Below are 129,529 nucleotides of genomic sequence, written 5' to 3'. Positions count from 1 at the left end.
GTCCAAATGTTTAGAATATAACTTGTTAATATTCATCTTACTGCTCATATTTTGAATAACATAACGTAAAATAATGAACAATATATCATAATATAAATAATAAATGATATAAGTGACATTTTTCAAATATCTAATCTTAGAATTGTTAATTAATGGATCATTTCGTTATTCATTCGATTTTTTGAAATTTGAATTTTAATGTAATTGAATAGTGCTTTTTTTTTGCAGTAAACTTTATTTAGATATTTGAAAGCCAAACAACGGTTTCAACTAATAATAATTAATTAATGTATTATTTACATTATTAATTTAATGTAATTGTTAACAGTGTTCAACCATTTTTTTTTTAAGATTAACAGCTGCAGAAAAATAGTTTCAAAAATGACAACTAAGAGTTATTATTTAATAAATATTAATTATTAATGTGAATTAGTAATGAAATTATTTGTAACTGCAACTCTTTTGTATGATTTTCTAAAAACTCATTATAAGTATTATATTTGTTTATTGATTCTTTCATAATTATTATAATTTATTATATAATATATAATTTAAGCATATTGCTCTGATCGGGTCAAGTTTCGGCAGGGTGCACTGTAGTGTGCCCAAGCGTTTAGTTCACTTTCTTTATCTGTGTAACTACGCTTTGATTGCGCACGTTTTTAACGGGCACTGTAAACACCGTAAAGAGTGTAAAGAACAGGTAGAATAAGAATGCAAGCTAGAAGAATAGAAACAAAAAACAACTTCAATGCTAAATGACGTTAAGTAATGATTGTTTTGATGATTGTCGTTTGCTCTTGGTTAATTATTACAGTGCATTGTTTTATGATTTGCTTTCAGGGTTGTTGTTGCTGTTTTTTTGTTATTTGTTATTTTAGTTTGTTGATCTGCCACGCTTGACTTGAGCTGCTGCAGCTAACTGTTAAGCTGACAGCTGTATTTGGCATTGGATTGCCCCCCAACATCCACCCACACAACTCCCAACTATGCACAGTTTAGCTAGAGACCAGTAAGTGGTGTCTATCCGACTAGAAGACACCCTGAACCCAGGTGCAGGTACAAACGTACACATCAACTTCCACGCACAGCAATTGCTGCGGCTGTACTTCTTCTTCTCTTGGTCTGACACTATATACATATAATTCATTCAAGCCGAAGAAGGTTTTTAAAACATTTTATAACCTTAATTTCTATATGATATACAGTGATCTACATACCAAGTTTGGTAAATCTATATTGTGTATTCTCTAATAATTGATATGAATATGGGAGAAGTTTTAAAAAAAGCTTTGTTCTTGGTATCAGTATATGTTTCCATTTAATATATCTAGTTCTTGTAGTTTTATGTGCATCTTTTTTAGCCACTTTCAGTAAGTTCAGTGTATAAATTCACTCTGGTTCTGGTTCTGCCCCTTTTTCGGGCTGCTTGTCTGCAGTCTGTGTAAATATTTTTTGCGATATTTACTGTCAGGTTTATTATTTATTCATGTCACGTATACATTTTTTGCCATATGCGTTGAGCGTTGGGTAGTTGTTTCTAAAAATATAGAAATTCCATAAAAAATGTTAAGGGTAACAGTTGTGTGTATAAAAATCTCAACAAAACAAAAACAAATTTACAGAAAATATAATTAAGGTAATGGACTAGGAGTACAGAACAAACAAAAATAAAAATCAAATCAATTTAACTAAGCTGTAAACTAACTAAAATCGTTTCAACGACTTAGAAATTCTCAGCAGTTCCGGCTGATTATGAGAATCTCTTCGATGTGTACCCGCTGCGCACGTTGCTGGTGGTTGCCGATCTAACGGTAGTCCGGCTTGTTTTTGTCAGGGTAGCATCACTGCTGCTGCTGCTGCTGTTATTGTTGTCCTTGGTTGTTGTGTTGTTGTTGTTGTTGTTGTTATTGCTGGTGGTGCTGCTGCTCCTGAGACCTGTGATGCTGCTGCTGCTGGCGCTCATCATAAGCGGACGACGCGGCGGCATTCGCTCATTGACTGCATCCAAACCCTTCGCCTCGGCAAAGGAGTGAATGTGTGAGGCTGCGGTCAGCCCTTGTAGAGCTGTTGAAAAGGCGTTTAAAATTGTGACTTACATTTTTTATAGATGTCTACAGTTTGATTGATAAACGAAGGTGTAAATTCTTTCCCTTTAGAACAAGTTTGAACTAGATGTCTGGAATTCCAGGTTTCTTTAAAATTTTGTTCTATGTTCTATGTTCTATGTTCTATGTTCTATGTTCTATGTTCTATGTTCTATGTTCTATGTTCTATGTTCTATGTTCTATGTTCTATGTTCTATGTTCTATGTTCTATGTTCTATGTTCTATGTTCTATGTTCTATGTTCTATGTTCTATGTTCTATGTTCTATGTTCTATGTTCTATGTTCTATGTTCTATGTTCTATGTTCTATGTTCTATGTTCTATGTTCTATGCTATGTTCTATGTTCTATGTTCTATGTTCTATGTTCTATGTTCTATGTTCTATGTTCTATGTTCTATGTTCTATGTTCTATGTTCTATGTTCTATGTTCTATGTTCTATGTTCTATGTTCTTTGTTCTTTGTTCTTTGTTCTTTGTTCTATGTTCTATGTTCTATGTTCTATGTTCTATGTTCTATGTTCTATGTTCTATGTTCTATGTACTATATTCTATATTTTATTTGATGTGTTATATATCTTGTGTTATATTTGTTCAATGACTTTTCTGTGTTCCTTTTTTTCCCTAAAATATTCCATTTTCTGTCTGATACGATACTCTATATTCTGTGCTCTTTAATGTTTTAAAACTGTTTAAGGCTTACCCTCTTTGAGTGAATCACGTCCACCAGAAAGCGCGCCCATTGGTAACGCGCCCGTGGGCGTGAGGCCCTTTAGTTGCAGCACGCTCTCCGACTCTTCCCTGCAAGGTGTACGACAGCTTAAATGCTTAAGAAAAGGCTGTAAATGCCCCTCTTCTCACCTGAGAACGGAAAAGACTCTCGACATTTTGCCAATGGCGCGTATTTTGTTGCGGATTATCTCCTTGCGCAGCGCCGACATGGAAGCTGCGAATTTGTAAAGCTCAATTAGTTGGGAAATTATCACAAGAAATATCATCTTATTATCTATACATATATACATACATATATATATATATGTTTGAACAGCAAAGGCAACTATGGTGCGAATAGTGTTTAGGCAAAGCTTGGCGCCAAAGCTGATCAAAGCTGTGCAAAGCTCTCGTTAAGCTCTCAGTCGCAGCGGCGGGTTCAACACGGAGCTTACCTGGCTTACTGGGCGTATTATTGTTATTGTTATTATTCACGGTCGCCGGCACGAGCACAATTTTCTTGCGCAGCTCTGTATGTATTCCCCACCACGCCACCCGTCACCACCAGATGCCAGTAAGGGGCGTGTTTTGAGTGGGTGATTGGTTGTGTTTTGTTGTATTTGTCGTTGTTGTTGTTGGGTTTGTTATTACATATTTTGTGTGCAGATAAATTTTGAAAATATTTTATATTAATATTAGACTAGTAGTTCTTTTGGTGTTTTCTTATACTCCTGTACATGGGGTTTGTGTACTGCTTGGGAATACGTAACCTTTTAATGGGGAAATCTACAGCTTCTTGGCTTTTCTGTTTTTTTTTGGTGCAGACAATTTATCGTAAAAATTTTATTCCAAGCATAGTATGATAATTCCATGTTGAAACAGTTAGAATTGTTGGTTTAGTTGGAAAAGTTGGTCTAGATGTATTGCAAACTTTTCTTAGCTGGGAATTTTTATAAGGAATTCGATAAAAACAACACTTATTATGGTTTATAAATGTTGTCCAACATGTATTCTAAAACTAGAAACTGAATTTTCCAAGCTTTATAAAAGCGATCATCCTGAAATTAAAACAGTCTTGAATAGCATTTTCTTGGACTGTTTTCGGCCAGGTTTTTTGGCTTTTGTTTTATTTATTTTTTATCTTTATGTTAAGCAAGGGGTAACAGATTTCACAGATGTGTGTTACAGAAAAGGGTCATGCCCAGTGGGAAGTGTCTGAATGCCTCATGCATAATTGCGGTATAAGATTACATTTTTTATTGCTTATCCACGTGAGCTTAAAACTGTATTGTTTCGATTAAAAAGAAAAAAATGTTGTATAAACAATACTTTTGAAAGGGTATTTACACAGCGGCTCGCCGAAAATTGTTTTCTTTTCAACTATTGTTGCGCATACGACATTTATACATATACACTTACGCACATACATATATACACAGAAACACCCAGTTTATACAAGTTGAATTGTTACATTATATATATGTATATATATGCATACCTTCCTCCAGCTCATCATCGGGACCCGCGACGAGCTCGTCATCCGAACAAATGTTGAGCACATTCACCAGCATTTCCGTGACCTATGGAGGTATGCTTAGAATGAAATTAATGTTTCTTGGCTTAGTTTAGGGTGTAGGACCCTGGTCTGGGGCTCACCTTCTCGCCGACAAAGGGCAGGGACCAGGTGAAGACATCCATAAAGTTGGGCAGCCAGTAGGGATGTGGTGAGCAATTGAATTGTCTTATGTTCATCACGTTGTTCTCGTACTTGAGCACAGCTGCCTTTTGTCAAATGTTGACGATGCGTTTTGACAAAAAATTTAGTGAAAATATGAAAACGAAAACAGAAAAAGCCAAACAATATTTACGACGGGCCAGAAGATATACAAATACGATATAACAAGCGCAGCGCTATGCAGCAAAAGATTTTTGTGTAAATTTAAAAATAGCAAAAGGCAAGCGAACAGATTCAATATTCAATATACAAATGCTGCTAAATAAAGTTCATCGTATTGGCCAAGTCATACCTTGTTGTTGTAAACATCCAAATAGTTTGGCGCCGAGAAGATGGTGATCAGCGATGGAAAGCCGGTTACTTGATTCTTGCGATACATGCGATAGCTGCAAGCGAGAGAGTATGTGGGGGAAAAAATTAGACAGGAAGATATCAAGGCTGCAAACCGGCTGTGAATTGAACTTCCACTTTTTATTTACCGTATAAGGACTACAAAAAGGTCGAACCTAAATTTTCAATATTTAATTTAACTCAATCGTAATCAACAGAATCGAAAGTCAAAGCCTGACTGCAAAACGGTTTCGAATTCCAATTTATTTATCATGTAAAAATTGTAGGGCGGAGTAAAGAATAGCTGAACCTTAACATTAGAAAAACCTCATTTTTTCACCTATAATTAAAAATAGGATTGCAACATTAATTCGTTTTTCAGACCTGTGATTTTATAACGATAAAAAATAAGAGAGAATAAAAATAAATAGGCATAACAAGATTAAGAATTAATTTCAATTGATCTGTTGTAAATTGTAAATAATGTGAGCATAAAAGTTGAAAACAAAACCTGCATAATATTGGATACCTAAAAAGATTGAATCTAAGCCCTAACCGAATCAATTGATGTTTAAGATAAGGCACGAACCGATTATTAAGGAGATACATTGTGTCGAACCCAAGCACCGAACTTTTCTCTTGGATTTGGAACCGAATCCTGAATTTAGTGGTCCAAAATAAAGTTAAGCATCAACTAGAACCGAACCAATCGAGGAGTTCAAGGAAGTGAACAGCCAGCTTCATCAACTTGATTTGCAACTATAAGTGAAACTTACCCCGCATCCTGTGCCTCGTGCGCACGCACTATGGATAGAAGATTGTTCTTCTGTAGAAACTCACAGCAGGCCGAGTAGCTGAAGAAATAGGAACAGCCACGCACCGAGTTGTGCGAGAAGAACTCGTTGGTTTTCTCATTCCCAAAATCCTCCAACGGATCGGACCATAGCAGATCACACATGGGCCCATAGGCGGGCGGCTCCCTGAAGCGATTCAGCTGCGGCGCACAACGAGACCAAAACAAAAATTTTGACAGACGATTGTAAACATTTCAGCTGAGACATTCGACTGCCAAATTTATTACCGTTTTGATGTCGTCGAGTGTGAAAATCTCTGGCGATAGTCCGCCGTGTATGCAGAGAAATTGCTGGTTGAGCAGCGCGGCGAGGGGCAGGCAGTCAAACGCTTCCATGCACGCATCGTAAATACTTTCCGAATATTTGATTATGCCTGCAACAGAAGGGAGAAACTGAATAAGGCAACCGCAAAAGGTGGTCAAGATTTATGCATCTGCTGCGGCTTTTATAATGACATTAATAACATGCAATCGCACTGCAAATTTGTGAGTTTTAATAGGATCCCATAAATCTTTAGAATTAAAGGGGTAAATAAAGTTGAATAATTAAATTGCTTTAAAGTTATGCTTATTAGTTTTATTTATTGCTGGGTTGTTGAAGGTTAAGAGGTGAGGAAATAAACACAATACATAATTCAGGAGGTATCCTTTAATCCTTCATGATAAAATGATAGTTCGATAGGTAACATTGTGCTATAGAATTAACTTGATGGACAGATATAAATACGAATGCCAATATTTATTGGATTAAAGCAAAAGGATTATTTGAGCGTAATTACTATCTAAAGTTATCGATATGCTGCTTATTTAATTTATCGAAAGCTGATAATATCGACTGCTTTAAATATATTAATAAAGTACTTAAATCTATGTACATTGCAAACGTTCAATTCAGTTCGATCTTATCGATTAGAACATGCAGAGTCAAGGCTGTCGATGTTTTTCCACTACGGAGATCATTCTTGTTTTATCTCCTCCATATTATTATTCTCTTTTTCTCTTTCCAAATTACTCAAAGCAAATTCCACATATTTCTCAGATTTTCCGATTCTACTTACACTCCTGCTTAAAGGTGAAGTATTCCGTAAGATGCCGGCATTCGTGATTGCCGCGCAGCAGAGTCAGCGTGTCCGGATAGTTGATCTTCAGGGACCATAGATAGAGCACACACTAAATGGTTAGTATAGGAGGGTTTTATAAGTTCTTTAAAACACTTTAAAAGACTTCGAACTCGCTGCAGTTCACTCACGTACCTCTATGCTAAAGTAGCCCCTGTCCACGTAATCACCCAGGAAGAGATAACGTGTGGTCGCCGGCGGTCCGCCCACCTCGAAAAGCTTGACCAGATCGAAGAACTGGCCATGTATGTCGCCACAGACGGTAATTGGTGCCTCAACATCGATCATGTTCTTCTCCTCACGCAACAGGGCGGCGCCCTCGTTGATGATGCGCAGGGCGACGCATTCCTCGACGCGGCCCTCAAGCTGAAAATGCTGACGCAGTGCATCGAAATTCGGTTTGCCCGACTTGGGATCGTCGTATACCTCGGACATGGTCAGTTTGTGTGTGGGCGGCAGGGGCACATCTAAATAGCAGAAGCGATTGAATAAATTAGTTTATATAGACATTGCGTAAACGCAATGTGCAACGTCTGGGCCAAATTGTAGTCAGTCTGCGTGCATGTGTGTGCGTGTTTGCATGTGTGCATGTGTGCATGTGGGTTAACGAGCTGCAGCAACTTATCGCCAATATTTGGCTTGGCTGCGCGGCCAGATTTACGAGGCCCGCACATCTGCCCCCAACTGTGGCATGTGGCCAGGGTAAAATGCACATGCATTTTCTACGCTAATTACGAACATTTTGAATGAGTGAATATAAAAGTCGAAAATTGATTGGCACATACAAAAACAAACATACGCAACACACACACATACATTCTAGGATTGTCATAATCTTTGTCGAAATGCTCAAATTTTCGCGCAATATGCCAATAAAATGGCAATATATCCTATAAAGCAGATGCTCTTCATAATGACTGCATAAATATAATTTAATTTTTATTTATTCATCCATAAAACACGTTTTGATACACAAAGCGAACTTAATGATTGCATAAAAATCATAAACTCAATATAAATGAATACTCTGCTTGAAATTGGGTCAAGGTTACGAGATATTTATATAGAAATCTACTTGATTCTCGTCGAAATAAAAAAATCTAAAGATCGCTCAAGATCTTACAGTTCATTCTTGAAAAAAGCTGATATTTGATATACTTGATAACAGGTTAAATAATTAGCTGGGTAATAGGTTTATCTAAGTAGGAAAATATAGTTGTAGAAAATATATATTTACAGGAATTTTTAATTCGTTCAAGGCATCGTAAGTGACAACAAATATGGGAAGCTACGAGTTTGACAATATTCATAAAAAAACATTAGATTAGCTCAATCTGGAAAAAAAGCTTCTCCACAGTGCTGTAATTGTGCTAAAATTAAGAAGCGAACTTTGTTAAAGTTGCTAAGGACAATTGTTGACGACTTTTTTTTTCAGTTATAGATACATGGCCTCAAGTTCTCATGGGCTATTCAGATACAATATCAATGCCATATCTATATCTAAGAGAATCTACTTTCTATTAAAAGCCAAGCAAGGGACTTAGCTTCGTTTTATTTCAGGTTGTTTTTTTTACCAGTACTGAAGCTTGTTAGACAATGCTTAAATTTAGATCCGTACAACTTGAATCAAGTTAACTTAAGTTTACTTTGAGTTCTTTGCTTAAGATCAGATGAAGTCTTCAAGTTTAAGCATTAGAAAGAAGTTTTCTATCAGGTTTTTATATAATTTTCTATGCTAAAACTTCGATTTGGTGTAACCTAAGAGCTGATAATTCACATATCTTAATAAAAAAAATACATTTTATTTGAAATGCTTGACTGCAAATGAAACACATGACTGTTTTTAATATCAAAATACTATTCAAGATGATCCTTTTACAGATTTTAACTTAACAGTATCATGAAAAGGGTTTAGGGTCATAAAAAAGAATATTTTTTTATATACTTGATAATTGAACTGCAACCAGGTCCTACTCGTGATCTTTAAATCAAATTTCTGTGAGATATTGGTAGCTAGATGTTCTATAAAACCAAACGCAACCATTACAGAATATTTATTAAAATAACATAATTATTGAGCTGCACCATCAGATTGATATAAGATCGGCATAAGAAATAATATAAAAGAGATGAGGCGCGATGATTAAAGTAAGTTTATACGAGACATTAACTGAGTTAATATCAGTGAAGCATGTTTCTTGTAGAGAATACCAAGAAATCGAACGTGCAGACTAATCTAATATGTTTCTTACAGACATAGGTAACAAACTGCATTATCAGGCTGAAGTCTTTAAAAATGTTTCTGTTAGACACTATCATCTTGGACTTAAGATCCCCAAAGTGTATTTCTTCTATTTTTATATATTGTTCATTAAGCATATAAGCTATATTATGCCTAAGGCAAAAATAATATTGAATTTATACTGCCTTAACAAAAGTTGGTGTCGATTACTACATTTATCACCGCTAGCAGATAAAAAAGTGATAGCAGCGTTGCTTTGTTTAAACAATTTAATTGTAGGAATTATTGACTGATCGAGCAGATCTTTACGATACCATTTGCCGTTTTCTGTGGGTACTCATCCTTGTAAATAGATAATTAAAGCTTTATAACAATCTTCTTACTGAAATGCATTTCGATTTTCTTTTGCCAATAGTGCTTTGATCAAACATAAGCCTATAGAATTTTTTTTTTAAACTAATAAATTTTACATCTTCTTTAAGTTTCAGGTTTTCTGTTTAGTTAGTTAGTTATTTAAGATAATATTATTTAATTTAAGATAACCTGGAAGCTACCAGCATTGGTAAATAAATAAATAGTTTGAGCTCGGAAGCATTTGATAGTTTTCTGCGAGGCATTGGCTGACTTAAGATCTTTAAAATATTTTTATATTAATATTGGCAACAAACTCTACCATTAGGCAGATTTAAGATCCGTAAATGATTAAAGTGTGTTTCTGACTGGGAATCGTAATAATTGGTTTCTTTGAAGCATTCGCTGACTTAAGATCTTTAAAATATGTTTGGTATAAACATTACCATCTTCAAATTAAGATCACCAAAGTGTGTTTCCTATAGAAGTGTATGAAATATAATTGAATATGAATCATTATAATAGGTTTCTTCTGGCTTAAGATCTTTAAGATATGTTAATCTTGGTAACGGACTGTACCATCAGGCAGACTTAAGATCTGTTAATCTGTAATATCATAAAAGCGAGTTTCTGATTTCTCGGAATCATTGTAATAAGTTAAGTTCTTAAAAATTTGTTTCTTATAAGCATTAGCAGTGGAACTGTACCATCGACAATGCGCTCCTTGGTCTTTGTATATTGCATTTTCTGTTTGCTACCGCTCCCCGTTGTTGTTTCTGTCGCTGTTGTCGCTGCTGTGTTGGACGACTTTGTTGTTGCTGTTGCTGTTGATTTCGTGGGTGATGATTTCGTTGATGATGATTTGGTTGTTGTTTTGTCCGTGCTACCACTTTTGGCCAGCGAAGATTTCCTCGTCAGCGAACTTCGCGTCGTTGTTGACATTTTGTTGGCCTATTTGGTTATTAGGCTTTTTGTGTTTATTAACTTTTTTAATGTGTGTATTTTGGTTTCCTTTTTTTTTCACACCGAATATTCACAAATTTAATTGATTTTTTTGTTTTCACTTTGTTGAAGCTCAATTTTTTGCTTTTTTGTGTTTTATTATTATTTTTTTTTATGAGACGAAATTTTGTTTGTGTTTTAGTGCTGAAAAAGTTACTGAGCGCTAAAAATTTAAAAATTTATTTGCCTTTGGCTGAGACACAAGCACAACAGACACACACACACTCACAAACACACACACACACACATTTAAATACATACAAATAAACATGTGGGTTAGTATATATATATATACTGGGCAATAAATAAAATTTGTTGTTATTTGGTGTGTATATTTTTTATTTATTTATTTATAGCCAGGCACTAGCTATACTTATACAGATAGCTACTCGACAATGTGTATTAAGATACATTCATAGTAGAATATAAATGGCTGGCAATTAATATATCAATTTTGTGCAATTATTCACAAAATTTATTAACTTTTGCCCAAATACTATTGCACTGAACACTTGGCACAGGGTTACTTAGCAACTGAGCCGTATAAACGCGCGACACTCCGTGCTAAAAAAAACGACGGAAACGCACAGAAATACGTATGAAAACACAATTATCATAAATCTATATATAAATATATAGTATGTATGTATATGTTTTGTGGTTTTGGTCACACTTTTGCTGATAATCCTTGTGGATACTATTTGACGCGTTCGTGTACTGGCATTTCCACCAAGTTGGCGCGTCGTGATTTCGCTCGATACTGAACAAAACGGATTCCGTAGAAAAATTTTCGCGAAAAGCCAGCAGGCAACGAATCGCTATACAACATCAAAGACACATTAAAAACAACGATCAACTCATCGACAAACGGCGAACGACCGCTCGGCTCTGTCTCTGCCTCAGTCGCTGCCGCTGCCCTTGACTGCGTTGCCTCTAAATACAAATATGTTTAGAATTCTCTCAAATCTCTCTTTGGCAGCATTTTCAACTGTCTGTTTATTGGGTTAATGTGACACACAAGAGTGCTGGGCGCTGCGTTTCGAAAAAAATAATATAATTGCTGGCCTCCATAAACAAAAGCACCTCCGATCCTCCAAACAACATCCGCTGCAAACAATCCACACACACTCTCAATGTTTTTCAACTTGACCGTGAGTCGCTGTGAGACGTCGTCGTCCTCTGTCTGTCTGCCCCGTCTAATTGTCCGGCTGTCCGTGATTTTAATATGAGTATGTGTGTGTTTGTGTGCACTCGGGCCAGAAATTGGGCGCCAATAGGTGGGTGTCGCTATAATTATACCATAGTCTTGACTTTGTGCGCGCCTCGTGCAAAAAATATATATATATATATATCCTCAATTCACACACACACATTTTATCTGCTGCTGCTTCTCGTTGATCTTTTGGAATATGCTACTTAATTGCTCTCCGGGTTGAAAGAAAGAAAGACGTGTTGAGATAGTCTAATATCATTATAATACTATTCTCTGGCTGCACTTCTCCTGGGTACCATAAAAGTCAATCCATATGACGAGAAATTTACAGAACGAAAATATATATAAATTTTCTTCTGCCGTTTACATTTTGCCGCATTTAAATATATAACATGAAAAAATTTCAAAAATGTATTAGTATAACAAAATTAAAGAAATTCGGGATATATTTGAGGATTTATCTAATATTATTCTCTGACTGCCTATTGTCGATTCGAGAAATGTTGTTGTTTTTGTTTTCTATCAACAGCTCCAAAGAATAACCAAAAAAAGAAAAGTTTTTCATATTGAAATGAATTTGAATCAGGAAAAATTTTAAGAATTTGGTAATTCTTTATTATTATTATTTATTATGAAAATGAGACATTTTTAAATATATTAATAATATTTAAATTGATGTTATTTTTTTTATTTTAATCAAAAACTGGCTAAATTATGAACAACAATTTTCTTTTAATAATTTAATTTAAAATTTGAAGAATATAAAACTCTCGGTTGTAAGATTGTAAAATCATTAATCATATGATACATGCAAACTTTAAAAAATAATATGTTTTATTATTAATTTGTTGTGTCGTAAATCATTGCATCTATGCAAATATTGAAAAAAGATTTTTTTTTATAATTTTTTGTATTTTGCTGTGATGTTATTAATATCTCATATAAAATATGTATTAATTGGAAATAAGTATTTTATAAATAAAGTTAAAATATTGATTGATAGATATTTAATTTCGCATTCTTCTATTACACTTTAAGCATTGCAAAAAAGTAACAGTAAATCAGATAGAAATAAAGATGTTTAGAAAAAAATATAAACAAGAAAAAAACTTTAAGCCTAGGGTATTCCAACGTCTGCATGCTTTAATGCTTAGTTTTAAGAACAATTTCATGCAACTTTTATAAACAGCGACAACATAAGCTGAGAAAGCGTGGCGATATATGAATAACAATTTTTTGTTGTTGGCGTTGTTGTTGTCGCAGTCAGACAACAACTATTTTTTGTTGGTGTTGACAGTTCTTGATGGTCAATTAATATGTGTTTATCTTAAACGAATTTCTCTCTCGCCAGCTACGAAATGTGCTGACATCGAGAGCAACTGGCACCTGCTAAGGAATCAATGGCAACTAGAGTGTGGTTAGCATCTTTGATAATGGATTTCAAGGGTCTTAGCATCCATAAGAATATAACAGAAACAAAGGCAAGTCACACGACCAACTTGATATATATATACTTATATAGATATTTGTATAGAAACGGAAAAGCTCCAAAGAGTGCAACGATATTTTTAAATAATTTTTATTTTTGTCTATTTTTTTTGTGTATTGCTTTCTGTTTGGCACTGTCTACGGCTTTGTCTACACATCTGCACTTATTATGATTCGTTATATTGTATTGGCAGAGTTGAGGGGTTTTTGTTGGATAGCTTTGGCAAGGCTCACGTTTTATATACTTATTTATAAGTATTTATTTTTATAACCACAAAAACGTTGCCAGCATTTCTTAAACGCAATTAGAAGAAGGGGCACCCAATGTCGTTGTTCTTCTCGTTGTTATTGTTGTTGTTGTTGTTGTTGTTATTGTCGGCTGGGCACTGACCATTCGATTGGTCAACGCGGCGCACTTGAAGATTCATTTTGAAGTCATCTGCATGTGATTAATTTGAACACGCGCTAAATTGATTAGAAAAATGTTTTGTTTGGTCGGCTGCCATTTAGCTGTAGTACTCAACGATCGACCGTTTTGTTTACAGGTATATACATATATGTATACTCTATATGGGTCCTTGAGGCTGCTAATTATACCCTGAAAAGGGCGAAAATGGGTATAATGATTTTGCAAAATTTTTGTTTTTCCGACCCCATATAAAAATGTCTGAGACCTAGAGTCTTAATATTCCGAACAAACGTATTGCTTGTGAAGATGAAGTTTGTTTTAAATCATTGATAACTTTCGGGCCAATGCCTTGTAATCTATAAAAATCGATTCAAAATTCCCTTTATTGAGCTAATGTAGTCTTTTGAAGTATATTTTACTTCTTGAATATCTAACCCATTCTTCACATAAAATTTAAATAACGCATTTATGATGGAATAACATTGCGCTTTGATATTACATAAATTTGGATGCTATATTTATGTCTTGAATATTTCATGAAAATCGAACCATAACACCGAAGCTAATTAGGATCGTATTTCCAGTAATGTGGGACTAAGGTCAAAACCAGCACTGACACATCAAGCGGAATGCATGCGTTTCATCAAAAGAATTTGGCGCTGTGTACAGGGTATCTGCTGGTCGGATACTCCCGATTAGGGCACACTTACTTGTTTCGTTGCCTAATTTTGCGCAAAAATGTTGCGAAAATATTTCGATGTAGCGTTGAGTCAACTCGATCGCATATCAAAGTTGACACTTGTACAATCATTTCAGCACATGTTTTGCATTTCAATTTGAATTTCAATTTGTATATTTGTGTTATTTTTAAACGCGTACAATGTGCAGAGCGTACGCTCGGCCACTAAAATATAGTACTTATTTATAATACAATGTTTTTTACGGTTCGGTTCTGCTTCCTGGCCTATAAACAAAACACAAGCCGCGGCAGCAGCAAGAAAAATAGAAAATAGAACAACATAGTATTGACATGTAGCAAAAACAATTCATTCATTGTTTGAATTTGTTTTTGTGGTTTGTTTTCTTTTTTTTTTCCCCCTAGTTTATTTTGGCATTCGAACTACGTTGAACATTTGTTTAGTTTTATGTTGAATTATGCGCACATTTCAGCTGGCAATTTGCAGGCAATGCTGTTCAATTACAAAGAGCATTTACCTTAAATAACAAAATTTTACATAACGATTGATAGTTTAAAATTAATTAACTGCTAATTACATAAATATATGTGTTTAAATTTAGTCATTTGTGTGTAAATATGTGTAAACTTAGTGAAAGCTTTTAGTTGTGCTTAGCGTGTGCAGCAACCGCTTCGGTAAGCTTTCTGTTAACTTAACAGCAATGCACGACTGCGCTCTGTTAGCTTACTATTGTATCGCAACAGAGCGCGGCTTGCCTTCTTTATTTCTTTTTATACCCTGAACCCATTGAAAATGGGTAAAAAGGGTATAATGAATTTGTGCAAATGTATGTAACAGGCAGAAGGATTCTTCTCCGAACCCATAAAGTATATATATATTCTTGATTAGCATCAACAGCCGCGCCGATCTGGCCATGTCCGTCTGTCTGGCCTTTTGTCCGTCTGTCCGTATGTATGAACGCAACCTACAGAACCTACAGAAGTAGAGACTTGAATTTTTAGATGTAGGTCTTGATAGTGCCTGCTCAAGATCAAGATCAAGTTTATTTCCGAAAATCAATAGTTTACCTCGTTTCCAATCAATCGATATCGAAATCCTGTTTTTTGAGCAAACTGGGTAAATAATATGAGCTAGAGACACCAAACTTGCTATGTTGCTTATAGAATAGTATGTATGTATATATCAAGTATCTTTAATTTTATAGTTACAGACACCTCCCTGCCACCACCAAAAAGCTAGAAATAAAGTTGATAAACCAATTTGTATTGCCCACCAATTTAAGCCACAATTTTAATGCAATTGACCTTTTGAGAATACACAAATATTCTATAGCAACAAAATGTACAGTAGAAAATATTATTAAGATCGGTTAAAAAACACAAAAGTTTTCACATAAAATGTGTTTTTGCTGGCTTCGTGTTTACAGCAGCTAGCGCAAATTAAAAGAACTTCTTTTATACATGTACACACACAAATTCATACGCGTTTTTATGGAATTCTATCAACAGCATTGTAATTGCGATTGTATTGTTTTCTGTGCTGCTATTTTATTCCTTTTTTTTTTTTTAATAAGACTCAATGGTGTGGCTGTTAAGTAGAGGCAGTTGCAACTAGTGCGGTATATTACGAGTTCGCGATCCATCGAGGAGAGACACATTTTTATTTTTTAATTTATTTGTATTCCTGCTGAAGCAAACGAGCTCGTAGCGCGAACTGCATTTGGTATTGGTTCAGGGTATTTCCTAGTCGGGAGCTCCCGACTAGAGCCTCTTACTGTTTTTTTTTTTTTTTATTGCGGGCGCCATTTTGTAAATTGATAAACTGTAGAGTTATCAATGTTTATGTATCTTTGGGCCATGTGTATCGAGCTCTTGACCTGCTATCATTGTTTTCCCTGCCAAACAGTTTTCTTATGCCTTTTGTTTGTTTGGGCACACAAAAACAAAGCGACTAAAAAACTTTAGATACGAAAAAAAGCTACGAAAAATTATGTCGAATTGATTTATTGACTTAGTTATTTAGGCCCCCATAGACAGGGCTCGATGTTGTTGTTTTTGTTCTTACTGACGGACCTAGCATGTGCTGGTGGGCGAAAAACCTTTTTATTTTTCCTCTCGTTTTCCTTTTGTTTCACTCTTGTCATTTGCCAGCTATAACATAGACCCAAAAGCCCAGTGCAAATATTTAGTTTTCATTTATGCGTTTTTCTTTTGAATGTTTTTCCCTTGTTTGGGCCCATTTGAGTTTAACTCGATTTGCACTGCGGGTAAAGAAACATACAAAAAAAATGCTACTAATTGAAAAGTATCCAAGCCCATTATGTTTATTAGCGGCATCTAAAGTGAACTTAAGGATTTGCCGGGTCAGCATTTAGATAGTTATGTTGGCTTTTTTATTAATGTTTGCTTTGGGGCTTAGACAGTATATTTGTGAACTAAGATATAATAATGAACTTTAAAGTGTTTAACAGTTTTCTGTTACAAGTCTTTAGCTGGCAAAAATAAAATACTAGATAGGTTATGTTAGCTTGAGGCGTTTAATCAACACATAGGTCACATTAAGCCATATTTTTCCTGTTCGAATACTAGATTGTCCTCTGATAAATATCATACTATATGATTGTAGCTTGGAATATATATCTTTCTTCTTATTTTGTTATTTGCCATATTTCTTAAGCATATTTATAATGTATTAAGAAAACTCTTCCCCTCTTCCATCGTAATCAGCTATACAACAGTCAAAAGTAAAAATTCCGCCTTAATTGGGCGAGCAATTTTTTATAATATCTTGTCCAAATTCATAAATGCTCCCCGTTAATTTTTGTATATGATTATGTTAGCTATAATCAGGCAATTACTTTATTGATTTGCACATTATGCACAATCATTAACTGACCAATTCAGTAAATGACTGTATGCCGATGGCTCGATTTTCATTTTCCCGATTTTTTTTTTTTTTTTTTGAATTCATTATGCGCTGCACGTTGCCACATTAATTGACTCATCCACGATTCATTGGGCAGCATCCACTGAACCGCTTTCCCCCGCCAGGCGCTGCAATCGTTTTGGATATCTTTCTGCTAGATTTGATTTATATGGGCTGCAAATTGGCGCAGCGCTATCGACGCACGTAAATGATTTTCATTTTCCAATCATAACAACATGCGTGCCTGCACTGCCAATCAACTCACCGCTGGCTGATGATAGGCGCCGCAGCTCGCACCTCATCTCCCGACCAACTAGCTAGCCCATTTATTCACCTGACTTTAACCCATAATAAAATTGCGGCTATCGTACTTTTTTATAGTCCTTTTTATAGAGGGTAGAGGGTACTAGGATTCTGTGACGAAATGTGCAACGACTGCGTCGATATAGCCATGTTCGTCCGTCTCTCAGTTTTAATGATGTCGTCATATACACAAGCGATATATGTCTAGATCAATATAATATAGCATCCATTAGAATAATCAGTCAAAAAGAAAATTCTTCCTCGAATAACTATAAGTAAGTCCTAAGCCATATCTTAACAAGTGTATTCAATTTTCGGCGTGGCAAATATAGTTGTTATTTGTTGTTTTTATTGCAATCAAGAAAATTGAATTAACATATTGGGCACGTGGGCGAAATTATGTGGGCAAAAGTGAGCAGGCAAATAAGCTGACGGGATATGGCAGGATGTTGATTGTTTTCATAGTTGTTGTTGCTGTTGTTGTTGTTGTTCTTTTGTTGTCGCTTAAATTGTGCAGCAGCTGGGCCCATCCCTTTAATTATTTATGGCCGCATGCGCGACTTGTTTGCCTTTGTTAATGACGAGGCGAAAGTAAAAAGCGCAAAGTTCCTACAATTGGCAACTGCAGCACAGAATTGCAACTGCAGCAGCCGCTCGCAAAAAAAACTTAATTAAAAGTGCAATCAAGCAAGGACAAGGACCAGCACCAGGACGTCGACGACGATGACATTTTGCCTGCAACGACAAAAAGGCCATTCGAGGGTGAACTTCAAAAACGGTTGCTAAAGCGTTCCCTGCCCATGCCACGCCCACATGCCATACGTATCAAAAATGGTTTGCTGTACGTTATAAGCCTTAGCGCAAATACAAGCACAGGCGCACACATATACACGCACACACACAAGCCCACATAAATTGCTGCAATTATAGGCGTCATAAATTATCAACGTCGACGGCGATTGGCGCGGCAACTGGAAAAGGGGGTGGTGAAGGGGGCTGGCGGCAGACGCTTGTAAGATGTGCTGGGAAAATGCATTTAATTGATTTCCTTGGCTGCCGCCTTTCGCCATCTATTTTCTGTCTTTTGTTTTGACTTCCACCAGCGATAGGTATTTTTCCTCATTTTCCTTTCGTTTTCCATCATCGTCTTTTTTTTTTGCGTGCAAATCCAACATTGATTACGTATTGTCTTTGAATATTTCAAAATGTTACCCTGCGGAGTCTGAAGGCCATTTTAATTTCCAGCTAAAATAATTTAATTAAAAATTCTCAAACTATATTTTTGAACTTCTTTCTTTTTGTTCCTTTCGCATAGTTGACATTGATTGAGCCTCTTTTCAACAGCGTTAAATACAAGCAGGACTCGCTTTAATGGCTAATGGCTGCAACAGATTTCATTACTTGACAACTTATTAATTAACTCATTAAATGGGCTGTCCTTTGCAGGTTTGTGTTGATATTCGCAAGTAGTTGAAGTTAAATTCGGATCTTCCTAACTTGTAGAAGGTGATACGTTTTATGGTGTTAGGTTCTTATTCTAACTTGTAGAAGATATTATCTTTATTGAAATTATTGTGTGCTGAAAGTTTATAAATTTGTTTAAGTATTTGATTTCATGTATCGTGGTATGTTCAAAATTAAAATATAAATTAATTAATTTTAATTTTTATTTATATTATAAGATAAGTTTTGTTTATATTCATATGAGTCCATATGTCGCTGTATGTTGAAATTTTAATTTTCTGATGTGCTTGTTTTTTTCCATATATGTATATGTCTATATATAAAACTGTTTCTCTTGACTGACTAACTGACTGATTGGTGATCATAGTAAGCAGAGCCCAAACCGTAAGAGCTAGGAGGCTGAAATTTCACTGTTTACTTCGCGCCGAGAGAATGATAAGTTATTGAGCTATTGAGTAGAGGCGGTGGCAAGTAGAACGGTCTGTGGCGAGTTCGAAACCTACGGGGGAACCAATTTTGTTTGTTTTAGGCCGGTGTTGCTGTTGAATAGAGGCGGCATCAAGTACCGCGGGTCAGTTGCGAGTTCGAACCCTGCACTCGAACGAGAGTCCGTAGCACGTGCTTCATTTGGTGTTGGAATAAGAGGGTTCACAGTATCCCTTAGTCGGGATTTCTCCATTAGAAGAATTACTTACTTGTTTATTAATTTAGTTGTCTCATTTGGCAAAATTTAACTAGAGAATTTAATGTTTTTAAGATACTACATGGGAAATAATGAAAAAGGGCTGCATTTAAGTTTGCGATCGCATATTATGAAACTCTTGGTAGCCCTATGGCATACGTATAAATGTTTATTATGGAATAAGCTCATTTTGTTGACAATTCTAATTGTTTATTTATCAAATTTTACTATTCAATTAGCTATCGACAACGTTCAATTCCATATTTTCTGATATCAATGTCATCAGTTTAAGTTTGATTGACAACCCTTTTTGCTGGCCGTGTGATAATATTAATCGTTTGCTGGCTTGTCGTGCAGCTGTCAGCAATCGAATTAATTTCATGTTAAAGTTTTTTGGTGCTTGATTTATTGCATTGCTAATTACCACTGTTCATGTCAGGCTTGATTGGTCCTCAATTATTACTTGTGGTCTTTCATAAATAGGTGCGGAGCCATTTGACACCGAAATGTTCACAGCGACGACAGCTCGAAGTGCCACAAGATGTTCGCATTAGCGAAATTTCTGTTCAAGCGTGCCCACCCACAAGCGGCAATATTGGGTAATTAGAAACTTTCACCTCGGGCCTTTTGACAGTCCCTGCGCAAAGTATACACACAGACAGCCCCTCTTCAGGCTCACATCTGGGAGCATGGCCTTTGACGTGGCCACTCGACAATTTGAGGGCGTGTGCATTGAGCGGTTTTAAAATTTTGATTTAATTTCACCGCCGGCTGGTTCAAGCCGCTTTACTCCCAGCAGCCAATTAAAAACAACTTAACAGCGCGTTATATAAATTTAATTTCATGTTGCTTCGCTCTCGCAAATTTAATCACAACGTTGCCTTTGCCCTGGTACAATCCCCGTACATCCTGCATCCATTTCTATTAGCTGGCAAATCATATTTATTTATTAATTGTAATTACATTGGACATCTGGAATGAAATATCTGGGTGTTGCAGCTTGACAGCGAGCAATATATACTTTTACTTGGTATGTTTCGACAGGGCATCTTCTCTCTTTCTCTTTTTTGTCATCCTCTCCCTTTTTCCTCTTCCAGTAGATTCCCTGGCTACTTGCAATTGTATTATTGTTGTCTTGGTATGAGCAATCGCTTGGGCTAAAATGGCAGTGCAGCTTAAATGGTAGCTACAATTTCTAGCCGAATATACTCTTATTTTTGTTAAAATGTTCTCTTATTTAATCAGAATTGACATTAGTTTGGCTGTTCACGGAATTCGAACCAAAAATAATATATTTCTTGTATAGGGACTAGCCCTAAATTATTTTTAAGCCTTCTACTAATATTGAACTTTATTTTAAATGTTCCAAAAACTTTCTACAAAATATATATTAATTTGTAATAATACAAAAAGTATCTAAATCTATTTATGTATCTTTTAACTCATAGATTCTTACCAGAATTTAGTATACATTTCATTAGCCTCTGATTATTTATCTCGCGTTGATTAACTTTTAATATGAGCATACATTTATAATTTATTATGAGCCTTATCAAAATGTATTTGATTTGTATCTCATAAAAATATAAATATATATATATATATATACTATAAAAATATATTTTCCTCAATTAAATAACATTTGTTAGAGTATCACGACTTCGTTGTAATGCAATTAGAAATTCATTATATTTTTCCAATTTCACTTTGGCATACTTAAGTTTATCTGTGTGAACGAGTTGTGTGCAGCTGTATGTGTGTGGGACTGTGTGTGTTTGTGTGCTGTGCACTCAAGTAACAGCTGCAGATGAAAATTGCAAATGAAACTCAACTTGGCTTTGGCTTGAAGTGTTGGGCAAGCAGTTGGCCAACAGTGTTGCCAACAGTCGCTCCAATAATGTAACTGAATCTGTTAAATGGCTGAATTTAATTGGTGGGGAGCAAGTGGAAAATATGGGAGCACAAAAAGGCAAGGAATATCCTTTTTGACCCAGTTTCATTTTATCTAAAATATACTCTGTTATGTTGTGTTTTCCTGACCTCTCAAGTAAAATGCTTTTCTATGGCCCGTCATACTTTTTCAATCATTAAGGATAGTTTACAAATAGTTAAATAAATCTGTTTGAAAATCCCGTATTGCCACAAAATTCCAACAGTGTCTAGCTAAATAAGTACAATTGGCTAGAAACTAGCTTTATTGCCAACACTGGCAAGTGCTGCTATTCGGTTTTGCTTTGGCCTTTACTTCGGTCAGGTCTGGTCATGAGGTCCTATGGTCGGTGCACAAATCAACATTAAGTGCATGTAACTCATGTAGCTGGGCAGCGACGGGGACGGCGCCTGCCGCCCCCCAAAAGTGTGGCACATGCAAGTGTCAAAGTTGCATGTTATTGCATCAACATTATTTGCTCTATTTCCAACTCCCACTCTAGCTGTAGTGCTATCTCTATCCTTATCCGTTTGGTATATGCTTCAGACCTTATATCTATTTTCAACTCAATCTCTAGTTTTTGTTTGGGTCTGTGGTATAAAAGTGTCAAACTTGAGTTGCGTCAGTGTGTGTGAGTTTATGTGTGTGCTTGCGTATGCTTGCGGTAGATGCGTATTTTGTTATCATGCAAAAACAGTATCCTGCAATTTACACTGATTAATTGCATTTCAAATGCTTTGGCCTTGCATCTGGCAGCTGTTCGGCGAGGGTGGCTGGCGGTGTCAGGCGTCGCCGGGGGAGCGGGTATAACTTTCGGTTTTTGTGGCTGCACCGCAGAGTGCAAACAAGCAAATTCATTAGCAAAAGGCTGAAATACAAAAACGAATTATCGAATGGGTTGCGCACCCACCAAAAAGAGAGTTGCTGAAGTGGAGTCCGTTTCTAGCTGAAATTGTTGGTGAACTTTTTCAATTTCGTATGCGTTTGACCACCTACACTCAATGTGCAAACACATAACCCACATTCCAAGTGGGGCAGCTTGGGCTAGATGGGATTGGGGGCCGTGGGCTCCGATAAAGTGTAACTTTTGCCGCTGCTGAACCAACACATTGAAACAATTTTATGCGCTATGCGTGCCCTGGCTACATGAAAAGCAAATCGAAGATGAAGTAGCTACCCATCCAGCCGGGGGTCTGGCGGTGGCACAAACAGTTCGGGTCACGCCAGAAGTTAAGCACTGGCCACAACGAGCCCCAATAACAGGGGAAAAAAAGTTGAGCGTGAAAAGTTTGGGGCACTCTTCACTCGAGCTTCAACTAACACAAAAGTCAATTGGCGCAATCTCTGGCACCATCTACATTAAAGTAGGAGGGTGCAGAGAACTGGGATGAGCGCAAAGTCATTGGAAGCCTGATTTTTATAGACATTGTAGATCACAACTTTCAAATTAAAACACAAACTTGCCTTGTAAATCAAGCAGTTGATGCTTAAACTACTTGCAAATTATAATAAAAATTTGACTCGACCGATTGAGCATTTGGGAGTGAGGATAATGCAATTGGCGCGCTAAGTTACGACTGTTTTGTGGATAGCCACGTTTAATTTACTTATTCTAGAGTTCCTAAGTTAACTTTTTGTTTGGTTAATTGATTTCTTTAAATAATAATATAATAACAATTAATCGTTTATCTATTTTTGAATAATTGAAAGGTATATGTATTTTATATATTCCTGCAGAGTGTTTATAGTTTTTACTACTTTCAAAGGTATTCTTTTTGTTTTATTATAACATATTATTTATTTATTTAATATTATTTATATAATATTTTACTTTATTTATTCATTAATATACTTAAGCTTTCACAGTAAGCTCCACTAATATGGATATATTTTTTTAAACGCATAAAATTCTAACCAAAATAAAATTTTAATTCTTTATTTTTTAAATGCCTTTGAAAGTACTTACTGGAGGTCGAATTGCATTCGATTTCCTCCTTTCCTGTCCGTTCGCATGAGCTTTTTAAAATATAGATTAATAGATAAGGAGTATTTTATTTACGAACACTGATAATAACAAAAAGGAAAACACATACATATTACTGCACTTTGCTTAAGGTAAAAGCTTAAAAGTAAAGGAAATTGTTAATTTATATAGGCTTTAAAAATATTTATCAGATTTAACTATTTGAGCTTCACTAAGCTCTCATACATAACTCTCTGTTATTTAGTATTTTTTTTCTATGTTGTTTTTCTTAACTTCTTATTGAAACATTTTTCCTGGCTCTTCAGTGCTCGGCATTTCGAATTGCTCTATTTGCTGATCAAGATGATTGCAAAATCATCATTTCGGGTTTTCCCTTGAGCTGAAGCAGCTCGGCTATATGAATATATATAGTCTGATAACCTACTCGCTTGAGTGTCTACAAGTGTGTGTGTGTTGTTGTGTGTGTCTGAGGCAAGTAAACTTAATGCTCTACACCGTTTCCATGTGCCACATCCTGCACTTTTGATGGGAAAAGTTTAATAGCTTTCGACAATAAAACTTCAACTATTATGTAACAAAGCAGCAACATTTGCCCCTCGATCGACTCTCGATGCTCGGCTACGAGAAGGCACCCGGCACGAGTGCCACGAGCGTGCTGGAGTGCAGGCGCAATTGGAGGCAGACCCAGAACCAAACCCAGTCCACCTATGTGGACTTTATTGGCAGTCACAGAGGCTATACAGCTAGTTGGCATTAGACAAGCAGCTGAAGCAGCAGGCAGCAGGAAACATTGAAGGCCACCTGAGGCACAGCGGCCCGTGGCAGTGTCCCTACTGGGGTGGAGACAACTCCTCTTCCGACTCCCCTCCCCTTGAGCCTTGCATGGGCTAAGGTTTTTTTGGGATTTTATTGCGCGCCGGCTCATTGCCTTCCAATATTAAATTTCAGCTTAGCTGCTGCTGGGTTAAGTTCAACGAGCTAGTGTGTGTGTGTGTGTGTGTTCAAGTGTTCGAGTGTGTGTGTGTATTGCTGCCTGTTTATCTGACTTTGCATCTGGTTATGTTTATTTTGCGCCTTTTTCGATGACTCTATTTGCCCATAATACTGAATGCCCTCTTGCATATAATTAAATTTTTGCGCATGTTTATTAAAATTGTTTTGCCAAACTTTTGAGCTTGAAGTGAGAAATATACAAAATACTCGCAGTGCTCCAGGCACACGACTCTTAATGAAAAAATTACTTAAAATTAAAAAAAAAAAAATAAAAAACAAAAAGCAGGGATAGTCAAAAGAAAACTTTCACCCCAGCTTAACTAAAGTTGCCACTTCTTTTTTTTATATATTTTTCGCGCTTTTCTGCGCATTAAAATACTTTTGCATTACTTTTTGCCTTGACGCAAGAATTTACAATGCGAAAGGCAGAAATTTTAAGTTGATTATAATTGTAAATTGTTGAAAAACTGTTATTCCCTAGTGTTTCCTTCATATTCATTCACTTTAATTTCAACAACTTTTGCATTCAGTTATGCGGAATTCATGTAATAATCAAATTTATTGTGTTTTACTTAATAATTTCTTATTATGCATTCGATATCGGAGTTTCAATTAATATTTATGAGCTGCGTTGAATACAATTTAAAAAGACTTTAAATATTGTATTGACTGTAAATATTGGTGTACTTTCTTGGTATAGGCTAGATGTTAAATTCCATATAGAAATTGTGCCCGAAAATAATCAAGAAATAATTGAATAACAAATTTGACATAAGTTTTAGTATATTAACACGAAAGTTTGAAAGTTGAAAATATGTATTTATTGAAGATGAAAAACTGAATAAAAAAGTAAAGCCTACGAGAATGGAAAAAAGTATCCATAACAAATTAAGTAAATGGAAAGAAAAAATATATATAAATATATGGACTACAGTTTGTCACAGAAACAACATTAGATAAGAATAAATTAGGGTTATCAATTAAAGATGTGATTCTATAAATTTCCACATCCTTTAAAGAGTTTCACGAGTCTAAAAAGGATCGGTCTTCAATAAGTCGAGTTAAGGTCATTTTAACTTTCTTAAAAATACTATTATTGGAATGTCTAGAGCTGCCTAGCGCTAGCGGTCTACAAGGCCAATAAACAGGTTCACTTTTTATATATGATCCGCTTTGAAATATTTGATTCCCAAAATGGACGGCAAACAAAGTAAGTTTAAGAAGCTCTGTTTTAAAGGGAGTTGGCGTATATTTAATAAGAGTCGACATGTAAAATCTATAGCTGAAAGGCAGGTGAAAAGGAATGCGGGAACGCACAAGATTAACAATTTTTATGGCCTGCGGCGTGTCATTGTTGCGCCCCTCGCTTTTGTTTGTGCTTTTAAAGGGATTGGGTGGAGTGGTAAAGGGGGTGGGGGTGGGGAAGTTGGAGTCATTTCAATTTTGCTGTCACTTTGAGTTGAGCATTGTTGCTGACATCAAATATGCAGCAAGCGTAGCGCAAACGCTCGGCAAGCAGCCAGAAAAATCACACAAAAGCACTGCAGCAGTAGCAGCAGCTGAAGGAGCAGCGGCAGTAACAGTAAGAACAGTCAGCAGCAGCAGTGGGAGTTATCCGGATATATCCTTTTAACCCGTTTAAGTTATCCATGGCTCGCAGCTGTCACAGTCTAGCAATTTTGTGCCTTTGTCTTTGCCAGCCCGTAGCCCGAGCTCGGCTCAAGCCGAAGGTCATTTGCTGTGGGACGTGCAAACACACACACTTGGGTTAAAGGCCAGACACACATACACTCACACACACCCACACACACATGGCTGTAAAATTTATTGTTTTCCAATATATGCAAAATTTTTGGCTGCTTCTACACTGTGCCCCAATGCAAATGTATTGCGGTTGCCGCAATTGAATATGCCATTGTACGTGTGTGTGTGTGTTTGTGTGTGTTGCTGTTGCTGTTGCTGTTGTATTTGTTGCCGCATTTGTTGCCTGATCGTTTGTCAGTCACTGGGGAAATTTCAGTTGTGTTGTTCGCACAAACAGACAAACAGCCAAACAGTCGAACAGTCGCCCAGCTTCTCTGTGCTCGCGACACGTGTGTTGTGTGTCGAATGCTGATGTCAGTGGATACTGTTTGCCGCAATGCCACTCCTAACAATGACAAGCATATTCAAAACGAACTGCCCCAATATATACATACACATACAACCACACACACAATAATGTGTTGGGGCACAGCATTGCGGACAAGGGTGAGGGTAAACTTTACACATTTGCCGCTTTATTTATAGCTTTTGCATACGAAACTCAGCAAGAGAATGCTCCTTTGATTTCAGTCACGTTTATGCGGACAGAGTATCATGATAAACTTAACATAAATTATACTAACTAACAGCTGTAGCAGTCGAAATATATCGTAGAATAAATATCAAATAAAATTGTTTCAACTTTTTATTTTAATAAAATAAACCTGGACCTGAACCGAGTCATATAATAAAACAGTCAAGTAGGTATTTTCAAGATTTTATTATAATAATATATAAATTACTTTCTGCCGCTAGTTTCTGTTATATGTTATAGTGCTATAATTAGGTATACAAAGATATATGTATTGCCATTCACACAAAGCAAGTTTTTCCTGTTTAAACACAAACAAACAGATGGGTAAGGATTACTTGGTTTGACTGTAGATACAGATCAAGTATATATACTTTTATATATTAAAAGTAACACCTGAACTAATGAGTAGTTAGTTTAGCGCGGGGATAAATAATAGATAAAAGCTTCTGTGAAACAAACGAATGTACTGTGCACATATAATTGCGAATATCCGGCAAAGCCAATCAGCAGTTGACATTTCATCAAATATCTAAAATTTAATTTCAAATGATATTTGCCTTATCATGTTAGATAACATAGTGCACGCCGACAAGCACAAGTGATGAAATACATAAGTATATTCTTAAAATGCATTTATAGTTAAATGCTATGTAGCGAGAATAGTTTTCCATACAAAAACTCAGTTAGTTATGTTTTCTCTAGTTATCACGAAAAGTGTGCACGTGTCAACAAACTTGATTTCAAGAGTATTTGTGCTATCTTTTTTTTTAACACAACGAGTCGAAATTTGTTTTGTGCTATTCTCGTGGCATTGGCAATGGGAATGTGCAATGCAGCAGTTGAGGGTATGATGCTGAATGAGGTTGAATGATGGCGAATGATGGGGAATGACGGGGAATCTGATATGATTAGAGACGAATGAAATTACTTTTGCTTTGTTGTTGACTCTCATTTTAACTGTGCTGTGGTGTGCAGTGTGTGCTATGCTGTTAGTGTTACTTTTATTTTCTTGCTCGTTTTTTTTTTTGGCTCGATAAAGTGGCGAACGTTTTATGTAAATGGCAATGAAATGCCAGCAAATGCTTTAATGGCCATTGACACGGCGCGTGTGTCTCGTATTGGCTTACTAATTGTTGGGCAGAACGACACAAGCTGCCGGTCTGGCGTAGACACAGTCACAGTGCAGATTTGTTAATAAAAAGCAAGAAGAAATGCAAAAAGCGTAGACACACAGAAGATTAAATACTCTTAAATGTGTCGCTTAGAAACCAAAACAAACCTATTTAGCCAAAGCTGTTTCAAGGTGATATTTTTCCTATTAAAGACGACATATAGAAATCCGATTTGATAAGTAATATTTGCTTAAGATACCATGAACTTAATTTTCCCGGCTTCCAGACATTTTATTGCATGCCACTGTTATACGAATCTACGCTAAAGTTATGGACGATGGGCTTAAAACTAAGAAACTAGTTTGCATGGCAACCAAAAGAATTGTATTTGTCGACTCGCCTGTTGCTACAGATTTAGTGTGTTACACAATTCCTAACAAACTGGTAATACCCTCTACAAGGGTCTACGAAAAGAATAGAGCACGGGATACGAGACATGTCCGACAGACAAAAAGTAAGCTTTTGTCTTGAGCAATATTTAAAGCATTTTGCCAGAAAATGTCAAAGCCCCGGCAGGAAAATTGAAATCCAATTTATTTGCCGGGCATTGTAAGCTGGTCAAAGGGCTCAATTTCCATGTGGGTTGTGTGCGTGTGCGTGTGTGATTCAGTGTGTGTGTTACTGCAGCTGTGTCTTGTGCTTTCAATAGCTGGTTCTGTTTATTTTAAATTTGACTGTCCTTTGAGACTGCACTTTATTTTACGCTTTGCCAATTACAATTTGGTTGCCAGCTTTCAATTTGGGCCAATGCCTTTGTCCGTTGTCTGTTGTTCAATTTAAACGCTGCACATTTAAAAGTTAAAATCTTCTAGACATTATCTGACCAATTTTATTATTGTTAGAGCACATTTCACTAAGCGGCTTAAATGAATTTTCCAACACTTTGAGCAAGCCTGCCCGACCTCCCAAAAATGAAAACAAATTTCAAGCTATGTATTTACTTATGGCATCAGAGGCCATTGTTGTTTGTTAGCCCTGCCTCGACAAAGAAATAAGATGACACAAATTTCTGATTGTTTACAAATTTTGGACAGTCATGTAGTCCTCCTGGCTCCTCGCCCCATCTTGGCCCTAACCTGGTCCTTAGTTAGGCCTCAGCTTGACTACAGAAGCGCAAAACTTAATCTAAATTTTGCATAAAAGGCATGCGGCTGGGATTTATATCCCTAGCATGTAGGTTTTTGTCCTATTTGGGTAAACTTTGGCCCGAGCTTAGTTTTTTTTTTTGCTCTCGTTGCTTCCAAACAAAAACACCAACATGAAAGCAAAGATTTAGTGCGTGCCGGCATGAACTTGGCTTGTGCTCAGACAGAATTCTTGCAACTGGCACAGATTTGGGCCATGATATTTTGCCAAAGCCAAACAAAGCATCGCAACTTGGGCTAAAGAGTAAAGCCAGTGCCAAAAGAGTTGGCCCTGAGACTGCAATCAAAAGCTTTATCAAAGTTAAGACTTCTAAAATCATATTAAACTGTACTTGATACATTTAAATTATATAAGTGAAAGGATTTAAACTCAGTTAGGACTAAGTTTTCTAAGGCTAAAAACTAGCTTTACGACATGATTCCCTTAACTCCATTGAAACAGTACTTTTAATTGAATATTGATAGGCTGCAAACTGGGTTTTGCATTCTGACTGAAAATTTTAGTATAATTTGGAAAAGGTTTTTTATGATAAATGCATGTGTTTAAATTCAATTAAATATACTAATTAAAAAAAAAAAACATTTTTTATGAATATTCTTGTAATGTTTATTATAAGAAGGAAATATAGATTTCTTTGCGTCGTACTTCTTTTATGGCCCCAATTGTTGCTTAGGTTTTTGTAAGAGTCTTTGGAGTCCATGCCTTGGGCAGTTTTGGTATTCTTTTCCTAATTTGCTGACAAAAGACATGACACTTCCTCAGTATGCGTAGCAAATCTTTATGTGAAAGATTAACATAGACTGTTAGAAGATTAAATTAACTTATGCTAAGTGTGTCTGGGAGAAGCTCAATCAAATATCAATTTGGATTTAATTGCAAATTGAATGCGGCCCCAAAAAGTAGGCAACACATTTTCCGTTTTTGCCGTTGCTAACACAAACTCATGCGAGAACGCAATCAACGCAGCCATTTTCACACCTACGTTTATGACATTGATTGCCAGCACGCACAAAGAACACATACATACACACATGTAGCACAGTCGTGTGTGTGTGCGTGTGTATGCTTGAAGTGTGTGCGCCCAATAAACCCAAAAAGGGATTAATTAAATAATTTATATGTGCTTTTGTTTAGTCGTAAGTTGATTAAGCAGTGCTACCGAAGACACACACACACACACACACACACACAAACACACATTCTCCACACACATCCATTGAAAAGCGCATTAAACGTGCGTCTGACAGCCTCCACACGCCTACTACCCTTCCGCCGTGTCGCTGAATGCCTTTTATGGCGTCCCTGGCACAAATTGTTTAGCTCTTAATGATAGACAAACGTTGACGCTTCGGCTTTTGACAGCCACAACAAAGCGCGCCACACAGCGGTGTGAGGCAAGGTGCTTAGTGGAAACGCTTGAAAGCCGCTGACAGCTCTTTAGCTGTCTGCTGCTACCTGCCGCCTGCTACCGCATGCTGCCGCCTGTTGCTAGGCAGCAGACCTAACGTTGCACGCTTGATTTGTGGCAATAACACGTGCCAATTAGCTGATCCCAAACACCTGGCCAGTATTTGCACCCAATTCGCGGCCCAATTTTGTATTATTTGCAATTTCTAGTCGACATTTGGCCAAGTGTTAAATTTAAATTAAATGCTTCTAATTAGCAACCATTGAAATTGTATATAAGTCTATGTGCCTGCCACGTTTTCTCTCGCTGCTGCATTCCCAGCCAAACTAATTGCTCTTCAATTCATGCGGTCCTCTAACGCAGTCAACAGTGTCAACTACATCAATTAACAGGTCATTTGCCGCTCTTTGGGTGGCAAATTGATATCGAATTGGCTCTGTGAACTCTTTAAATATGCCAAAAGGTTAAGTGCTTCAAAAAACCTTAAGACTAATTGATATAATTTTGTTTTGCGCTAACCGATTTTCTTTAAAAGCTTAACGTCTTTAAATTTGGAATCTATTACATATTTTTATTTATATTAATATATAATAATATATATTTATAATTTATCTATGTAGCAAGCGCAGGTCAACGTTTGATTCCATTTTTCTGATTCACGCACTTTGTCAAAACTGATTAATATCGAATTCCCTTAAAGGATACTTTGATCGCATCTTGGGGGTCAACAAATTTGGCTATCGGTTCACAAGTGAAGAATATTTTATTTTCCCACACATTTGTATATCATCTTAAAGCCCTGAACTGTCTTTTTCATATTAGCAGAAAATATTGAAGTTATGTTAAATAAAGCACAGGACTTAAGTAGCAGAATACAATATCTGTGGCCTTTTTAAAAGTATGAAGATTGTCACGTTTTCTTCTCATTTATTACACAGTATTTGCTCGTCGATCAGTGTGAGCTGAGCTTGTTGTGCTCCTATTTTCGTTACATTGCTGAAATATGGGGTTAATGAAACTTAAATCAATTAAAATGTCTTAGAAGCACAGCTGTTGCTGCTTTCGAGGCGTTCGACACACTTGAATTACCTAATTGAGAACTGTGCTCAGCTATAATGTTTAATAAAATAAAAATAGTCAGTGAAGTGGATGCGTAACAAGCGCGACAATGTGGCTCGTCGTTGATAAGTGCGACAAGCGGATATCCGGTGGCCGTTCAATGAAACTAGATGACGTAAAAGAAGCAGCAGCAGTTAAACAATAACATTGCAATACAAATACAATATGTGTGTAAATGGAAATGACAAAACACGTTTTGAAATTTGATGCAGCCACCGTGTTTCTTGCTCTCGCGTTTTCCAACCCGCTTCTTTTCTCTTCCGGCAAACAAGAATCCGCCCGATGGCAACATTGTTTTTAATATCCGCTAAAATTGTTGTTTATACAATGTCGCTTCGAATGAGCTGCATAGTTGGCAACAGGCTCCCAACCGCTGCCCTCCTGGTACTGTTTGTTGTTGCCAAGTAGTTGTGGCTTTGGGGCTTGTGGCAACTTTCGCTGCTGCTGTTGCAGCGTTTGCTATTTGGTAGCTGTTTCGTTTGCTTAGTTGCCATAAAGCAAATTGTTGTTTATTACCCGGCTCGAACAGCGGCAGCTGATTGTAACTTAAAACATTGCATTTGTCCTTGTCTGACGATTACAATTTTGCATATGCCATTTACCAGCAGCTGCATTTACTACCTCAGGTACATATTTTTTGTGATCAAATTGTAAGATGAGCCAAAAGCATTTGTTGCCTGGCATCATAAAACATACAATTTATACAAAGTGTATTGTTTTTCTTTTTTATATTTCGTTTATTGACTGTAGGTTTAGGGATTGTTAAAACAATTGAGAAATGCATTTTTTTTGCTTTTTTAAAAGTATTTATTATTTTTCATAACCTGACTAAACTAAAATACATTGGGATAAATAAATAATTTTAATTATTAATGCTGTATTTAAAACAATTTTCTTTTATTCATCTATAACTAGTTGTATTACTAATTTATAACGGATCTGTTATTTAAGAACTTGTCGCAAAGAGAATTTGTTTAATTATAAAGCGAACCAAGAATGGGTTCATCGAGGTACAAGACCAAGATTACGAGCCGTAAACTCAGCCAAAATCATTTTATTGAAATTATTACTTTATATAAGTATGATATATTATGTAAGATATGCTTGAATAAGTTTTAAAACCACATAAAATTCAGCTTATACCGAACGTGCACTTAAGTCAAGTCACATAGCTCAAGCAATTAAGAGATAATTAGCTGAACAAATTTACATAAAAAGAAACAAAATGCAGCGACTGCATAAATCATATCTTTAGAAATGCTGTTTAATGCATTTTTAAGGTCAACCAACCGCATAACTAGCAGTTTGTACAAGTCTGTTCACATTTGTGCCATTTTGAAGTCTGACATCTGGCCAGCTCTGTCTTCACTCGTTTCTTGTTTCATGCCGACCCTGAACAGCTGTTAGTTGTGAAACTTTTGATTTTCGGGCTTAGCTTATACGCATTTCCTATTTCATGCTGTTGAGTGCGGCTGCTGGTTTACTGTTGCAAAAACTCGACAGAGATTTATATGCACGTTGCTCGTTCGGTAATTGAGTATAATGTGGCATTAATTATTTACAGTTGTTTTCAATTCAAAAGCAGCGCCAGCAGCGTGAGTGGCACAACTACTACAAACAAAAGTTATAAATACTTTGAAGATTAATTAGAAAACTGCCGCATTAATCGGGGCGGCCAATTGGAGCTCTCCACCCACAGTAGGATGGGCGAGGGGGTGTTGCGTGAAAGGGTGAGCCGCTTCGACAGATGACTTTCAAGCTTGGAAAAGTTTTGGTGCTAGTGAAGTGATTTTTCACAGCTATCAGAGGTGGTGTTGGGGTTGTCTTACAATTGTTATAATGAAATAATTTTATAAAATTTTCATGGAATTAATGAGTTTCACAGCTGCTTCTTATTAAAAATCAATCGATATTTTATGGAATGTTGCTTAGGCTTAGTAAAATGACCATTGCCAGCTAATACATTTTTTTTTAATCTAGTGTCTCCATTTAAATGTTTCCTTACAGTTGAGATAAATATACACACTGTTGGTTTATCTATATCAACTCATCTTAGCATTTACATTCAGGCTACCATAAAATATTTGCTGTCAAATTTTTTGGCCATACACTCTAGAAAGAGTCCAAAAATAAAAAAAAATTGTGTAAAATTTAAGTATTAAACGGCATTTTCGAGAATATAAAATATTTTCACAAGAATTGTTACATATAAAACAATTGGAATAAATCTGGAAAGCTATGAAATAAAATCTTAAAAATAATTTACTTATTTCTTCGAGACTGAGTACAGAGCATTTGCTGGTTATGCACATGCCGCAGTTTTAACGGAAGGCCTTGTGATGTTTTTTTAATAAAACGAAAAAGGAGAAATTAGAATACTTTGAAATGTAATTTACATATGCTGGCAACTCATTTGAGCCATTTTGTTAACTGGTATTAAGCTGGAAATATTTTACAGCCAACATCTATATTTGCAAAAGCAAAGGCAAAGGTAAATAAAGCAAAGGCTAAGGCAGAGGCAACAGGCCAAAGCTTCTGGCAATTTATGCAAAGTCGGCAAAAACTAAACGAACTGCCCAAACTGTCCGGCACAGAGGCCTCGGTGTGTATACTTAATTAACGAGATGTTTGTACATGTGTACAAAAACCCAAATTGGGGCTCACAGAAAAAAAGATGTTGCAAATATTTAATTAGGTCGAGCTGAGAGCTGGACTTCATATTTCGCCAGTAGCTTTCAAGCGAACTTATTGAATATGCCTTTGTCAAATATTGAAACAGTACATTCAAATGCAATTTGTACATATCTGCTAGCGGTTCGCTTCGTTTGCATTGGCAACATCCTTGCTGAATACAAAAGCGCAATGCATAAACATACACATATATACATACATATACACATATACATGCAGGGGCAACTTGTCTGTAAAAGCAGCATACAATTGATTTCACTTGCGACGCCCCTGGGCAAATACAACTTGTGCCGGCCACAAAGTAATCAAATTTTACAGCCAGCCCAGGCAAACAAAGACTTAAAAGGAGCTTACTTCCTGTCCTGCTTGTCACTTGCCAGCCCTAAAGGGCTTGACTATAAGTATTTCTCTATCTCTCGATATTTGCCTAGGCAACAGTACGTATGGGCAATATTGATTTACAACGTATTTGCATGCAAATATAAACACGGCATTTTAATGCTATTCAACATGCTCCACTTTATTGCTGAACTATACAAAATTTATTCGAATTTCTCTGCCACCTTCGGTTGCAATTTTTAATTACGAACAGCATCCTGTGAGTTACCCTAATTAATATTGATTACGAGCAGCATTTTTACTGCGTCTCTCTGCTTCTCTTCTGCATTTTAATGCACTTTCACATTTTTTGCAGTTCCTCTTTGATCATTCAATATGCATGCTAATGCATTTTATGAAGATTAATTACAGACGACACGTTCCGCCAGATAGGAGAAGCTTCATAGATTTTATAGCCAGCGAGAATGTTTGGCCATATGTGGAACAAATGGATTAATCTATGCTTATTATAAAAAGCCATTTGTTTCCCTTATTAAAATGGCTAATTGCTTATTAAAAGTCCCTTCCCAGGTTGGAAGCACCCACAATTTTGCAATTTATATCTATCCCAGTTTTCAGTGCCAAATTCAGTTAAAATTTCCGACAATTTTTCAATCGTAACATTCCCTGAGCCATATTAAATACATTTCATGTCTTAAAGTTCCATAACACTGGCATAACCAAACCGGTTTTCAAGCTTAATGATATTTCGATTATGGTTTGTTTTTATACCCTTGTACAAAGTATATCATAAAATGTGTTACGCATAGAAGGAGACAACGTCGAGCCCATAAAGTATATATCTCTATATATACAACTGTTTGCTCTGACTGACTGACTGACTGACTTATTGACTGATTGCTGATCAACGCACAGCCCAAACCGTAAGAGCGAGCTCAACTAGTTGTAGTTACCTTATGTGATGAAAGTGCATGCTAAGACGTGGTTTCGGCAAATTCCACCCGAAAGTATGATTAAATCGCCCAAAACGTTTTTATTTAACTATTTTGTTTACCATCCGATCGGCCTTAAACTCAATTTCAAATATCTTTGTTCCATGACGTTTCGGCCCCAAATTCATTTCCAAGGATAAACATGAAAAATCATTTTACAATTGTTTTACATTTTTCGTTAAATCTAAACTCCTTCGGCGGAAAGGGCATTTCAAAGGTTTTTTTTGGTGAATTTGAAGTTTTGCTCGATTTGCAACAAACTTAACGGAACAGGCTGGACCACTATATCATATAACTGCCATAAAAAAGATCCTGCGAAAATGAATTTGTTCCCTGGAAAACTTTTTGTTTTTCAAGATATCTTGTCCAACCTCGGAAATTATAAGGTTTACAAGTTTTACGTTTATGGATATTTTCTTGTTTATCAAGATATCTTTTTAAAAATTGGCATTTATAAGTGTTACATTGCCCCCTAAATGTAAAATGTTCTTATCAATTCAGACTACTTAATAGTATTGTTGCTATCGGTCAAATAGTAGGATCTTATATGGCAAAATAATCTGTTTGCAAAAAATTGACCAAACAGCATTTTCGAGCTGCACTATTCTTACATATCTGCAAAAGTGATATGTTTGTAAGGGTATTAAATATTCGGCGAGCCAAACATATTCTTACTTTCTTGTTTGAATAAAGCTTATATCTAAAATGTTTGAAAAACCGGACAATTTTTGTATGCTTTAAAATATATTTCTTATCTCTTACATTATTAAATCAAAAATAGTTCTTTGTAAGGTCTTTATTAAAATTATTCCATATTCCTCAAATACTTTTTGGATAAATGAACTTGTACTCAAGAAAGCTTTTAACTTAGTTATGTTTGGGCTCATATTTGTCTATGCACTTTGGTAATAAATTTGATTAAAAAATCGTGCCGTTTTCCAATTGCTTGGCATTTATTTTATTTGGATAAAATATTTCTGCTGGCCATCCTTGGAATTGTCTAATAAATTGAATATTGAGCTCAACTATGTAAACTAGACTCACAGCCTGTTAGAATTTCTTGACTTGGACATTTTAATACTTTTCCAAAAATACGGCTGAATTTATATATGTGTCCATGTACGTGTGTGTGTCAGTGTGTGTGTGTATCTGTGCCGTGTTCTGACATCATGTGGCCAACTGGCCAATGACTCATTTTTCATGATTTGCAGCTCCTTTTGAATGGCAGCCCATTTGGCTTACAGGCTTCTTTTTTTGTCCAATGTTCGATATTTGAAAGGAAAATCATGTAGACGCAGCGTGTATTCTTAGCCGGTCATTTGTTCAAATAACGTATATGACATGTAGCTCGTTGGTCAATTCCATAAAATGCCCGACTCTTTGCATAGCCAGTTTTTGGAGCATGCCGCAGCATCATTTAACAGATTGAACACTGCCGACTGCTGTAGTTAAACGAATGGCACGACATTTGCCACAGGAAGCAGGAATATTGGGAAACAATTTGCATTTGTTGCCCTGGCAAGCGTCTGGCTAATTAACCTGCTCATTAAAGCTGTAAATTTGCCAACTCAGCATGACATGATGTGACACAACCGAAATGCTTGTTTGACTTTCCTTTTGTGTGATCGAAAATGACCAAAAAACATATTGCCAAGCTTGGCTACAGGGCCTTTAGGCCATAAATGTAAGCCATGCCAGGTGTGGTTGTGTTATGTGTACGTGTTGTTGGTTTTTATACCCTGTAATTATATGCGATAAGCTATGTGTACCTTAAATTTAAGCTCAAGGTATTATTATGTAGTTTAATTTCTCTACCCTGTAAATAAAAATCTCATATAAGTGTTCCTTAAAATGCTAACGTGACTTAGGAGTGTTTAACAAATCTCTTTAAAACGTAAGAAGCTATTTAGGTAAAAACTATATCTCTTTTAAAAGCAGGGTATCTGCTGACATTTATCTGGTATAATAATTCATCATATCTTTAAGAGCGGCAGTCTATTGAAAATGTGTCTGCTTTTATATGCGAATTTTCTTTGCACATTTTTGAAGCTGAGCAGAAAAAGTTAAAGCATACTTTTTGGCTGCGCTGAAAAAACGTTGCTCTTAAATGGCATCAATTGATGCCATTTCGATTTGCCGGCCGAGTTTTCGATGAGACGCCAGCAAGAAGTAAACCAATTTCATAATATTTGCTGGAATTTGGCCTGCTCGTTTTATGGGCTGTCATTATGGGGTGTTCTTGTTGTGTTTGTAGTCGGTCTAGTTGTTGTTGTTGTTTTTGTTGTTGCTGCTGCTTTTGCTGTGGCTATTGATGCGTGAAAATTCAATCACTATACGGCTGTTGCTGCTGCTGCTGCGGTCGCTGCTTTGAGGGCGGCTGCAATTTGTGTTTTCTTTTGCTGTTTAGTTACAGTTTTTTATAGCTTGAATATGTATTTTGCATACACTATGCCCACAAATCGGTGGATTAGGCTATATTAACTACTTGTCGAAGCTTGCTGCATAGGCTTGTGAAAAGTAGTAAAGGGCAGGGAGAGATAAAGGCTTGGCTGTGTTTTTAATGTAAAAGAAGCGGGAATAGGTATTTTACTACACTATTACTACAATTTGGTGGACTAGGGTGTATGTCATAGTTGCATAGGCTTCAAAAAAGTCGGATAGGGAGATATAAAGGCTAGCCTTGATTATTTTTATGCTGATTTGTAACTCTTTAAAATTCTAAAATTTTTCATAGTTAAAGCAAACTAAAATAAAGCTTGGTATGTATATGAGTATATATAGACATGCATATATTCATATGTATATCTTGTGTCTCTTTAAATCTTTGAATATGTGGTTATCGTTCTTTCCTAAGGTTAGAGCATTTCAAAGTCGTTCATTTGGCCAGCTTCTGAACATCATTTCTATTGGCCCTTCGTTCACTTTGAGAGCGATTTACGTCAGTTCTACTCAGATGGAAAAGTGCGCTACAAAGTAGGGCGTATTAATTATCTTGTCAGGCAGGTCACGCGACAGTTTTGAAAAGTTAAACAAGTTTTCCTTGAAGAGAGCAGAGAGGCTGTATTCGACTAGCCAAGCAATATCTTAGGAATACATATTTTTATGTGCTTGTACACATTTGACAAATGACTTTTGCAGGGCATCTAATAGTTCGGTGTGTCGCGCTCACATTATTTTTTTTCTGCTTCTTATATTTATACTAGTGTCGCAATTTTCTGCGTTTCAGCCAGTGGCCATTGCGGTTATGAATGTTTTTTATTCAATTTGCGCATATTTCTGTTTTCCGTTTTTTTTTAGTATTTATTTTATTTCGCCTTGACGACTGCGTGGGCGGGTACGGTGCACGCCCACAACTGGGTTGGGGTTATTCCATTTTGTGAAATTTAAGACCGTAAATTAACTTATTCAGAATTCAAGCAGCGGCTAACTAGATACGTGGCAACAGCCGTGTGCCACAATCGGTGGCAGCACTCCGTTGCGGCTTCAACTTTAACTCAACTCCAAAGTTTTTTTTTTAATGCCTGCCGTATGAACGAGCTTTGGGCGGGGTGCAAGATGCGTCGTGCGTAAAGCGCGTAAAAGCAGGCATTCAAATTCAAGCCATGCTATCTGCGAGAGCCGCGCACTCTGCACACACTCGAAACTCCTGACAACTAAATGCCTCAGCTCTGGGCTTGTCCCAGCGTTGGGCGCGCAAATGCGCAACGCTTAGCTGGCGGTAGCCTCATCCCACTCTTCCGTAGTCTTTGTGCGGCGCCTGCTTTAATTGTCTTTACTTTGCAGCCGCTGCTCATATGAGAGTGTGAGTGTGTGCGTTAATACGATTTAACATTTGGCACTTTTAACTTATTTTTTATGCGCGCTCTTTATGCAATTTCTACATTTTCATTCATCGCCGACCTTTTTGTATGCTAAATGCGCATTTGGCATTTGCATTTCGCACCTCGTATATTGTATTTCTCGCTGTCTCCTTTTTGATATCATTCTCTGTAACCAAAGTGAGCTAGGGTATATAGGCTTTGCGCAATACCCGTTTGTGTTTAATGGTGCGCTTGTCGTAGCAAGATACTGCAAGCTTCTAATGAATAACTGGGCAAATATCACAGATGTCAACGCTTTCTAAAGTCAAAGCTTAAGGCAACTGCCGCACTTCTACAGTTACGTTGTGATAGTTTGAAAGTCACAGGATTTAGAGCAAGAGTTTGAGATTCACCAAAGTCAGCTGGCTTATTTACAGCTCAATTCCTTTAGTTGATGCGCTTCTTTAACGTCTTAGGTACACGGTTTAAAAGAAACAATAGCGAGAATAAAAGTTTAGGAGTCATCATTATATTCTTTTTTCATTTGCTTAACTATGATTACACCGTAAACAGGGTATTGCCGAGTCGAGTCATTCCAAATGGAAAGTTTTTTCTTTTTTTTTTTTATTGGCAACTGTCACATTTGCTTTGCATACTTTTCAGCATTAACACACGGCGCATGCTTTTGGCATTACGCATACGCTGCGTTGTCGTTACCTTTCCATTTTGGACTCGCGTCGCATTTGTTTAATTGAATTGACGTGAGTTGACACATTTGCCAGCTACTCTTGACTTGAATTGCTTGAATTGAAGGTGCGCGGAAACCAAACCAAACCAAAGTTTGCCTTTGATCTGGCACAGGCAGTGCTGTCAGTCAACTGTCCGTCCGTCCGTTTTGTCCGTTTTGTATTTGCTGCATGTTTTCTTTTCTTATCAATTTGCAACAATCAAAGTCAGCAAAACATTTCAGCATTTATTGTGGGCGGGGGCATTGCGTGAAATTTAATCAAATAAATTAGCTATAAAGTTTTATTTTGACGGTGTCACCCAGCAGTGCGAGGCGTCACACGGCGTTTACGCAATGTGTTTTTATTGCCGCCAGGCTCTGGGCTGGTTTTATAGGAGTTCTTTCTACTTATTTTGATTCGCTGCTACGCATCAATTAACATTGACAGCTTGACTGCAGGAAAGAACCCTAAAAGCGAAAGAGCATGGTCTAAAATAGAAAACTGAATAAAAACAAACCAAAGAATAACAAATCAAAATAAAGGCATGCCACGCTTTAGAGCTTGTTTCAATTCAATTAGGCTCGATTTTCTCGGTCACTCGATGAAGGCTATTTCTATGCGGATTTGCTATTTAATGCATACGTGTGTGCGCTTATCTATGTGGTTGTGTGTGTGTTACACACATTTTTCGGGCGCCCAATTAAACAGTCGCCATTCTCTTAACCAATGGGGATGGCAAAAGTTAATTAAAATTTTGTTTTGCTTTACTTTTTGGCTTAGGCTGGCTGCTGTGCTAGTCAAAAACTTTAGTTTGTTTAGACTAGTATCGTGCTTAATCCTTATTGAGCTTTAAATTATTGCGACTTCTTAATAAAAAGGTTTCTATTTCGTGCTGCTCTATTGACAGTAGCTTATAAGCCACAGCAGCTGTTACAACAAGTTTCAATTGCGGCTTTTCAAATCAATAGACAGGCCACTTGACAGCCAGTTAGCAAAGTCCCTTTGACTGTTGGCAAATGCCATCTAGAGATGGGCGCGTGTCGGGAATGCGTAAAGCACGAATTACAATAAAATTTCGATATATATACTTTAAGCACTCAAACAAATTTCTCTTTGTTGTATGTTTGTAAAATATTAGAGCATACAAAATTAAAACGGTCAACTTCCTGACCTCACCAATAGTTCTTTCTTGCATCGTATCATGTGGGCAAATCGCCAGACGCACCCAACTCTAGCTTCAAGGACATACCAACCTTTACCAAGAAATAATCTGTCTGTCAAATTTTCATCGGTTATTCTAACAATTTGGCAACTTATCAATGCGGAATTTATTTAAACTACCTTAACAAGCAGAATATTTTGTGTATTTTAAGAACAGCGAAAACAACATGTGAAAATATGCAAAAAGGCTTTTCATATTTCTTATATACAAATACAAATGAACAGCAAATAAAAGGAAAACAGCAAGACGAGGCGAAGGAAATCTACAAACGGCAAATGGTGCCCGCAAAAGTAGGCAACGGATTTTTAAACTTCTGACCCAGACAATTTATATGCATGAAAAGGTGTGAGTGAGGGGCCTGTTGGGCATGTATTGTATACACCCCGTTTTTGCCGAACGTATTTTAGTCAAACGAAAAAAAGAAACTACTAAGAGCGTCGGCTGCAAGCGACTGCACAATACTCTGTTCACATAAAAAGAAAGAAATCGCTCGCAAAAGAGTATTCGTATTTGTGGCTCTAAGGCTGCAAAGCAGTGACGTTTCAACTGTAACTTGAGTGATAAATTAAGCATTTCCATAGTTCAATATACTCTTTTTTTCACTTTTTGAACAGAGTATCGAAATTGAATAATACGAGAAGGCGAAATGCGATTTTTACGTTTTTCTTTATATTTCTTTGCGGTTGCCCTTTTGATCGGCTTAGACTCTGGACACCGTGGAAAAATGTGCGCTCAAAGGGCATAAATCATTGTGAATTTATCATAAATCAAATTCAATTTTGTGTATAGCTGCCATTGGCACGCCCACGCCCACGTCAACATTCAGGCTGTTGTCGTTGCTCTGTATATTTGCTTAATACATACATATTTTATTTATTTGTGATTGTTTCCAGTTGACTTGGGCAACAGTTTTGTCTTCGCATCGCGCGCCAATTGACATGCCTCTCGACCATTTTTCTCTGCATTTCTTCTAATTTCCTATGACAAACAACAAATACTTGAATTTCCTGCGGCGCACAGTTTCTAAAGCATCTGCTTAAGAAAATGGACATAAAAGAGTTAAGAAATTGAAAAGTTGTTTGCTGTAAAATATATAATGGGTGTCTATTAGCTGGGCAAGATGTTGAGATTAATACTTGAACGAGCAATTACCTGGGTAGCTAATTTATGTTGGCTCTTAAATGGCTAACGGAAATTCGGCAATATAGTTGAAGTATGCGTACTAGCAGAAATTACCAGAATACGCCCGGGCGGAAAGCAAGCCAACTCCAGACATTAACTGCTCAAAATATGAAACTTTAAACAAAATTTCAGCTCGCTAACTGACTTGGACTGAGCCTTGATCAGCACATGCTATTTTATATAAATAAATATAAATAAAGTTAAGCGCAAATAAACTTAACCAAAATTTATAACATACTTTACAGATTTGTCTTGTTTAACTATTTCTGACATCTCGCAACTCGTAAAATCAAGTACGCATTGCACATTTGCAGTATCTACTGTATGCGTATAATCGCTTATTTTCTCATGCGCTATCACAAGTTACGTGCAAATTGCCCATTGACCATGATATTCGGTGGGCAGCTTGTGGGGCCCTGGGCGGGGCATTGGTGTCACTATTTGATGGCCCTTGGTAAGCACTCACACATATATATATATACACACACACACAGACACAATATGTCATTTTCGCTATTGGCCATTTCCATTTCTATTTCCATTGCCCCCAACCGAACCGACAACCTTCTGACATCATAAAAAAAGTTTTATGCGTCGTGCGTTCGCCTCGCTGTGCATTTCGGTTCGACGTATCTGCTAATTGAATCGCCGCTCCGAGCGACTCGTAAAAACTACAAGTGCTGCAGTATGAATCCTAAACATGTCCACTAGTTTTTGATATATGTAGATATCATTCATTGGCTTCTGCTGCAGCTTTGCACGTATCATGACTGCAAGCATTGAAAAATTATATGAGTGGTGCGGTGCGCAGTTCGAGCTCGGGCCGAGGCCTTCAGGCTTGGTGTGTGGGCAAATGTTTTTTGAAGCATTGATCCCTGTTTTCGGTTTGTAACATATTTTTCGGGTTTTTTTAATTAAAAGTTTATATATTTTGTTTAATTCATTTAATTTTTAATTAATTCTTACACGTTAATATTATATTTTTGAATATGAATTCAGTATTAAATATATTTAAATCACTTTGCAGCTTTGATAAACGTTAACAGAGGGCTTTAGTCGGGAGTGCCTGACTAGGGGATGGCCTGAACCTTCTGCTACACATTCCAAATGCAGCTGATGCTGATCCAACTATTGAATGAAGGAAACTTCTTCTGTATATTATATTTTACTTAAAAACAGAATTTTGATATCGATTTCTATCGATTGCTGGGAAACGGACTAAATTATCTAATATCGGAAACAAACTATGTGGACGCACAATTTCATTGTGTTCATATATACGGGCAAACGGACTTTCGGACGAAAAGGCAGGACAGACGAACATGACTAGATCGACTTGGCTTTTCATACTGATCGAGAATATATATGCTACAGACATTTGTGCAAAAACATTAAAGCATTTTTCCCCATTTTCAATGGGATCAGGGTATAAAAATAAAAAACAACATTTATTTATTTGTAAGCTTTGGCTGTAGCCAACATATAGTTTACCTTAACTTTTTATTGTCCTTCACTATTCACACTTTCGCTGCAATTCTTTCTTTCCTTTTATACGAAAGAAAAAAATAAACTTAAATGAAATTTGTTGTTTATCTTTTAATAGCATTCAAATTGGAATATTAAGCTGAGTATATTTAATTAAACCCTTACACACTGACTGACTGAATAAAAAACACAAGTCAAACTTTTTTTGGCAGGCACTGGCCGACCTAAAGATACGCTTTACTAAGGTTATGTTATATGCATGTTTAACAACTAGCTGAAGAAATAGTGACAAGTAGATATATCCCAGTCTGTTGTTCTTCTAAGATATACAAACATATTTTACAATTCTTTTAAAAAGGCACACCTGTCGGTAGAGTATAGGCGGCTGGCTATATGTTTGGCTGCTCTCTTCGTTTTCTTGTGCATGTTTTTATTTGTGGCACTTTCATTGAACACGAAGCTGCATTAAAAAAACATATTTTATCGCACCAAGTGCTCTTGTTTCCAGTCGCTGTGCCAGTTGTTGTTGTTTTCATCTTATTTTTTTCTGAAAATAAACATTTGTGCTATGTGGACTGCATGTGTCTGGTCATTGTGTCGGTTGTTTTATGAATGTATTTTTGATCTTCTTCTATTGAATGAATTTTTCTTTTTTTTTTTTTAATGAATGAACAACATTTTTCCGTTAGCCTTTTATTATTTTTTACTATTGCAGCTGGACGTAGGTTGTAGGGCTGCGGGGTGTTCGCATATGAGTTTTTATTAGCTGCTGTTTGCCAATTGATTGGAAATATTTCTTTTCATGTTTTTCTTGTCCACCCCTCCATTTGAAAAGCCGCAAATAAAAACAAAGCAAAATGCTTAATAAATACAGCAAAACACCCTACCGTACACCCTACCGTACACATTACCGTACAGCATACCATACTGAAATGCGCTGCCAGTGCTCTTCAAGTGCTCTTCAAGTGCTTTTGAGCGATGGCATATGAATTGCCCCACTGTTTAGATAATAATAATTCCACGCATTTTATTTGAGTATGGAGCGTGTGTTTAGCAAAAAGATTTATGTATGAGCTTTTGCCCTCTGACGGCTGATGTTTAGCTTATAAATCTTTAATTTATTTTGTTTTGATTATCGGTTATTATTATGCTCAAATCCATATGGGATATGAAACAATTTTGAAAGCCAACATATTTTCGCAATTCTTTAATAATTGAATAGCGAAAGTTTTCTTTTTGTTTTCTATCAAAACAATGTTCTCGTGTTACGAATAATTGGAGAGACATTTTTCTGCTTTGTTAAGAGTTATGAAACTAATCCGTATATGTTTACGTGAACAAACTTATGAAAATTTTTGTTAATAAAAAAGAATCTGAAATAACCTATTCATAGAGTCAAAAATGATTATTTACGATTACAATTGACAATTCGACATGTAGATTACAATAAATAAAATCCTATATTCGGCTTAACTGTTGCTCTACGCATTCGCTTAATGAATTTTTAATCTAGTGTTTGATTTAAACTCCTGCGCGATATTAAGTCAAAACAGTACTCTGTTAGCGTACTTTTCTCTCTTAGCCTAGCACTGTTAACTATTTAACTTAACAGAATTGGCTTGCGCTCTCTTCCTGTAACAGCAGTCAGCGCAGCGCTTACATGCTTGCGCGCCATTTTTAATTTGCCTAGACTAGCCTTAAAGTTAAATACAATTATTGAGTTAAATATCATTTTAAAAGTACTAATTTTTTGCTGTTAAATTAAAAATGAATTTAATTTATCAAATTGTAAAGTTTTTACTTTCATTTCAGCTTTGTGTTGGGCTTCTCGCATGCGATAATATGCCAAACTGGCGCTCGGAGCACACAGCTCAGCTGAATAGCAGAACAGAACGAGAGAGTGAAAAAGTACGAAGCTTGCGCTCACACAACTTAACAGTAGTTGTGGGTGCCCGAACGACCCACTGACACACTGATACTGTTACACAGACGGCAATGCTTGTGACTTGGACGGCTGATAACAGCGCGCAATTGTATGAGTGAGAGCGGGAGAGCCACCAGGCGCTGTTAACGCTATGCAGCTATTGCTGGAGCAGCGACGGCCGCTGCTGCTGCTGTTGCTGTTACGCAGACACAGGTACAAAGCGTGCTGGCGCCTCTGCTGTTACCCATCTTTGCTGCTTGGCTGCTGCTCGCTTGCTGTTGGCTGCCGACGCCGCTGTTGCTTGCTATCTGCCGCTGCCGCAGCCGCTGCTCGTTCCGTTGCTCGGCGTTCGCGTATGTTCCGAATTTGCAGTTAAACTTTCAACGTGCGCGCATCAAGGCAGCGACAAGTGCTTAGGCGGACGGGAACAGCGACGCGTCCGCAATTTTCACGCGTTGTGTTTTCAAATATTTTGGGGCTGCGCGTAACGGTCAGCGAAAAAGCGAAACCAAAGAGCAACAAAAAAAAGATAAATAAAAAAATAAATACTAAAAACAACAACAAGAGAATAAGCCGCTGCTTAGTGTGTGGGAATTTTAAATTGTTGCATTAAATAAATAAATGTGAAAATAAAAACAAAACGAGAATTCAAAACGGAAAAAACGGAAATTATTGAAACAAAAACAATTTAGCTGTCTACAAAAATCCAAAAAAAAGATAGTGTGTTCTTAAAAGCAAAGTATAATAGTTGTTGTTGGTGCGCGTATAAATTTCAAAATGTTTGAAAAATATTCGATGAAAAAGTGCTCGACGCAAATTGAACAGCATGAAGATGAAAAAACTGAGCGAAATATTTTGAAAATTATATTCTTGGCAGTGCTCTACATTTCGGTTGAGCTTCATTAATTGAAAACATTAGAAAAGAAACTGAAAATAATATTATATTATGTAAATAACGGATACTGAGTGAGACATATATTAATAAAACTGAAGAGCCGCGCGTGAAAATCAGCTGACTTAAAAGATTACGGTTGGATTTTTGTGTTTTTAGTTTTTCCAGTGTTTTCTTCGGTCTTTATTATTTGTGCGTTAAGCGCAGCGCGACATTTGGCACCTGTTCAGCAAGTTTTTAAAAAGCGTTTAAAAAATCATTTCAAGCTATTTATGCAAACGAGTGAGACCCACATAGAGAGAGAGATAGAGAGGAGGAGAGAGCGAGCGAGAGAGGGGCAGGAGGTGTAACTAAGCAGCCGTTGACCTAATGTAAGTTGTTTTCTGTTGCTTTGTATGCTTGTTATTAGATTAAGATTTGCTTGTTTAGCACTTAAGCGTATATATATATATTTATTTTTCTTTACATCTATTTTTTAAGAACTGACTGCGCTCGTTATCGCTGCTCAAGCGCATAAACAAATTGTTTGACAACTTAAGATCTGAATGTGCTGACACTCGGAAAATGTCAACACCTCTTTTGCTTATCTGGCAGCGAAAGAAACTTTAATTATATATGTGAAAAGCACTTGATATAGTCTGTTCAATAATGACGCAGCTCTTGCAGTTAACCGGTCAACTTTTAAGGCCAAATAGTCTAAATCGGCTGGCAAGTATCTGTGAGATACAATTGTTATTTTGTATGCAGCATCAACAGGTACTTGGAATTGTGCTGCATTTCCAATAAAACAGTTTAGAAAATGAATCAACTGTGCTATGCACAGCATTTTTTTTTTCCGCACTGGCAACGCTTCACTTACCCCAACAAGTGCAGCAACAGCAGCTACTTATGTATCTTTGAAGTTGCAAAAGCATTTAAGCAGGCATGTGGCGGTGTGGGTGTGTGTAAATTTACACTTAACTGCAAAACAACAAACTTAATTGCCCGAAAACCCAAATAAAGCTCAACACGGCGGCAACTGCGGCGCACTCACGCCTGCTTGTCTATCTATCGGACCGACTGTATAACTGAGGCACGAGCAAGTGTTGTCGTTTTGAAATAATGCCAGCAACAACAACAGCTCAGGCCTTGAACATGAAATGTGAAAAGAACGTTGCCAAGAGATGTAGCAACAATTCCTGTGAGCACTTACACTAATTGCAGCTGATGTGAAGATTATTGAAGCCGGGGGCGTCTGTCAGCTGGCTTTCAACCCTTTTTCTTATACCCTATCCAAGAGCTAGTGGCTTGAAATTTGAATGTATATATTTTCCTATGCCATGTATAGGATATGTACGGGAACTCCTTCCAATTTTATAAGCACAATTCAAAGACTCTAAGAGCTAAATACATTAAACTCGGTAGATAGGTTCTTGTATGGTATAAATAGGTTAAGAATACTTTAATTTCGGATGCCTACCACTTAAAGCTAGGACCACGCCCTTTGGGATCTATGCACAATTGCATGTCACATTTATGCATTGAAAATTTCAGAAAAATCGTTCAATAAACACGAAAGCTTTTTAAGATTGGGGGAAGAAGAAGCACATAAGTGTGTTTTTTCTTTATATAAAAGAGGAATATTCAAATGAATGTAACATCAGTGAGACGCAAGGCCTAGGGTATCTTTTAGTCGGACCCCGCCGTCTAGAGCCTTCCAACTTTTTGTTTATGAACGTAAGTGTGTGGTTTCTGTGTGTATGTTGGTTTTATGAGGCACGACATTTGCTGCAGTACTCCTTAAAATGCCACTAAATGGACATTTTTGGTAAGCCATGTCTTCTATATAATGGCTTTGCTTTTTAAAATCCATTTTATCTAAGAAACTGTGATATAGAAATCTCTTGAAGATTTATTTTAGACAACCTTCCGTTGCAATCTGATGTTGGACTTGATTCTGTGTGGAAATATATTTAATATAGAATCGCTTTGATTCAGAGTTATTTGACTTCATTGGCATATACTGACTGATAGATAGGTCTTTATGTCCGTCTGATTGCCCTTTCGAGCTAAAAGCAGTCTTGACAAAGCAAGGCAATAGTAAGGTTAAAGAAGATCCTTTGAATTGTGTCAATTTTTCACAAAGCTAAAACAGTTTTCAAGGAAATTCGTACCAAATATCATATCATATAGCTGCGACACATAGCTCTGCGGTTCAATTAAACTATTAGGAAAAATAAAATAATTTTCGAATATTGGATAACAATTTTTGTCGAATCGTGAATTGTTATACAAATATATTCGAAATCATTTGAATACCTGTTGTAACAATTGTTTTGTCTCTTGTTTTCATGCGTCAAGATCAAAATAATTTAATTCCTGAAAATAGGCTGGAAAATACTCGTAAATTCATTAAAATTAAAAGTCAAATAATGCACGTGGAATGCTTTTAATAAATAACAAGGAATTTGCAAATGAAAATTAAATATATGTTATGAGATTTCAATTTAACTGCGGACATATTTCATTGTTCTAATGGAATTGTGCAGCAGCGCCGTGTGATATCACGTGTCATGGAATCAATTGTTTTCACAAAACCCTTGTGAATGCCGGCTGCTATGGGAACTGGCTGCCCTATGGCAATTGTAAATTGAGCGCAAGCATAAAACACATGACAAAAGGTATGAGGACAGCGGGGCGTACGCGTAATAAAGCTGACAGACAGCACAGACACAGGCACACACGCACACGCACTCACACACACACGCTTTAGTGTCGTATTGTTTTGCTTTGTGCAACGATTTTATGGCCATCTCCTACCCGTGCGGACGACACTTTTTGCCTTGCTTAGAAGGCCTGCTGTTTAAGAAGAATCCGAAAAGAAAGAAAATATGAAACAAACGCATTGCATGAAGTGTGACGGTAAAGGAATTGAAGCGTGGCCCCGTAACATTGTTTGGCCATGTTGGCTGTTGTGTTTGTTTTCGCCAAATATTACTTATACGCCACGGCGGCCGTACGAGCGGGCGACCAGGTGTTCGCCAGCTTAACATTTGCCAAATGAAACGAAGGCAACTAAGCTACTGAAAAGCTCCTAATTAATTAACAATTAATCACAGAAAAGCCGCCACGCAAAAAGATATCGAAATCGCTTGAAATTCTCAACTCCTCAACTGGCAACCGGCCATTTAAAAGGTCACATACCTTTATACATGCTCACTCGGGTCTACTCATATTCATACGCATAGTTCAAGCTTCTGCTCGTGCGCCCACTCATTGCCATTGTCAATGTCCAGACGCTGGCCGCGCCTGCCGGCCAAGGCGCTTATCATAATGACCGAAATGCTCTAATCGTGGGCAATTAACGTGACCAAATTTAATTTCCGTCCAGGTCGCTATCAACGACAGCGACGACGACGTCGACATCGACTGCGCTGCCGGCAGCAAACGTGTCGCTATATTATTTACAAAATATTATTTGCTTGCAACGGCCTCTAATGCCATTGGAAATCCATCATGTAAGCCACTGCTTGGTCTTTTAATACTCTGTGCGATAAAGTGTAAGAGAGTTTATTGGTTTTGTCTAATGTTTGCAGAGATCATTAAGCTGGATATACGTATGTAAGCGAGGTTTTCCGCGTCTGAGAATATTTTATGAGAAAATCTATAGCTTTTCCAGCCCTAAAGCTTCGTTTGTTTATCTCGGGAACTACAAAAGCTGGAGCTATATTAAACAAATTAAAATAGTTATCCTCATATTCCATACGCATAATATAAAAACATAATGTTTTTTCGATATCTGCGCCCTTTTCGTTAGTATCGATATATATATATATATATATATACTATACTATACGATACTAACGAAAAGGGCGCAGATATATATATATATATATATATATATATACTATACTATACGATACTAACGAAAAGGGCGCAGATATCGAAAAAACATTATGTTTTTATATTATGCGTATGGAATATGAGGATAACTATTTTAATTTGTTTAATATAGCTCCAGCTTTTGTAGTTCCCGAGATAAACAAACGAAGCTTTAGGGCTGGAAAAGCTATAGATTTTCTCATAAAATATTCTCAGACGCGGAAAACCTCGCTTACATACGTATATCCAGCTTAATGATCTCTGCAAACATTAGACAAAACCAATAAACTCTCTTACACTTTATCGCACAGAGTATATATATATATATATATATATATTTAGATACGCAGGTATCTACGCCCATTTTTATAAAAATAAAAATAATATATATGCAAACCGAAGTGCCATATAGAAGCTCAGACTATTTAATAAGAATCGGATTAAAAATTTTTTAAAGAATGCATTTGCCCTGTTGGGGGCTTGGATAGGTGAATATTTGGTTACTGCGACGCTCGTTAAAGGGTATCTGCTGGTCGGACACTTCCGGCCAGCAAGTTCTAACTTGTTTTTTTTTCCGTGTGCTTTGTCATTTGCGGCTAGCTTTTTGTGTTTGTTCGCGCGCAAAGGTAAATGAGCGAACCACCCAAACACTCAACCACCAAACCACCCAACCACCCACACGACTGTGATTAGCTGTCTGGCAGGTAACCGCGCTTCAGTTCCTGCCGCTTCATGTTTCAGTTTTTAAACTTGTGGCATCTGTGTGTCCGCTGTCCCGGCCGGTTCGCGCCCCCATTTGAATGGGCGTCTTGGGCGCAATTTAGCTATGCGCAGAAATAACAGTAAATATGTAGCGCAACGGGAGAGCAAATTACTTATGTTAATTAGTTGGCACTGCTAATGAGATATCGCACAGATCCCAAAATGATTGCCTGCAGTCATAACCTTACTTAAAAGTCCAGCCAAGTTTTCGTTTTACATATTTTTTGAGTCCTTGCTGCAGCCTATAACATATTCCTAGCTGTAAGCTGGTTCAAATGCTGAATTTCAATTAATTTTTTACTATGAACCGAACCTTAAATCAAACCAATTGCTCAAAAAATATCCAAACCGAAACATATTGTAAAGGCAAAATTTAGAATTTAGAAAATTTGGAACTTTACAACATGTGGAAAAACAGGCTCTCGAGCCGAACTACAAGGCGGGTTGGCTTGTTTAGGCTTTGCATACCTGCTGTAAGCATAATTCAATGTTGCAATGTCCCTTCTATAAACATACTGCTTACTGGCATCGCAGCCAAAATGTTGTGCTGCTAATGAGCTACATGGCAACGTGTACTTTAATTATCATCAATTAATACGCATAATTCCATGTTTGGATTGCATTGGATGTGCTTTGTAAATTTATATTTAACACGGACTGCATTTCAAGCAACTGTCAGTTGATGCTGAAAACAATTAAGTTAGAATTAATTCAATTAAATGTGCATGTATTCATATTTTCTTTGACAGTGGAAAATAAATTGATTTTTTTACGTATGAAACTTATTATTGTAAAATCATGCATTTAGCTCTGGCACATGTCTAATTCTTGCACTACCTGCGCTTGTCACATTTAAATGTAAGTTAATTAAGAGCTAATTATAATGAGCAGTCCACTGATGTGGAGTAGAGTTCATTCTATTAACGGAAGCTAATGACATGGAAAAGGATAATTGTTTGAGATCAAGGATAATTGTTTGAAATATGCATAAAAACATATTCTAAGCATTTAGATAAAACTTTTGCTATCTGCTTTTTATATGAAGCACTAACTAAAAAGGTTACTAAAGGTAAAAGGGGTATTTCGCAGTTGTGCGAAGATAAGTTACAGTCATTTTACATCATAAAGTATATTGATTCGTGATCAGCTTCAAGAGCAGAGTAGCTATATTCTTCTAGGTCTCAGACTGTCTGTATGAATGGATCGAGCTCAGAGCAATCCGAATATATTAGCTTATGAGTATATTTGGCAGGTAAAATTAAGTTATTCGATAGCTTAACCCTATTAGAAGTCGGTTTCCAGATCGATTGTGTTGTTACAAATTAATCGATGTCTTTGCCTTACAGGAAATCGATTTCCAAATAGGGTTTATATATTAAAGTTAAACGATAATTAAACCTTATCAGAAATCAAATTTGCAGGTATTTTTTTAATTTAAAACTCAACTTTACAGGCCAGACAGGGTTTTCAAGAGCTAAAAGAAGTCAGTTGTCGTACAGCATATGAAAATCTAGAATATTTCACAAATTTAATAATAATAGAAAATTTATTAAGTATTAATATTTATATTAAAAATAAACAAATTGGTTTAAAACTTTTAACAGTTCATTCATTAAATATACATGCATGCATAATAATCGGTTGACATAAGCGATGAGGTGGCTTTAGAAACTGGTTAATCCGACAAATTGATTAATCGTCTGTGAAATTCAACATAATTAAAAATGCATTCAAATAAAACAGATGAATTTTTGCATGGCATTTACCTGCATTTAAATGTATCGTTTGAATTGCGCTGTTTTTAAGACGACAAATAATTAAATTATAATTGGCCTTATTAAGTTTCAATAGTTATTAAAAATGTTATACACGTATTTATTACCAGAAAGTCAGATGAAAACAATCTCATTGGAATAAAATTAACTTGATTGGGTTAAGCCGCAGGGCGTGGCTGATGGCTTAACCGCTGCCCCAACTGGCGAGCTTTGAAGCTGGGGCAGGCAGTTTTTGCATACAGTAAACGCGCTGCTTAATTGAAAATGCGTAATTACTATTTATAATTTAATATTGACATAATGAGACGCTCAACGAAAAAAAAAATACTTTTCATGCATTTAATAAAAAACTAATTAACCGCGCACTGGCAGCTTTTTTGTGTGCGCAACATTTTCCATTGATTAATTCAAATTGCAGCGCTTCATACCAAGGCACTTCGGCCGTGGGCATAATAAACTCCGGCGTGCATAATATATCTTAATTTTGTGCATAATTAATGACAGCCATTAAGCTTTATTTCGTTCGTCTAGCTTGGGTAGGGGACGGGTCTCTGGCTCTTTGGCTAACTTTTTGGCCTAAAGACAGCGCCCGCAATGGGCATAATTAAAGCGCTGCACGCACACACACACGCACACATGCAGAGAAATGACAACAAGGGCACGTAAACACTCCACTTAACATGCTGCGATATACCATTTGATTCTGCTATCAATCTCAAAAACCCGAGCTGTGCGCCAGTTCGCACATTGCGTATACGCAGCGTGGCTTGTGGGGCTCGCTCAAATTGCGTATACGCAGCGTGCACGCCTTTGGCAACAATGTGTCACACACTTGCTCGCGAACCCACATACACTCGCATTATTGATGGCCTGCCGCAATTTTGAAATCCACCACTGGCAACAGGCGACTGCCAACTGGCAGCAGCAGCAGCAACGACAACAGCAGCAGCTCCAGAATTGCCAATTACGTCTCGCCAGTGTATTAAAATGCCATAATTGCGAATTAAGGCGCTCGTTCTCTGCGGTCGCTCTGACAGCGGCTGCTGCTCATCATCAGTCTCTCGCCAACTGGAAGAGTTGTTCATCTTCCGCTGTTGTGGTTGACGACTGGGCCAGCTACCGCCTCTTAACTTGCACATTTGTTGCCAAAGAGTTAAGTGTTTGACCAAAGTTTTTTGGCAAGCCATGCTGCGCAATCAGCTTTAAAAGTTCCGCCTCTTGAGCTGCTGCTTTTTGCATGTGACGGCAGCTCCTGACCTTAGGCTATGGTCAATTGGGGCCAAACTTCCAGGCAGTTCTTCGAATTGTTGGCCCAAAATTTAGAATCAATTAGATCTAATTACCTGTAATTAAAGCCATCAATTGAAACTCGAACTTGCACTGATTTGGTTGTTCGAAACTATTGTCAGTTGACGACAGTTTTATCCATTTTACTCAAAGCTATTTCTGTAATTAACTTGTCTCTTATTTTAAATACCTATCAATTTCTACATTTATCTTTTAAGCAGCTTATCAATGTACAGCCAGTTTATGCTTTATTTCCCAGTGATTTTATTTAAATGTTGTGAGAGAAACTTGTTTGACATATTTGTTAAATGTTAAATCGGGAAAAGCACGAACCCTCAAACCCTGCGTTCAGCAGACATTTATTTAAACGTTTAAATAACAATCTTAACGTAACGACTTAACGTACATTTTTTTATGAAGGTGACATAGAGTTATTCTATATGGAATGCACGAGTTGTTTTCTAGCGCGTTTAGTTCTTTTGATCTTCATTAAAAAATATATTCACTTATATCTCAGGTCTGATAGAGGTATCGTCAACTAAATTGGTACATGACTTCCATATTAACACCTATTTAACACCCAGCAGATGTTGAAGAGGATTTATAATATGTACATATTCTTTTCCACAATCATATGCAGATCCTTGGTCCACTGTTGATTGCCTGCCCCAACAGTTTTCCATACACTCACACATAATATATTTGAGAATTAATATAGAGATATTGATTTTTCCTTACAATGCATCCTGAGCGCGTTAATAAATGTTTCTAGCTTAAATACTGTGAAATATATCCAATTCGGCTATTTGCCACATACTTGTTTAAGCAAAACAGTAAACGGCTTAAAATTTTGAATAGAGTTCCGGCATGTATACATTTTTAAAAGGTTCTTATATGCAGATAGTAGACACATTTGCTTGTATTCCGCTTACATTAACTGACCGACAGAGCAGCTATACGACGTGGTCAAGTGTTTGGGCTTTTCATTAATTAAATTGCAAATTGGTAGAACACAAGCTTAACTTGGGCCCTGCTGTGGGCACGGACTCTTGTCTATGTTTTGATTAGGCATTAGCACAGACCAAAACCGAACCAAAACATGTCGGAATTAAGTGCTCTTATATCCCTGACTGCAGTTATCTATATACAGCCCGCGCTCTGCCAGTCGCTTTTGCTGCCTTGAATGACTTGGCCAAGTCTCAAGGGTGCATTATATATGTGGTCTATACGTGTATGTGTGTGTGTGTGTATGTGCTGGTGTGTGGGTGTGCGTGCTCGTGTGTGTGTCTGCCTTTTAATGTACGCCTCACTGCTTGAGTGGCCATACATTGTATGCTCCCAGGTGTATGAGAGTGTGCTTGGGTGTGCTGTCGTCTGCGTGTGTTAGTGTGTATGTTGCTCAGCTCCTACTTGCCATTAATCAAAGCGAATGTCTGGCCAGACAGCTGCGAGTGGCGCTACTTCACTTTACCCGCTAATTGCATATATACCCAGAGGGCGGGACCCCAACTAATTGTACACATCTTTCAACTGATTGTATAATTGCCGGCCTACTGCAAAAGTTGCCGAACGCCTGCTAATTGAAATGTAATCAGTTTTATTTATTAATTTAACTAGTAGCTAGTCAATGCTTTTGAATATAATTTCATTTGAATAAATAGTTAAAAACTTTTTAAGCTTTAGATTAAGTTTTTCTTGCAGATTGTATCAAGATTAGTACGGTATTTGAAAACGCATCTCTTAAAGTTCTACGTACACACATTTTCTTAATTAGCATTAACAGATGTATCGTCATAGGCATGTCTGAAGGTGTGCTTGCTGAGAGTAAAGTAGTCTACATATTTTAAATATTACTAAGCAAAGCTTTGCATTGGTTGAAAATTGAGAAAATTATTTGCTTCAATCAACTAATTCAAATTTTAGCAACATCGTACTGCTTAAATATATAGTCGATATAAGAAAAATCGGCGAGCAGACGATTTTTTTATGATGAAATGTTTTTTAATAACTCAACAAATCGATTTTTTTACCCTATTTAGCCAGGATTAGCTGAATAACGAAAGATTCATGTTTAACCTGAATTAAATAATAATTTTTGGAAGCCTGGCTTGCTTCAAAATAATATATTTGAAAAGTGTTCTATTGAAAATTGAAATAAAATTGAGATGTTTTAAATTTACATGACAGATTAGTCAATAAACCAAACCACGAAACATTTTTGTTGCTCTATGGCAACACTTTTAGATATTCGCCATAGCGACGAACTGTTAACTATTTTGTTGTTCAGTGTCTTAGCTCCTTATATAAACCCCTTCCTGACTTAACAAGGTTTCGTCTTATTCAAGCATCATTAAAGTTATGATTGATAGATTCTAATTTCCTATATCAACTCGCTTGCAATTGCTGGCAGCTTTGCAAATACTCATTAATAGTATTTATTGCTACGTAAACAACGCACTAATCAAACGCAGCAAGCAATTAAAAGCTCTACCGTTATTATTACGATTAGCCATAATTGTTGTTATTCTACAGCTGCTGACCACTTGTGTATACCGAATGCCCCCTGGCGGAGATCAGAGCTCGTAATAATCGAGAGCTGGCCATTAGGGGCAAACAATTGTGGCACGAAAACAATTGCAACTGCTGCAGTTGCCGTTGCCGTTTCAATTGCATCTTCCGTCTGGCATTGACATTGGCCATGCAATTTGCATATGAACTCAAAATTTTGAACACGAATTGGACAATAATAATTAAGTGCGCAGTTCGAGCTCCATTAGACAGTCAGCGGTGTGTGACATTTTGAGCAGGGAATGACTTGGATCGCACCTGAATTAGTTTTATATGGCTGTGGGCTCACGGTGCGTATGCGTAATCCACTCTTGAGCGCAACAAATGCAGTGCATTTAATTAAGGGCAGCTCTACAAAAGCAGCCACATGCAAACTAAGCCATGTCCATATGTTGGCCAATGAATTTCTAAGCCCTAGCCGGATAATTCCAAATCCCAAGCGTAGTGCCTTGGTTGGGCATTTAATCGATTTGCTGCAGCTTAAATTACGCAGCTAAAAGGTTTCGGTTTCACTGTCGCAGTTTAAGCTACTTTGCCGATCTGAGAAAAACTTAGAACTTTTTTAAATTGATATTTTTGTAATAAGCTCTTAAGCTTTTGTCAACTTGTTTGCTGTTGATTTTAACTTTTCTTGTTTTTTCTAGTTTTTCTTTCCGCTAGCTTAGCATTTTCATTGTGTATGCTACCACAAATGGATTTTTATATAGTATATTCGCACTTTAATATTTTTTCAATTTCCACTTGACAGTCCCTGAGGAGTCTCAAATAACGGAGCACCCGCTGTCCTGCTGTGGTATGTAGCTTAAGATTTGAGCTGCATTACACAAGGTATTAAAGTGTAGCGAAATGCATCTCGAAACCTTGCATAGGTTCGTTAATCATATATTGAGTTCTTGTAAGAGGAACGAGTTTTTGTATGGATAATTTTTGTGTTTTTCAAGTTATCTTAATCAAACTTGGCCCATGACGAGATTTACTTTTCGTATCACATATATTGAAATTTGTAAAATAGATATCAGCAAGCATTTTTAATCTTTGGCATGTTTAAAATAGGCCTAATGCCTGGTTCTTCTTATAGAAGATAGAAGATTATTTTTATTATTATTATTATAATTATTATTATTATTATTATTATTATTATTATTATTATTATTATTATTATTATTATTATTATTATTATTATTATTATTAATATAATTATTATTATTATTAATTTTAATATTATAAAAATTATTATTGTTATTTTTATTTGTTAATACTAATACAATTTTTGCATAAGCTTAGGCCTTTGGCCAAGGCACTAGAATATCTATGTACTAGCGGTGCGAAACGTATATCTCTTTGTTTTGTCTTTTGTATTTATTAAATATTTCAATACATTTATCGCTTTCGTATCGTCTGAAACAAAATTGATTGCATCGGTATTTTGTTACCTTCTGAATGACTGAATCATTTAAACTTATTCATTGAGTTGCCGCCTTAAACGCACACTTGGCCATCTCATATATTTGCCAGTGTAAATAAATTAAATTCAAATCTAAATTGATATTACCAAGCGGCCATATCATAGTATATATATATACACACACACACACAAATTGTTTATCAGTTGCCTCGGCGCCGTTTGCCGGTCAACGTTGTGCGCACTCTGGGCGTAGGGGGTGTGTACGCGGGGGTGTGTTTGTGAGTTTTATCACTAGTTAATTACGTTACTGATAAGCTGATTTCACTTTTGCTTTCGTTACGGCTGGCCGCTGCCTCATATTAGAAGTTAACGATTTCTTTTCGGTTTACTTGGGGTTTTTTTCTAGTTATTTTTATTGTGTGGCTCTTGAAGTGCCACGGCTGAGATTTAGTTAATAAAAATTAATAGCCATGTGATTTGCTTGGCCTTTAGTGGCAGAAGAAAACACATTTTACGAGCAGCGGCTATCTGGGCTGTAAATTGATGTGTTATCCCATACTGGACTGGGATATAAATATACATATATGCCTATAAATATGTGTATGTATATTGACAGGTGACAAAGTCCGCCATGCTGCACGCGAATACGAATGGCATTTTAGAATGTTTTGCCTAATTATTTATTTGACGCTTAAATTACGTATTTGTTACTGGCGAACAGCAGTGCGTATACGAAATGGGAATATTGCCTGCCGCAGTACGCGGTAACAGCGCCAAGGCAAGCGCAAGCACAAACGCATAAAAGTCATTGACACGGCAGCAAACAAAATAATAAATGGAAAAAAAGCGTAAATGAAATAAATATTTATATGTTGCTGCTATTATTTTATTGCCCTCACATTGTCTGAAGGATCCAAAGTATGTAAAGCGTGTATTCACTTTTGCAGGATCCACAGTATGTAAAGCGTATATTCACTTTTACTGACCTAGACGTATGTTTTCTATATATTTTTTAGATAATTCCGACTGTCGCTAGCCGCTGCTGATAAATGTTTTGCCAGTTTATAAGTATTTGCTGGCTCAAGGCCGTCCTTCGCTCGCCGCTTATAGATAGCCACATTGCGCAGCAATAGATCAATCAATTAAATAGCCAAAAATTGTAGAAGATTTCTATTTTTGCTTATTTTTAGCTTATTTTATTTGTAGACTCATGCAGTTGTCAAATGCAGCTGTCAAATCTTATCAGGATGTTTTTGTACAATTGACAATCTCTAAAGACAGTCGCTTTAACATTTTGGGAATTTTCCAAAATCAAAAAACATTGTGCCAAAATTAGTATCTATTTTGGGCTTCACTCATTGAGAAACTTATTGATGTACAAATATTGGCTTATGCTACGCTTTATGATACAACAATAAAAGTAGAATATTTGTTTATTAAATAACAATGGCTACTGTTGCTTTCATGTTTATTGTGTCTATTTATTAGATTTATGATACCCTCTAACAAAAAAAAAATGTTATTAAAATGGCCATACAATTCCTATAAGCAGATTTCGACTTCAACTATGAAAATTATGGTATTTGGCCTCGTTTAATCAGCTGCTCTTCGGAACACATGCTTACACATTTAATAAGACTTTCGACTTATGAATATCTTTTAGTACAAACAACAAATCACATTTAGTGGTCTCAGTGTTAGCCAAAGTTTAATTGTTCTGATTTTATCGCCAGTTATAAATAGTCTGATTATGTGAAAAATTTATGTACGTGTGTGTGTGTGTGTTTAATTTCCCAATTAGTTTAGGCGGCAAAACAATGGCAAATATTTTGGCTAGTTATTTTTAAACAATAACTGTCGAGATAACCAGAACTATGTGTGAACATTTGTTATCCATGCGATGATATGATATAATATGCTTATATGTATTTGGCAACAAATAAAATATTTCTGCATCCAAGCATGATAGATGGATTACACAAGTGGCAAATCTAATTATATTTAGATTACGGCTTGATAAATGAGTGTTAATTAAAACAAGCATTTCAAAATAATCCTAATCTAAATGTTCTGTTACTTTTATCATGTTATTTGAAGCTTAATCTTTAAGAGAAGATCTAAAAATATCAAGTATTTTGTAGCTCTTGAGCAACTACTTTTATTATGATTTTGGCAAAATCTCGCCCGGTCAAATTTTAGAATTTTTTGTTTGTGCTGTTGCTTGATAAAGGTCTTTATTGTATTTATACTAATTATATAATAAATAATACAAATATATAATAAAAAGAATAATAAGTTTACCTTAAAAAGAAATTACTTAAGGAATATGTTTTAAGTCTTAAGTTGAGACTTTTTTTGTCCAACTCGAATTTTCATTCTATTTTTATTACTGGAACAACTAAATAAATAAAGCTGTGAGTATTTTCTTTTAATTATGCAAGCTTTTATTTAATTTCATAAATTTCTGTATGCTTTAATGTGGGCAAAAATATTTTGGCCTCTTTATGCGGCATTTGTCTTATTTAAAAGTCTTTTAATTGGACTTTGCGCCACTGACAGAAAATTGCGAGCGACGCCTGCAGTGGCACCTCCAGCAACGCGACGCAGCTGGAGATGCACTTGTGGACAGTGCAAATACCACCAAGTAAACACCCTCATACACACACACACATGCTGAGCAGCATGCCTGCAAATGTTTTGGGCGCCACCAACGCCTGTCACATAAATCTCATAGCGAATTTAGTATCACATTTGCATTTTGGTGCGTGTGTGTGTTTGTGTGTGTGTGTGTGCGTGGGATTTTGGTGTATCGCACCACTGCGCCAACCCCCTGAGCTGCTCAAGCATAAGACCGCTGGCATTGGCGCCCCGTGGCATGCCATAAATTCGCCCTTTTATTTTTTGCAGCACCATTTGTCCTCGACCTTGTTAAATGGCACGCGTTGCGTTTTGGCATCGATTAGGAAACTAAACAACAATTTACCAAGTTCCAATTTTTTGCCATGGATTCTATTTATGGTTGCTGTGCGGGAGGCGAATCCATAAGGGGTGCAACTGCAACGCCTAAACATATCCAAGCGCGGCACGCAACTCGCTTGGTACGAAAGGTCCTTTCAGTTTCTTTTTAGCCTTGCCGCTTGAACTTAACATTCCTTGGCAGCAACGCAGCCTTCAATGAAATCACCGTTTAGTGCTGCCTATTTTTTGTAGTTTTTTTTCGTAGTTGTTTAGCTGGCTTGCATTTTAATGGTCTTTATTGATTTTTAGTCTTTGTCCCACGCGGCCGGAGCACGTTGCAGGCCATCACGCCGAAACGCTATGACCCCCGCGTAAGTCCTGGGGGCCATTACCTCACAATCTGCCTGCCTGCATGCCTGCCTGCCTGCCCGCTTGTTATGAGCAGTTCACATCAATTGGCGCGTGCTAATGGCTCCAGACCATGGCATATCCACCTGGCCAGCTGCAGGGTGTGTGTTTCGCATTTGCTGACATTTAACCTGGCGGCATCTTTAACCTCCTCCATTTCAGCAGCGCCGCTCTAAGCTCGCAACATTTCACATTCTATTTCAAATAGCGCGCAGTTTTCTGTTCGCTTCAATTTGCTGCTCCTGGAAAAAATTCAACTTCTAATTACAACTGAGTTGAAAGATGCACCACCTTTCAATTGAGCTTATAAATGTTTGTTGAGTTAACTTAAAGGTCGTTTTTCCACTTATCCACATTAAAAAACTACTTTGTAGAGCAATTACGCGTTTAGAAATACAATTAATTCCAAGGACTTGTGGAATTTCTATACTTACATAAAATATAATAAGTCCTTAACTTATTCTTGTGAAAACTTCATCGTCATATGCCGTGAAATCTCTATAAAATATGTATTTGTAGCCTAATCTAAAATCAGATGGCATGGCCTTACTTGGCAACATAATAAATTTGAATATAAACTTTTTTGTTTATAACTTTTTTACTCCGCATGTCATGACAAAACATAAATAATCAGATATATTGCTATTTGCCATGTAGGTTGGCCGATCTTATAGAGAGATGCATGTGAATTGTTAAAAATGCTTTAAATATGAACGAGCAAGAGATGGCTCAAAACATGATTTATGTTTTTCAATATTTTTTAATTAAAACTAAAGTGTTTTTCATCATACAGTTCCTTATGACTTATTGAGAATTATATGCATGCTACATTTTATATTGTAGTATTATTATCTTTCCAATGAACAAGAGTGTCAAATAAATATATTAAAATGTTAAAATTATTATTATATTTATTTATTTAGTTTTGTTAACATTATATCATTATTATTATAATAATTCCGATTATTTATATTATGATTTTGAATATAATTATAGCTATTATTACTATTAAATTAATTATTTTTATTATTATTATTTTTATTGTTAATATTAATATTAATCTTGCCTTAATTATTATTAATATAGTTTTTATTTACAAAACCCTCTCATCGCATACCTTAATGTAAAGTACTGGGTATATAGCAGTCTGATATTTTGTAAATTATTCTGCTCACCTTTCCTCGGTCGGATTCTTCTTTTTTTGGTGTGCCACATTTTTTTTATGCCTGGGTTGGAGCCTTTTTTTCGCTTCCGCTGTGCACGCCTCCACGCTTATCAGCGCATTTTCAGTTCTTGTTCTCGGGCTGCTCAACGTGTCTCAGACTGTGACTAAGGCTAAGACTGGTTCTGGTTCTGTATGATTCTCAGGACTTTGTATGTGCTTCTCCTTTTTATGTTGTTGTTGTTTATTTGCCAGTGTTTAGCATGTCATGCGCTTGTTTGTTTTGTGTTTCCTTCCGTTTTCAATTTCTTGTTCGCTCGCTGACGTATTTTGTATTTTCTTGCCATTTTTTTATATTTTACTTTTATGCTTGCACATTATGTGCATATACTACATGTGACATTTTTTTGTACCATGTTTTCTGTGCAAGCCACCATACACGAAAACCCCAACCCATATGAGACGTGTTGCGGGCTACTGTTAGGCAAGCCAGCCAACTGACTGGTTGGCTGTATGGCTGGGACTTTAGTTGCTAGCCAAGTCTTGCAGCTCTTTTATGTGTGCCAAGGCTTTGTCTTTTGTTTCTTCTTCCAATTACTTTTCACTAGCACAAGAAATTAATTTCTTAGTGATGTCCATTGTTGGAGCTATTTGTCAAATTGCAGTAGCGGCCACTGCAACACATCTGGCTCGAATGTGGCTTTAAAATTCAAGAGCTAGCCCCGTGCACCCCAACATTAGGCTTGATTTAATGCCTTTGTTTATTTGTGGTACATTTGTTATGCCAAGGCTTAATTGAAATCTAATTTAATTTATGACCATAATACATACACGGTCAGCAATTCACAAAAGCTCAGTTACAATACAAATATTTGCTCACATATATTTGATATATGTATAAGCACATATGTGATATAAATTTGGTATTTTAATTGAAATGCCTAAGCGCGATGTCTACTTAAAGACCGAGAAGCCCAGTCAAGTTAGCACCAGTCACGCGGAAGTAACATGCAATCATTAAGTCATACGCATTAAATACATTAATTTATTGATTTTCCATATACGAGCAAATATGCTTAACATACACAACCAAATTCACACACACGCTTAAACACTTACACACTTAAGGGCCAGTCCAGCCCGTGTTCATCGTTGAACTTTCTTGTGTATGTCTTCGGTGACTTCCGCTTTGTTTGCGCTGTGCCGGCCCAGATCCTATCAATAAAAGATATGCATGGGAGCTGCTTGCCTAGTGCCAGACAGGGGCCAGAACCCAGAGTAAAGCAGAGTCCCATAACGCCACACAGCACAACAAATTCATAATAATTGAAACGACCATCATAAACAGAACTCACACTGAGTATCGCCTTCCCGCAGCAAATAGAAATGTATGCGTGATTTCCTACTGAAAATAAATCACCAGCAGAAATAACGATATGCATGTAGATATTTTACAACAATTGGTTTTCATAACATGCCCATCGTTGAAACAAATATATTGTATATTACGCAGTATAAAGTTTTATTAAAATATATGCGTCCCAATTGAATCATAATTTACCTTAGAAAAAACGATATTATAATTTAAATATAACTTAAATCATATTAAAGCAAGTAATGTTCTGAAAATTTTAGATACTCTTTACGCTAGAGTGCTCTTTAGTCCTCTTTAGTTGACGTTGGTATTCGCACTAATTCTTTATAAGTAGCTCTTAGTCACTTGTACTCGTTTCGGTACTCCTTTTACTCATTAGTTATGACTAGTACACGTGAAATTTTTAAGAGCTTAAGAGTACTCGTTACCCCTTGTTGATTTTCATTTTCATTTGAGAATTCATTGGTACTTGTTAGTTGAGAATACTTGGTGAACAGTCCATGTTTACCACCTTACGTCTACATTACATTAAAACATTCTATAGTTCCTAATACCTCCGCATACATATGCGTATAATATTTCCTTGTTCATCGGTTTTTTTAACTGGCGTTGTCACGTGGTCATCTCAAGTGGGATGGCTGCTGCTGTGGGTCAAATTATGTGATTGACGCAACCACATGCGGCATCTTATTGTGTCATCTGTGGCAAAGGACAGCGGACGGCGCCCTAATGGACCATTGACAATTATAAGGCTACTAAAGTCTGTCGCCAAGATATGAAATGAGGAGGGCAAGAAAAACAAATACGAGATTGTCATGTGCACAAATCGGATACGTAAAGCATAGTTAAAGTTGCCTAGCTTCAGCACGCACTCGTCTGGGTGGGTGTGGCTGTGTGTGTATGGGTTGTGTGGGTGTGGGGTGTGGCATATACCGACAGTTTTGGCTATCACGATTGCATATTATTCAATTAAAATCGCACTATTACGAGTATTAAACTCGTTGGGACAACTGTCAGACACACGCACACGCAATCAATGTCAACACACTGGCACACACGCCCGAACACACACTCACACACACACACACACACACAAGCAGCTGAATCCAAGTGTACATATATTCACTGTGGTACACATTGAATGAATATGTATGTGGCTCGTCCTTGGGTAGGACATTAATACTTGGCAGCCGTAACCATCGCCCTAGCCGTAGCTATTGTAAGACACACATAAATGTCAGCTACAAGATTTGATAGCTCCGGGTTAAGACTAAGCACTAAGCGTATGCGTGTCAAAGCTCTAGGCGAGGGGGCGTCTGTGTCTGTGTATGTTTATGTAGTTAAGTGTAGAGTCAGTTAGTTGCCCGGCATCTGCTTGGCCTGTGCCCAACTCTGTCCCCTTGCAAAGCATGCTACAAAATGTTCTGGAGCTAAGCCAACGATGAAAATTGTTCCCAATTACGAAACTCGAAACTAAACTTTTATTATATACTTGGGTAAGGCCATTATTTTAAATAAGTATTCTTAACTCGACTTTATGCATTTTCAATACTTTTAATTAAAAACAAAGTTGCGTCCACCGATAAAATGTTCGTTTGCTTGTCTGGCTGTATGTCTACCTAAAGGATTTCGGAGATTCTACTTACAAGATTTATTAAATTGGGTATACAGGTTATCAAACTTGTTTCCGGTTACAATAACCTGGCTCCATAATAAACTTTAACAAATATTTCAAAAAATATTGCCTTTATTTAATAAGTTCAGATATTTAATATTAACATATTGTATTCTTAAAGGTTTTATTGTGATTGTCTGAACATCTAGCAAGTTTATTAAGAATCCAATAAAAATGCAAAATTGGATGTGATTAAAAATAAAGTTAGTGTTTCGTTAAACGTGCAAGAAAAAATAGCTACCACAGGATTGAACACAGGCTATTTCTATTTCAGGGAGATCAGATATAATTTGAGATAAATAACATTTGCATACAGGGTATTCCTTAGTCCTGCCATCTTGACCAAAACATTTTGGCTTGCTTAAAAATAAGTTGAACACAGTTTTCTCCCATTTGTGCAGCTCACAGTAGCAAGCAGCTGGGTAGCGTCCTGTGGTCGGACAGCAGATACAAATTAGGCACTGTGCAACAAGAGCACGAAACATGATTGCTAGAGAGTGTATTTTGAATACTTGTATCTACCCCATGTTGCCACAATTGGCAGTGCTTTAAGTGGTTCGCATACGCTGGCAATTTTGCTGCCCCCGAAATGAACTTTTGCATAGAATGTGAGGCTGCTGCTGCTGCTGCAGCTGTGCCCCAATGGGGCTAAGTGGCGCCCAGCCAAGGTGTCAGCACTTCGCTCAGCTAGCCCCCAAACAGACTGCCTGCTGAATACTGATATTCTATATAGGGCTTTCATGCCCAAGCCAAGTTGTCCTTCGCTTCAAATTTTATGGCTCAAACTGTTGGAAATTTTGCCGGCTCGAGCGTTAGCTGCTGCTGCTGAGTTTGTATCTGCTGCTTAGCTCTCGTTTTCAGTATTTTTGTTTTTATTTGCGGTCTGAATGTCTGTGTCGCGTGTCCTGTAATCGATATTCCTGCGGCGCTCCTTGCCGAGCTGCGTGTCTCTTTACTGTTTATTAGCTACACATTGACCATCTACCGGCAAATTCAATATCTTTTATTTGCACACTTTTCCAGCTGCGCGCCAGCCAACTGCACCTTTCTCCCCTGGTTGCCTTAGTGCTGGCTCCATTTAAAGTTACGTAATGCTTGCATTAATGTTTTTTCAATAGTTGTAGACTATGTACCCAACTTCCTCGCCCTGTCCTGTCGACCCTCTCTGAACCACACACACGTTTAGCAGCCGCTCTTTCATTCACATTTTGTCGCTGGGCGGTGTGAAAAATCCAGCTTAACAGTACATTTACTTAAGAATTTATGTGTTTATAAAGAGAACGTGCTTGTGTTTGTGGCCGGCAAGCATCTGAATGCTTACTGGAATGCGTACAATGCGATTAGAACTTCCATATATTATTCAATTTGGTCACAAAACAACTGAAATGCGCTGGCATGACCCAAAAAATCAGAGTTATAAACTGAAGTGGTATGTTAATGTAATGTAAAAAATGCATGTTGATATGTATAATGCAAATATTTTTAAAGGCTATCGTAATGAAATTTCCTGAAAAATTTTGTTAGTTACTTTAAAACTAAAAGTATGTAATATAAATATATACATAAAATATAATTATTAAATTAATAATATTGCAAAGTAAAATAGAAATAGAACTCGTTGAATTTTATGTGTTGAAGCTATATTAATTTATATGGAATTTTGACAAAACTAAGAAATTGGGTAAAACTGGTTAAATAAATGCCAGCCTTATATATATATATATATATATATATATATATATATTTTGCTTTTTTTACTTTTCTTTTATTTTAAGCCACATGCGACTGTTGTTTTTTACATTAACTGAAGCCAATTAAGCATTAGCTAACAGTCAGTCTCAACGAGCTTTAAGGAGTTTTTCAACACTGGTTTTAGTTAAAATTTAAAATGCCACTTTAATGCTTTAGTATTCCTTATTTTAACCATTGATTTTGCTATATATCTGTGTAAATCTTGACATTGCACACAAAATATGTATATGTTCTCAAATATTTTTTATCGGTATACATTTTCACAGCATCATTGTGCAACATTTGTTAAAGCGACTATTATCTACTGGCATTCGTCTGTGCCATTAATTATTGAAAATACGCGTTGCAATGTTAGCCCCCTTCTCCTTAGGAACCATTTAATTTGCACTTTTTGTGCGCTAAACTCATTGATGTAGGCCGATGGCGGCTGTACGAAGGTGAGCACACACTCGAGTGGGGGCCATGCAATTTATGCGAAATCACGTATTCCATGACATATAAAAAAACTATAAATAATGCAGCAGCCGAAATGCAGTTGGGGTTGTGAGTGGGTGGCTGTGTGGGTGCGAGCTCGCAATTGTGTGCGTGCGTGTGTGTCAGTTAAGATGCATTGCACATGCTGCGAAAAGTAAAATGCATATATTAAAATAAAAAATCCAATTTAATGTAGAGACTTGCACAGCTTTTCAAGCTGATGCAAAGACATTTCTTTGGTCATGTCCAGTTATTGAAGGGTGTGTGTGGCTATCGGGTGATACAGTGTGTGGGTGTGTGAATCTATTTTCTGCGGCTCAATGTCATTGACTGCTGTCACTCCAAGCACACTTCATATAGATACACACAACCACACACACCCGCAAACACACCCATTTACACTTTGACCCATTACTAAGGCCTGTGCTAATCTTTTTTATGCTTCGCTCCACCCTTATCCGCAAGCCTCTGGCCCAGACTTACGAGTAACTCGTTGCTCGACATTGGGTTACCGAGATTCAATAAAAGATATTTTTGAATTGCTGCCAACGTCAAGGGCAACGGCTGTGGGCCACGAATATCTGTTTGATACTTCAATTTTATTTAACATTTTTGGCTTGGCTGGCAGCTGAGCTGGGCTGAGTAGCACTTCGCTCAGAGTTTATTAGGTTCATCAAATGCTGTCAGCAGTCAACATATGCGACTTTATTTGGGTCGTTCCCATAACAACCAAGTGGCCCACGCCCATCAAGTGGCCCATAGTTATCCAAGAAGAACAGCAGATAATATCTTCCATATTGTTGCTTTGCTTAATGCTAGTTCGGATTTTATGTATCTACAGTGCGTAAGACTATTTCGTACCCAATCCTATTTCAGTTTCCCAATTCAATTGCATTTTTAATAGCAAGCAAACCAGGAAAAAGTAGTTTTAATGAAATTCATGAAAACTTTTTAAATCTTTAAATTTGAAGACAGATGTCAAAAATTTAAATTGACATGTCAAGCTGATTATTAAGTCAGAAAAAAAGGAGCTTAAATAAATATTTTTCAAAATAAAATTAATAATCCGAAAATTCAATCAATGAAATATACAAATATTTAAAAGTGAATAATTTACATCTACTTTCATATTAGTTTTAATTTATTGGCAGGCATTTACTTTTTTTTATTTACTGAAAGATAAATTTCTTTCGTATCAAAATAATTCTGTTTCAATTTTATACCATAAAAAATTCTATTTCATTTTAATTCTTATACTATATTTGTTGGTGTCTTTTTTGCAGTCTGTTAAAACTGAACTCAACTCAAGCAGAAGGCCACTTCAGGACCTTGGGGTAAGTGTATGATTTTTGGCTATGAATTATTTGATGCTCATGTTTGATATTCGCATTTGAGAGATTTCTAAAAATTCAACTGTGCAGAAATTTGACTCTAGATTAGGCGATAAAAATGCGCATTAAGCTGTCTGGAAGAGATAACTTCATATGAATTTATTGACATTTGTGTCCTGACTGCTGGTCAGTTCTCTGGGGCTCCATTTGGGCTCCTCTTTCATATACATACATATCACTTATATATTTATACATTACTTTTTTGCTCTGGGCCAAGTGGGCGTGCAGTCAGGCATGAAAAGGCCAACATCCGCTGCGGCTAATGTGCTGTCATTTGTATGGTGAGGATGGAGGGAATTGTGTTGACTGGATTTTGGTACCTTTGTGGCATGAAAAGAAAATACATAAATAAATGAGCTACGTGCTGGGGATTTGCAATCGATTGTCGGTATTTTCTTTTGTCATAATCAATCCTGCGCCAATGATTTATGCAAACGAATTTTGGTCTTTCAACGGGCCGAGCAATAGTCAAAAAGAAAAGAAAAAAGAATTTCGGCCTGAATTGCGCTTAAAACCATGTGGTTGCGCTTCATAAATTTATTTATTCATTTGGTTTTATGCCCTGTACGTAGCAAAGGAGTATCATAAGATTGGTCAGGCAGTGAAAGGTATAAAATGAATTAGCGATTGTCCAGTCGATTTAGCTAGATCCATTATTAAGTATAACCAATGATATTATATATATTAACATTATATATAGTTAATTTTCTGTTCATACATTTTCTTTATATCATATGCATATGGTTTTTTAATTTATTTAATTTGATTAAGGTTGATTTTAAAATTAAAGACACATATTTATATTTTATTTAATTTGCGTTAAAAACAGGATAGCTTTCCGTTCAGCATTCTCGAGTAAAATACGTCTAGTTTTTTATTATTGTTTTGTTGCCTTTTTTTGCCGTTGACTTTGCTGTGGTCAGACGTCGTTTTTTGGTTAATTATTCAAACCGAAGCGAGTGCTGCAGGTTGCCCAGCGGTTGCGGTTACTGCAGCGCAACCAGAGGGAGGAAGGGCATGCAGGGTGCCAGTAAGCGACAGCATTTAAATGGCTCCCAGCATGTGGCAGGACGCTTTCGTGTGACGCTTCATGTGCTCGAAAATTGCACAAAACCGAGTGAATGTGTAAAAAGTGTTGCTCGCTTTTCAGCGTCGAGCTGCTTGTCAACAGGTTCGTTGAGCTAAGAATTACGATTCAGGACGGCTATATGGCTTGACCAGTTCGTTTTGCGATTGGAGCTTGTTTACTCTAGATCTTCATGCTAGGCCATTTCTCTGTGTTAGTGTGTGTATATTTGTGTGCGTGTGTGCGTGTGTGTGGGGCGTATCCTGTGGCTGTTTACAAAGGTGTCTGTCATTCAGACGTTCACTGGTCAGGCGTCTGCAGCCCGCAATAGACAAGCTATTCACATCCTGTGACCACTTCCTGTCGCCGGCAGCTCGCCTGTTTGCCTGCCGACCGGCGCTTGGTGCCTGCCGCCTGACTGTCAAACGTACTTTGCAGCCTTAGCTTTAGAGCTCGTTCTTTGCGCCCACTGGCCCCTTTAGTGGGAGTTCCTGGGCTCCATTGTTCGCTCACGACGCGCCTCAGCATTCATATGACTGCTCATGCCCGGCTCTCAGCCAAGAGTCATTTTGACGCCAGGACGAAGCCGTGTCAGCCGTCCAAGCTGGCAAACGAAGCATAAACTAAGCGCTCCTTTAATGTTACTGCAAGTATCTGAGTATGGGCTTGTATGTGTGTGTGTGTGCGTGTGTGTTGGAGAGTGTGTGCGCCAGTTCACAAGAAATCAAGCGTAATGAAGCCCAGTAGCAGCACAAGCCGCACTTATTCAGCAAAATTGCAAAGCTGGCACAAGTTCATGTTTATGCTCTCATTCTCAGCCGGTGTCCCACCTCTGTCTCTTCAGCTTGTTGTTGTTATTGTTATTGTGCTCATAGAACACTCGAGCGGATGATAATAGATACGCATGTACTGGTCGATAGAACGCTACGCTTGGGCCGTCCACAGCTTTTGAGACTTGCCGATTGGGTGCTTCAAAATGGGTAAATGAGCTTCGCTAAGTAATCCACTCGATGTCCAATTAGCGCCCTTAGCGCCCCTAAAGCGCCTTTGTACACTTTTATTAACAAAGGCATTCAAGTGCTGGCTTTAATAGATTTTCCGTTTCTAATTGATTTTTGAATTGACTGCTAAAGTGCCAAGAACGGGTAAGGCAAATCGCTAAAGCATCAGGCGAAAATCAAAAGAAAAGGATAAATGGGCAAAACTAGTTAAATAGGGGCGCCAATGAAAATCATTTTCAATGATAAGTTTATTTGAAAGCTCTTTTCAAATTCTGCGCAATTGACTTTTAAAGAAGTGGGTTGATTTACTTGAATAAAGTGAATTAACGCAAGTTGAATGTGGTTTTTTAATGCTAGGAAACTCTTAAATATCTAGTCCCAAGTTCGAGGTCACCCCTTACATGAAGATTTAGTCGGAATTAATAAAAAGAAAAGTTTATGGATGTGAGGGCAGCTAAAGGAATTACCACAGACTCTAGTGTATATTCTTAAGTTATATATTTAGCTCAAACTTAATAAAACAAATGTGCGAATAGAAATATACATTAGATATAAGTTATTTCCTCTTTGTCTCGACAACATATAGAGTTCTTTATAATTATAATCTGTAAATACAAAAGAGTTTATCCCTTTGGAATGACTAACTGATTGGTGATCAATGCACAGCCCAAACGGTAAGGGCTAAGAAGGAGCCATTTTTCCAGCAGCTTCCTTTTAGGTCGAAAGTGAATTTGAGAAGTCTAACTAGCTAGCAGGAGGTCGCCGGTTCAAAACTTTGAGGAAATAATAAGAAATAATGAAATAAAGAACCAAATACCCTTGTACTTTAAGCACGAGGTACCACAAATTTTGTATGTATATAATTACAAAATTAAAGCTTTAAATATGACAACTTACAATTTGCACCACTTGGTGCTTAAATTGGATATAAAAGCTTGAGCTTGAATAATTGCTTCAAAAATAATTTGTAGTTGTTGCTTTAGGCCATTCCGCTGAGATTCTGTGCTGATGAGTCAGCTGTGCGAAGATTTTTTTTTATAAAATAATACCTAATACAAAGAGCTTTATATAAATATAAGAATACCACATGACTCTCACCATTTGGTATTTTTCACCCTAGTATTAATGCTACTAACAATGTTTACATATGCCTTGAATAAATTACACAAGTGAATCATTAAATAAAAGTACCACAGGGCGTATGCGTATCATTATTATTATTATTGTTATGTGCATTATTGCGGCAGAGCATTAACATCAACAACAACGACATAAAAACCCATAGCATTAAAAATCAACGTCTAATTGCCATAAAATAATAAAAACAACAAACATTTGAAGCGCCTGCATGAAGAACTTTACCTTTAGCAACAACAGAGCCAAATAAGAAGAAGAAAAGAAACTCAGAGCAGAAACAACAGTAAAATCAAAGGCAAAACACAAAATGGCTGCAGGAAATGATGTGACGTGACGCGCGGCTTTTGTTTATGTCGGCTGCTGCTGCTGCTTCTTCTTTTTCAACTGCTGCTGCCCTTTGCTGTCCGCAATAACGACAACCACAATAACAACAATATGAACAGCCCTAATAGCAATAACAACATAACTTTTACAACAAATATCAACAAAGGTAGCCAGGTCGAAGAGGGGCAGATGAGAGGGACGCCGCAGTCACAGCGTCATTGAAATTGTCTTCGTTTATTATTATTCCATAAACAACAGAACTTGCCACGGTTCAACTCGAGTCGCTGCGCCTCGTTTCAACCTTTGCCATTTGTCTCTTCCTTTGGTTGTTTTATAGTGCGTTTTCATAACCTGCCCCCATTGCAAAAGGATAATGGGGTATACAAGTTTTGTGCAAATGTATGAAACAGTATGTATGTAATATCGGAATCTAGAATATTTAACGAGCTATACGAAATATACTACGAATGAAGTCTCGTATGTGACATAATAAAAATAAAAAAATCCTATATGAAAAAGTAGATCCTCGCATTTTGACAACCACACAGTCTTGTTTGATATATCATTGAAATTTAATAAAGGTAGTGTGGGGTAAAGGAAGAAGAAACTTTTTGAAGTAGCTGGAGCCGCCGTGTCTGTGTGTATATGTATATATAGGACAAAAAAAGTTTGAATATTTGTAAAGGCAGATCAGTTCTGGGCTCAGGGTATCTCTTCGTCAGGCACTCCCGACTAGAGCACTCTTACTAAATGCTTATGAAGTCTTACGACGTGGTGCTTCTGGCACGTTCTCAAATTGTTGCCTACAGCCTCCGCTTCCGATTGCTGTCTATACAGAGTTTGTCCTGTGACTGACTGCTTATTAAAACTGAGCTCGAGGCAGTTTAAATATCTATATGACGTGCTTCATAGTAAAGTGTAGCCTTCTATAGAAACTCACATATATATGCAAATTCAGGTAGAACGTTACTTGCGATAAGAGCGAATAACAATAAGTGTAGTCGTAAATTTCAAAATGCATAAAATCATAGTTCAGGTAAAAATTATTTTTAAGCTTTTATTATAATAATATGCTTTACCATCCATTGTAGTAAGTTATAGCTTGAGACCAAAGGGAAGATACAAACAAATTATATAGTATGCTCACATTCTAGTTGCATTAATGATATCTTCAACATAACTACCATCTAAAGGATTGCTTTTCTACATAATTGGGGCGTTTTCATTCTTTGAAATAAATTTGCTTAAATTAATCGTGGTGGTTAAATTATGATGATTGTGTTTCACTTCAGCGATTTATTTCATCGCTTCATTCTAGTATTCCTCTGCGACTACACCTTGTTTAGTTATCGATTAATGACCTGTATTAAACAACTTTCATTTTTCATATTTTCCGGTATCTGACTTTACTACTATTATAATCCGCTGACTAATTTGATTTGTACTCAACGTGTTAGATTATGAGTCAAGTAGCTCTATGACCTCAGCTCTATAATCTCAAGCATTAGGCTTATCATAATAATAGCCGTTATCAGCTGAGTGCACATTAAGCCGAACGGTTAACAAAATATTATCATGCTGTTTGATTTCTGTTCGAAACTTTTTGTGATTTTCGATGAGCTCACTTAAGTTAAACTGTGGGAAAATAATACCAAAACAAAGACATAAATATTTATACGCTTTCGAGCGGCCTTAAAATAAATGCTTACAACATTCAACTAGTCTCTGAGGTCTCTCAAAAAGTCCGTGGTCAAGTGTCTTTTGAGTACGTCGTATATTGGCACACATTTTGATGCTTTTGTTGCATTTCGCTTGTGGGCATTAGCTTAACAAGTAGACAGCTTAAATTGAATGCCTTTTTCACATTTGCGATCCACCCACACACACAGCCACACACGCCTATTTAAAAGGAAAACCACATTTGTTTTTTTGGGTCATTTTCAAAGCACTCGACGGTTTCGAGTGATTTTAATATGTACTCGAAATAAATTTGTGAAATTTCGTGTGTGCGCGACACTTTTTGTGCGTTATCAAAGCGATTGGAAAACAATTACACTTCTGACATTAATGGAGCATGCTCTTGACGCCGGCAGCAACAATACTAAGTTAAAACGCTTAAAGCAAGATTGCACTACTAACTAATACCCTGTAGCTGAGCCTGTACATACTTATCACATATGTACCCTTCCTGTCGCTCACTGTAAAAACTATTTTAATTTTGTAAGGACTGAAACATCTCAAAAATAAATTTATATTTATTTTTGATTAGTATCAACAGCCATTCCGTCTGTCCAACTGTCTCTTTCTGCGCAAGTTTGTCTCTCAGCTTAAAAGATTTGGTTATAACAATTAGATCGTCTTTCTGTTGCATGTGGTACTTATATCGGAGTTGGCCGGATCGGATCATTCTATCGGAAATCTGACATAGGAAATCGATTGAAAATTAAGTTCTTGTATGACAATCTTTTTAATTGTTCAAGCTTTTATTAGTTTTTACTTTACTAGTTTCACTATGCGTCACATACAGTAATATAATCCTCAATATAATCCTTTAGACTTCCAACTAGTATATGAGTAAATGGGAAGACTAGGTCAAAAATGGTTATATAGTAAGCGAAAATTGATTTACTTAGCTTTAGCTTTAGCTTTACTGTTTCCTATATTGTTTCTTTCATGTTTTCGAAAATCATCTGATTTTTAAGTATATTCAGAGAACATATTTGCTAGCTTTATTTTCAATGGTTCAACATGGTTTGCTTACTTAAGATTTTCCTCAGCGTATGATACCTTTTTATATTGTTTCAAGTAGCTACAGGGTATACACCTATCACACATATCATCGTTTTTATGCATAAACTTTTGCACTTTTTTGCACACACACGCACACACAGAAGGGAGGCATACTCGCATCTGCTCTTGGCAGCCGCGTAAAACTTTCATTTGTTTACATGGCACTCTGCCTGCTGCCCGGATAACCACATCAAAAATAACGAAACAAAAAAAAACATACCACAAAAAATGTTTAAATTGATTTTCGAAATTTTTTAAATAAACAAAAACTCTGTACAGCGATTGTATTTACTTAGCGTGCAGAACAATTTACATTTATTTTATTTTTTTCATTTTCAATTTGAATTTTGCTTTTAAGGCAACCGACTTAAAGCTGTTCGCTAGGCCGAGTGTTTTGGGGCCGGGGCGCAGGCTAATGGTCGGCTTTATTAACATGATTGCCACGCCCACACAGCATCAGAATAGTGTGTGTGTGTGCTTGAGAGAAGGAAGCTTATCAATGAATCACCAAAGCGTGTGATTGATGATTGAATGTGATGAGGTGTGTATGGAAGCAAGTAAGCATATATTTAGCCGAGTATCTGCGTTTGCGATTGTGTGCATGTGTGTTGGTGTGTGGCACTCTTTAAATGTGGCTTCCGTGTCAGGGATTAGGTGCCAGCCGCCTGCGTAAAAGGCTGACAGCAGCCATATGCATGAGTGTATGTGTGTATGTGGCTGTCCCCTCATCAGCTGGCAGAAGACAGATTAAAAGTGAAGAGCTTGCAAAAATGCTGCCTGCATATGGCTCAAGTTTGCTTCAGAAATACACTATACCCTAACTTAAGTGGGGTTCATTAGCTCTGCTGCTGTGTTATCTTATGTGTTATATCGAATATAAAGTATTATATGCACATACCCATGTCATTAATTGGATGCATGCCTATACTTCTTCTTTGTAAAGTAATACCTGCTCATACCATTCAAGACGGCCTTTAATTTATTGCTTTGATTTAGCTAGATGACACAAAATTGATATGAGTTCTCATCTCAAACGCTTAAAATATCAAAACATTAAATGGATTGTAATTCCCGTTAACAAGAGAATTTCCGCTTCGTTGGCTTCATTTATCCTTGCTGCTGTTGTTGTTTGTTGTACCTGTTTGCTAAACAGGCAGCGGCAGGCATCAGCAGCTGTTTCACAGCACCCTCCACTCCAACACAGTTTCCTGTGCCCCAGCATTCCCTTTGCCTGGCATAGACCAAAATGTTTACACATACGCGCGATTTTCTTTTAACAATTCATCAATTGCGCTAAGCGGGCGCAAAAAACTTTGACACTCGACGTGTGTGTTTGGCTGTGTGTGCCTGCTATAAGGTGTGTGTGTGTGCCGGTAGGGGCTGTAGTGGGGTTGGAATTGTGTAGTAGGGTGTTGAAGGCATGTGGAAAGTTTGACAACGTCAACAGGCCCTGATTCCCGCACCTAGCAATGGCATATCAATCATCGACAAAACTGCGTGAGTGTTGCCCACAGTTTCCCCAGCCTTTTTGTGTGGGTATGTGTGTGTGTGTAGCTTTAAAATATTTATTTTACTTAACGATTTTGTTCAAGCAACGTTGAACGCTAAATACAATAACTCAAATTGATTTTGCAGCTCACACACACATTTTATTTGCATGCCTCGATGGGCATTATTCATATGTCAGTTCGGTTGGGGTGGGGATGGCAGCGTTTCGTTGTTAGGGAGATGCCAATTAGTTAAAGTTCTTAAAAAGTACAAAATATGCTTGTTAATATGTCTTCTGACTACTTCCTGCTAAGAAATTAACACAGCAAGAGATCATCAATAATGTTATTTTTGATATAAAAATAAATAACATGCATTTACAGATCCGCATTTTCGATAAAGTAGCGTTTGACCTTGCGAAGGCGTGTCAAATAAGTTCTGATAAAGATATTTGAAAATAGTTTAAAACCGATAATTAATCAAAAAGTTAGGTTAATTTTTTACGCCGGATTTTTTGATTTGCGTGTGGAATTTTCCAAATCGCTGAAACACACATTCATTAAGTGCTTATGTAGAAAAACTTAAAAGCTTAAAGCTTCAGTAAAAATCTTTTATCTCGTACTTTCTACCCAGGTAGCTTTTGTTTTGTGAAAAATGAGAAACATGTCCCAAATGATTTTTCATATAGATCCTTGCAAAAAAATCTTTGAGCTCCATTTCCACCAAGCAGGAATGGATTTTTCGAAAAGTGTGAAACACACTTCAAACGTTAAACAAAATGGTTTAATTAAAACGGTTTTCGGGATTTATACCGCCACGTCGTAACGTGCACCTTCTTTACATAATGTAACTAAAGTGAAAATTCCAGCTTTCTACCTCTTACGGTTTGGGCTATGCGTTGATCACCAATCAGTCAGTCAGTCTGTCAGAATAAACAGTTTTATATATATGCAGGTCCAAACTGATTTTAAACATACTATCTAGAAGATAATATTAAAAAGTTGCGGTTCTTTTTTTTTTTTGAAGATAGTCACATGGGCATAAAATACAGTTTGCTTCTTGCATATTTCGAAAACGGCATGAAGATACACAACGTTCTTTAGGCAATATTTTCCTAATTGACAAATTGCTTACATAGGCATTAGACACAGTTTTTTATACCCTTGCAGAGGGTATAATAATTTTGTCTCGAAATGTGTAACACCGATTCGAAATAGCCATGGCCGTCTATCCGTCTATCTGTTCTTAGGCAAACTAGTCTCCAAGTTGTAAAGCTATTGTCATGAAACTTTGCAGAAGTGCACGTTTTTCAAATTATCTTGGCCCAAATCCTCATTTATTAGTTTTTAAGTTTAAAAGTTTCCTTAAATTTATATATATACATATATATATATATATATGTGCAAAATCCTATCAATATCGGACCACTATATTATATAGCTAGGAACGACCGGTCGAAAATGGAAAACTTTTGTTTTGTTTATTAAGATATCTTGACCACTTATGCTTTAAGATATCTTGACCATTTATCTTGACATTTATGCAATATCTTACTTACATCGGAACACTATATCATATAGCTGCAAAAGGAAGAAAATTAAGTTGTTCTATGAAAAACGTTTTTGTTTTCCAAGATATCTTAACCATACTCGGCGTTAAATGTTTTCCCTGTGCTTTTTAGACACGGGATAAACACTATGAGCATTATGAAAACGTTGAGTCTGCAAGGATATTTAGTTTTCGGCGTGCCTACGATTCCCTTCTTTCTCTTATTTGTTGCATATCATGTGTATGCAATGTGACACTTTCACATGAAAGCTAAAATTAAAATTTATTTGATCCCGTTTTCAAGCATCGCACTGCAGTAAACATGGTATTAAATTAAATAAATTAAATACAAGATTTGCGCTAAATACATTGTTTTAAATATTTGCAAGGGCCATAAACAATGTTTGTTTTGTTTTTGTACATATCACGTATACGTCATGTGGCGCGCATTTATATGCTGCCCCCCCTCCAAAAATGAACTCCACAAGCATATAATTTAATTGATAAACAATATAACACGAAATTCGTTAATTTAATTAGGTGTCGCAAACACATTTTGTAGGCTTTGCGTGGGCATTTAGCCTCGAGCATTTTGCGCCTGAATAAACCAATTGGAAATTTCCATGTATTCACCAAACGGACAAAACAGGGCAGGTGCAGTTAACAGTCGATAGGCTAAAGGCTTATGGATTTATGTATTTATGAAAATTAATTAAGTAGACACCAGCAGCTTTTTATCTGTTACATCGCGAGCTAAACATCTATCAGAATAATAAAATAATATTGAAAAATCCAGGACCAAAGATTAAATTGATGGAAAGTGATGCTAATATAAGCTGAAGTGACAGGTAGCTGAGATTTATATAGTGCCGCGGTGTGCAATAAATTTGCACCGGTTGAGTGGGTAATCCAAACGCGTGCTGTGAAGTGTTTTAGCTAGGTCCATTGCGAATTCTTGTCAGCTAGCATAGGCAAGCCCAGAGTGTGCATGATTTATTTTCATTGGAAACTTCGTCTTAAACAGTGGACGTAAAACTTTTACGCCCACCCTATAAAGCAGCTGGAAAAACTGATGGGAGAATCAGCAAAGTAGCAAACTCAGCGCAAAAATTTTAATCTGCACATTACAAAGTTTTGCGAAATGAGAAAAATGAGAAGAAAGCGGCTGCGGCTGCTCCTGCTGCTTTTCCTGATGCTTGTCTGCCTGTACTTATCCTTTCGGCGCCTCTTTCGAAAATGCAGTCATTAATTTGCAGCTTACAACAGCAGCCGCAGCAGTAGCCAGCGTAGTCACCTTCGAGGCGTGGCCAGGGCGTAATATATGCAAAAAATGTAAATATAATTAAGACGCCGCCGTAATGGCCAGCCTTAAGCTTAAAAAATGACTTGGCCTGAAGCTTTGCCAGCCATCTCACATTGCTTCGGGCCATTTTTTATGTCTGCCCGCTAAAATGCCGCCCCTTCTAGCAAAATTTAATTTGTTTGCGCCGGCTCGGTGACAGTTACTTTGCCGCTACAACAAACTCAGCCAGCCGCCCCACAGTTCCAAATGGTATTTTGCCATTGCATTGGCACGCGATCATTAGTCAAGGCAACTGCTACAGCAGTGGCAGTAACAGTACCATTACCAGCAGTGAGGAGGAAACGTAGCTGCAGTCGCAGCTTCGCCTGTCACTTGATGGAAGCTCAGCATGGCAAATGAAATCGCCACCTGCCAACCGTTGCCCAATGGGTCGCAGCAGTTACAACATTTTGTTGCAATCGTTTTTGGAATGCACTTTCTGAATAATACAGAAGCGTTTGTCAAGGCTTTCAACAAATGCTTTTGTCAGCTTGAACCGGAAAAAGTAAACGATGAAACACATCATTTATTAATTGCAATGGAAATGCTATTTGCGGTTTTATTTTAAATATATATGACTAACTGAGTGCCACAGGTACTCTCCGACCTTGTGCGACCTAACTTTTTGTTTCCAACCATAGACACTACGTTTCCACATATTTCCCAACAGTGACATGTTATATAAGCTTTGTACCGCAGTTCCTATCGAGGAGGCGTGGATTTTACGAAAGGCGTGAAATACCTCACAACTGATTTTTATAAAATATAATCAAAGCATGGCTTTTAATCGGATGGGAAACAAGTTTGAAGCCGAGCGGATCAAACCTAAATCAGACTTTTTCAAAAAGTGGGAAACACGAAAAGAGCCAAACACCTTTCTTCAATGCAAACATCTTTGAAAATGATTTGAAAATCGGAGGGTAAGCAAAGCAAGTAATCCACAATTTTCAGCTCATTTAGTCTGGACAAACAGTCCTTTTCACAGAGACATACATTTTTGAAAATAACAACCTGAATAAAGAATGCTAAGTTCACAACATTATTTTCATAATTTTCGGGATATGCTTTCAACTTTCACTTTGAAGTTATAAATGTAAAATATTAACTATGCAACACGTAAAATTGCCTTTGATCATTGTCGCAAAAGTGTGGTCAAGCATTTCACGTAGCTAACATTATTAAATTTAATACTCTTTACTCCATCACAGTAAAGGTACTTTTTTAGTGTGCTGGTTGCGTGTTTGTCATGGCGTTAGCAAATTAAAAGTTTTCCCTATTCTACTTTATAGTCCCGATTAACTGGGTTTTATATATAAATAAGTTGCTCGAGTGGCAGTTTGCTAATTAGACAGCTAAAAGTTTCAGCCAGGACGAACTTCTAGTCAAAGCAAAGCAAAATTCAGCTGCAAGGGAAAGTGTTTTGCTTGTTCAACTGCCAGCTACTCTGATAGGGACTCTGACTGTTGGGTACTCTCATGTTATTGTAATCCCACTCGTTTTCTATTCTGTTATTTCTGCATTGTACTCGTGCCAGCGACATAATTATGTGCCGCCAATTTGCATTGCTCACAATACAATCGCCAGAAAAGGCCATAACAATTCAGGCACAGAGCAATGGCAATGGCGATGTCGGGAATAGCCCACTGAATGACTAGTAGCTTGGCGAATACATAATACTCTAGCCACAAGTTATTAATAAGCTACATTGAAATTATTAAATAATAATTGAGAGCCCAATCCACTTACTTTTGAGGCAGATATACTTAGTTAAATCTGATTTATTTTAACAAACTGATCATGCTTCAATTTTGGGCTTAATAATTTTATGATCTACTTTTGATGGGTTAATGGTTCTCAATTTGTGTCAATATGTGTGTATTTATATATTATATTATATTATTCATTTTATTTATTACATTTCAATTTGTATCCCAGTAGAGTTTATATTAGTCAAGTTTCTTGCTCCAATCTTTTTACACTCCAATTATTACACATGAAAGGTACACAATACCTGTCATGTGTAATAATTGGAGTTTACGGATCTTTTGTACACCCCTCTGATTTGGTTAAAGTATTTTAATCAGCTCGAATAATATATGTTTTCGTCTCACATGCGTTACACAGTGTACGATAAAATTCAAATACCCTTCCAACAGAAAAGGCATAGAAAAGATATTGTGCAGCAGTTATTTCAACACCTTTGTGGGCCACATACACACACACACAAACACACTACACACACTGACCACGATGGCTTTGGCCAATGACCAACGGTTGTCGCTTCGGGGGGCCAAGCGGCTAGTGGCAGGTGGCACGGCACGTTGCACGTAGGTGCCAGAGTGGCATGCAAAACAAACCGAAGCAAACGCCGACGCCACATTTACAAAGGCCATAGATAAAAATCTAAAGATAACGGCAAATTGCTGTGCTACAAAATCGTTAACTGTAATTTACCGCATTTCAAATGCGGCCCAGTCTTCTTCTTCTTCAGAGCCAGCGCAATTCCTTCGCCTGCAAACGGTTATGAATGCAGTCAGCTTCGACCCGGCCGCTATGTAAATTTAATTGCGTTTTCACTCCCTTACCTCCATATCTATCTCATTGTCTCCCTCTCTCTATCTCTCCGTCCCTCTCTCTCTTTTCATTTTCGCCCGTTAGACATATTTACAATTACGGCAACCGCAAACTTGGCACAAATTGCGCACATGCAATAATTGAGGCACGGAATTATGTATTATGTTGTGCCACGGAAGTGTTCACAGATTGGCCAATTGTCTAAAACCAACACTTGACTCTAATTTACAGGGTATATTCGTTATGTATTCAAAGTTTTCGTTATCTCGCAACCGCATATAGGATATTTAGCTTCGTTGTTTTTCTGTGAGCCACTTAATATTAATCATACGCCGTGTCGTTCAGCGTGCAAATACATTTGCATCCATAACTTAACCTGGCGCTTATCTCAGCTGATATGCATCTGAAGTGTGCATTTTGCTGCTATGCAAAAGTGTGAAATTTTAATTGAAATTCTTCCATTTGCTTGCGTAACACACGCACACACATGTACATACCCATGGCAACAGCTTGTTGCAAATTAGGAAATGTTCAAGTGGTTGTCAAAAGTTTAAATGTGTCAAGAGCAGCGCATCGAAAACTCTGTAAATTATAGAAACTAAAAGTAGCTAAAAAAAATATATTTGACACGGACACACGACAGACGCAATGCTCTTTAAGCATATATACATATATGTATAGTGGAAAATTTCCAACAGGTGTTTTTCGAAATTATCTCACACAAAGATGGAAAATTGGTGTAACACCAACTATTTGACGTTTTATGACTTTTAGTCTCTGTAATTTTTTCTTACAAAATGAATAGCGTTTGACAGTTTTCGCAGCAAACTCTAGTGCACACGTGAAAAGGGATTTATTTTAAAACAAATGTGATAGATCTAGTTGGCAGAAAACTGCTTGATCCGAAAAAAAGTGGAGAGATAGAAGAAATATATTTAGTTTAAAACACAGTGTCCTGCTTAGGAGCAATACAAGAAAGGTTAGCATGAACATTAAAAGCTTATACCATATACATATTTATATTTATATATCTGGGCTATATCTGGGCTATAAGCAATAAACACAACTGAAAAGCAATATCAATGGCTAATGATTTTATTTATTATACACTAGCAAATCGCGGTGTGTTTATAGCCAGTTGTATTTTGCGCTTCTTTTTATCGCATCAATTGTCTATGCGAAACAACAAAGCAGTCCCAAGTATTCATCATACGCCGCGTGGGCCTGGGCCAAATAAAAACACTGTAAATTAACGTCTGTACGAGTTCTATTTTGCATTTTGCGTCCATTCGAGCACACTTAAGGCATCTACTTTATCTGAAGTCTATCCATCTTGGGATCGGGTCGGGCAGCCGCATTTGAAAAGTGTTTCGCCGCGGTTATTGATGTTGATTGATTTATAAACATTTCAACGCCGCGGACGGGGCAAATTAAGTTGTAGCCAAAACAATAAACAAAATCAAATTAGCATTTCGCCATGTTAGCTAGGCCGGTACTGCTGCTGCTGTTGTTGTTGTTCTTGTTGTCGTTGTCGAAGACGTTGTTGTTGCTGCTGTCACACTCATAAGACAAGCTACAGACAGCAGCAGCGGGAGCTTTAATTTCCTTCAATATTCATAGCACACAGTGACTGAAAATTGTGATCGCCCACCCGCTGGTTAGCTTGGTCACAACGAGTGACTGCTGTGTTCATCTTGGAGAGGGGCGGGACCCAGCATCAATCAAGCGGCATTTGCAGACACTGCCCCCACAGTTGACGGTTCTTCAAATTTTGAAATGAAATATTCTGTTTGCCGCATTTGCTCATATGTCACTGCCTGCCCCTGCCCTAGCCACAAGCAATTGCTAACACTGTTGCTTTATGTAGCTGCCACATAAGCAGCGCTCAAATTTAAATTATACTTTACATTTTTGGTTAACAGTTTGGCTAATTCCAGTCATGTATTTTCATTTCTTGTGAAGCTGAAAACGAAAACCAAATCAAATTAGAAGCTTAGAACAAAAGCGCTTTTGCATGTTGCGCTGTAATTAAAGCATTTCCGCTGCAATTCAACATGCGGCCAAATTTCCGAGAATGAATTTGGCAGCACCTTCGAGAGGGTATAACCGACTCGAGAATGCCCTACTCAAGGCGCTAAGGGCACTTCCGTGGTAATAATAGGCAGCACAAATGTTTGTAAATTAGTAAGTGAAAGCTGTCGAATAGGAAGCTACACTCAAACTGCGTTATAGCGCTTTTTCACAGGAAAAAGATGAAGTTGGAAATCGCGCATGTCAAAGTTTGTCATAGGGAACCTCTACTCTTTAGCTAATTAAACTAATTTGCTTTGGTTAACATGAGGCATCTAGGGTATTGTGAATTGCCAGTTACAAATAGCTCACGTGCTCGAATGCCTTATTGAATTTTATTTTACAGAGGACGAGGGGAAATTTCTTTTTACTTTATTTCCCTTCACTTTTTGCCGACAAATTCATTATTGCGTCATTGTGTTCTCATAATTCGCGCTTTAAATGAAAATAAGATAAAACTAGAAACAACGGTTCTCTTCAACACACGGAAGATTAAAAACTCTTATCTTAGAAATTTTCTTACATAAGGCGTTTGGATGCGAATATATTTACAGATATGGTAGCAGAGTTGAAAAGTCAATCATAAAAGATATATAAATATATGTATAGGTATACACTTTATGTACACATATACACATGTACACATATTATTGTCAGATATCGTGACAAAGTTGTAATACCCTCGAAAGGGGCATAAAAACCCTGCATTTCATTCTGTAAAAGCTGCTGCTGCTGCAGCTGCAGTTGGCGACCGCCAGGTGGCGCTCGGGGTCGTGCACGTTGGTAATTAACCAGTTTGGGCCTTTGGACCCAGTTGCTGCACTGCCAATGCTATATAAATTAGTTGGCTGGCGAAAAAGCTGACAAACGCCAAATGCCGAGTCCTTGGGGAAATTTAAAAACACACACACACCCATACATTTGTTCACATGGGTTAGTAAATTTTAAATCAGCTTAGTTGCCGTTGGCTTTAAATTCAGTTTGTGCTACATTCGAAAGTTTGCTTACACAAAACTAGATTCAAAATTATCTCTAAGATCGGCAGATAACAGAAACAAAATTTGCTCAGATTTTTATCTGCTTGCCCAGATACATACTTCATAATTCTCAGCTTGGACGAAGATGCCGCGTCAACGCTCGGGTGGTGCCACATCCAAGTCTTCAGCCAGAAGCAGCAGCAGCAGCAGTCGCAGCGGTTTCACTCCGTTTACTGGCGCCTCTAACAGCAGAAATCTGCCAGCTGTGCAGCCCAAAAAGGAGAACAAGCCGGATCCAGCACCAGCTCCTGCTGCAGCTCCCAGCTCCGGGCGTTCCACAAGCGATGTGATGAAGGATATGGCAGCCACGGCGGCTGGTGTAGCCGTTGGCTCTGCTGTGGGTCATGCCGTGGGCGCTGGAATAACTGGTGCATTTAGTGGACGTGGCCAGGCGGCAACTGAGCAGCCGGCAGCACAGAGCAAACCACGCAGCGAACTGGTGGAGGAGGGTCCTTGTGCCGCCGAGATCCGCCAGTTCCTCAAGTGCAGCGAGGAGAACAGCGATCTGACCGTCTGTCAGGACTTTAATGAGGCTATGAAAAGATGTCGCCAACGCTACAATATTTAAGTTTTTGAATGGCATGGACAATTGATAGGGAGGTATAGAAAGAGAGGGGAAGATTAGGAAGGAAGATTCGCTTTAAATAATTCTAAATTTTGCAAATATTTCAAGGTTGCCAATCAATTAAACAATGTTTTGGGGTTATAACAAAAATTTGTTTGTATTCAAAATATGAGGTTCTATAAAGGGGACAAAAAAAATGGATTTTATTATGTTTTATTTTTGCATCCTTGATAAAAATATTGTTCCTTTAATTATAGCTTCGGGCATTATCAAAATTGTATTTTGTGAAAGCCAACGGCTGGCAATTAAAATATTTTATGTGTCGCACACGCATTGCCCTTTTCACTGTCACGCTTTGCTGCTGCCCCCTGCAAGCCCCACGACAGTTCACAACCAGCCCAATTTATTTTTTAACACTCTTCAACTGACTGCTGCATATCCTTGAAACCCTTTGTTTTGCCTTCACATGCGCATTCAGATCTGTGCTCTGGTATTCATACCCTATGCATGGGGTATTATCAGTTCTTTGTCAAAGGTGTAAGCCAGCCAAAAACTATATATTTTTTAATTGTTATAACTTTTTTAGTTATCATAGGAAGAATAGTCTCATAAATGTGATTTTCATTTATTCATCGGCATGCCGAAAAGTTGGATATATTTTACATATATAAAAACTGCAGTTTGAATCTCCACGTCAAAAAGTGCAGACATGTAAAAAATTTGCCCTGAAGACGGTTTGCCGATGTGCAACCGAAATATATCGGAAACAAAAATTAAATAAAGAAGAGAATATATGGGCTTTATACCATTAATAGTTCTGATAGGATATTAAAACATCGGTTAGCCGAAAAATATATCTTTCCTTTATGTTTATTTTTTGTTGTCATTTTCAGTTAATTGTGATTTTGTTTACTGGCAACCCTGGCGCTCATCTCTGGGCCCTGGCTGGGCTTCTGTTTGTGTTGTTATTTGGTCTCCGCTTTGGCGTATATTTACTTAAATTTTGTTTGTTTTGTTTTTCTAACGATTTTCGCGTTCGACGCGCTTTTCATAGCCCGTTTCTTGTTTTTCGTTTTGTTCTTCAACGGAGCAAACTTTTTCATTAGGTTTCCTTTATTTTTATTTTTATTTATTTTTTTTTGTGTTTTTTGGGTGTTTTTTTATCTGCTTGGCTTGCGCGTAATTAAGCCCGTGAAATGTTTTGGCAGCGCCGTCAAGCGTTCCCCGTCTCGTCTACTCTCTACCCAGAGACTATACCCTTTTTAATTTTGAGCACATTTTCGCGTACGCCTAAGAAGTACAGAAGCGGACAATGTGGGTGGGAATCGCTTAAGCATATATTTGCCTGTTGCCCTAAACGCTTTGTCTGCCCTAATGAAAACAAATTTAATTTTTGGCAACAGCCACATCAGCGACAACGACAACATCAACAGCAGCGCAGCTAATAAATATTTATTATGTTCTCAGCAAATCCCCAGCTTGTTTCTGCTCCCTGATTTAGATGAGTCAGGGACAGGCATTGCACCTGCCACGGCCAGCAGCCGCATCACCATGCGGCTGCCCCAGAACTGTGTGGGTTTGTCTGTGTGTGTATTAGTGTGGATTAACCAGTCAGGCATTTGATATTGCCTGAGCATAATTAAGAAACACACCGCAGATTTATAAACTATTCATTAATCGAATACTATGTTAGCTCATGTGCGAAATATCCTTTTTTATTTAATTTGTTCATCCATTTATTGACAAATATATTTCATAATAATAAATTCTCTTCAACTGCTTTTAAAAGTCTCAAAATAATGAAGCTAATAAAACCGAGATTGTATTGACGTAAAAGTTAACCGATAAGTCATGAACCAACATCTGATATATCACATTAAATACCAAACGCCAAAAGATTCTTTCACAACTTTAAATCAATTTATGCTCCATAAATCCCACAGGAGAGCTCCCAGCTCTTCAGTTGCAATAACTCCATTGGGATCTGTCGTTAATAGTCTTGAAAGGACGTTGGCAACGATATCAACTGAGTTGTTGGCCGAACATTTTCCACGCGTTGTCCGTGGATATGAAAAAGAAATAAATGCACTGCTGGCAACTGGCAGCGCACTGAAAAATAACACCAAAAAGTTTTGAGGAAGAGAACATAAAAAAATGCCAAAAAAGTAACATAAAAAAAGGCAGGCAATCGGGCGCGAACTTTTTCTTGTGCGGGGTGTGCAATACGATATAGCAAACACGGCGCAATCAAAGGACGATGCGCTGTGTGTCCGTTCTTTTTATTTTTTTAATAGCAGCAAGTGATGGGCGTGGTTGTTGAGCAAACAAAGACAAAGGCACTGCAGGCTATCAGAATGAGGTGCTGAATTGTCTTTGCCGAAAAAGCTTTAAGCTGAAATTCACTTATTTTTGGAATTCAGCTACAATTTCTCAAATTGAGTTGTTTTTTATTGTAAATTTCGGACGGATCTCGTTCGGCGTTTTTATTTGATGTGGTCAGTGGTGCACTTAACAATCAATGAGTCATGAATATGCTAATGAAAATCAAATCAAATCAAATCCAATAAATTTCCAAGTGTGCCGCCAATCGACGCGTGCAATGCAATAAATTGCATCAAAATTGTGTAACCAAATTGGTTGAATGGCCAATAAGTGCATTTGACAGCGCCGGCGGATATGCTGTGTTTGTGTATGTGTATGTGTAAGTGGATGGGTGTGAAGGTGTGTGTGCGTGTGCTAGGGCGTGTCAGCTTGACATTTTAGTCAAACTGAAAATTTATGTGCGGCAAACTTTGTCAGAGCGCCGACAGCGGAAACGGAAATGCATTTCCGAAAACCGGAAATGTTCTTGCAATACGAATTGCAAATGGCAGGGTCTTGACAGAGCTGCCAAACCAAAAAAGAAACAAAATTAAAAATCATTACAAAAATCTTGACCGTCTTCACCATTTAAAGACTGTCCAAAACTAAGCTAGCCAGACTCCAGACCAGATTAACTGAGGGCGTGGGAGAGATAGACGTGCATATGTATGCATAAGTGCATAGGGCCAAGGAAACTGCGGGACATTTTAAAATATTTGTTGCTTTTAGTCTGTTAGTTATTTTGTCAGTCAATGCAGAACAAAAGGTAAGAACCAAAATGAAAATGTACATGAATATGAAAATTCGTATAACATTTTGACATTGCTGACCACAGCCACAATTGTTGCGGCTGAGGCGACAAAGAGCAAAGTTAAATATTCAATTAATAATTTAAATGTTCGCAGTTTTTTGGTCAAACTATTTGTTGTTATTGGGTCTGTGACCCAACAAATACGCTCTGCCATGCCTCTAAACCAAAATGTATATTAATTTGTTGCCAACACGCATACGGAGTGTTAGCCTAGTTACTTGAGTTAATTCATTTCACTGCGAAATGAAGCGTCTTAATTAAAAACAAGTGTAAACTAAACTTAGCAGCCACGCAGCCCCCATAACAGTTATAACATGCATACCTCCCCAACCGTGCACACAATAATTTGCATATTAATTAAACCTTTTGGCCAAGAGCAAAAGCAACAGCAAACAACAACAGGCAAGAGGCAAGCCCAAAGCATAAAAGGTCAAATACCAGAGTTAATCCTACCGCACCACAAGCATTAGCTGACCAACACACACACATACACACGAACTGCCAATGAGACACCTCATTAGATTTTCGTAGTATACTTTTGCGAGCGGCCAAAACAATGCAACTTGAGGTTGAGCCACGCCACGTGGCTGAGCAGAAAACTCAGAAAAAAAACAAACTTTTTCGTCGCCTCATAAAGCAGCCTTTGAGCTCATAAAATTTTCAATAGAAATTTTGTGGCCAAACAATTTGCCGTCAACATTGTCGTGGGGTCCTGAAATTTATCCGTGTCACTTAAATATCAATTTAATTTCCATAATAGGGCCCCAAAGTCAGCCGCACACAAGCACACTAACACACTCGCACACAGAAAAGGCGAACCAATTTATTGTTATCGGCCAAGTGACAGCGCGCATTCTCCAGGGATTTGGATTGTGATTGACACTTGCTAAGAATAGCAGAAACCCATTTGGCACACTCACCCAGCTGTCCTCGTGGGCTGTGCGGATAAGTTTATCGCTTTAGATCAAATATTGTAAAAGTAGTCGAGTAAATTTGGAACCGAGAGCCACGAACAATCAAATCCGAGAAGACTTGTGCTAAGTGCAACTATTGTTAATTTTATTTGTCCAGCACTTGCCCCATGAAAGTTGGAACCAAAGTGCTGCTAAAACAAACCAAACACTAAACAAAGAGAGTACAGAAACACTTTGTCAAAGCACCGAATTGTGAACTACTCTAATAATAAGCAATATCTGCAAATTTAACTGCGAGTGGTTCGGGGTATTTTGGCTTGGGAAACTATTGTAAAACAATTTCTGATTCCTTATATCAAATAACCATCAGCAAACCAACGAAATCCTTATATCAGCGCACGACTATATTATAAAGTTGACTTAGAGACAATCGGCAAAATATCCAAGCATTGTATGAAAATACAGCTTGCTGTAATATAAGACACATCCATCCTATGTCTTTCAGGGTATTAAATGTTCCACGCTCCAAAAAGCAAACACAATTTCTTGCTATTTTTGTAAGCTTTGCTAATAGTAATAATACCCTTGCCAAGTGTATAAATATAAATGTCGGGCACATTTATGTACATGTGAAATAGTGTTGCAACAATGACAGGAACTAAATTCGAGCGTCCATTTATATATATATATATATACTTATTCTTATACAAACATATATATAACTAAATGACAATAAAAGCAAACTTAAAAGTCCATTAAAAAAGCTTCAACGACATTTTGCAATTGGCGAGCCGCGTCAAGTGAGTCACGTCTCTTCCATCCCCCCTGAACCCGACTGGCAGTCATTTGAGCCAGAGCCGCACACTGTTGCTGCGGTCGTCGCATCATCAGAGTCACTGACAATAAAGAGAAATCTCTATATACGACGCATTAGTCACACGGCAGTAGACAGGACCTTTCCCCACCAGCATCAGTAGCAACACCTTGCTGTTGCTGCTGACCGGTTTCCACGGCCTGCTCTAATGGCATTTCTGATGGGCTGCGGTCGCATTTGACGATGATGGCGATTTTGATTGGCGATTCGCTGGCTGGCCCTTGCATGGATATAGTTCCCAGTTACCACAACTTTTTGTTGTTTGCACAACAGAGATAATGGATAGAGGGGGAAAGAGAGGGTTGATGAAAAACAGCAGTCAAAGTGCAAAGTGTGGGTGCCTATATTGACAGTGGCAACTTTTTGCCAAAGGCATGCTCGAACAACTAAATAAAAGTAAAACAGAAATAAAGCCGAAACGCAAAGAAATGAAACGGAATGGAACACAAGGTTAGAACCTTGCGCTTCATGTTAAGCCCTCGGAAAAACTTTCTGACTAACTTGTGACGTGACATAATTTGTGCTAATGCCAAATGAGCTTCAGTCAACACGTGTGTCTGCTCTCGCTTTCTCTCTCTCTCTCTCTCTCAGTCTCTTTCCATCTGTGTGTGCGTACACTAGGCTGCAAGGGTGGAAGCGCAGCAAAGTTCTTGCATATATCATTTATGTTACATCCGAACAGCATAGTAGCTGAAAAAAGTGCACACATTTGAATTGTAAATTGCTGCCAGAGCTAAAACGTTTTGCTTGTTGTACAGTGTTTCATCAGGTGTTTCAATTAGAGAGCTTTGCTACCCACTTCCGCACAAGCAGCTGAACAAATTAGCCAGGCAAACGTGCAACTCACATATGCAGTAACATTTGCTGCTACAGATGCAGATAGAGATACATGTGCAGCCACCGATACAGATACGGATACATTTGCAGTTGCAGCTTGTTGCGGTTTAAGTTTTGAGCAGCGGAAATTGTGTGAGTAGATCAGCAATTTGGACAAAAAGTACTGTAGATTCAAGTTTGTGTTTCTTTTTGAAACGGGTCTGTTCAATTGGGCTGAAGTGAACTGTATTCATGCTGGCATTGTTTTGACCAAGCTAAACGTTGAGTGCGCTTGTTAGTTAGCCAAGCAGTTTGCGAGCTGTGGGTTCACTTGATGCTTGAGCAATGTGCACAAAACGCGGCTCCACTCGTCCAAGGATCAAATGCAACCTCAGCTAATTGGCACTTGAGTGCAAATATACTAGTTGAATTGGACTCGTGCAGTGGTTGTTGCTGTTGTTGGCTGCGGCCACGAGAGCGAAAGATGCTGCTCAGCGAACGGTTTTATTTGGCTTGCCACTCTATAAGTAACAATTGGTATTTCGGTAGTCCCATGCTGCAGCTGTTACCATGTCAAGTGCCGAGTTGGTACTGTAGCACTCCCCGCTCAGCCATTAACCTTTAGCTGCCATGCCTTGCTGCCCGCTGTCAATAGATTGGCGGCTGGCATGTCAGCGCCCGTCGGCAGCAGTTTCTCTTGTGGCCGCCAACGTGGCGAATACGCATTACAAATTTGTGTTTGCTCAATATTTCATGGTGATTTCGTTCGTTCCATTTTTTTGTGGGCAACAATGTGCACTTATTCAAGTGTCGCGTCGTAAAACTTTTATAAATTGCAACGTCATTGCGTTGAATATACGACGGATTTGTGCGAAACTTTGCTTAGTACAACGGATTTCACATCTCACAATGGCAACAACAACAACTAGTTGAAGGTAAATATAGGCAAGCTACTCGCAACATTCTCATGCTGCAACAAACTTTCATTTACAAGCACGACGAGACGGCGACATAGGGACACACACGTACACACCTACCTACACACAAACTCACCTATACACGCTTAGACTGCTGTTGTTGTTCTGGCTGCGGCTTTTGCCATTGGTGGAACGCACAAAACTTTTTAATTAAATTCCCGCACCAGCAGCAGCCGCACTTGAGTTGTTTTTTTATGAGTCCACTTGAGGCCAGTTGCAAAAATTCTTTAGCTGACAAGTTTGCATAAAGTTATAAAAGACTATTTTTAGGTTTTTAAGAGTTGTTGTCCAAATAGCCGCACTGCGTCCAATTTGGCTATGTACCTTGTTGAGCCCCACTTTAATGGGCAGGCATATATGTATATGTGTGTATAAAAACAGAACGCACTGGAAAACATTTCCATCGGTTTTTACAAGTACAGCGTTTACGCCCCTTAGAGTATTAAGAACCTTTGTTTGTTTTTAGCTTTCCTTTGATCATGAAAATGATGCATTAACTAGAAATAATTGAAGATAAAAATATGTTATGGTTTTATCAATTATTTTTATAGTTAATATTAGTTACTTATTTATTTTCCGGTATAATTATATTAATTATCTGCTATCGCAGTGTTATAAAGAGCGAACGGAAGATTGTAAATTAAATACTTGCTTTTTATTTTTTTATACCCTGTAACTGTCAAGTAGATAAAATGGGCATCGCATAAAATTTTGATCCATGTTTTGGTAACATACTGATTGACTAACAGCTGCACACATTGAAATGGGTATGTGATTTTATTATACATTTTTAATGCTAACTGCACATATAATTATGACAAAATTTCCACACAACCCTCTTAAAAAAAATATATATAAATATATATTTTTTTCCTAATAAATAAGTGGATGCTGATTATTATTATAATATTAGTTACAGTTATGTCAAAGTTGTTATATAATATACATCGGATCGGCGAATAGGAGACTTCCGTAAGAATCTGCGAGTCGTTAAATGTGCGCGTCACAAAAGGAGATGGTGTGCATAACATACTACTAGATCTTCATGACTTATAGCAAAATATTGTATTATTTGTGAAATATATTTTCATTATGACAAACCTCTGCTTAGAAGATAGCCAAGATTCCGGCAGTCTCCAGTTGACTACCTTTAGAAAGCTGAAAGTAAATGAAATTCTGTACTTAAGGGGAAAAAAGTTTTGCATATTTTATCCGCACTATGCAAGAAATCAACAGTTGCTGCGACTATTTGTTGTTTGCGTTTAATGCAAATTTCAGCCCCAGGTCTCCATTGGCCCCTCAGCATTCGTCAGCAGCAGCAACAGGCAGGCAGCGCAGTTCAAAGGCAATAGCAACAGGTGCCTATTTGCACTAGAGCCCCCCGGCTGTGTGCCTGCCACAGCCACTGCTCTTTCAGCTGCTGCTACTGCAGCTCGCAGAAGCTTCACTCGGACCAGGCGACCGGGTGGCTTCTGGCATTCTTTCAGCTGATGCTTGCGCTACTCCTTGCATTTTTTGTGGTGCCGGGGCTAGCGAGCCAAGGAAAACGCTTGCAGCGGGCGTGTCAGAGTTTGTGGGCAGCATGGAAATAAGCAAAATCAATTAAAAAGGCAAATGCAAAAGTGAAACTAATAGCATTAAGGAGCAGAACATCGTCATAGAAGCCAGTACAGCGTTACAATTAGAGGAATATATATAAATATTTCGCATTTCATTTTATCTCATGACTGAATAATGAATCAACAAACAAGAGGGATGGGATATTTTAGGCATGCCAAAGATTAAATATCCTTGTTGAAAAACGACTTACATATTTGCGTGGCGATTTATGAAGCTAGTCATGACTTTGACTTTGATGAAGATATCTTTAGAGAAAATGATTTCATACTAAGAAATATGATATAGTACTTAGATTTTTACAAGAATTTTTCTATAGGTAGCATAGTAAAGCGCCTTAATTGTTCAAGATATCTGGAGCTTAATGAAGGGAGTTTAATGAAATTAAATAACGCTGAGTTTGCTTAAAGAATGAAGACCAATCACATATATTCCACCTATATATATGAACTGTCTGCAACAGGAAGACGAACGTTTGCCAATATTCTAACAATAAGAGGCAGGCTTGCATAAAAGTAGACATTCGTTAATGAAATATATATAATATATGCGGAGATCTCACATTTTGTGACAAATTGATAGTACCCTCTGCAAGGGAATACGCAAAACCATCTGGTGTATTTTTTGGCTCGCAAAGTGGCTGCTGGCTTATTTATAGCAGCGACGACCTCGTGACTAGTCGTAAAGTTATTTGGATTTGGAAGGGCTTTACGCAAAGTGCCTTAATGATAATGGACAAGGCATCAAACTTGCAAATTGCGTGACCCCAAAAATGACATTTGCACCTGTCGCCAATTGTTCTATTTTTGCCCTTCTGTCTGCGTGTTCAGACCACGTCATGTGAACATCAATGAATAGCACACGTACTCTGGCCTAAAGACCAAATGTTTATTTAGAAAGCAAAAATACAAAATTGTCTTTCATGTTGGTGGCCATTTACCTTGCATTAAATATGACTTTAGCTTTGTTGTGCCGATTAAAACATGTGCCTGACAAGTTGAAATTTATTTAGGGAAAATAAATTATAAAGAGTTTTAGTTTATTAAAGTATTTCTGTGACCAATTTAATAATTATTGCATACGAAAACGGAAAAGTTTAATACATTTGATGAATCAATTTTTAACCGAATCCAGCCGACTTCTATCATACCAGAGACAAGCTTGGAATTGAATTGGAATTGAATTTTGTTGCATAGTGTTACTATAATTATATTACTTACAATGTAGTTAATTCAGCTATATCTGTGCATACGAAATATATGCGTACAATCTGTATGCTCATATTTGAACAAACTCTCGAATAAATGAATAAGTAGATAGCAATTTGACTTGCAAGTGTATATATTCTTCGGTACAAAGAGAATAATTTCATTTACTCTTTTACACATTTTCTGCAAATTCGTAGACTAAAAGGGCATTTTTTGCTAGATTAATTTTTCTTTTAGAACTCTTCTCCTTTTTGTTTTCCGCTCTACATTTAGAATAGATTTTTCGTTTTTGTCATGGCACCAAGTAAAGTTTTATGGAGGAACGCAACGCCACATGTTAAAAATCCAAATTCAATTTAAACATCACATTTGCGCGTCATACAAAATCATAATTTTTGCTCAAATCTCACTTCCAGAATGGGTGTGAGCTTGTGTACAAATGTGTGTTTGTATGTGTGTGTGTGTGTGTGTGTGTTAAGTTCTCTGATATTCAATGCAAGAAACGTGTCTGTTAGCTTTCGGGAAATTTGGCAAATGTCAGACAGCTTGTCAGAGTGCCAACGTGAGGCATTGTGTGAATGTGAATCTTATGAATGAAAAGAAAAACTCGTAATACTCAAAGGGTGAACCGAATTGCATTAAGCCTTAACATTCGACAGCTGCCATTGATTGTATACCTTTTGAGTGCAGCGAATTGTCACGTTTCTATAGAGTTAGCTCCTTGAATAGGTCAATCTCTATAACAAACTCTACAACAAATTGACAGTTGATGTTTGACTTATTTACTGAATCTCGCGTATTTTGGCTTATTATAAAAGAATTTTAAGTTGCGCATTTTAAACGGAAAATCTCTACACAACAAAAGTAGCAGCGTCGGCAGATTCCTTAACCAATTCGTTGTCAATTTTATTACTTCACGCTTTTTGCTACAAATTGATCACATTTCTATCTGCTTGGCTCAACTGCATGTCTCAAATATCAATCAAAAAGCAATATTTACATTTTTTACTTAGCCATGCGGGCAAAAGGAAATTTGCCGTTAAAAAATATAAACGAAACTCTCGCGTTGCCAAAGCAATGAAACAAAACGAAATAAATCAAGGAAAAAACATACTTAGGAAGTCAAACAGTGGGGAGTGCTCCACTTGTAAATATTCTGTACAACTAAAGCTTATACAAAAACAACATAAATTTAATATTTGGTTAGTCTTTGTATATCTTAAATAAATAAAAAGGGCAATCAAAAGAGAGAAAAACTTGACCTTAATGGCATCAATATAAAAGATCTGTTCGGTTAAAGGCTAGGAATTAACAACCATGTTCGATGATAAGTGAAAATCTACAGTAAAGTAAATTCAGTTTTGACTAATGAAGAATAAAAATGTTTAAGAAATTGGTACACTTACAATAGGCCTTATTAATAAATTTATATTGGTACAGAGTATACAAAGTGCCAATACGACTGTAATATAAAACGAAAAGGATCGAAAACTAGAGGGATATACGTTTGAAAGCGACCTTGGAACCGCTTGTTGGGGCTATGGTCGCCAGCTGAATAGGAATTAAACTAATATTTATCAAAGAGCTGAGTGAGACGTGCTTCAGCTGAACAAAAGCAATGCCAACATGGCCGGCGCCAAAGCAAAGTGGCCGGAAAACATCAAGAGAAACCCAGAAATATGAGACAACGACTTGAATGAAAAGAAAAAGAAACGGACATGATGGCAGACACCAAGACGGAGATGGAAACGGAAACTAAGAACTGAACTGCAGCGTCATGAAAGCCATACAGAACTAAGAACAGTGACGCTGTCAAGTTTGCCAAAGCCGTGATGTCAAGATAAATAGACGCAACGAGCAGGCTCCAACCAACGGTTGTGTGTGGAAAGTAAATGGTTGATGCGTGACACAAAACTTTAAGCCAACTTTATGCTAATTAGCAGCTGCTAACGAGTCTGATGCGAATAACTATCGCCGGGCGAGGCCAGTATTCTAATGCCACGCACCGAAGAGAGGACCGAAGGACCTCTTGTCCTGCACACAGTCTTTTATTGCGAAATTGCTTGCATAGCCAAGCTGCAAAAGTGTGGGCTCTGCGACACATTTGGGGAAGACTTACGTATGCCATTCCACACCCGCAAACACACATACACACACAGTGGCAGCCATTTTTTTCAGTCATCTTTTTTTCCCCGTTTCTGCCAACTTTTGTGCAGTCTCATTCGCAGCGTTGGTGTCGACTGCATTTCGCGTTTCGTATTTGGAGGTGGCACAGCTGTTTGTTGGCTTAGCAACAAGAGCGCATTGTTGACATCTGAATTTTATAATATATATTAATATATATGGTATATATATATATATATTGTGCTTTATATAGCTTTTTGGCTTGCTTTATGCGAAATTGCATTGAAATGCCCGAATAAAACGACTATAAATATGGCCATTGTGCAGCTAGCTCGACTCGGCTGCGATGCTTGCAGCATCCCTGCCGAACAATGTGCGCTCATAAATTACCTAAATTGAAAACCATTCTGTTGGCACCCTTCATTTTGGTAAAGTTTTCTCTGCACACTTGCCAACATAGATTCCGCCACTAAAAAAAAAACCGTCGACACGCGCCACACTTTTATATTCATTACGATTCATACAGAACGCCAGTTCTATAATACACTGCAATCATGCAGTTCTATAAAAGGGTTGGTTGACTATGACAACAAATAACCACGATATATAAATGGAATTATCTATGTGAAATTGGAACATAAACTAACTAACAATGATTCCAAAATGTACTTAATTTTGAAAGAAACAATGCATAAAAATAATAATTATAATTATAATAACAATAATAATATATTTAATTCAAAATATTTGACTTTAAATTCATATTTCGCTTGTTTTATGCTCAATTTAATCAGGTTTTAATAAATGCTTAATAAACGTGCGTATTTATTTTTTTTTATATTTTTTCCCTGCTTTCCCTTAGGCACACAATTTTAGTTGACGCCTCAGCATAAAACAGGTTTTGAATCGAAAAGTTCGCAAAATGAAAATAATATTCGGGTTTTGCGACGGCTGGGTGCATTTTATGCAACTACGTTTATCTTGTATGCATATTTTCAAATTCAAATAAAATAAATTAAATAATAAGACAGGCAATTTGAGTGTGTTTCGAAAGTCACTGAAAGTTTGCCTTTGTTCATTGTTATCCCCAGTTTTTTTCGCAGCGCTTTTCGTTCGCTGCGCGCATAAATATGCAACAGGAACTTTTCTCACGTTTTTGATTGCATTTTTTGTGTTGCGTCATAAATATTTAATGTGTACTTTAACCGGCAACAACAACAGCGGCAACAGCAGTGGCAGTGGCAGCTTAAGTGACAGCAATGACTGTGGCAGACTCTTTAGCTGTAGATCTTTGATAATTTATTTATATAATATTTTTCGAGAGTCACCTTCATTGCATTTCGATTAAAGTGTAAACAAAAATGACAAAGCAACAGCTTGTCTCATTAAATTGATGTCCTGAATTAAGCCAGATCTATGCTCGAATCGATTCAATTTAACATCTAGCAGGCTGTGGTAATGTTTAACTCTATACAGCAATTGAGAACAACCCGCAGGACTGTGGGAAGTGGGTCTGATATAGGAATTGAAGGCATCAGTAGTACGTTGATTGCACTCTGGTTGTACGTTGACCAAAACAACCACTGGATGCACTTAATTAACTTAATTAAAAATCGTTGTGTCTGGCAGCAGCTTGGCGGCAAATACTCAAATACTCACCAGCAGCATCATCGTCATTATAATGCCGTGTGTCGCGGTTGAGATGAGTTGAGGCACCGCAAAGCGAGTCACTTCCAGCTGAGCTCATATACGAGTGAGTACTATCTGCGTAATAAGCGAATCCTGGCAGTAGTTGGAAGTGCTGTTGCCACCATTCATAACGCTCATGTTGCATACGAAGCGTCTCATACGAAGCGTAAACTCAATTAAAAACAGTCGAGCAGTTGGCGACGCACACCGCACTGCATCACATTCGCAGTCTCACCCACAATCGCACCACACGCTCACAGTCACAGACGCAGACTCCTGATGACAGAGCTTGACTATCCTTATCGCGCCTCGGTCTGGGTCCGTTACACATCCTTGCTGCTGCATATAAAATGCTTTTGTGTACTTTATTTTCTATTCCATTTTCTAACTTAATACCAGCAAATTTGTTATTTTTTTACCAGCGGCTTTTCCATTTGCTGCGGTTTGGAGAGAGTCCATTAAGATTATATTTTATGCATTTCTTGTGTGCCACTTTAAACCTTGTATTTTAATGGCGTTTTCCCCTAATTAACTGTATAAATACTTTATATTTAATTGAAATTATATTCCCAGCAAGACTACTAAGTATTCAATACCTACGTCCTTTATTTCTGACTAAAAAATGTTGCTAAAAGAACGATAGCCATTCATTATTATATTTTTACTATAAAATCAAGATGTGGGCTACTTGAAGCCTTTCTACAGGGTAGGGTATAGTCTAATTAATAATTTAATATTCAATTACATTAATAATAATAAAATTACTTCATGTTCTAATATTAAATGCCATCCTGAACAGATGTTGGCTATTGTCAGTGTGACTTCAGGGTAGCCCATAGTCGGGCACTCTGTAAAGTTAATTAGGTATATAAATTGTTGGCTTAGTAGAAGCACATGTAAATCGTCGATTGGTTAACTATGTTGTTGGCAGTAAATGGAACTTGGAGGGAGTCGGGGCAATCAACTGCTGCAATGTTACCCCCTTCGTCCTTCACGTCAAGCAACAATTATCGGTTAGATGTTGAAAAGCCAGTGTAAATTGAGAGATTGTTTATTGGCGCGTTTGTAATGCGACCGAATGGAACATGTTGATGTTGCTGCTGACAGTTGTTGTTGCTATTGTTGTTGGTGCAGTTGATGACAGTGCGTCAAGAATTTTTGTTCTGAGTGCAGCGTGCCATGAGATTGTCAATCATCCCAAAGCAGTCCTCGCAGCAGCAGCACCTCCTTTTGCAAAGGGTTGCCTGCTTCTATGCATATATCCTATGCCTACATAGTCTCAAATGCAGCTAAGCGTGACGTTGACGAAGCGCATGCAACAGCTCAACTTGTTAGACGACATCGAATAGAAAGGTGGCTCGTTTGGAATGCGAGGGGAAGGCTGTGCGGCACTGTGGCTGATGACATGGCGGTTTGGCGTTGTTGCAGTTGCTGTTGTTCCTGGCAAATTTGTTGCTGACAATTTCGTGTTAGCGTTGCTCATGTTGTGGTTGCACATGCAGAGTGCATGTGCATCTATATGTGTGTGTGTGTTCTAGTCGATAAATTTTCAATTTTGCAACTTACACAACTTATGCCCCATGTGCATGTGTGTGTCTTGTCCTTAACGTTTCCGCACTTTAGCCGCACTTCAGCACAGCACACCATGGCGTATGATTGATGCCGTCAGCAGAGTCTCTGCCCGTCTGCACACACACACCCTGACAGCAGACAACTTATTATGTTGATTTAACAAATACAGAATCCTCGCTGGTTTACATACAGACAAGTGTGGCGTGTGAAAGAGATGGAGGAAGATAAACTGAGTTTCAGCTAAAAAGTGAATGCGAGGCTTTACGCTAAATTATACTCTTAACAAGCACGTGTGTTTATCATTAACGGAGTGTGTGTTTAAGTGTGCTGTGGGGTTTTCTGCTTTAATTATATTATTTACTCTTTTATTTCAGCTGTCTCAACATTGAAAAGCCGTACAGGATAAGCAAGGCAAGGCCAAATAACAGGTGGGTTAAAGTTGTTCAAGATTTCAATTAAAGTATGTAAAGAAAAGGCATGCAGCGAATCAGCCTTAATTGTATCAAACTCGAGATTCATTTCAGAGTTAAGCCAAGTGTTTATTTTTTAATTTTTGGGCCATATAAGCTTTGAAAATTTCATTTAAGAGTTATATCAAAACTGATGAAGTGTTTACAGCTTATTTGAACTGCAACAAGAGCCAAACAATTCAATTAGCACTGCGAATTTTACTTGGCAGCCACATAAAATGTTTTATGACTCACTCTTTGGCCTGCATTTCACTGGCGACATTCATTGCCTCCCTTTGCCTTCCTCCCACTCTCTTGAAATTCCCCAAAGTTTATTGAGGCAAAAATTGTTGGCATCAAAATAGAGAATGCACTATCTGTGCAGCAGCAGCAGCTTCAGAAGATATTGCATTATATACAATATATAGTATACGAAAAGTTGAAGCAGCCAAGTTTTGAGTGAAGTTCGTGAGAAGGATCTCTCAGGGAAACAAAAAGAACAAGAGGAATGTGATAGCTTTTTTCAGGAATGGCTTTGGCTTAGGAAAATCCACGCATATATATCTAACCCATTCCGATAGGAAATAATAGCTAATCATCATTTTGTTGTAAAAGGCATTAACTTAATTGTTAGAAAAATGTCTGCATTTTCAGACTTTTATCTTGAATGATGTCACAGTGCGCCAAGCAAATATCTAAAATTAAAATGAATATCTCTGAAGGCCGTATACTTTATATATATCATGAATGGTATCTTGCAGTCTTGACTTTTGAAAAGCTCATATTTATGCCTTCGGACCTTGGCCAAGAAACAAACATAAATTCTCTATAAAAAGGACAAGTGAAAAGGAATAAAAAAATCATCATCGTAGTCGCGTTTTTTCTTTAGGCTTTTCCATAAGTCGCCGCCATAAATAATCACATAAAACAACATCATACAAAACATGTTGGCATTGAATGCCACTCCTGTTCCTGCTGCTGCTTATATTCCTGCTTTACTAACAAAGGGAAACCCAAATGAGTATACATAAATACCTTTTTTTTGTGGAACAGGAAGCTTCCAAGCTGTACCCGCAATTTATGTAAAATTTAATGCTTTATAACGACATACGCACACAAACAGACACACACACATACTTTGAATACATATGCAAATCATATCACTCATATACGCCTACACGATGCGACTCAACTCGACGGTATGCAAAGCATTATCAAACATGAAACATGAAACACCAATGAAAATGTCAGGCAAGAAACAAACACAGCAACAAAGATAACAGTAAAGATAAGCAATTTCCCCGTTTCCAAATGTTTTCACCGTTAGGCGCCATCTCTACACATGTTTTGTGCACAAATTTTATTATGCACACAAAACTCACACACACATGCAAGCACAGGCGCACGGCCCACGCACACAGGCAAACACACACAAAATGCTCGCATATGTCACTGTGCAGGCATTTTATGCCGGAATTTGTTTAACACTGTATTACAAGAGTGCGTAACAAAATGGTACATTTCATTTCTAAGTCTGCCAAATTTTTCTATTTTATTTATACAAGTGAGGTTCATGTTCAGATCGATTAGCATAAGAGAGTATATAGGTACAGACGCTAAAAAACAAAATTTTAAATTCTAAATAAAATCATAATTGATGTCAGGTTTGTCTGGGAAGAATATGTGCATATTTAAATAAATGAACCAAATTTGTTTGCTTAAAGTATAATACAAATTAAAATAATAATTATAGTCATATATTGAAAATTTATATTTTAAACGGTAGAATGTGAGCCTTTTCAAGTAAGGGAGAGGTAAAGCAACTTACTTACGTACTTAGTTTGATATTCGTCTTGTCCATATAAATAAATACATTTTTTAGAAGTAAAAATAGTTTTTGAGTGACTTCTAACATTCTACTCTCATTTTTTGACTTTTTTGGTAAAGATTTTAATTATATTCCTTAGCGCTTTTAATGTAGCTCTAAACTTCGATTTAAATCCTAAGATTTCTGCCTTCTCCTGTACTGACAACTTGCTCTAATAAAAATTACTTAATTACTGACAAAATTAACTCGTTTCATAGTGGCTTGTTGCCTGGTGTAAGTGCGTTGGCATTAATATATGATTCAGAATAAACGCATTCATTATTTACAGGCAAGCAAAATAAGAAAACAAAATAAACCAGCAGCTGCTTGACACATAAACATCAAGTGCGCAACACGGCCTACACCAAAAAAAAAAAAATAAATAAATAAAAAAAAAAAGATATATAGATATATATAAAATTGGAGAAAAAAATATTTGACGTCTGTTCATCCAGAGACGCGTCGTGTGGCAACCCCCAATGAAGAGGGCGCCAACGTCGACAGCGGCAATTTAAAATTGCTGGCTTTTTAACTCGCATCCATTTACAGCAATTTTGCGTGTTACCCCCATGCCCCAATCGGGGGCCCTTTGACGTGTCAGATTGAAATTACATCAGGCACTTGGCGAATAGCAAATTGGCAGGAATGCTGGCAAGGATAACGCATTACATAAATAAGCAACAAGCCAAGAAAAAATGAAAAAAATATTGCAGACATGTTAAAGAAATCAAATTTAATGACTCAATAATTGAAATGCGCGCACGAGCATACAAAATTTGCCTTCAATCAGGCACGTTGCGTATACGCCGCGTTAACACAGCCATAGATTTCTGAGATTTCTAGCCGTAGCAGTCTATTAGGAGTGACCGTGTTGGCCACTCTAATTGACCAGTCGGCACTCTAGGTTCCCACAAAACTTGGCAACTTGAAGCGTCCTTTAGTCGCTGTGTGCTCTTATCTATTGTCGCCGCCGCGGCATGTTCGCCCACTTATTTCATGCATTTTGCACTGCAGCCACAAATCCGCGCGGACTTAAAAAGCTTTTTTCAACAAAAAGTAGTTTAATGCACATGGGTGATGCTGATGGAGGGGGGCTTATCTCAGCATTCTTTAGCAGCCACGATGCCGGGGCTTCCGAAGGGTGCTGCAGGCCGCAGCAGACCATGAAGCCACATAAACCCACTGAGGCAAACCAATCCAAAGTAACTGCAACGCATTCTCCTTCGTCTTTCAAGAAAACTTTCTGTGTGTTTTTTTTTTGTTGCAGCTGCTGCATTTTTTAAACGAACACGTTGTTGTTTTTGTTGAAACAATTGTTTGGCATATCGGCGAAAAATTAAGTTTACGCTCGTTGATTTTAAATGCATCTGATGGGCGGACAGCCTTAGATACGCTCAGCTTATTTAAGCAGCACAAAGCAAATTTCCAAGAAATTACCAGCATCAGCAGACACAGTAAAAAAGGATATTCCCATAAAGACAATTGTAGCAATTGACGGGGATTATAGCAGAGAATGGCAAGAATGGTATTTACTCAGAAGTGAACAATTGGGAGAAAAGCTGAATAAAAGTCGTGAATATTGAAACAATAGGGTTTGGAGAGTTCGCTTTGCATATAAAACACATTATTTAGGAATAAACTAGGTCTCACTTACATAAGTTAGATCCTTATTCTCAGCTTACAAATATTCGGGAAACCAAAATGTTCTGGCAAAAATGTTTTTTAAATTTACTAAATGTTGTTTTAATCAGTTTGGAATAGGAAAAACAAATTTTATGTGCTGTTTTTTTTATGTTACAATACAAAATATGGCATGTTCATAAATTGAAGTTAACAAAAATTGTATTTTATTTAATTTTAAGGCAAACTTGAGATAAGTTATTTGCTAATCAAGAAAATGTTTTATTTCTATATTTTATCAAAATTTATTTTCGACTTGAGCTTTTGGGGTTAAAACAAAAATATCTCAAATATTACTTATAAGTAATAAGTAACAAGTTGCAAAAGGCTTAAACAGTAAATTCAAAAGTTTTCGGCCATGTTCTTCCTTGAGCACTGTGTGTGTTGCTTAATTAAAGTTTAAGCCCACTTTTTGCACTTAGCTGCAACAAATTGTTAACAAACCAATAACAGAACTCCTACATTTCCTTCTATCTTTTGCCTGCCAAACAGCCGCAACTGCAAATCGTGGACTAAAACTATACTTATTTAGCAACATTTATCCCTCCGACCCAGCACCATTTCCACCTCACAGTAGTCTACTGCGTGTTTCCCAGCAGTTTCCCGAAAACCCTGCAGACAGACAAACACAGAAAAGTTTCGAAGCGACTGCGGCTGGCCCCAAGACGGCGCCACATCGTTGGTTGGCTTTAGTGCAAAACCAAGGAAACTGCTAAATATTTGAAAAGTTCTGCAGAGCTGAACTGAGGTTCCTGCAAAAATGTCAACTAGTGTAAAACTTGCGGTAAATTGCTCAGGGCGTGGTCGCAAAGCCAAATATTGCCAGGTACATGTAAAAGCGACAGCCAAATAAGTACACGCTTAAAACAAAAAATTGCTCATACGCCACGTTGTCAGCACACAAACGCTGTAGCTAAATTATTCATGAGCAGCTGGTGGCTTAGAAGCTTTTTAATATGAATAGCGGAATATCCGGGGAGGGTATAAAGATGATATAATCGTTGGCAACAATAATTGGGTGCATGCCTGGCTTTTCGGCAAACTGAGAGACGTATAATTAAATTCAATTATTTATGTCCCTGTCAGAGCCGGCGCTGATACCAAAATGCGAATCAACATTTGGGACATCAGGATTTACGAGCTGTCCACAAATGCTTAAAGCGGCTTACAGTTTGTTTGTTTGTTGACCAAATAATTGCGCCATTTTCTGGCCTGCCAACTGACTGTCACTTGTCTGTCCCCAGCAACCTCTGCCTAGCTGCCCAGCTGCCCATTTGCCAGTTGATTAGCATAATCAACCAGCAAAATTAGTCGAGCGCATTCACATACTCGTATGCAAAACAGTTATATACACACACACTCACACATATTCAAACGTATATCTAGCTGAAAATTCAGCTCTTCATATAAATTACAAACTCAATTTGCAGCACATGCCTCATCAGTCATATGCAAAGCAAATTGCTGAAATAATCTCAAATATGAAAAACTCATCAAAAAATAATAATAATAAACAGCACAAAATAATTGCACGTAAAGCCCAAATAAGCAAATAGATATATTTGTGTACATTTTATTATCATATCAAAACACACACGAACCGTTTTCAATTTGTGCCAATTTTCCTGCAAAGCTTTTTAGTCGTTGCCCACAAATAAATTGAAAAGAAAAAGAAGAAAACAACATGTGTATACACTATGCGAATCGGTTGTGCTTGTTTTTAGTACAAAATAAATATTTGAATTCACAATCTGATTTAAAGGACTCAAATTAAAAATAAATCCAAGAGACTAGTCAAAATAATGTAATTAAACCGATATGAAACTCATAAAAGTGGCACCAAATTTATATTTTTAATTCTTCTCTGCCGATGGCTTTTATATTTCTTTCAACTACAAAAATGTTTAATTATATTTAATTTTTCTAGCTTAAAGGTCTGGCAAATAATAATATAATAAAGCGTGTGCGCTCTTTGTAGTTATTCTTAGTTAGGGTGAATTCTGCATATTCATTTAAACAAATATTTGTACGTTTTAATTACAATTTTCGCTGGGCGCTTTTCCGCTTAATTTTCCCCGTATTTAAACTCAAATCGGCTGCTATTTGATTTGTGAATATTTTTGCGCAACTTATGGCACGTTTAATTTCAATTGGAAGCGCTTCAAACTAATGTCTATTTAAAATTCCTGCCATGCCTGAAAGGACATGCTCAGGTGAGTTGAGAGCCGACGAGATGTGGCAGTGCGGAGCAGCTGAGGCTGTGACAATGTCTGGCCGTCTAGACGTGCTTCTGAGCGTCGTCATGTGGCCCGATTGCCATTTTTTGGCCGACTTCAATAAATTTCGAGAGACACGTGAGGCCAAATGCGGTTGCCACAATTGTTGCCAGCGCTCGCCACATTTTGTACAAAATGTAATGGAATTCAATTAAGAGCGAAATGTATAAATTTTATTTTGGCTCGCGGTTTTCGTTTCGGCCGTTGACCACAAAAACAACCAGGGCAAAAAAAAAAAAAAGAAATGCCAAACGGAACCTGCAAGCCAACAACAAGAACAACAACAAGGCTGCCATTTTGGCTGGCTATTGTTTATTTGTTACGCACATTCAAGTGCTGCGAATGGAAGGCGTGGGCGTGTCTGTAAGCCATTGGAACGGGCAACGCAAACAATTTAATAATGGGAAGAAGTATGAAAATTAATACAAAAGGACGTAAACGGCAAGTGCGGCCGCCTTCTGCTTCACTCGCTTTATATGGGTTACATCAGGAGTGTGGAATGATGTTCAGCATGCTGATGAAGCAGATGATGATGATAATCATTATGTTGATGCAGAGAAAAACACAACTACGCTTAGCCTGCGGGTTAGGGAAACTCATGCGGCTCTTAAGTTTTTTTATTTTCTTAAAATTTCTGCAAAATTGTAACAACTGCGACCTGACATGTGCGCAGAGGTGAGGTGTATGGAGAACTTGTGTGAGACAAAGAAAACTTTGAAAGCCTTTAAAGCTTACACAAATATATTCTTAAAGATTTGTTTCATAAATACAAAAATATATTTAACAAAATATCAACTTAATCGAGATTACTTTTTAGTGATTGATTATTAAAATAATAAAATTTTTGCAAACGTTATTTATTTGTATAATTTGAATATATTTATTAAGTTTAATTTACAGCTTTATAGATAAATATTATTCAATTTTTACGTAATTAGGAAGAATGATTTTAAAAAGAAGTTGAATGAAAAGTATTATAATTATGATATTAAATTGTACTATGTATATTGATAAAATTCCTATATAAAACTTATGTACAAATATTGTGTATTTCTATTTGAAGTATGCAATTAAATTATCTTAAATCATTTAACACGGCTAAGACTTACTTAATCAAGTTTTGTAATCTCCGTTGTTGGTTCTTTACTTACAGCAACGCACAATCAGATCACAGCAAGGCGGTTTCAAGAAACATCCCAACGGATTCAACAGACATCTAACTACCTATATGTATTGTCCTATGTAGCTATCAAAATACGCAGAAAAAATACTTATTAAACTTATAGTAGAGCAGCACTAACGACCAGCAGAAGCTGTGAGCACAAAATATTTATTAAGCTGACCGCAAATAGCGCTTTATTAAGCATACGCTACGTTAGCCAGCAGCCGGGACAGAGAAGCGGACGGGCAAGCGCACATCAAATTAGTAATCAAGCATCACAAAAGCAACGCCGAGGGGCACGCTGTATACGGTTCACGGCGTAAGCCTAAGCTCACCCGTGGTCTGCTGCCTGGCAGCTCAATGCGGAGCATACGAAACTAATAAGACGACGACTTTATTTTTATTGAAATTATGATTAATGACAGGAATATTGCAAGACGGCGAAGAGGAATCAGCGCGAATTAAGGGCGAAAGCCCATGACTATGATGATGCTGACAATGATGGTCATCAAGTTAATGATAATGCTGCGGCCAGGGCGCGATTTCTGACGCGTATGTCAACCCATGTACAACACAGCCATGGAGCAGTCATCGCAGTTAACGATGAACTTAATCAAAGACAGTTTAGTGGGTGTCAATGCTGTTGCCGTTGTTGATTGCCAGCGTGTGAACAACTACAACTACAACAACAACAACAGAAATTAAACAAAACTATTGCTCATACGACGCGTTGTACAACGGAATAACTAATTTAAAAGCAAGCGAAAGTGAAAGCTCGAAAGAAAGTATTTCGATTTTATTTTTGAAAATTTGATGGCTTCGCCTGGGCAGCATTGCGCCGCAGCAGCTGCAGCCCGTAGAAGACGCCATCAGCAACCACAGCAAAGCCACAATATCAGCAACAACAGCAACAAACTGATATCCATAGCCACATTGACGCTGCTGATACTCTGCCTGAGCAGCTGCATCGCCTACGCAACCGCAGCAGCGGCAACAACCACGGAACAGCCAGCGACTCGGAGTAGCAGCAGCGGCAGCAGCACGGACATCGGTAACCTGGGCGAAGATTTCAACAGCAGCAGCGCCTTTTTGGGCGCTATTGCAGCTGCTGCTGCCGGCTCGGTGAACAGCAGCCCCATTGCCATTGTCAGCTATCAGGGAATCACGAGTAGCACACCAAATGGCAGCAGCAGCACTCTGGTGTCCATGTCTGACACGCCGCTGCTGCTAGATGATCTGGCCGCGGGTGAGGAGTTTGAGCTGCCGCCGCTGCAGTCGGTCATTGTGAGCATTGTCCTACTAATTGTTATACTGGGCACCGTGGTGGGCAATGTACTCGTCTGCATTGCCGTTTGCATGGTGCGCAAGCTGCGACGACCCTGCAATTATCTGCTCGTATCATTGGCGTTATCCGATCTCTGTGTGGCTCTGCTCGTCATGCCCATGGCCCTGCTCTATGAGGTGCTGGAGCGCTGGAGCTTTGGCACGCTGCTTTGCGACATTTGGGTATCGTTCGATGTGCTCTGCTGCACCGCCTCCATACTGAATCTGTGCGCTATCTCCGTGGATCGTTATCTGGCGATTACCAAGCCCCTCGAGTATGGTGTAAAGCGGACGCCACGTCGCATGATGCTCTGTGTGGGCATAGTTTGGCTGGCGGCCGCCTGCATCTCGTTGCCCCCATTGCTGATACTAGGAAACGAGCACGAGGATGAGGATGGCCAGCCCATATGCACGGTGTGCCAGAACTTTGCATATCAGATCTATGCCACGCTGGGCTCCTTCTACATACCCCTCTCCGTCATGCTCTTTGTGTACTATCAGATCTTCAGAGCCGCACGACGCATTGTGTTGGAAGAGAAGCGCGCCCAGACGCATCTGCAGCAGGCAATGAATGGCACCGGCTCACCGCAGACGGCCACAGCACCCGTATTGGGCCACACGGAGCTGGGCAGTGGCAATGGCACTGGTCATGGACACCGGCACAGCAGCGTGGGCAACACCTCGCTCACCTACTCCACCTGCGGCGGTTTGAGTACCAGTGGCGGCGGCGGCGGTGGGGGCGGCGGCATTGTGGGCATTCCTCATGGCCATCATGGTAGCGGCGGCGGCGTGAGCGGCTCCACTGGTCTGCTAGGGTCACCGCATCATAAGAAACTGCGCTTTCAGCTGGCCAAGGAGAAGAAAGCGTCCACGACATTGGGCATTATAATGTCCGCTTTTACAATCTGCTGGCTGCCATTCTTCATACTGGCGCTGATCCGACCGTTTGAGACGATGCATGTGCCAGCGTCGCTGTCCTCGCTCTTTCTCTGGCTGGGATATGCCAACTCGCTCCTGAATCCGATTATCTACGCTACTTTGAATCGTGATTTTCGCAAGCCCTTCCAGGAGATACTCTACTTCCGGTGCTCCAGCCTGAACACGATGATGCGAGAGAATTACTATCAAGATCAGTATGGTGAGCCGCCCTCACAGCGGGTCATGCTAGGCGATGAGCGGCATGGAGCGCGCGAGAGCTTCCTGTGAAGTCAATGGATCCCTGTATGCTTGGCTCCTTAAATTTATATATATGTTTATGCATATGTGTTGTTCTCTATACGGATAGGCCAAAACTAACTAGTGTCTACTGCTTGGCTCCCCCTTCCACACAAATACACACACACACAAACACACACACACACACACACAGACACACACACACACACACACAGAAACACACCCATTCATATATACTATGTATGAGTGTAACTGTTTACCTATGAGTATTTTTTGTATGTAGTAGTGTTGCATAACGCAAACCCCTAAGTACGATATATGATACACGATAGATGATAAATGCTGTAGATGACTCCTCTAAATGTAACTGATCGTTGTAATTTTTAAATGTAACGCTAAGCAATTAAGTGGGCTGAAAGCAACAACCACACACCACATACACCCACCCAACCACTCACAACCAAAGCAACAATTGCACGCGCACACATAACAGAGCTGTAAATCTATCGATGTTAGCGGTATCTGCTTCTAGAGTTCTCACACTGAAAAACAAAATTATAAATCATAAAAGTATTTGATAATGTCTTGGGCATTGCTTGATAAGCCTATCGATTATAATCGAAGCCATCGATAGTTTTGCAGCGGAAAGACACATAAACACTCACATAACAAGACGGTTGTACCACTGTTAACCCAGAACAGGTTTTCACACGGTTCCTTTTTATGTTGTTATTTCCAAACTGAAAAGACGATTACAATCAAAATCGATATCGAATCTATTGAGCCCACAGCGAGCGTAGTTTATTTGCGATACTCAAAACTGAGCCAAAAATTAAATTATATTAAACACACTTAAGATATTGTATCAGCTATTTAATATTAAACATTCAACACGAGTTATATAACAATATATTCCAATCGTCAATATACCATATCGTCAAGCATGACAAAATGTGGTCTATTAACTGTCGAACTGTAAATAGGAAAGCGCTGTACCAAAGAGTAAAAAATATACATGTATATGTATTTGCATATATGTGTGCTACTCCCAACTGTCTCATAACGTATATTTGTTATGCTCGTATAGCTAAAGCTCAATACTAAATCATATATAAGTGTATGTATTTATTAAATACTTTCTGCATTAATTTTTTATGGTATTAATTTTGTTTGTTTTTTTTTTTTTGTGTATTTGTATAAAAGTCACGCCTCTCTGTGATACCAACATTAAGCATTAACTTTTATGTTTAGATCAACTGCATTATAATATTAAATACTTATAATACTAACTAATAACTGCTAGTTTATACGAGTACGACCTACACTTATAGATACTATATGCTATATATATATATATATATATATATATATATATACAAATATCTAGTCTGGTTAAGTCTTTTCGGTGTGCGTGTTTTTATTGTACGTATGTCTACGTTAAGCATATGATATTCCAACAAAAATTGATTTACATATGTGTAATGTATGTGTAATTTAATGTTGATGCAATGGAGGATTAGAAAAATACAAAATTATCAAAAAAACAACACAAACACACACACACACACACACACATCCTAAATACAATGAAAAGAGCATAAGAAACTAAGCGCATCTAATGCTATGCAACATAGAACTAAAGTTCAGTAAACAATTGAGAAAAAAAGTTTAAAAATAAATAATAAAACTATATGAAACTCTTTCGAGTAAAGCTTACAAAACTGTTACACTGCATTTGAATTTTGTTTTCCACAGCTGCAACTGCAAAATATACACAAAATAAAAAGCAAAATAAATACATAAAAAGTGAGAAAAATTAAATCATCAAATTAAAGGCAACCACATAAATGTAATTCCAACAGATTTTGTTATTTATTTATTTTGGCTTGTGCAACAAATTGGATGCATATAATTTATAACTTTTCTAAACTTTTCCAACTTGCATGCAAATTATGCATTAGCGGGAAATTTATGTAGTTGTATTACAAGCTAACAGAATATTCCGGAGAATATTCAAAGTTAGTTCGACGAACCAATTAACCCTAATTTAGTAAACTTTGCTGGTATTTAGCAACTTATCTACCTATCCAAAATAGGTGAAGGCTATCAAAAAAGCCGCAAACCAAATAGAAGGAGCTCAAACTTTTTTCATTTTTTTAACAAGAAAATTTTTATGAGTCACGTATGTTATTTTGACTGTGGAAATAATCTCTTATAATACCAAAAACTACAATTTTGCAATTTTTGAGCTGTCAATTCTTACCTGGTTTACGGGCTAAGAAGTGGAACACTAGTTTTCAACTTGAATGCCAAGGTTAACTGACAAATTAATACAATTTTGAGATATTAAATGGAAATTAGAAATTACAGAAAGGCTAGTTTTGCAAAAGCAAAGTTAAGTACGTGTCCAAATTCTTTTATTAAATTAAAATATTATCTATATTGCAAACCAAATCCGAAAGATAAAAAATGTCCACTGTCGAAGATTAAAGGGTATTAAGAAACTGAAGTAAGCAGTCATTATGCAATCTTTGATAGATGAGTTATCTAGGTGGCCCACCGCAAACCAGACTTAAGACCCTGGCTTGTCTAGGGATGTAAGAATATCTTGGCCGACGATTATATTTTTCAGTTCGATTTTAAATTGATTTGCTATAGACCTATGTATATTAGTAATTCGATTTTAATTTAACATAGATTGATCAGATTTCTTAAAAAAAATATATATGTTCTTTAAATAAGCTCTATTTATGGGCTAATACATGCCATATTATTTAAATTATTATTGATGATTTTTGTATGATTTATGAAATATCTTTATGGTTTTGGAAAATTTCCGCCTAGCTGTAAGTTATGTACTACCTACAGCAAATTGAAAAGATTTTTAATTTTTAAGGGAGATCTCAAGACCGATAAAATTATGTAATTTTGTTGTTGTTTTTTCTTTTTAATTATTTTATTCAATATCTTTGACAAACAATGTAGCACATATTAAGCGCTTTCGATTTATTTTATTTATCATTAATTATAATATTTTATATTATTATTTTCCGAAACCCAGACTTAACGGGAACCTTCATCATATAAGGTAACTACAGTGAAAATGTCAATTTTCTAGCTCTTACGGGTTGGGCTGTGCGTTGATCACCAATCAGTCAGTCAGTCAGTCAGTTAGTCGGGACAAACAGTTGTAAATATAGACATTCTTGTATATTTTAGTTATTTTGTAAAGAATCGTCCAGGTGTATTGTCTATAACATGACAGCTGTGGTATACACATATATGCTTTATCAAATAGACAAAGTTTAAGTGTGGACTTTTCTCTTCCTCAACATGAATGTGTATATAAATAATGATATCAGAAAGACATTTTTTCATGCATTCAACATCTTCAGACCAAATTGAAATACCCTTATCTACAGTATGACATTGCACAAGCTGAATGCAACATTTTATGCTAAATGCTAAAAAATGTGGAATGCAGATTACGTACTGCAGCAGCTGCCATGTGTCAGGAACAGTGCTGCAAAATGTCAACTAAATGCACAGCTTAGCGGGCTGGAAGGTCTAACAAAAAATGGGAAATATATATATATATGTATATATACCATATACATCTATATATTTATGCAGTGCTTATTTGTTAGTCAGGCTGACAAGTTGAGCAAACGTGTGAAATGCGCGGAAACGGAAGTAAAACCAAGCAAAACATGGTGAAAAATATCAAACAGAAAATGACAAAAAGCATGAAAACAACAACAAACGGCAGCTGGGAGGGTCATGCAAATACATGTACCTACGTTTTTGTGTGTATTAAAGACTGTGTCCGTGCAAAATTTGAGACATAGTTTTAGTTAGATAAAAACCAAAGCAGCAGCAGAAGGACCTACAACTTGGCTGGCCATCGAGTGAATGCGTGCGAATGTGTGTGTGCTTGTGTGTGTTAGGGGCGTGCATTACGCCGTAGGTGGAGCCGCACTCTAAAAGGGTATGACAATGACAAAGTGATCTTCCGGCGCCAACGACTAGCTGCCGACTGTTGTTGCTGCTGGTTGCTGATAAATGATGATTTTACGCCCGCTCGCTGCCCAGCCCCAGCCGTGTTACAATGCCACTTTATGAGCTATGCCGGCTGCCAGACCGAATGGCGGCGATGCCAAGGACAAGCAGCGCGGCGCATCGCAACCCGCACCAGCATCAGCCTCATCATTCCATGGCGTATGTGTGTTATTTTTGCTCTGTTCCCCGTTTTTGGCCAACTTCACCCTGCAGCTAAGCGGATTTTATATTCAAATAGCAGTGCGCGGGGCTATTCACAAAAAAAAAGAAAAAGCGATGAAAAAAATGAGCTGACGATTGCAGCGAAATTACCGTTGCTGCTGTTTCTATCGTATCGTATCGTAAGCAGTAAAGTCTGCAGTTTTATGAGCACTTGAGAGATTTTTTTTTATTATTGCGCTTCTTTTTTTTTTGACACTAATGCGACGTTTATGAAACATTCGCAGCAGCGATTCATTGTCAAATGATTGCAAAAAGAACGAGAGGAAGAGGGAGAAAGCGAGTGAGAGAAATGAAAAACAGTTTGGCAATTTGGAAAAATACGCTTATGAAAATGTCTGCAATTGTCAGCGTTCCCCAAGGCGGACACAAAGTGCTAACAACTATTGAACCATAAATCAGTAGAAACGTTCAGAAATGTTTGGAATATAAAAAATACACACACTCACACACAAGCTACGGGTGTAGGCAAACTGCCAGAGCACTCAAGCAAAATAATAAAAAAATAAGAAAAAGAATACAAGAGACACATAAGAATGAAGCAGTCAATATAGGTCGATAAAGATATACCCTGGCTTAAAAGTAGGATTTTTCTTTAGTCACTCATTTAAATGGTGAAGTTTTTAGAAGATATTTCCATAGGAAATTAAGCAATTTTCTTACAAATGCGTAATTAGTTTAATTTATTGTTTTATTAAGCGCAGCTTAGCTCAACCTTTTAAGTTCATGTTTAAGCAATATTATATAAAATTAACTTATGCTAGCTCAGACAGTAGATGAGCTCATGCAGCCTAATGTGGGCACCAGCCTAATAGTTAATAGACACTGAAACACTTCCTTCTACCCACTAACGCTTTTTATGGACTTAGGGTATATAAGGTCACGTAACAAACGCCCAATTGAGCTAAATGTTGGACAGTTTCATTCAAGTTGTAGTCTTTTCGAAGGTCATGTGTGCCAAATTGGTTAGCAACAGAACAGGGGGGTCATGAAAGTGACTGATAATATATTCGATAATCGATAGTGTGCTGCAACTGCCAACTGTGTTAAATTATTTCGAACAAATTGGCAGCGCTTTGAAGTAAAATGACCTAAAACGAGATGAGCTCGAATTTCAGCATTAAAGCTGGCACCACTTCCGCCCTCCACCCAATCCCACAATTCCCACAATATATATTTGGGGTCAAAGCTCTCACGTTTCATCTTAAATTCAATAAATATGAGAACAGCAATTTACTTAGGTCAACTGCCATTTGGTAATATAGATATAAGTATAAATATATATATATATATATATATATATATATATATATATATTATAACTCAGTGAAGAAAATAGGTATTATCTTTATGGGTATGAAATTTAATCAATTATTATTTTTATTTTTCAGGACATTTGATAGGTTATTACAGTAAGCCTGCTGTAATTGGTAGTTTATCTTAAATAAAAAGGATCTGTACCATATTATACTGTAGCTATTGCAAAGCTCATTTTGAATCTTATTTTATTCAACTTAAGTAAAACATTAAATTATTGCTATACTCTACAATTATTCCCCCGTTTTGTCGGCTGCTCTTTAATATACTACAGTATTTGTAGCTAAGAGCTGTTCATAATTACAAGCTCTAGTCCAATTAGTCGAGCTGGGTAGACTTTAATATTAGTAACAGAAACATGCTAGCACACAAATACACTCACATACACACGCACACGCACATTAAAATATATTCAAAAACAAATTATGTAAAATATTTGAAGTGCCGAAAACTTTATTTCAACAGCGTCTGAAATCTGTGGTAGCTACCTGCCACAACCCGCTCGCCGCGCGCCTGTCAAAATATTTCATTTAATGCGCTGTCAACCCACGGGGCTTGCGTCACCCCAAAGTGAAGAGGAATAAAAAAAAAAACAGTGAAATATCTGAGAATTTGTACCAAATTAAGTTGATTAAATGGACTTAGCAGCGCGATTACACGCAAGCCTGCATGAGAGCAGCCTAAAGAAGCGAAGCGCTGGGTGAGCGGGCTGTGAAACGCTATGCGTGCTGTCTGGGCCTGTGAGTATTCTTTTCATGGACAAAATCCCAACAGCACAACAACAGAGAGACAGGAGAAAAAAGAAGGAAAAATGGAAAGAAAATAACATATTTTTCATTTCATTCCCTTCATATCGCTCTAGCCATTGGCAGGCGGACGGCCAAGTGAGCAACGAGCCGAAACTTTGACCATTGAAATCTCTGTCCCATGGGAGCGCTGGGCCTTAGAGCCATTAAATGGCGCATGATTAACGCTTTGCTCTACAAGACAATTGATAAAGAATAGAACAGCAGCTGCCTGCCCAACGAAGAAGAAGCAGAGGAAGACACTTTAATCCGCCGGCTCAGCCGGGAGTCGAAAACAAAAGTCAATGCAGCTCTCAAAGTGCTTGACTAAAAGACAAACCAACTTTCTAATGAAGCTTGTAACAGATAGCGAGATTAATGTTTGCTCGTAAATCTATATGAACTACAATCTGTTATACCAGAAAAACAAAATTTTTATAGCTACAACTATATCAATATATACATATATATACATATAAAAAGCTGTTTGTACTGACTGCTCGGCTGATTAATGGACAACATGAGTTAGAAAGCTCAATTTTGTACAGTATTAACCCCCTATGACGTAAGTGAACAATATTGGATATTTTAAGGAAAATCAATGTGTAGCTTGGCCCATTTTCGCTCGATCGGCTGCGGTCTTAGCTTCAGAGATCTTTTTGAAAATTTATTGAATACGTGTTTCAAAGTTTTCACAGCAAGCTAGCAGGAATCCAAGAATTCGACTTATTTCTTTAAAAGCTTTAAGAATAAACATTATTGAATAAATGTTGAACTGTTTGAAAGGCATGTCAATGCAACTATGCAAGAACTGGATTGATAGTAATAATTCTGAAAACGTGGAATCATAGGGTATATACAAATATATATAATTCCTAGCCTCTTTGCAGCATGTCCGTTAGTGTAATAAAACTATTTTAAAAATAGTGTTAGGGTGTTTTAAATTCCTCTATATAAAAGCTGCGCCTTCTCTTTCACTTGACAATTAAGCGGTGACGGAAACGGAAACTCTCGAGCAGCCATGGAAAAAGAGCATTTAATGCAGCGTTTACATTGTTTTTGCGCCCGCGTTGTTGCTTTTTCCCGTTGTTCATTTTGTTGGTGGCGGCTTTGGCATTGTTTTTAGCCAGCTCACAAAATATGCTGCGGCTTTCGTTCTGCCTCTCACTCTCTATAGTTTTTTCTTTGTGCTGCTGCAAGCGTGCAGAATGATTAATGTGGCCCGGCACAAAACAGAGGCATTAATGGGCGGTCAGTGGAATGCGCTCCAGTCGGGCAGCTGCCATTCCAGCTACATTTTTTACGTGCTGACTTTGCGCTGGACCGCGAGGACTTCAAAAACTCTAGCAAATTGCGGCACTTAGCGTGTACGCCCTAAAAATGTATGAGATGCCTGCACGTTCAGTGCAACAATCAGCGAAACGGAGACACAAGAATTAATACAAGCAGAGAGAGGGGAGTGGAGAGTGGAGAGAGGAGAGAGTGTACAACACGGCGTATGATTAATCTGTTGTATTACACAATCTAATGGGCAGCTCGTGCCGCACTTGAAGTGAGCTGTCAGTGACGCAGCTCAAGCTGAAGCCGAGGCAACTTGGCCGACTTAATTTAAAGGCTACCAGCTCCAGTTGCTGGCTTAAATCTTTATTAATATGCATGGAGCAATAGCTCGTCCTATTCGTCAGCGAGCACCATGAAAAATGGTGCCATTAGGGCCAGCAAATTTGCTGCCTTGTAGCAGCAGCAGCAGCAACAACGGCAACTGCATTGATTTTGCAGCACGTGGCTGCGGCTGCGGCTGCGTCTGCGAACACAAATTTACCCCAACCACATTCCATTTATGTTAATGATTTGGGCATTGCGAACCGCATTAGAATTTCGTGTTGCCAGCAAATTGAGGCGCACTCCGTGAATGAGCAACCATAAATTGCGCCCTGATTGACACGACTCGATTTGGTTGCCCCGAAATGAGCTTGAATGTTATGATAAATGAATGCGCAAGTCTGAAATTTGCCAGTGAAATTATAAAATTATGCGCAGTTTGCAAGCCGTGTGCTTATTAGGCGTGAAGATATCTATGACCCTATAAGACATATTTATTTTGAATCAGCCTCAATGAGTGTTTAATCTCAGAGTTCTAAAATTCATTAGTTTCTGGAAGTTTATAGTGAGCAGATCAATTTATCATCTATTCAAATATTAATATTATCCCCGTTTTCCAAATTCGTAAGCAACAGACTAAAACCGCATTTTGATTTGATTTTTGATTGATTATACTCTAAATTCAAAATTCCCTTTTTTTGATTGTATTGGCAGACAATAGGAAATCAGAAATATTTATATAAAAAAAAAACTTCCCAACACTGTCACCAGAAAAACGAAATGTTTAAGTAAGTCTGTTGAGCATTTATTAGGCTGGCCTCGGACGTTACCACACAGCATGGATTTGCGTTATAATGTGGGCCGAGTGCAGACCGCATTTACACGCGAATCACGGCACCATCATCAACACAACCACCATCAGGGGCCAGGAAGCCCGGGATCTGGATCAGCAGCAGAAGCAGGACATGCCGAAACGGCGGAAACACGGAACGCCCAAGGATGTGGACATGGGGGACACGGCGGCTCGATGATCTTCCATTGTAGCGACAGGGAGACGATACTTTTCAAGTTCTGGACCACAGATTCCACGACATCGATTGTGCTCTCCTGCCTGGTCGTCTTTATTATGGCCATTCTATACGAGGCGCTGAAATGCTATCGGGAATGGCTGAAAAAGTGCAACAAGAAGCGTCTGGAGGGCGGTGAAAATCGTCCACGCTCAATATTGACACAATTAAGCAGCATACCTTCGACACCCATTTCCGAGGCAGCTTTATCAGTGGCCGAGCAGTTTCCACCTCCTCTGCCGGTCGCAGCGCCAACGGCACCGGAAGCTCCGCGTGCCGGCCCTGCAGCGCCCTGGCTATCACCCATGCATTGGTATCAAACGTTGTTGCATATGATCCAGGTGACCATTTCGTTTCTGCTGATGCTCATCTTTATGACCTTCAACGTCTGGCTCTGCATAGCCGTTGTCCTCGGCGCCGGTGTCGGCTATTATATATTTTTCGCGCGTAGCGAGAATGTTTCCGATCACTGCAATTAAGCTAACACTCTGTTCACCTTTCCCGGGCTCCCCTGTGCCCCTCTTTGTGTTGTCTGTGCATTGTGCTAATGTATTTTTCTAATTAAACCTAGTTATAAAAATATCAGAACAAAAGTGGCTGCCAGCCGCCCAGCCTAATTGTTCATTTTTATGGCTAATAAAACAATGACTGCATCTACCAAAAGACAAACACAACAGTAAAAATAACATCTGCAAATTAGACAAAAAGTTGCCCTAGCGGCCAAACGGGCGTATACGCAATCTAAGGTAAATAGAAGGACGCGGCACTGAACGACACCGGCCACTTTCTGTTATCCTGCTAATTACATAAGAGCTCGAGCAGCATCTGTTTCTCTTCTCTGGCACTGACAGTGTATAGGCGAATTCGTTCACTTTATAAGAGCATTATCTTTGTTTTTGTGCGGTGTATCTGTACCTTTATGGCCGTTTTACGAGCACGCCCACATATATACATATACATATATATTGTGTATATATATTTGCTTGCTCTGGTAAGTAGATCTGTTTGTGTCTGGTGTTTTCATAATGCTGCAATTATGAGGGTGATAAACCCTTGGCCTGGTTTACCTGCGCGCTTTCACTGGCCATTTATCGGCGTTCACCAACATTCAATTATTATTTTAATAAGCTGGCTTTATGCCAGTTGCCAAGCGGATAACGCAATTTGGCTTTAATACGCCATGCTGCACATGAAAGCATCATCGAGTGCAATCTCCGCAACAATCGCAGTCGGAACGCAACTCAAACTGAGCCAAGCCGAATTCAGCTTTAATTATTTAAACACATGTGTGCGGAGACTCGTATTTATATGACGGCGTGTGTGTGCTTGCAGGCCGTAAAACTTGACCCATGCAGCTGGCCGTGCAGTGCCCAGAGCCAAAACGCAAGCGGAAATGCGTTCATGCATAGCAATTTGACTCGTCATCGAGGACGGCTGACGGGCATTGTCCTTAGCGAGCCAGACTAATGAGCCCGCATGTACGCATACAGCTCTCTAAGACGATTATGAACCATTGCGATAATGAATTATGACTGTTTAATGAATGCGAAACATGACTGTTTTGGGCGAGCCCAGTTAACTGTATCCGCAGGCTGAGCTTCTTATTTAATTATGTTCTGTTTAAGGATGGAAACGCTTTTCCTAACATGAGTATGGCCTAAATTGCATGCATATTCAGTAGTGCTCCTTTTAATGTTAAACTTTTTAACAAAAAAATGACATTCTATCTCGCTCGTTTTGAAATCTCTCGGATGAGTAATAAGGACCCCATCTTCGATCCCATAAAGTATATATATTCTTAATCAGCACCAATAGCCGAGTCGATCTAGCCATGTCCGTTTGTCTGTCTGTCCGTCTGTCCGTATGTATGAACGCAAGGATCTCAGAACCTATTAGAGCTAGAGACTTGAAATTTAGTTTTGTTTGTTTCCGATAATCGATAACTGACTCCGTTTCCAAGCAATCGATAAAAATCGATATCGATATCCTGTTTTTTGGGCAATTTTGGTAAATAATAAGAGCTAGAGTCACCAAACTTGACATATAGCTTCTAAAATAGAATATATATATGTATTTGAGGTTGGAAGAAAAGGGTTCAGGGTATCCCCCAGTCGTGAGTTCCCGACTAGAACCTCTTACTTGTTAAATATGTATAAATAAGATAGTAACTTAAAACGTGCACGGGCGGAAAATAAATAGACAATTAATGTCTAAAATTGAAAGTAATAATATCCAGCTGTGAGGAATATATAACTAATTATTCGTGTAGCACATTGAGAATTCGTAAGTTATTAAGGAACGCATTTTCTCATAGGCGTTAAGGAAAGATGAAGCGAAAAATGGGCAGCTAGCAGCGTGAATGTATGTTTTTGTGCATGCATGTATAGAATGAAGGATACTCCCTAGTAAAGAAAATATTAGTATCCGAAAAGCTTTGGGCCGAGTTGGAATCTTGGTTAAGTTAAATTATACAGTGGTCTATGGCATTTATATAGTACCATCCAAATACTACGTAGTCCACCTTAAAATGTATATTCATCTGTCATCAATTTATTTTGAGTTTTATTTGGGTTTAAATACAATAACAAATTGTTTTAATTTGGATTTTTATTAATCTTCGCCCCTTGGCATTTTACTTCTGCGCCGTTTAATAATTGGCGTGGTATTACAGAACTGCACATCGTTTAAGTGGGCGGGCATGTATGCGTAATATGTGGCACTGGTTTGTGTACTTTGGTGAGCATCCATGGCCGCATGAAACACTCTGCCCATCTCTAAGAAGGATACCACAAAATGTTTTGTATATTGGTCCCAAAATTTTTTCATATTTGGACGATTCGCATTGTGGGCCTCAAAGCCCCCGGCTGTAACCTTGGATTTCAATGGCTCTCGACTTGGAGTCCGCACAATGCCATGGGCCAAGATAGCTACTAGATTATCCATGAGGTGTTTGGCCTCATTGAAGTTACGCTTGCGGTCCGCTTGGGTGTAACGTTTACCATAGCGTGCGCAGATCCATTCGAGAAGCATCGGTACGCAATGCACATCCGGCAAGGTAGGCAGTACGAAGCGTCGATCCTGGGCCACGCGCTGCAGCCCTATGCGCAGCATATCCTTCATGAGCACCAGATCATCCGCATCGAAGAACTCTTGACCAAAGTTAATGCGCTCTCCCGGCTCATTGACTTCTGCTTCTGCCTGCGACATCGCGTATATGTCCTGAAATAGGTCGGTGCCCTCCTTGAAGATGCGCTTGGCTGTGCGATTCACAAGAGTATTTATTGAGCCACACTTACGACCAGTTAACACCGCATTCAGGTAGTTCGCATCATTGTCCAGAGCTTTGATGAACTCTACCTTCAGTCGCAATTCCTGGTCGTCCAGCAGTCGGTCCCGGTAGGGTGCAAAGAGCTTCTGATAGTCGAACCTGTAGGGCCGAGCATCCGGGCCCAGCTCAAAGTAATTGCTCTGACTGGTACACTGACATGGAGAAGGCTCCTGGGTCTGAGCCTTGTCCTCCTCCATGTTAGTGTCACCCAGTTGCAGGCTGGGTCGTTCGCTCTGTCTAGGATCATGCTTCTCCGGCAATCTTGCATCTCCATCGTAAACTCGAAGAATTGGCTCATTCTTATGCTTCTTAAATCCAACTGCCTTCGGGCTGTGGTTTCGGCAGGTGTGCGGCAAGATTATACGGCTGTCGGATATATTGAAACCCACAGTATCACCACGCCCACAGGAGGTATCATCCATCCAATCGGCTTCGTTCTTGCCAAGGTATATGAAGCCTGGATCATTCGGATCTTCAATTAGCCTTTTCCTATTCGACCCACCGCGCGCTTTCATGGCCATTTCATGGAACTGCGCCCGATACCGTTCCGTCATGCGATCCAGCTCGTCCAGTGTTCGCTGTCGATTGAGCTCTCGCTGACGGTGGCCAATATTTAGGAATTGTTCGTAACGCTGCTTTTTAATCCTCTCCAGATTTAAGTGCAGCGAGTGCTCCACTTCCCCGATCAGCTTGTGGTGCGAGCTGATGGGTTCCAACTGGCTCGGACCCGCCTGGGACGAGGGCAGGTGGGACAGAATCTGGTCAATTTCGTTATGAAGCACAGACCTAGCAATGCGTTCGACATCGCTGTGGTACACGTCACCGAACCAACGGGACGTGACGGTGTTATGTACCAAATCCGGTTGCACAGTGGGAAACCTAGCCGGTCGTTTCGATGGATAGGATACCAAGCGCTGCTGGCGGGGATTGGGCAACACCGGCTGCTGAAAATAGGGTAACTTGTGGACTGATTTTGGCTGCTGTCGCTGCGGCAACAGCTCCTTAGACTGTTTCTTCATGTACTTAATCCTCTGACGACGGTCCACGGCCTGGGCACGTTTCTGTCGCACTTCCGTTGAGTCATGCGGCAGCGGCAGCACACGGTCCAGCTCGTGAAGCGTCGGAAATAGATCTAGCCAAAATATGGCGGACATAATGATTTGCTCGTTGAACTGATATATGTCCTTTTTATTCTTCGACTTGTAGAACATTTCCATGAGGAACCATAGAAAGGCCACATCGTTGCCCCGGCTCATCTTCAAGAGTAGACGCAAGCCCCTCCTAGACGGCCGCGGACTCACGCCCAAGTGGCACAGCTGATGATGTGCCCGATGGGCGCTACCCTGCAAAATATCGTCGGCCAAGGCGCGCTTCAACCCGTGTGCAGCAGCCATCTGGTTATCGGAGAGTCCACGATACCAGAACGGCTGCAGGCTTATTTTCATAGCGTTTTCTCCGATGCGATCGCGGATAAGTCGATGTATGTGCAGCACTTGCTGCATAGTTTGCGGATCATCTGTTAACTCCATTTCGCTTAGATGCCAATTCAATATTACTCAACTGTTAAACCTTTAAAGGAATCTAATTCAAAACACAGAAATTTAAAGTGCTGTCACAATTGATCAAAATGAAATAACAAACTGTATACGGACCAGGTCGGATCTTATTGGCAATGGCCTGCAGCAGGGTAGATATCGCCGCAAGATAGAAGAGCACTTCCAAAGAAGAGCACTAAATCAGGTATGTGTTACGTGTTAAGAATATATTTAAGATTTCCATTTCTATTTCAATATATTCATGACTAGATATGTCTAGGATTTCGTATAGAGTTATGCCAGGAAAAATTTAGACAAGAATTGTCTACCTTTTAAATTTAAGACTTAATTAGGAATAACTATTATATTTGAAAAGAGAAATATCAAATAGTTGGTAGAAGATGAAATAACCTTAAATATAGCAAACCGGAGTTAATAGAAATATGAGTCCAATATAATTTATATTCTTCTTCAAAGTGTGCTTTATCTTATGTATAAGCACATATTTAAGGCTCTTTAAACCAGACCTTTCCTCACAAGAGCTTAATATCTTTCAATTGGTCTTTGTGCCATATTCGCAAACGTTTTTCCAACACCATTATTTATATTTTCAGTTAAGAAAATGGAAATAAAGATACCCACAAGAAAGGTAAAAGTTGCTATCGAACCCAAGTCAAAGTGAGGCCCAGCCAAAAAATATTTTTAGACTCGCTTTTAATGGGCCTCTGTTTCTTGTGTGTGCGCGCGTGTGTGTGAGTGTCTCTGCTTAGTGTTTGTGACAATTTACTGGTCCTTTGCAGCCCGCAGAAGTACATCATTAATTTATTAGCGAACCAAATAGGCGACAACAATCAGGACTCAGACTCAGCAATTTGTTTGCAGGACACGCGCAAGACACACGTGTCGCCTCCGATGTGTATGTGCGTATGTGTGTGAGTGTACAGCTTTGTTTTGTCAGGAACTGCCTGCGGTTATTTCTCGGCTGCTTGAGATTTGGTGCGTTGCTTTTAGATCCAGAGCGTGAGTTTACAATTAACTGGGCTTAAAACGAAGCCCAATAGCTGGCCAATAATTTATGACTTTTTATATTCTGCTGTCAATTAAATGCTTTGGAAAATGACATTCGCATTCGCAGATATCACGAGGAGCCTCATCAGGCGGCCCGAATGATTTATGCACGGCGTGGCTGACAGTTTTTAGACAACATTCATACATATCTGCGTATAGCCCGGCTCCACCCGCATCCTATTCTGTTCTCCTGTTGTCTGTGTGTGAAGTGCTTTTGCTAGTTTCCTTTTTCCTGTCACTTTCTGCCTACGTACGACACGTGGCCAACGCCTAAAGAGCTGCTTATGTTAATGACCCGAGCCCAAACCCGTACCCCAACTCCAATCCGCATCTCCATCCAAATCCGGACCCGGCTTATAGCTCACACTCTACTAATGGGACAATTGGCATGTGTTTCTGCCCATTTTCATGTGTTTTGCCTTTGCCGGTGACGCGGTGCCGGGTGTGAGATCTTAATAATAGATACGCCCGCTCGCATTGTCAGGTAAACTTTATCGCAGTCAACATATATTAAGGAAATTCAAGTGGAACACAGCCTTTTCTGCTTGGCACGCTTCAGGCATGTTTAATTTTTTGTGCTTCGTCCCCTAAAGTTTTTGCAGCTTTTCTGTATGATGTGTGGCCAGGAGCGCCAGTTCAGTTTTACTGCAGTTTTTACATCCTTTTATCGGTTATTAATGTCATGCCATAAAAATAAGGAAAAAATAAAAACAAATCAACCTGTTTTTGTTTGTCGAACTTCGGTTGACGATAAAAACAAAGAATCCAGCTTATGGATACGCAAATACACTAACGAACTATGCTCACAGATGGCGTAAGTATTAATTATATACTATATATTTTATCTTTTAGTTTGTTGATAAAGTCGGCCTATTAATGCTAAGCGTATAGGAAATATAGAATGAGTATTTATTCATTACCAAATATATTTTTGTTTTACTGCTAGGACAATCTCAAAAAAGTTCTGATAAATATTTTTAAATTTTGAATAGCAGAATCCAACAGAAATAATTAAATAATTATTATGTTTTTTTTTTATTGTGGATAAAATTACTCTCATACTTATATCTAGACGTGTGCATTTGAACAATGAGTATTTATTAAATACCAAATGTATATTTTTTTACTACAATGGCAATCCTCAATGACACTGAAAGTGCTGCAAACTTGTTTTACATTTTGAAAGCAGCGCTTTGATAATTTGTCTAAAAAATTCTTATATAATAAAAATTTGTTCCTAGCATAATCGAATCTGAAGATTGAGCAATCTTATGCTCAGTTTTGAAATTATATTCCGATTTGAAAATCTTAGTATAGAATGTGAAAACAATAATCTAATCTAATATTATTTAGTTAGTATGAAGATCATTTTTAAACCCATATTCACATAAACGAGCCACAATTAATTCCTACATTAATCTTTTATTTATGTCATGTAAATATATTTTAATATTAAGAAGAATTTGTATACCTATTCTGATTTATTTTTTATCTCATTTTTATTTATTTATTTTTACATTTTTCCTCCAAAGTACTTACCGACTGATTAGTTTTTCTCATACTTATACTAGCTTCAAAGGTCCTTCATCTCTTTCACTTTAAGGCACGATTGAAGTGCTGCCAACTCTTATTTTAATCGCATACAAATGCTTTATACTTACGAGCTAAACTCTTAAGCTCTTTTCAGTGCTGACAACTCTTAAAACTGAAATGTTAAAACGTTGCCACCGCTCTGCAATTCTGAGTGTGCTCTCATAACGAAGTGAAGCACATCACTTTTTGTGCAATTTTAATTAAAAATACCAGCTGTAAAAAAGTGTTTGGAAATGAACATCATATCATATATTGTTTTTTAATGCCTGACCACACAGACGAATGCGACGGGGCTGAATGGCACAGCATCATAAATATATAAGGCAGGGAGGGAGAAGTGAAATACGGCCTGATTGACGGACAGATCTGTCCACCTACTTACTAGGGCCACCCTGTGTCGCAGTTACTAAACTGCTCTGATGAACTCTTGCTGTTGTTGTAGTTTTTGGTGTGCTTCAGTTATCCTGTCTGGTAGTTTGCGCCTGAACGCCTCCGTTTGTTTTCCTTAACGATTCGCGCTCCACTGACTCAGCAACATTGAAGCCCTCAAAAGCCGAGTGCGCGTTCTGTTTGATAGCTAGATAGGTTATGGTTTATGGTTCACCCGTAGGCGCTGACTGTCTGGATTTGCATTGACTTTTGGGCCAACTGAAAATGGGAAATGCTGCAATCCAAGCTTATGCAAAAGCAGCGCCTTGTGCCAAGGCGTTTTCATCAGCGTTTTTATGGCACCACGTGCGACCATGCAGCGAGCCGGGATTATAAAATACACGTATCTATAAACACTTTGAGCTGGGCCATCAGTTGAGCCTGCAACTGTTGCTTGACAATTTATACACACTCACACGCACACGCACCCACACACGAATACTAAAAGTAAAATCATGTTGCCATTTCCAGAACCACGTTCCATATTGTTTAGCTGCATCTTTCGTTCATACCTTTACCCCTTGGCGAAATTTAACGAGCTCCTAACTTTATGTTTGCTTGTCATGTACACATTTTGTTTTTATTGGAGATCCACCAACTCGTTGCCTCTCACAAGCCCGAATGCCTTGTTTAAGTGAAACATTTTTTAAAGCCAGCTTGGAGGCGTGCTCGCTGCGCTCAGAGACACGCGCCATTCAACAGTTTTCGGTTAAAGCTAATGCAAAAAATGATATAAAAAATATAGCACGACAAGGAGAAGCTATATTTCGTATTTTAGAAAATTAAATACTCTTATCGACATAATTGAAATGCTATTTTATTCTATTATTAAATATTAATAAATATTAGTGAATTTTAGCAA

At 37.8% G+C, this 129,529-nt stretch overlaps 5 protein-coding genes and 1 long non-coding RNA gene across 9 annotated transcripts; 4 read left to right on the top strand and 2 right to left on the bottom strand.

Annotated features, from left to right (window-relative positions):
* Positions 1-1,335: 1,335 nt before the first annotated feature.
* LOC115765005 (serine/threonine-protein phosphatase 2B catalytic subunit 1) lies at positions 1,336-10,450 on the bottom strand. 4 transcript variants are annotated; one of them, XM_030708353.1, is made up of 13 exons: positions 10,153-10,447; positions 6,988-7,319; positions 6,793-6,904; positions 5,963-6,108; positions 5,658-5,875; positions 4,844-4,937; positions 4,473-4,598; positions 4,315-4,396; positions 3,272-3,346; positions 2,967-3,051; positions 2,809-2,906; positions 1,709-2,067; positions 1,336-1,540 (listed from the first exon to the last, which is right to left on the bottom strand). In XM_030708353.1, the coding sequence occupies exons 1-12, from the start codon at positions 10,385-10,387 to the stop codon at positions 1,754-1,756; spliced, it is 1,917 nt and encodes a 638-aa protein (XP_030564213.1). In that variant the 5' UTR covers positions 10,388-10,447; the 3' UTR covers positions 1,336-1,540; positions 1,709-1,753. The 4 variants fall into 4 exon arrangements, with proteins under 4 accessions (XP_030564213.1, XP_030564212.1, XP_030564214.1 ...); XM_030708352.1 differs by having other exon boundaries at positions 1,336-2,067; XM_030708354.1 differs by lacking the exon at positions 3,272-3,346 and having other exon boundaries at positions 1,336-2,067; positions 10,153-10,446.
* Positions 10,451-46,748: 36,298 nt separating this feature from the next.
* LOC115764942 lies at positions 46,749-109,682 on the top strand. Its single transcript, XR_004018065.1, has 4 exons — positions 46,749-47,345; positions 69,720-69,770; positions 102,107-102,160; positions 109,158-109,682. It is a non-coding gene; the product is annotated as an uncharacterized LOC115764942 (long non-coding RNA).
* On the top strand, positions 86,141-86,970 carry LOC115764941 (coiled-coil-helix-coiled-coil-helix domain-containing protein 10, mitochondrial-like). The gene has a single exon (XM_030708258.1). The coding sequence runs from the start codon at positions 86,290-86,292 to the stop codon at positions 86,770-86,772; it is 483 nt and encodes a 160-aa protein (XP_030564118.1). The 5' UTR covers positions 86,141-86,289; the 3' UTR covers positions 86,773-86,970.
* Positions 109,683-109,829: 147 nt separating the features above from the next.
* On the top strand, positions 109,830-112,811 carry LOC115764940 (5-hydroxytryptamine receptor 1). The gene has a single exon (XM_030708257.1). It carries the CDS (start codon positions 109,980-109,982, stop codon positions 111,693-111,695), a length of 1,716 nt encoding a protein of 571 aa, XP_030564117.1. The 5' UTR covers positions 109,830-109,979; the 3' UTR covers positions 111,696-112,811.
* A 7,424-nt stretch (positions 112,812-120,235) lies between these two features.
* LOC115764920 (probable low affinity copper uptake protein 2) lies at positions 120,236-121,360 on the top strand. Its single transcript, XM_030708225.1, has one exon. The coding sequence runs from the start codon at positions 120,486-120,488 to the stop codon at positions 121,191-121,193; it is 708 nt and encodes a 235-aa protein (XP_030564085.1). The 5' UTR covers positions 120,236-120,485; the 3' UTR covers positions 121,194-121,360.
* Positions 121,361-123,265: 1,905 nt separating this feature from the next.
* Positions 123,266-125,801, bottom strand: LOC115765006. Its single transcript, XM_030708356.1, has 2 exons — positions 125,695-125,801; positions 123,266-125,623 (listed from the first exon to the last, which is right to left on the bottom strand). Exon 2 carries the CDS (start codon positions 125,569-125,571, stop codon positions 123,325-123,327), a length of 2,247 nt encoding a protein of 748 aa, XP_030564216.1. The 5' UTR covers positions 125,572-125,623; positions 125,695-125,801; the 3' UTR covers positions 123,266-123,324.
* Positions 125,802-129,529: the final 3,728 nt, after the last annotated feature.

The sequence above is a fragment of the Drosophila novamexicana genome, unplaced genomic scaffold, assembly GCF_003285875.2.
Source record: "Drosophila novamexicana strain 15010-1031.04,08,12 unplaced genomic scaffold, DnovRS2.1 tig00000877-arrow-arrow-pilon, whole genome shotgun sequence".
NCBI lineage: Eukaryota > Metazoa > Arthropoda > Insecta > Diptera > Drosophilidae > Drosophila > Drosophila novamexicana.
Note: the sequence above shows the minus strand (reverse complement) of the source record. Positions and strands in the feature narration are given on the sequence as shown.

Bases quoted from the DNA above. Each gene is read 5' to 3' on its own strand.
- LOC115764940 (XM_030708257.1), top strand. From the start codon at position 109,980: ATGGCTTCGCCTGGGCAGCATTGCGCCGCAGCAGCTGCAGCCCGTAGA.
- LOC115764941 (XM_030708258.1), top strand. From the start codon at position 86,290: ATGCCGCGTCAACGCTCGGGTGGTGCCACATCCAAGTCTTCAGCCAGA.
- LOC115765005 (XM_030708352.1), bottom strand. From the start codon at position 10,387: ATGTCAACAACGACGCGAAGTTCGCTGACGAGGAAATCTTCGCTGGCC. The intron at 6,109-6,792 runs GTAAGTAGAATC...CTTCTGTTGCAG, and splicing joins CTTCACCTTTAAGCAGGAGT to GCATAATCAAATATTCGGAA. The intron at 2,907-2,966 runs GTGAGAAGAGGG...TACACCTTGCAG, and splicing joins AGAGTCTTTTCCGTTCTCAG to GGAAGAGTCGGAGAGCGTGC.
- LOC115764920 (XM_030708225.1), top strand. From the start codon at position 120,486: ATGGATTTGCGTTATAATGTGGGCCGAGTGCAGACCGCATTTACACGC.
- LOC115765006 (XM_030708356.1), bottom strand. From the start codon at position 125,571: ATGGAGTTAACAGATGATCCGCAAACTATGCAGCAAGTGCTGCACATA.